The sequence below is a fragment of the Eleginops maclovinus genome, chromosome 13, assembly GCF_036324505.1.
Source record: "Eleginops maclovinus isolate JMC-PN-2008 ecotype Puerto Natales chromosome 13, JC_Emac_rtc_rv5, whole genome shotgun sequence".
Lineage (NCBI taxonomy): Eukaryota > Metazoa > Chordata > Actinopteri > Perciformes > Eleginopidae > Eleginops > Eleginops maclovinus.
This window is the reverse complement of record NC_086361.1, coordinates 1,799,423-1,924,415: the sequence shown is the minus strand read 5'-3', so window position 1 is coordinate 1,924,415 and position 124,993 is coordinate 1,799,423. Positions and strand designations below refer to the sequence as shown.

General features: G+C 41.8%; 6 protein-coding genes, 1 long non-coding RNA gene and 5 other non-coding genes across 18 annotated transcripts; 8 read left to right on the top strand and 4 right to left on the bottom strand.

Moving 5' to 3' along the window:
- Positions 1-9,534: 9,534 nt before the first annotated feature.
- LOC134874691 (uncharacterized) lies at positions 9,535-12,370 on the bottom strand. 2 transcript variants are annotated; one of them, XM_063898815.1, is made up of 5 exons: positions 12,109-12,370; positions 11,808-11,943; positions 11,490-11,702; positions 11,154-11,288; positions 9,535-10,968 (listed from the first exon to the last, which is right to left on the bottom strand). In XM_063898815.1, exons 1-5 carry the CDS (start codon positions 12,135-12,137, stop codon positions 10,552-10,554), a joined length of 930 nt encoding a protein of 309 aa, XP_063754885.1. In that variant the 5' UTR covers positions 12,138-12,370; the 3' UTR covers positions 9,535-10,551. The 2 variants fall into 2 exon arrangements, with proteins under 2 accessions (XP_063754885.1, XP_063754886.1); XM_063898816.1 differs by having other exon boundaries at positions 11,496-11,702.
- Positions 12,371-18,002: 5,632 nt separating this feature from the next.
- LOC134874687 (major histocompatibility complex class I-related gene protein-like) lies at positions 18,003-48,002 on the bottom strand. The gene is made up of 6 exons (XM_063898808.1): positions 47,870-48,002; positions 29,287-29,550; positions 23,468-23,746; positions 22,724-23,050; positions 22,321-22,409; positions 18,003-21,915 (listed from the first exon to the last, which is right to left on the bottom strand). Exons 1-6 carry the CDS (start codon positions 48,000-48,002, stop codon positions 21,865-21,867), a joined length of 1,143 nt encoding a protein of 380 aa, XP_063754878.1. The 3' UTR covers positions 18,003-21,864.
- Positions 48,003-53,106: 5,104 nt separating this feature from the next.
- smad10a (SMAD family member 10a) lies at positions 53,107-82,926 on the bottom strand. 6 transcript variants are annotated; one of them, XM_063898792.1, is made up of 13 exons: positions 82,631-82,926; positions 79,467-79,542; positions 76,845-77,088; positions 74,611-74,809; positions 74,464-74,487; positions 72,635-72,832; positions 68,547-68,798; positions 67,472-67,573; positions 66,462-66,515; positions 66,128-66,311; positions 63,359-63,527; positions 59,899-60,037; positions 53,107-58,366 (listed from the first exon to the last, which is right to left on the bottom strand). In XM_063898792.1, the coding sequence occupies exons 1-13, from the start codon at positions 82,632-82,634 to the stop codon at positions 58,155-58,157; spliced, it is 1,857 nt and encodes a 618-aa protein (XP_063754862.1). In that variant the 5' UTR covers positions 82,635-82,926; the 3' UTR covers positions 53,107-58,154. The 6 variants fall into 6 exon arrangements, with proteins under 6 accessions (XP_063754862.1, XP_063754864.1, XP_063754865.1 ...); XM_063898794.1 differs by having other exon boundaries at positions 67,472-67,570; XM_063898795.1 differs by having other exon boundaries at positions 74,635-74,809.
- A 2,642-nt stretch (positions 82,927-85,568) lies between these two features.
- On the bottom strand, positions 85,569-89,575 carry snapin (SNAP associated protein). Its single transcript, XM_063898833.1, has 4 exons — positions 89,420-89,575; positions 88,772-88,818; positions 88,199-88,317; positions 85,569-86,461 (listed from the first exon to the last, which is right to left on the bottom strand). The coding sequence occupies exons 1-4, from the start codon at positions 89,533-89,535 to the stop codon at positions 86,354-86,356; spliced, it is 390 nt and encodes a 129-aa protein (XP_063754903.1). The 5' UTR covers positions 89,536-89,575; the 3' UTR covers positions 85,569-86,353.
- Positions 89,576-89,590: 15 nt separating this feature from the next.
- On the top strand, positions 89,591-96,607 carry LOC134874696 (chromatin target of PRMT1 protein-like). Its single transcript, XM_063898825.1, is given in 7 exon segments — positions 89,591-89,871; positions 91,296-91,381; positions 92,465-92,615; positions 94,474-94,648; positions 94,746-94,910; positions 95,696-95,736; positions 95,738-96,607. Coding segments are annotated over 6 exon segments (753 nt in total). The 5' UTR covers positions 89,591-89,871; positions 91,296-91,316; the 3' UTR covers positions 95,894-96,607.
- Positions 96,608-98,398: 1,791 nt separating this feature from the next.
- LOC134874705 (uncharacterized) lies at positions 98,399-102,782 on the top strand. Its single transcript, XR_010167105.1, has 9 exons — positions 98,399-98,632; positions 99,916-99,977; positions 100,592-100,616; positions 100,785-100,918; positions 101,259-101,312; positions 101,615-101,677; positions 102,054-102,092; positions 102,349-102,398; positions 102,675-102,782. It is a non-coding gene; the product is annotated as an uncharacterized LOC134874705 (long non-coding RNA).
- LOC134875568 (small nucleolar RNA Z40) lies at positions 100,649-100,719 on the top strand. Its single transcript, XR_010167233.1, has one exon. It is a non-coding gene; the product is annotated as a small nucleolar RNA Z40 (small nucleolar RNA).
- LOC134875572 (small nucleolar RNA SNORA8) lies at positions 100,968-101,106 on the top strand. The gene has a single exon (XR_010167237.1). It is a non-coding gene; the product is annotated as a small nucleolar RNA SNORA8 (small nucleolar RNA).
- Positions 101,335-101,468, top strand: LOC134875580 (small nucleolar RNA SNORA18). The gene has a single exon (XR_010167244.1). It is a non-coding gene; the product is annotated as a small nucleolar RNA SNORA18 (small nucleolar RNA).
- LOC134875571 (small nucleolar RNA SNORA8) lies at positions 101,742-101,879 on the top strand. The gene has a single exon (XR_010167236.1). It is a non-coding gene; the product is annotated as a small nucleolar RNA SNORA8 (small nucleolar RNA).
- LOC134875581 (small nucleolar RNA SNORA18) lies at positions 102,125-102,258 on the top strand. The gene has a single exon (XR_010167245.1). It is a non-coding gene; the product is annotated as a small nucleolar RNA SNORA18 (small nucleolar RNA).
- A 4,897-nt stretch (positions 102,783-107,679) lies between the features above and the next one.
- txnipa (thioredoxin interacting protein a) lies at positions 107,680-111,542 on the top strand. Its single transcript, XM_063898805.1, has 6 exons — positions 107,680-108,051; positions 108,616-108,691; positions 108,801-108,948; positions 109,050-109,409; positions 109,895-110,197; positions 110,523-111,542. Exons 1-6 carry the CDS (start codon positions 107,796-107,798, stop codon positions 110,565-110,567), a joined length of 1,188 nt encoding a protein of 395 aa, XP_063754875.1. The 5' UTR covers positions 107,680-107,795; the 3' UTR covers positions 110,568-111,542.
- The last annotated feature ends 13,451 nt before the right edge of the window (positions 111,543-124,993 follow it).

The following is a 124,993-nucleotide window of genomic DNA, read 5'->3' as shown; positions in this document are numbered from 1 at the left end:
AACCATGTCCAAGAGAGACTTTCAGGACTGGCTCTTATTTCAATAGAGCACAGTGTGCGAAGGTCTGTGGATCTGGAGGACATAGTGTCAGCATTTGCACAAGCCAAGGCCCGTAAGCAGCATTTGTAAAAGACACCGGTCGGAAGGGCCCCCTGGGAATTTTTGCTTGGGGCCCCAACAGACTCTAGAATCGCCACTGCCTGTGTCATATTGTTAATATCACCAGTTAACATGGTAGGGTTTATTTCATCCATGTTAAACGGTGATTTGTAAACAGCTGACAAGAGCTGACAAGATGTAGGCTATATGGTTCAATCACAGTGTTGTTCGAGCCGTTCTGTGGCGTAATGAGTAACGATCATGGCTTAGATTTATACAGTGGGGCAAAAAAGTATTTAGTCAGCCACCAATTGTGCAAGTTCTCCCATTTAAAAAGATGAGAGAGGCCTGTAATTTTTATCATAGGTATACCTCAACTATGAGAGACAGAATGAGAAAACAAAATCCAGAAAATCACATTGTAGGATTTTTAAAGAATTTATTTTTATTTTAAAATAAGTATTTGGTAATAACAAAAGTTCATCTCAATACTTTGTTATACACCCTTTGTTGGCAATGACAGATGTCAAACGTTTTCTGTAAGTCTTCACAAGGTTTTCACACACTGTTGCTGGTATTTTGGCCCATTCCTCCATGCAGATCTCCTCTAAAGCAGTGACGTTTTGGGGCTGTCGCTGGGCAACACGGACTTTAAACTCCCTCCAAAGATTTTCTATGGGGTTGAGACCTGGAGACTGGCTAGGCCACTCCAGGAGCTTGAAATGCTTCTTACGAAGCCACTCCTTCGTTGCCCTGGCGGTGTGTTTGGGATCATTGTCATGCTGAAAGACCCAGCCACGCTTCATCTTCAGTGCCCTTGCTGATGGAAGGAGGTTTTCACTCAAAATCTCACGATACATGGCCCCATTCATTCTTTCCTTTACACGGATCAGTCGTCCTGGTCCCTTTGCAGAGAAACAGCCCCAAAGCATGATGTTTCCACCCCCATGCTTCCCAGTAGGTATGGTGTTCTTTGGATGCAACTCTGCATTCTTTCTCCTCCAAACACGACGAGTTGAGTTTTTACCAAAAAGTTCGATTTTGGTTTCATCTGACCATATGACATTCTCCCAATCCTCTTCTGGATCATCCAAATGCCCTCTAGCAAACTTCAGACGGGCCTGGACATGTACTGGCTTAAGCAGGGGGACACGTCTGGAACTGCAGGATTTAAGTCCCTGGCGGCGTAGTGTGTTACTGATGGTAGCCTCTGTTACTTTGGTCCCAGCTCTCTGCAGGTCATTCACTAGGTCCCCCCGTGTGGTTCTGGGATTTTTGCTCACCGTTCTTGTGATCATTTTGACCCCACGGGGTGAGACCTTGCGTGGAGCCCCAGATGGAGGGAGATTAGCAGTGGTCTTGTATGTCTTCCATTTTCTAATAATTGCTCCCACAGTTGATTTCTTCACACCAAGCTGCTTACCTATTGCAGATTCAGTTTTCCCAGCCTGGTGCAGGTCTACAATTTTGTCTCTGGTCTCCTTTGACGGCTCTTTGGTCTTGGCCATAGTGGAGTTTGGAGTATGACTGTTTGAGGTTGTGGACAGGTGTCTTTTATACTGATAACGAGTTCAAAAAGGTGCCATTAATACAGGTAACGAGTGGAGGACAGAGGAGCCTCTTAAAGAAGAAGTTACAGGTCTGTGAGAGCCAGACATCTTGCTTGTTTGTAGGTGACCAAATACTTATTTTACCGAGGAATTTACCAATTAATTCATTAAAAATCAGACAGTGATTTCCTGGATTGTTTCCCCCATTTTGTCTCTCATAGTTGAGGTATACCTATGATAAAAATTACAGGCCTCTCTCATCTTTTTAAATGGGAGAACTTGCACAATTGGTGGCTGACTAAATACTTTTTTGCCCCACTGTATGTTCAGATTTACGGGTTCGAATCCCGTCGGTGGAGTTGGAATATTGTATATATATTTTCTATTTCTTGGCCAGCATATTTTGTGTTGTTGTCTGTAGGTAATCTCCACATGTGCATTTACATGAAGTGATGCTTACGTTTTTTCGCCGAGATTTTTTAAAATATTGTCTGGTCACACTTCAGACACAAGTAAGGTGACAATGACGAACCTGGCAACCACATATGTTTCGGCCTGTACAGCGTCACATGACGCTCAAGCAATGGCGGCGCTGGGGGGGGGCAAGCAGGGTCTTAAGACCCTCCAGTCAAAGGCTTTGCCCCCCCATTTGCCCCCCCTGCCCTCGAAACATATAAGCATTACAAACTATAATCCAAATAAAGGAAAAATTAAGACACCACCGAGACATAACAATCATAGGTAACCGTCCGACAACAATTGTTTATAACGTTGCTGTAGTGGTCCGTATTACAGAAGCGTCTGTATCTTTTTAGTATGTGTAGTGCGATTTGATTGGCAGTTTGCACGCAGACGTGCGTTTGACGTTCATGTTGGTGGCGGTTGACGCATAGCGGCTAGTTAACGACAGAGCAGATTAGCGAGTGACAGAGCAAAATGGACCGTTTTGTAACGTTAATTTCCAGAAAGCGGATGAGAGTGGATGATGGTGGTGGCGGCGGTGATTTGCGGATGCACAGTACGATGGAGGAGGACAGAGTGGACATGGACAGTGAGGATGAAGAGGCGGATGAAGAAGCGGCGGTAATGGAGTCGGCGGGGGCGAGGGCGGCGGCGGAGGAGGCGGCGGAGGCGGCGCAGGAGGCGGCGGCATCAGACTCGGAGGCCGATAACATCCCTGAAAATGTCGGGCAAGATTCGGGGAGTGAAGGGAGAGCTTTACCGACAGCCGTAGCTCCGATCTTGGGTGGCGGGAAACCTGGCCCTGTGGATTTAAGCCAAGACCCAGCAGAGGGACCAAGGCAGCCTCAGCTGAAGTCCTACCCGTGTCGGGCATTTTGCTCCCAGCTAACTTTAAGAAGTTTTTGCCAGTCTTGGTTTAAACAATACGCGTGGCTGGAATACTCGGTGTCAGTTGATGCTGCTTTCTGTTTTGCCTGTCGGCATTTTCCCCACCATGCTCGGACATCTGGTCACTCAGAAAAGAGCTTCACCCACGCTGGCTTCAGAAACTGGAGGAAAGGAGGTGAGAAACTAACAAAACACCATGCAAGTGTTTCTCATAAACTAGCAATGGAAGGCTGGTGTGAGTTTAAGGCAAGGATGAAAAATGGTTCAAGGATTATGACTAAACTTGATGCTGGACATGAGAAAACAGTACAAGAAAACAGGCAGTACATGAGAGCAGTCATAGAATCACTGCGGTTTACTGCTTGTCAAACAATTGCACAGAGAGGGCACAGGGAAGATCAGCAGTCCACAAACAGAGGTAATTTTATTGAACTGTTAAATCTGCTGGGAAAGTTTGACACCATTGTCTCAAAGAAATTGTCCAGTGGACCTGGGAATGCCAAATATATGCATCATGATATCCAGGATGAGCTGATTGATGTTATGGCCAGCATGGTGAGGGAACAAGTGAGCAACGAGGTTAAGCTGGGAGAGCATTTTGCTTTAATGGTGGATGAAACAAAGGATGTGAGCAAAAAAGAGCAGCTATCTGTTGCTCTGCGATATCTAAACAATGATATGATTCATGAAGAGTTTCTGGACTTTATTTCTGCAGAGGGCCTGGATGCAGAGTCTTTACACAAATCAGTTAAACAAACACTGGCTAAGTGTAGCATAGACAAACATGCATGCATTGCACAGTGCTATGATGGGGCCTCTGTCATGTCCGGGTGCAACAATGGTGTCCAGGAAAAGTTTCGCCAAGAAGTGCCACATGCGCTTTACATCCATTGCTATGCACACAGATTAAACTTGGTTTTAGTTGACTGTGTACATAATGTGAAACCAGTTGCAGAATGCTTTGCAACGGTCAAGATGTTGTACAACTTCTTTTCTGGGACAGTGACTCACAAGGTGTTCATGGAGAAGCAACAAGAACTTGAGCCCACCAAACGCACAGTGGAATTGAAAAGACTATCAGATACCAGGTGGGCCTGCCAATATTCTACACTGTGGGCAATAAAAAGAACTCTCCCTGCTCTCTTAGCAACTCTTGTGGATGTGAGCAACCAGACGAATGCTCATAGAGCTACTGAAGCAAGATCACTGATTGGACTGATTGATGCACAATTTGTTGTGCACATCTGTATGCTTGAGAGCATATTCAAGCTCACAAAGAACTTATCTGATCATCTACAGGCCACAGATTTGGAGCTGGCATCTGCCATTGATCTGGTCTTTGCAGTTGTTGATACCCTCAATGACAAACGCAATGCTGAAACATGGACTGAAATCTGGGAGTGTGCCAGTGATATGTGTGAGACAGTTGGCATTGACATGCAGCGCCCACAGGTAAGGAGAAAAAAACAGCCCCACCACCTGCAGGACTTTGTGGTGAACAGCCAAACAGGATCAAAAGAGCCGCTGGAAACCTCAGAAGACTATCAGAACCACTGCTATTTCCCTGTAATCAATCGATTAATCAGTGAATTGGACAGGCGGTTTTCCTCTGACAGCTGTCACGTTCTAAAAGGAGCAGCAGCTCTTAACCCAAAACACGAGACATTCTTGGACAAAGATACTCTTTTGCCCATGGCTGAACATTATGGCGTATTGATTGAAAACCTCTCAGCAGAACTTCACCAGTTAAAAAGACTGATTGAGAGGAAAAACCAAAGGGGGGACGTTGTCAGCACCACCCATGATGTGCTGGTGCTTTTGAGGCCATACAAGGATGCATTCGTTGACCTGTTCAAGCTTGTCTGTATCTCTATGACACTGCCTGTCACATCAGCTTCATGTGAGAGGAGCTTCTCCTGCTTAAGGCGTTTGAAAACCTACCTGAGGAACAAAAGCGGAGATGCTCGTACCAGCAATCTGGGTGTCCTGGCAATTAGTTCAAGCAGGGCCAAAGCACTTGATGTCGAGGCAGTGATTAACCGCTTTGCAGCCAATCACAACAACAGGCGGATCGTTCTGTTGTGAGTGACCAGTGAGTACACAATTCTTTTTTGACAGATTTTAAAAATGTTACCGGTACTTATTGTTTGCCTCATATTATGTCAACTGTAAGTGTAGTATTTAGCCTGTGTGTCTGTCTGTGTGGTTGTTTCAGCAGTTTCAGTGGAGTCCAGATGAGGAGGAGAGAGGAGTTGAGAGCAGAAGAGAGGAAGACAGCAGTGGAGAGTGAAGGAGAGGAGAACAGAGGAGTTGAGAGAAGAAGACAGAAGTGGAGAGTGAAGGAGAGGAGAACAGAGGAGTTGAGAGAAGAAGACAGAAGTGGAGAGTGAAGGAGAGGAGAACAGAGGAGGAGGAGAGAGGAGTTGAGAGAAGAAGAGAGGAAGACAGCAGTGGAGAGTGAAGGAGAGGAGAACAGAGGAGGAGGAGAGAAGAAGAGAGGAAGACAGCAGGGGAGAGTGAAGGAGAGGAGAACAAGGAGGAGGAGAGAAGAAGAGAGGAAGACAGCAGGGGAGAGTGAAGGATAGGAGAACAGAGGAGGAGGAGAGAAGAAGAGAGGAAGACAGCAGTGGAGAGTGAAGGAGAGGAGAACAGAGGAGTTGAGAGAAGAAGAGAGGAAGACAGAAGTGGAGAGTGAAGAAGAGGAGATCAGAGGAGTTGAGAGAAGAAGAGATGAAGACAGAAGTGGAGAGTGAAGGAGAGGAGAACAGAGGACGGACGGACTTTACTGATAAATATATTACACACAACGTCAGACAGCTGTAACACAAAAGGAGACAGACTTTATACAATCATGTTTGAGAGCGAGGAGGAAATCCAAATACCTGCCAAGACCTTAAAGAGGGTCATAAATCTGGAAAGGATGAGAGGAGAGGAGAGGATGGGAGAGGAGAGGAGAGGAAAGGAGAGGAGAGGAGAGGAGAGGAGAGGAGAGGAGAGGAGAGGAGAGGAGAACAGAGGAGTTGAGAGAAGAAGAGAGGAAGACAGCAGTGGAGAGTGAAGGAGAGGAGAACAGAGGAGTTGAGAGAAGAAGAGAGGAAGACAGCAGTGGAGAGTGAAGGAGAGGAGAACAGAGGAGTTGAGAGAAGAAGAGAGGAAGACAGCAGTGGAGAGTGAAGGAGAGGAGAACAGAGGAGTTGAGAGAAGAAGAGAGGAAGACAGAAGTGGAGAGTGAAGGAGAGGAGAACAGAGGAATTGAGAGAAGAAGAGATGAAGACAGCAGTGGAGAGTGAAGGAGAGGAGAACAGAGGAGTTGAGAGAAGAAGAGATGAAGACAGAAGTTGAGAGTGAAGGAGAGGAGAACAGAGGAGGAGAGATAGTGAAGATGAGTTTAGAGAGGAAAAGAGAGGAACACAGGAGTGAAGAGATAGTAAAGAGGAGATCAGAGGTGAGACAAAAGATTCAGTGAGACAGTGGTAAGAGTATACTGTGTTGCACTACACACTGCTACAATTCTGTTCCACTAGTAAATCCACAGATGTTCTCTGTGGTGGCTAGGATTTGAATTGTATTCTTGTGCTTGCTTGTTTGTTGATTCATTAAATACAAGTAATTAAATATGCTTGTGTTTGTTGTATATAAACATTTAGTAACGTGCATTTCAATGTAGTGTAGGCCTATTAGCCCGGGAACAGTGGTGTTTGGTGTTCGTTATGTCAGAATTCACTAGCACCTCCTATAAAAAATCAGACCCCCCCATTGCCCCCCCAACAATAATTTTCTGGAGCCGCCCCTGCGCTCAAGGAGTGGAAAAAGTAAACAAACCCCACCAGCTGAACCGGAATCCAATTAAACTGGAACACCGTGTCAGGCGCAATTGACAAGATGGGACTTAAATGGGACAAGCTGTGTAGAGTTGCAACGGGTGGGACTCCAGCTATGACATGCACGCGCAAAGCAATGGCATCTATGGTGTGCGACAAGGTGCGAGAGAGTGGAGGCGAGGCTGTTAAATTGCACTGTATCATCCACCAACAAGCTCTCTGTGCCAAGACAGTCCAGCGGGGCGATGTGATGACCACAGTTGCGAAAACTGTCAATATAATTTGAGCACGAGGGTTTTACCACAGAGAATTTCAAGCTTTCCTATCTGAATGTCTATCACTGTGATGTGCGCTGGCTTAGTCGCGGCTCCGTGCTGAAGCGGTGTTATTCCCTGAGATCAGAAACTAACCAGTTTTTGAAAGAGAAGGACTGACCTCTTCATGAACTGAGTGATCCTCTATGGTTGGCACACCTGGGCTTTCTAGTTGATCTTACTGGTCATCTTAACTCACCGAACAAGAGCCTACAAGGCAAAGACCAGCTTGTACCACAACGCTATGCACACATGAAAGCATTCTGTGTGAAGCTTCGTCTTTTTGAGACACAAATACGCAACTTCAACCTTGTGCACTTTCCTACGCTGTCCGAAATGAAATGTGCTCATCCAAAGGCCGACCTTTCTGCTAAAAAGGGGAAATATGTGTATGTGATCACATCTCGACAGAATTCAATCAGCGCTTCCATGCTTTTTCTGTAATTGAGAAAGAAATCAAGCTGTTCTCAACTCCCTTCTTGATGGATGCAGAAGAATTGGAAGAGAGTCTGCAATTAGAACTAATCGAAATGCAGTGTGATGATTCTCTGAAGAATCAACATCAGCTCCTCTCCCTACCCGACTTCTACCAGAGCTTGGAAAAGGCCAAGTTTCTTCTGATGCGACGCCACGCAAAAACAATGACGAGTCTGTTTGGCACCACATACATATGCGAGCAAACATTTTCTGTTAACTCTGAACAAGAGCAGATTGCGAACCAAAATGACCGACAGCCATCTCTGTGATGTCCTTCGCATCTCAACCACCAAATTTACTCCTGACCTGCCAGCCATCCTTCAGTCCAAAGGGCAGCATCACTGCTCCCATTAAGTGCGACGCTGCTCCAATTGTAGGTGAGTTCAAATATGTTACACAATATACATGTGTTCAAAAGCCCAATTACTTAAGTATATTAAACTATCAAGCTAAATGTACCTACATTTGATTGATTGATTTTGATTACTGTTAATACACTAGAGGTGAGGCGATATACCTTAACTTTTGTGAGTGGCACACCGCAACTCCAATGGCCTGGTTGCAGTAGTTGTGTTTTAACATATCTTTTCACATCTCTCCTCATGTCAGGCAGGGGCGTTTCAAGACACTCTGGGGTCTCCAGGCAGCAGAGACCTGCCTAGCCTAACTGTTGTTGGCAAAAGAAAGGGTTTGTCACTTCTATAGAATATTATTCATTATGATTAAAATCTTACTGAACAAGTTACAAATTTGAAGGTCTGTTATTTTTAGACAATGTCAGTCATCCATATCCAGTAACGCTCATGTCTTCTTCACACAAATGTTATAAAGATCAATGATTAGTGTACAAATTGAGAGCAGAAAACTAAATGTAGCTACAGTATTTGTATTACTCTACAGTCACATACGTGTAATCAACAAGTAAAATCACAAAAAGACACAAATGTGGAAAAAACTGGTCTTTTTTGAAAAGCGAACAAATGAAGAAAATGCAAAAAAATGATAGCACTGCAGTTATTTTGATACTCAAACCTAGCCCAACACAGAAGTGAGTTTGAGCATCACAGTTCAATGAATTCAGTTTATAAAACTAAGAGAAAATCTCAATTGTCACTAAACACTTGCAGGAAATATCTACAGGAATATTTACATTAGTGTGCTGAAAGGCTTAAACATCCCACAACCCTTTGAGGATCAAATCAAAACAGAACTATGAGAAAAAGATAAAACATCTTATGAAACAAAAGCAACATATTCCTGATTAGTTCAGAAAACCACAAAGTCATACATTATTATTTAGAGTTCTGGATAAGTGGGTGGTTGACGTGACGCTCAATTTTTGTGTCCACAGTGACAAAATAACTAAAATTTTATAATATTTAATTAAAATTCATGTTTTTTATATGCATTTCATTCTTCTACATCTAATCCATCTGCAAACAATGAGTATTGTTCTTCAACTATGCAAATATTCTGCTTTGAACATTCCATTTGTCCACCGGTGCAACTGTCCACGGTAGAATTACTTATCTTAAAACGTCTGTAATTTAATGAGAAATTAATCTAAATACATTAAAATACTTGAATGCATGTCATACGAGTGTTTACTTAATGAATCTAGAGGTTATAAGTGTTAAGGTCCCTATGTAGAGTTATTATGACACATTACATTTTGTCCACAAAACTGGTGTCCTCCTGGAGCAACGGCATTATGTAGATATAAAACAGGCATTAATGTGACCACCCCATTACTGAGAGGGGTCCTTCCAGAACCAGGAAGTACAGAAGACATCACTGGAGCACATGGACTGTACCAGAGAACTTTTAATATTGACGAGAACGTTCACTCTCAAAACCGTTCCGGTATGGTACTGCACCTGGGGGGCGCTGGTGGGCCAGTGCAGAATGAATGTGGTCCTATGGAGCCCCACCCATAGATTCCTACATTTCTTTGGATATAATTTTTTTTTAAATCACTGCTATAGTTTTTTAAACATGGAATGGATAATCCTCACAAACGACACATAGCTAGTATTTTATATTCGCTTGATTTTGACTAAAATTAGGTTTTTGTAAATCGGATGACGTCATGCGTGATAAATTGCTTTACGGCACCTTGTGTCTCTCCTTCCCTTTCCTTTCCCTCGCAGCAACAGCTGCATACGATCGCAGCTGATTTGGCTCCGTGGGACTGATTTGAACTCGGCTCTACATGTTTTGAAAAGGTGTGACATTATTTGATACTCATAATTTACAAATCTTAACAAACAATTAAGTGTTAATGAAGACTTTCTGATGTGAATATGTCGTTTTTGAAAAAATACGTTATTTGGTTGCTTCAGTTGGCTATATTAGCACTGTGAGTACTATTACCAGAGGGAACTTTGCTAACGTTAGATATGGTCAGCAGAAAAAAAAAGCTTTGACAATAAAAGTGTGTGGTTAACTGGTGAAAGTATGATGCTGACGAGTTAATACAAGCGTGTATGAAAACAGTTTGTCGATTATATAATGTTAACATATTGTTTTAGTCATCCATCCAAAGTTGTAAGTGAGATCAGAAATGGGAGCTAGGCTAAAGCTAAACGATATTTGACGAGATGCATAGATCTTCGTGCTCCCGGCGCCATGTGACCTTATCATTTTATCTCTGTCACATTCACATATCATTCATGTACATGCTCATAGTTCTGTGTAACTTACACCAGTCATAGACATGACGAGCTACTGTTATCAAAGCAGTTAAAACAAAAAAACCTTCAAGAGAAAAGACACAGAAAGGTTGATATGGTTTGTTGCAGACTAGTCAAAAACAAGCCTGCATTCATTTATTTATACTGTATTAATTAACTTGTAAATGTAGATACTTTTTTTTCTGCCACCTTTTTCTCGTTGATGGCAGAGAGGCCCCTGTTTCTTATCCGGATCTCTGCCCCCAGCCTACACATTGTACATTTTTTTAATCGAGATTTCCTCGATTAAAAGGGCATGTTCCGGGTGGTCTCTGTGGAACTCTTTGAAGGCCTCTGTTCCCTCCAGTGTCTTCTCAAGGTTCTGTCGTACCCCACTCTTTGGCCAGAAGGTATTGATGTTTCTTCCAAATGCCTCCTCCAGATCCCTCACCGCATTAAAGAACCTGGTTGAAGGCCTCATCAAATTCGCGTTGGGAGTGAAGCGTTTGGCTTCCAGAAATGGGTGCTCCTGTGGAGACGCGTAACTGTGATCATGCAGTGTGGAGCCCAGCAGCAGCACTTCACAGTGATGACAGACCTGGATGGCTTGATCCTTCTGCAGCATCCTGACCAACCAGCCGGCAACATAAAATAGCCCCTCTTCGAGGATACAGTCACCAATGGTCTATGGAGGTAAGCGGAAAAAATCTTAGTTTACATGTAAGAGCATATATAGGATGTATTGCATATTGTAGCTTGTCAATTTGCATTTATATTTTAATAATATATCAGTGTATTGATAATGTAGTTAGTTAGGATTTTATGCAAGTGAAATGCAGTGACTGTGTGTTGGTTGTATAATCAGATGACCTGGTCCTCCACAATATCCTGCGCCACCATTTCCTCAGTGGTCCCCTCTGTAGGCAGTGTTTTGGGCTGGAGAGTGAGGGTGGCTGGATTGTGGTCCCCGGGGGATGGAGTGGTGGGCTGAGGTAACATTTCACTCTATGGAGGTAAGTGGAAGTAATGTTAATTCACACGCAAGACATGCAAGGGCATATTTAGGTTGTATTGCACATTGTAGCCTGTGCATTTATATTTTAGTTATATATCAGTGTAGTTTGTATCATTATATTTGTATTTTACTTTGTATTATTCCTGACCCATAGTTATTGTTATCATAATAACAATGTTGTCTACAATGACCTGCACCTCCATATCCTCATTGGTCCTGGAAGGTGGAGCTGCGAGTTGAAGGTTGGCCAGAAGAGGAAATCCGGCATCTTCCTCACAGTTGGAGGTGTTCGACAGTGATGTCATGATATGCGACACACTCAGCCCCCTTAATGCTGCCGTGAATTCCATGGCGCTTGGATTGTATTTGTGCCCTCCTTTGCCACGGATCAGAGAGAAAAGGTTCTACTCACAACAGAAGGAGAAGGTTGTTAGTGATTTTAATTGCTTAATGCTGCTCTCTGGTCTTAATTATGTTGTATGTTTAAGTTCAGGTATCCACTGGATTACCTGAATGCAGTCCTGGTTGAGCTTGGAGGTGCACAAATATTTCAGGCCAGCAGCTGTGGTACATTGCTTTGCAATGTACAGAATGCTCCTGATGGTGGTGATCAAGCCATTCTGGCAAGGAGGTTTGCGCTTGGACCTTTAGTGGTGAGTGAAAGGGGGATCAGTTTAATTGTTGGGGATCAGTTTAATATTTGGGGAGAATTAATAGTTCATATACTTCAATAGTTCATATAGTTAAAAGGATGTCTGTGCCATGTTTGTTTATTTGTTTACTTTTTCACTAGATTTTTTGAAGATCTACCTGAACTGCCATCCTGCTATCCAACCCATGGAGCTGGCCAGGAAGGTCTCCTTCTCCTGATTTCCAGCACCAAGGGGCCTCCTCCACGGGTTAGAGTCCCTAACAGATCTTGTTTATAAAGACATGGCATCAGTGAGACAGGCGAATAAATGGTTACAAAGGTATGAACGTGATTTATGGTTATTTTGTGCTAACAGAGATGTGTCTGGAGCTATTTGAAGCTTTTTCACAAAAACAGAGTGGACAAGCTCATCAGGAAGGCCAGCTGGTGGCAGGGGCCAGAACACTGAACAGTCTAGGCTCTATAGAGCTCCTGCAGATGATGTCATATATGCTGGTCACGTGACGAGATACGACAGGGGCAGCCATTTTGGCAGTCATCGCGGCAGTAAATTGACAGGCACTGGCAGACTGTCAAGGATGGTGGATAACTGCTGTGCACCAGGTTGCACAAATAGGCGTGGGAAAAAGAAAGGTGTATCGTATTATCGCATTCCTAAAGACGCGGAGAGGAGGGAGAAGTGGATTGGAGCGATTAAAAGAGCCAGGAGCCTTCAGAAAAAGACTGAAAGATGGGACCCCCCGGCCGTTGGCTTTCGCTTATGCAGTGATCACTTCATATCAGGTGGGTGAAGGAATACAGTACAATGCTACAAAAAGTTTCTGGTCAGTTTAATTAAATTTAATTAGTTTAATTTAAGAAGTAGCACCCAGTTATTATAGCTAACGGACACTGTGATGTCCCTTTTTAACTCAACAAGTGTGGCTCTGGCGCAGCCTAGCCAGTTAGCAAGTTAGCTTGTAGCAAGCTAGTGGTAAACAAACCCGTGTTGAAATATTCCTTCTTATTTTGTAGGGAGAAAGAGTGATAATCCGTTGAGTCCGGATTTTATCCCCTCAATTTTCGATTACCTTCCATCTCCAGAGAAGAGGAGACATAAAACGAGACTGGAGGTTTTTAACAGAAGGCAGAAGGCTAAACTGCACAAAGTAGAGCAGGCAAAGATATCTGCTAACGTGACACTGCCTATCAAACTGGAATAATTTAATACTTACCCTTGCAGTGATGATGCCGAAGTTTTTGGATGTAAGACTCCACAGTTGAATGTTGTTTACGAAGCCGGACTGACACCATTTGTAAGCCTCCAAGCTTTTGTACGCTCTGAGGGAGTCTCCTGAGTACACTGATGGAAAGCTTACAAGATAGCTGTGGATGTCTGCGTAGCGCAAGTCGGGTACATCGTCTTCAGAGCAGGAGGTTATGCTCTTGAAAAGCACACCGGGTGAATTATATGGGTCGCTTATATTTAATCTCTCTAATTTTGTACTATAAAGCCGAATTTCACTTGAATTAAAATGAGAAGTATACTCGCTCGGTAAGAAAACACTGGCACCGGTGGTCATGTTGACTGCCAAAATGGTGGCTCCCAACCAAAAGTCACGTGACCGCAGGAGCTCTATACTGGCCAGCCCTGCTCACCCACTCCACCCCCTGAAGGTGGTAAACAGCAGTTATCTTTTCACGCTCTACCTTGAATTTAGGACGTCAAAAAGTCTGTTGACTTTGTCAATGAAGTCCGCGGTGCCCTTGGCCTCAGGTGGGAGTCGAGTTGAGTGTGACCATTGGAGTGATTCCTGGGAGAGAAGATGCAACTATGGTAAGTTTTGTGAGTGAAATGGAAAAGTGAGTGGAATGTGTCTGAAAGTGAAGATGTGTCTGAACCATACCAGCAGAGACTGAATGGCTGAATATCTGAGTGGCCAAGCTCACTCTCATCTTTGAAAAAGCTGGGAGATGGATGTGCTTGTGTGTGAGCTTGGGAGCCATTCGGATCGTGTGCTGCCGATCGATCTCATAGAAATTGGCGATGTGGCGCCAAAGAACATTTATTCCCTCCGTCTGAAAAAGGTAAGTACATTTTATTTATGTATCCACTCACTCACATTTTAAGCCACATTTCAAATGTTGCTTGCTTTAAGTAAAGTTCTTACCTTCAGGCCATGCTTGTGGAAATTATTCCTGATGGACTTAATGAGATGAGGGACATCAAAGATGATGGGAATTTTCAGCCCTTCTGCCTCCACACAGTGGGAGTCACCCCCCCCCCCCCTGAGGGTCTAGAGTGGCCCCAAGCAGGTGTAAGGCCCGGACATTGGTGGTGGCTTGGTCACACACAATTGCCTGAACCTAACATGTAGAAAAGTATCAATGCATGGTAAGGATAAAGGTGAAAGCTGTATGTTATGCAAAAGAGATGGTTCTGAGTTGTGTGTTCATTGTACTGTACGTACTGTCAGGCCTATAGCCTGCAGGTGGTGAATGGCTCCCCTGATGGTGTCTGCAATCTCCTCCGACAGCATGGAGCTGGAGGAAAAGAAGTATCCAATTGGCTGGAAGACATTGGGAAAGTGCTTGTTAGGTATGTTTCTCACATAATGAATGATTCCATTCTCAGTAATGGAATAGAATATAAATTGTTGTAGCTTACCTGCTTCCACTTCCCCAGGATTCCCCTGGTCATCAGGACCATTGCCTGCTTGGCGGCATTTCCGTTAGCGGACACCCCATAAATAGTGTCCGTTTTTCTGTTGTAATCGAACTGCCTTTTTATGGCCATTTCGTCAAAAATTAGTGTGCATAGCCTCTCGGCAGATGTCATAGAAGAGACCTTCAGTTTCATCTGGGCGAGAATCCCATGGAGGTAACCTGGCTGTTTGGGATGTAATCAGAGTTGGAGATCAATGTGTAAGTTCTTCATTTACTTTGAAAAAAGCCAAAATCTAAATTGGATACCGATCAGAGGAGAGGAAGATGAATTGAACTGAAAATCTATCCATCCATCTCCCACAGAACATCACTAGTTTCTCACACTGTTCTGATTTGATATAGGTCTATAATGTGTATTATTGTTGTAGCCTAGAAATCTAGATGCATCCTTGCAATATTTATATAATATATAGATTATCTACAGTACAGGGTTTAGATCTAGTCAGTGTGCAAGTGCGCCATATCAGACAAAACCTTGTATTCTTGAAATCTTCATTGGGATTGTCTGTTTTATACATTTTTCTAAATTTGGTCTCTACAATGATAATGTCTCACATGACTTATTGCAAAATGTTTATTGAAATAACATCTTTCTTACAGAGAAGTATCCGACTCGTGCCGTAACGAATCTGTGAAGAGTTGTAGGTGAGGGCAGTGCAAAAATACTGCGCAAATATCTGTAATTCTTAGGGCTGCTGTGTAGAATTTGCAGCCCCATTTCCTTCAGAGTCCTTCCAAATCTCCTCCCTCTACCCTTTTTCCCTGCCTCTGACAGCTGGGCCCGGATGAAATCACGGCACTTTTCTGAGCAGTTGGGCAGGATCTCTTTAAGGCTACATGGGGAGAAAATGTTAAGTCCAAAAAACAAGTGTGTACAGCTACATTATACTATTTCCAAAAGTCAAAACCTTTATGCTGTTGTAGACCTTTGGTAATACATTTTGTGTATATGACATATACAGGAAAAAGTAATAGAAATTCAGATCAGGAAAAGGAATGGAAAAGTTAGGGCATTTTTAAGTTTGACTTCAAGTGGGTACTCTGTAATTGTACACCTTATTCTGTGACTGTGTTTTACTTACACTAATGAAACCTCATCTTATTAACTTAGGGCAGAATTTTCCGATGTGCTTACCTGCACACCTTTTAGGTCAAGTTAGTCTGTGACTAAAATGTCATAAGGCCAGTTGTGTATTCTTGCAACAGACTTAGGACTTTTGCAAAATGCGTGCAGGCTGAAAAGCACACAGCTATGCACTTTTGAACTTTTGCAAATGGAAGAATTCTGCCCTTATTGTTTTGTTGGCCTTACTTTGACTGTTTAGCCTTTCGTCCCTTCGACTTTTTACGCTTTGCGTTTGCCTTTTGACCTGCACCCTTTCTTTTAAGCAGCGCCACCTCAGCCTCCAGTTCTTTAATTCTCTATAAAAGACACGAAGGCATAACTTCATAACTGAATAGTGAAATGCTACGTCATTGAACAATTCAACCTCATTTTTCTTGTTTTTCTTCCAGAATCTGCTCACTGAGATGGTTACCTGTCTTAACTGCTCCTCCTCTGGTCCTTTCTCTCTCTTTTCATCTGTCCCTTTTTGTGTATTTGCCCTTTCCTCTGTTCTTTCTCCTTCAGTGCCTTCTTCTGTCCCTTGTACTTCAAGAGCTCCTTCAAGAGCTACAATTTCCCTTTCCTGCACCTTATTCTTTTCATCTTTTGAAAGTTTATAAATGTTAATATTAGTCAGTCTGTCATGATAATTTATGAACTCTGTTAACTCATCGTTTATTGTCATCTTACCTCTGTTGATTCTCTGCCTTTTCAGAGGAGGAGAGGCAAGCAGTGGTGGGTTTCCACAGTTCACCAATGTGGGGATGGCTTCTTGTGTGAGTGCTTTTCTTCCATTAGACTAGTACAGAACATGAAGGACATCGTCAAGGACAGTAATGTCACTGTTGACTAAAAATGTTTCACTAATGTTACACACCAGCACAACTCACTTTTCGAAGAAAGCGCTCCTCAAAATGTAGCTCACACACCACATATCCTCCCTGCATCATTTCTGCATGGGACAGACTAAGTCTGAGGTCAGCCCTTCTGATATTAATGAGCCATCTTTTCCTCCTGAAAGTGAAATCTGATTAAATGTAGTCTTTTTGGACCTGTGTTCTGTTGTAGGTGTCTTGGTTTTCATTCCGTTTCTGTTCAGCCACAACTTTGTTTGCTGTATTGTTTTGTGTGTGTGTGTGTGTGTGTGTGTGTGTGTGTGTGTGTGTGTGTGTGTGTGTGTGTGTGTGTGTGTGTGTGTGTGTGTGTGTGTGTGTGTGTGTGTGTGTGTGTGTTCTCTTCTCTATGTTCTCTTGTTAAATTGCTCTCTCCTATTTTAGACCGCTCACATCATCCCCTTCATTTAAGTTTTTAGCTGTATAGGTGTTTTTGCACGTTTCAATTGGGTACAATGAATTGGGTATTACTTTCTTCTGTTCTGTTCTTGTAATCTCTCATTCACGAAGGCTTTGAAGTCTGCAGTTGTATGTATTTATCTATGTATCTATATATATGTATGTATGTATGTGTGTATATATATGTGTATGTTATCTATGTATGGAGTAATGACATCCATGAAGACCATGTGTTGAGCTCCTAAATGCTGACATTTTTTTTTCTCTGCCACCTTTTTCATGGAGAGGCCCCCGTCCCTGTTCCATATTCTGATCTCGGCCCTTAGCCTGCACATTGTAAATTATGTAATTGAGATCGCCTCATTTAGCTGGCATGTTTCTGGGTGGTGTGTGTATGTGTTTGTGTTTTAAATAAAAGTCATTAAAATCAGTCCAGTTACAAGGCTGATGCATGCTTTTTTTTTGTCTGTGTTAGGATGATGATGGGCAATCAATCCTAAGATTACCCTGAAGGCACACCTCCTTTAGCATTTGACAAATTATTCGCAGACCTGTGTTTATGAAGTAATTGAGCAAAGTACAATCAGTGATGTCTCTAGTCACATTTGTCAACTTCCTTCAGGCATTGACAATTGCGCAGATTTTCCCTCCAAATTTTTTAAATACCGGCTTTCTTGCGAAGCCGAGCGCAGATAGGCTGCATATAGTACAGATATAACTGAATATAGAAGGAAAACATGTTACCTTTCATCATCCTTGGGGAAGCTGAAATAGGACAGTCCTTTTTGAGAATTTTTGCAGCACACTGACGCGGCATCTTTATCTTAATCAACTTTTTTTTACGGAATGTTTAATGTTTAATGTTCTAGAAAGCGGGATTTATCCTTAAGGTAGCAATATAGCAATATCGAACATACGCTCAAGGTAAGAAAACAAACACATGCTCGTAATCAGTTAACTTTCAAATTTATTTTTACAATACAATGTATGTGTGTGGTAGGATCAGTACATCCAAAGTTGACCATAATCAAATAAAAAAGTTCGATTGTAATGTCCTTTCAGAGTCCTCCGGGCTTTGACTGTACCAAAGCCCGTCTACGGAAAGCCCCTTCACTCTCTATTCACCCCCATTGTACCGAATTTGGCTGCAGTTCACCTAGGGGGCGATCGCGGGCGAGTGCAGAATACATGGACCCCTATGGAGCTAGGCGGCTAGCTACATCATTCTCCTAGCATATCGTCTACAAAATCCAAAATACTACTGTGGTTTCCGAGAGGTCGACAGGGATTTTTCGTCAAAAGTGGAATAATCTGGGGGTCATAGCCTTTTGTTTTCTTACAGGTTGGGCAGTTGCGACCCAGGTTCTGCTAGCATCTGGCTAATGAAAGCCGATTGGTCAAAGAAGAACTCACGACTGGTTACGACCGAAGAATACGCTTTGTGGTACCTGTCCACAGAACATCAACAACGCTCTTAAGGTGCCAACCGCCGTTAAAAGAGAAGAAGAAAGCTCTTAAGGAGGACTCTGAAAGGACATTACAATCGAACTTTTTTATTTGATTATGGTCAACTTTGGATGTACTGATCCTACCACACACATACATTGTATTGTAAAAATAAATTTGAAAGTTAACTGATTACGAGCATGTGTTTGTTTTCTTACCTTGAGCGTATGTTCGATATTGCTATATTGCTACCTTAAGGATAAATCCCGCTTTCTAGAACATTAAACATTAAACATTCCGTAAAAAAAAGTTGATTAAGATAAAGATGCCCCGTCAGTGTGCTGCAATTAATTGCAAACATTCTCAAAAAGGACTGTCCTATTTCAGCTTATAATCAATAATAATAATATATAATCAGTCAATATTAAAAGTTCTCTGGTCCCACGGAGCCAAATCAGCTGCGATCGTATGCAGCTGTTGCTGCGAGGGAAAGGAAAGGGAAGGAGAGACACAAGGTGCCGTAAAGCAATTTATCACGCATGACGTCATCCGATTTACAAAAACCTAATTTTAGTCAAAATCAAGCGAATATAAAATACTAGCTATGTGTCGTTTGTGAGGATTATCCATTCCATGTTTAAAAAACTATAGCAGTGATTTAAAAAAAAATTATATCCAAAGAAATGTAGGAATCTATGGGTGGGGCTCCATAGGACCACATTCATTCTGCACTGGCCCACCAGCGCCCCCCAGGTGCAGTACCATACCGGAACGGTTTTGAGAGTGAACGTTCTCGTCAATATTAAAAGTTCTCTGACTGTACACAAGGTCAGTTTTGTCTCAAATATTTTCATAATATTACTATTTCCGTGCAGTGTTGGAACTGGTCGTCTTAAGGTAGTCCTTTAGTACAACGCAATTTAAGTATTGATCTGAATATTTTTTGCAATTTATATTGATTGATCATTGAAAATAATGTAAACCTTAACACTGTTACTCAGGATGAAGATTGTCTCTCATATAGCTAGGCCACAAACTAGCATTGACTTTGAAAATGTCCACTGGTGCAACGCACTGTCCTATAGTACAACATGAAGTCAGTTTCACTTATTTTTTCCTTTACTCATATCATAATGAAACTTAACATAGTGAAAGCAAACATGTAAACCAACATTTTTTGTATTACAAGTTTTATTGAATAATTAGTTTAAATATGCAAAAGAGATATAATCTGAGTCTTAAAAATGAATGGAGGTTAATGGACGGCTGCATTTTGGATGGCCCGTCAAATCTTCTCCTTCTTTCTCACCCCCTACCTCCATCTTCAAGTTCCCCAACCCCCCCTTCTCCCCACCAAACTCCCTCTCTATCAAGCCCCCCCTTGTTCCATCTTCCCTTCTTTCTAACCTGCCTCTCTGGCTCCTTACTCCTCTCCTTACTTTTGATGACTAATTTAAGTAGCTTTTTGCATTTTCTCTTAACCTCAGAATTTGAGGACAACACAACTCAAACCTTCCTTCCCTGTTTTGTTAAAGCTAGTTTGATTTCCAAAGAGAGAGGCTGAAATGACCACCAAGGAAAGGTCCAGGAAGTTTAGGGAGAGGCTGAATGCGGATTCTGAGAGGAAAGAGAACTTGCTGAGAGAGAGACGCAGAAAGTAAATTTGACCAGTTACCACAAGTTATTTTAGCCTAAGAATTAAAACATTTCATGACATTATTAATGCACCATCATATCACAATATTCATGGTTGGTTTCATAATTTTCCCACAGATATCAGCAGAAGAAAGCATGCGGGAAAATCGTTCAGCAAAGCGTGAAGTCTGTGTTGCCAGCAACACAGAAGAAGCTACAAGAGAAATGGAGAGAGTCAAAGCGGAGATGTAGGGCAAGGGAAAAAGCCACTAATGCTGTCCTTGATCTTACGCCACAATCACCTCAGGATCATGACCAGCCATTTGAAGAGATCAATGACCCCCCAGTGGCAAGGCCAGTTATCAATGGAGCCTCAGTGGCAAGGCCGGTTCTGCATGAAGTGATCAATGCTGTCCCAGTACCAGTACACGTTTTGTGTAGCACACCAGAGAAGTCCCCCCGAAACCAAACTCCACCCAAAAAAAGAAGAAAAACTAAAATGACCAAAGAACTACGGAAACTACAAAAACAAAATGAGAAATTAATGAAGGAACTTGAGGCTGAAAGAAGAAGAGTAAATACATTTAGGCGAAAGAATCAACGCCTCGTGCAAAGACGGAATATGGATAAACGTTTCAATTAAAAATATATATTTTACCTGTGTTTTGACTGAATTTAAAATAATAAATTTGACTGTACACAACATAGGCATACTAGTATTCTGTTGTCCAACGGTGCAACAAAATGTCCTGTGGTGCGACAAATTGAATTGTGAGGGGAAAAGGTATTTTAATGAAAAATGTATGTAAAAAGTGTTGGATAGTATAACAATGATATCATCACTATGCAGCTTTAAGGATGAAATGAAGATTCCTTGAGTTTTATACAAATTATAATGAATGTAACCCAGACATTTGGGTTAAGTCTCTATGTGTACATCTTATAGTATATAAATAACATAATTCTGAATTTGTTGGGGGTATGTTTGATGTGGAAATATAATTGGGACAAACTAATATGCCTTGTGCTTATCTATCTTACCTGTCCAACATTCTCTGAATTAAATAATGGCATTCTTTATGTCGTTGCACCGGTGGACACATTTTAGGACTACCACACCAAAAAGTGAATAATATGCAAAATATATGAAGAATTAGAAATGGACACATTCAGTTTTGAATTATTCACATATAAGGGAATATAATTATATGTCATTGGACATATATTTTTGAATTATTATTTTTTTCACTTTGGATTTGAGTTCACGTCAACCACCCAAGTACACAAACTATTTTCACAACTGGAAAACGTCCTGTTTTACTGATGCTCATATTGCCGGGATTGTGTTTCTATAGGGATGATTTTAGAGCTGTAACAACCAGATGAAAATATGTGTCCAACTCATGACATACAACTCAGAATAATTCACTACTGTGATATAAAAAAAACCTCTTCCCATTTCTAACTTCCCATAATGTGTAAAGAAGATTTTACTTTCCACAAAGCAACATATTAACAATGATTCAAAATATCCAGAATTAAGTGTTTTATAAAACACTTTTGGAACTACTATGCTTTTTTTAACCCTAGCAGCAAAGTGTCAAAGGTTTTACCGCAGATACAGAATCAGAGGAGGTTCTGTATCTTAGGACAGATTTGTTTAACAACAGGATTTTATAGTTGATGAAGCACCTCGCTGTGTGCAGGGTGGGTTTATCTTGGATCTGGATTCAGTTTCTCAGAGAGCTCAGAGCCGCGGTCAGGAGATGGAATGTGTTTGGCTGTAATGAAAAGCAAAGTCAATTCAAAAATGATTTAATACACAGTCCCTTGTACAAGAAATGCACTTGACGACATAGATTAAACCAGTAGGAAGGACAGCTTTGTATCTCTAACCCTAAAGATTCCCAATAACCATCCACAGCACTCAATATCAAGTAACTTGACTTTAAACTGTATGTATGAAGAATGGAAGCAAATATGTTGTTGTATCAAAACATAAATACTATTTCATCTTTACCTTGAATCTAAATGTTACTCATATCATCATGACACTGCACAAAGAGCTAAAGCAAAGCTTACTGCGGATGTTTACTTCACTTCAACAATCTAGTTATAAGCATCAAAGCCAAAAATCTAGATCTGGAGAACACATTTATGAGACGATGATTCTGTGTTGGTCTCACCCTTTTTCTTTTGTAAGCCACAAATCCAATCACAGCGATGAGGGCGAGAGCAGCCACAGCAGCAATAATGTAAATGTAGCTGAGATCTCCTGTTGAGCAGAAAACAACAAAAGTTATTCACAACCTGAACAGATGAAGCAGGTTAGAGGAGAAGAACATCAATCTGTGAACCAGACCACAATACAGACACTCTCATACTGTGTTTTTACACCAACTCTCAGAGTACGGTTTAACACCTTCATTCTGACTGATTTACTGAAAAGCTTCCATTAGATAAGTCAATACAGTGCTTATAATCTCTGAATTGTGATTTTAAAAGTCATGTTAGTTTATATTCGGTGGTAAAAATCATAAAAACAATCCGTCACACGTAAAAAGGAACTGCAGGACTGTTACACTGAACCTTCAGCACTTGTGATTCCAGTTGTATCGTTGTTGGTCCTGATCTCTGCTGGGTCCAGTACTGTGACGATGTGCTCCCCACCAGAGTGATGAAACACACATTGGTACTTCTTCCAGTCTTCGGCTGGGAATGAAGAAATGTTCAGGTCTACGCTCATCTGGAAGGATCCGTCGTGGTTGGGGAGCATCTCTCCATGTTCCACGTTTTCATGAAGCTCCTCTCCATCTTTCCTCCAGAACATCACGGCTCTGTCCGGGTAGAAAGCTGTAGCGTGGCATCCGACTGGAGAGGAGGGAGACTTCTGCAGGAGAGACACTGAGGGGAGGTCTGGGGAGTAGAGAGAGAGACCGTTTAAAGCTTATTTATGATTATTTCATGTTTATATTATTATCACTTTGAAGTAATGCATTAGTAATGAGAAGAGGAGTAAGGGACAGATGGGGGGGGGTAGACAGATGAAAGAAGTGAGAGATTAGAAAGGGAGAATGGCAAGTAGGGTTAAAAAGAGAGAAGGGGGGAGAAAGAAGAAGAGAATAAATGGAGGGAAAGAGTGGGAGATAAATGTGCGGGACAGTGACAGAGAAAATTGGGGTAGAGAGGGGGTATAGAGAGGGAAGAGCATGAGAGGAAAAGAAAACGTGTAAACTGAGACACAGAGGGTCTCTGTATGTTACTGTTGGAAGAAACACGAGGCATATTAACATTGTTGAGTCCATGAAACTACATCAGGTCCTGAGACTGTACCTGTTCTCAGCAGAGAGCTCCTCCCATAGTTCACATACTTCTTCAGCCACTCAGTACACTCCTGGGTGAGGTAGTACTTGTACAGTGGTATCAGAGGTTTTTTTTGCTCCAACATGTGTTTGATGTTGACAGCCACTGGTTTTAGAGCGTTCCATGTGCCTCTCTCCAGGTCAAGTGATATGAACTCTTCTCCGTTATAACCGAACTGACCAAAACTTTTATCCTCATCAGTCTCATCATCCCATTCACAACCGTTCATCAACTGGACAACGTGAACACCTGAGAGAGAGAGAGAGAGAGAGAGAGAGAGAGAGAGAGAGAGAGAGAGAGAGAGAGAGAGAGAGAGAGAGAGATTTTTTGATTTTTCAAACCACTTTTATTCAAAAATAAATTAAACAAAACAAACCACATCAGAACAAAAAACAATTCAAAACAAAAAAACAATTCAAAACAACTTCAATTCAGGAATTGATTGAAAACCAGCTCATCATTCTCCACTGAAACCAAAGCATTTTAAAGCACCACATATTCTGAAACTCCCCCACATTTTCTGTCAGACGAAAATAACTGAAATCAGTTTTGACCCTCGCTCTCACCATGCATTTAAAGATCAGCACAGCATCACAGGCCATCGAGTCCCCAACTTTATGTCTCCTGCTGAGGTAGATGGCCATTTTGGCCTGGCCCAACAAAAAATTCAGGAGCTGACATTTCACCTTTTGTCTCTGGGTGTACCTGTACCCAAGGATGAACACTTGGGGGGAAAAAATCTCACCAAACAAAACAAACATCTGGGTCAGTAACTGGAAGAGACAAAGGAGTCGATCACATCCTGAGAAACAGTGGAAGATGGTTTCCCTTTGGTCACAGAACGGACAGGTGTCAGAAACAGCTGGGTTGATCACTGAAACAAAGGCATTGACTGCAACCGCGCCGTGCAGAATCCTCCACTGTAGATGCCCAAGCCTCTTTGTCAGCGGGGGCTTGTAAAGCGCTCTCCACTCAGGCCTCTGAGTCTCAGTCAGGGCCAGGTGGGCTCTCCACCGGGTGTCCACTCGGCCCTGCAGTCTGCTCTGGTTTAACACTTTTGTCATGAAATAATACATCCTTTTGTTGGACATGGTGCTAAACTTAAAATCAGTGACATTATTAAACCTTAACAGAAAACTATCACATGTGACGTCAGGAACACAAAGTATCTCTGGAAAAGAGTCATCTTCGTTTGGTTCAGTAAGTCCGTTACAGAAAGCAACAGCCAGTGCCAGTTCTGGGTCGCTGAGCTGCTGTTTCCAACCACTCAGCAGGAGGCCGGTCACTCGGACTGACCTGATGCCCAAACGTGCCGCCAGGCCCGCAGCATTGTCCAGGCGAGGGCCACACATCTCCAGCACATGTCCCAGTGTGAGGATCTTCTCTTCACAGAGTCTCTGCTGTAGAGAAGGCCCTATTCCACTCAGAAAATGAGTCCTGTGGACCACCGGCTCTTTGAGGAGCCAGAATAACGAGGCACAGTTCTCCGTTCTCTCTTTCCGGAAAAGCCCCCACACCTTGAAAAGTCCCTTGTAGAAGCATGAGAGGTTGTTCAAGTGTTATCCTTTAATGTCCATTAGGGACAGCGACTCAGCCAGGCCCAGCCCTCCACAGCGCTCCAGTACAGCACGAGCCACGGGTCTCCATACCAGGTCAGCAGGTCCAGTCAGGAACCTCTGGACGAAACGGAGCCTGAACGCAGCCCCTCTGCTTGCCAGGTGAACCAGTCCATGTTCCCCTTCTTCCTTTGGCAGGAAAAGGACTCTCTGCGGGACCCAATGCATGCGGTCCCAGAAGAAATCCACCATTAGAGCCTGCACCCTGGACAGCAGGTTTACAGGCGGGTCTGAACATGCCAACCGGTGAGCCAGCATGGAGGACACAAGGTTATTCAAAATCAAAATACGCCCCTTAAAAGAAAGTTTTGGAAGGATCCACTTCCACTTCTTTAATCGGCCTTCCACCTTTTCCACAAGCCCGTCCCAGTTTTGTAAACAAAAGGTCTCGTCACCGAGATAAACACCCAGGTACTTCAACCCTCCCCTCTTCCAAACAAGGCCCCCAGGTAAAACTAGACCATTAAAGTGGCCTGCCCCTACTGCTAAGGCCTCACTCTTCCCCCAGTTTACCCTAGCAGAAGACAACTTGCTAAACACACCTACAGTCTCTGTTAAAGCATTGATATCCTGTTGAGTTTTCACAATCACCATTACATCGTCCGCATACGCAGACAATTTAAGAACGTGATCGCAGCCAGGAAAAGAAAAACCATGTAGTTTGGACCTTAGGTTGTGTAGGAGAGGCTCTATGGCCAGGGAGTACAGCATCCCAGACAAAGAGCAGCCCTTAAAAGGAGCACACAAACTACCGTTAATCTTCAGTACACTCTCAATGTCCCTGTACAAGACCTGGATCTTGGCTATCAGACCAGAGCTGAACCCAAAAGCCTCCAGCATCTGCCACAAGTACTGGTGCTCAACTTGGTCAAAAGCCTTTTCTTGGTCCAGAGAAATCAGACCAAGCGCACAGCCCAATGAACCCGGAGAGGTCCAAAACATCTGGAATCAGAGTGACGTTGTCAGTTATCAACCTGCTGGGTACACAGTATGTCTGGTCTACATGAATGATATGCTCCATCACTTTCCTCAGCCTCGTCGCCAACACTTTGGAGAGCAGTTTGTAGTTGGTACAGAGAAGGGATACAGGACGCCAGTTCCCAAGCTCCTGCAGGTCTCCTTTCTTGGGGAGGAGAGTGAGCACCGCTCTCCTGCAGCTCAGAGGCAATCTCCCCTTACTGAGACTGTCCCTGAGGACACCCAGCAGGTCATCACCCATAACAGGCTAGAAAACCTTATAGAAGTCTGCAGGCAGGCCGTCTATGCCAGGAGCCTTCCCACTCAGCATGCTCTGCAGGGCCTCCTGCAGCTCCACCACTTCCCTCTCCAGAGCCCTCAGAGATCTAGCCATGTCCTTGGTGACATTGAGAGTGTACTGCAGGCAAAGCTGTTTGATTTGGACTTTCCCCACATCCCACCACTGCTGAAGACTACTGTACTCACTCTTACAATTACGGTAGTTTTGCCAAAAAAATGTGAAGAAACATTGAAGTGCCAATATGCACTATTGCACTTCACATAATTAATACAAACTGAAACCTGAACAAGGGAATGGTCAGAGAACCCAACAGGACTGATGGAGCAGCTCCTGCTTGTATTGATGTGGTGGTTAAAACAGTACACTCGGTCCAGTCTGGCTAGAGACAACAGATTGGCCCTACAGTGCACCCAGGTGTACTGCCGCTGGCCCGGGTAAAGATGCCTCCAAATGTCACACAGCTCGAAAGATTCTGTGATCCTCATTAAAGCACTCCTAGAGGCAGCATGCGGTTCCCAGTGGTTCCTGTCCTGCACAGGGTTTTCTGTGCAGTTAAAGTCAACCCCAGGAACAGATACTCCTCACTACTGCAGGTGCTAAGGGCATGCTTCAACTGTTCAAAAAATAAAAGCCTTTCAGAGCCCACACTGGGAGCATAAATATTAATGAAACATATTTTAACCTTCTCGAAAACAGCATTTAATTTCAGCAAGTGACCTGGAATGACGTCCTCAACAGTGCAGGAAAAGGGTGTGAAACCTCTGGCAAAGAGAAAAGCAACCCCTCCACTATTGCTGCACTTATGGCTAAAGCCCTCCCCACTCCATGCCCTCCTCCAGTCACTCTCATTGTCAGCAGTGCTGTGAGTCTCCTGGAGAAACGTCACATTCAGATTCTTACTCTCCATTAAAGAAAACAAAGATGCTCTCTTGGCATCCCCTCGAGCACCGTTAATATTCAGAGAGCCCAGCTTTATGTCACCCATAATGAAAGTATAGCTGCATCCTAAACAAGTCAAAACGATAACTGAAGAAAAGGAAAGGGAAGAAAAGACAAACAACATGTACTTAATCATGACTTTCAGCAGTTTCTTCTCGTATCTTCAACAGTAGTTTCCTCAGCCTGTAGATCTCCTGTTCGCTGAAAGTAAGCTGCCCAAGGCCTCCTGTGCGCCGCATGAGAGCCCTAGCAGAGTCATGAAACATTTGCTGATCAACAAAAAAATCCTGCACCCTTACCGCCTTCCTCCCTTTAGTGTCCTTCAGGAAGCCTCTGATCCTCTGGAAGGAATACTCCTCACCCCTGTCTACCTGCATACTTTCACTGAAAGCCTCCCTGTCACTTTCCTCCGAGTCCTCTGAGAGTCCCTCTGGCTGAGAGGAACACAGCGACTCTGTCTTCTAAACCTTTTTTGTTTGGGCCACGTTGTTGTTGCACACCTCTGCACTTTTTCTTTTAATCGGTCATTTGAGCAAATCTTCATCCATGATGACTTCCTCCAAAACAGATTCAGCCACCCTGGCTGCAGTGTGCCCACTGTCCCCGAGTGAGTTACTGAGTGAGGCGCCGGCCCCGCCCCCTCCGCAGCGTTCCCAGCCCCCACCACAGCGACAGGCGCCACCGCCACCGCCACCGACCCAACGGCAGGCGGACCCGCCCCGGGAGAAGCGGCAGCTGAACCCGCTGCCGGAGCATCAGCAGGCGGACCCGCCGCCGGAGCAGCGGCAGCCGGACCCGGACCCGCCGCCGGAGCAGCGGCAGCCGGACCCGCAGCCGGACCGCCACCCGCTCCCCCAGGGCACGCGCGGATCAGATGTCCCTGAGTTCCACATCCAAAACATCTCAGCGTATCAGACGTGACATGAACAGTGTAGGCAAAAACGTCAATACGAAAACTAAGAACGAAGTTGAGTTCCCCCTCATCCTTCTTTAGGATCATAAGCACCTGTCTCCTGAAAGAAACCACGTGTTTAAGGTGCGGAGACTTGCAGCCGAGGGGGATCATTTTTATTGGAGACACAAGCTGCCCGTGCGGAGCCAACTGTCTCTCCAACAACTCGTTCCGCAGAAACGGGGGTACATTCGATATTACCACTTTTTCGCGGGAGTAGCAAGGGGTAGCACGGGTAGCAGCGTCCCTTTAACCACTATCCCGCTCTCCACCAGCTGATTAGCTTTCTCAGTGCTGTCTAAGAAAATGATCACCACAGCACCCACAGCCAAACTACACTCCTCCACCGAAACACCGCCAGGTGGAGAGAGCTTGACGGCGTGCTGGCGAGTCAGCTTCTCCAACCCGGAGCTGCTGCCACGAGACGCCATGCCGCGCCGAGAGGCTGCGGTAGCAGCCGCCTGGCAAACAAATCACCAGTACCACCAAACAAACCCACCAAAATTCGGTGACCTGATGCACAAAGTTATAGCCTACACAATCACCCAGTGAAGTTCCCAGAAGCAACGGTGACATTTTGAAATTGCTTCTTGATCCACACTAAACAATATTTGATACTAAATCATTGGACACACTGGAACAGGGTTTATTGCTTTATAAAATAAAAAACTGAAATGTTTATTTTACTATCAAATTGTGAACAATTAATGTTCTGTTGTGCAACTAAACAATTATTACTTTCTGCACTGTATTTGTATATTATGGGATGGACACACTGTGCAGTAGAGTGGTGCGGTTAAACGTTTAACGCTGATCTGAATGAGACCTTCTCCCTATCCTGTCAGCCTTATAAAACACACTGCTCCTCTGTGTGTGTGTGTGTGTGTGTGTGTGTGTGTGTGTGTGTGTGTGTGTGTGTGTGTGTGTGTGTGTGTGTGTGTGTGTGTGTGTGTATCTGTTTAGTAAAATACATGATGAAAATATAAACAACATTTTATAATTAGAAAGTGAAATATGAACAAACCTCCAGTTTGGTTGAAGCTGTGTATAATGTCAAGGGCCTCTTTGAAGGTCTGCTGCAAAACCACAAATAATGCCGTTTTCCTCTCTATGTACTGAGGGTCATCTTCTATGAGTCTGCTCATCCAGTCCTGCGTGGGTTCTGTTCCCTTGGTGTTACTGTCGTAGTGATAGATCTGAACTTCATCCACCAACCTTACAACCACAAACTCTGGGAAGTTTGTGACTCCAGAGGACGCAGTGAAGAGATTCTTCAGAGAGCGAGTCACTGTTGGAAAATATGAATGTAATTATTTCAGTTATTATTTCACAGTTGTATCTATGTTACTTTCCACAGAATCAAAAGAACTACAGTAAATCCAAGACATCCAAAGTCTGGATGATTGTTATTAAAATATGTATTAACTCTGAAATAAAACCTAAAAAAGTGAGATATTTAGATTATGCAGCTGTGTGTGACTTTGATTGATAGAATCCAGTTTGCAATAACAGGTTTTGATATTTGTTATTATCTCATATGAAGTCAAACTCAAGTTGAGTTAGAGGAGTGGTGTATTCAGAATGCATCATTCTGAGATACATTTAAAATCTGAAATCACAAACCTCTGACCAGAATAAATACGCGCTGCATGTGATTCAAAATAAGTTTTCTATATTCAGCAGATTGAAATATTGACTCGTTGCTGAGACTTACAACTCTTCTGCTTGCACGGTTTAGCAGTGAGTGTCTTTGCTCTTTTCTATTGTTTGTACATTTCAAATGTTTGAGTGTAAGGAGTATTTTTATACAATAAGTAATTGCCTAATGCAGTCCCTCACGAGCATGAATCCAGATTTGTGTTAAGTGAAAACTTATTTGCAAATTTAACTCTCAATATTTTTGATGACCTTTTATTATACATACAGCTCCAAAATGAAGAGACCACTCCAAATAATTCTTAAATCTTTATCTCTACATGAATGGCAGCTGTTCCAGTGTCTGCTGAATTTCAACACAGAGAAAAGTTGTCAGTAGTTTATAGAATACAATTTAAAAAAAGGAAATGTTTAACTCAAAGACGTACCTATGAATAATAAGTAGGATATTAAAGGACCCCCATCACCCCAGCAACAATCTGTTCTGTCTGCTGCCGTCTGGCAGACGGTACCGCAGCATCCGGACCAAGACCACCAGACTCAGAGACAGTTTTATACCACAGGCTATAAGACTGCTGAACTCCTGAGCTCTGTGAATGTCTACTCACATCTGTTTATAGTACACATATATACACATACACATATCTATATATTATACATATCTGTTTATAGTACACATATCTATATATTATACATATCTGCCATATACATCTGTTATACATAATATATGCATCTGTCCATACCTCCTCATTCAACAGTGTAAAGTATTTAAATACTTTCAATGTATTCCACATATGTATATATTTCACATCCTTAAATCTTTATTGTTGTTATTGTAAATATTCTTCTCTCTTTTTGCACTATTTTATTTATCTTATTTGCACCATGTATGTTGATGCTGAAGTGGTCTCTTAACTTTTTCCACGGCTGTATGTTTTAATATAGAATTCCCTGTTAATACACAAAATACAGTATGGCAGACCAATGCTGGATTTTTGAAAAACTGACTGATCAAAATATTTGGGAATTTAAAAATAATACAAATATATTACCATTTTAATTTCATATAAAAACATAACGTAAAAAAACAATACAGATTTCTTTGACGAGCACACATTAAGTAGGACCTTTCACAGTTTAAAAATAAAAGTGTGCTATTTGTGGACAAACGTAGTAAAAGAGAGGCTGTAACAGAGACACTGAAATACCTCAGACTTAGTTTGGCATTTTAGCTTCTTCAAGCATCAATACATTTAACTGCATTGCAGTAATATCAGCAAATAATATTGGTAGCTGATTCATCAGTGAAGCTCTATTAAATGTAACAGTGGTGTGTAATCTGACCCAACCAACAAATCTCAGTATGCAGCAATACATCAAAACAGACGTGTGTTTCAGTAAGGGAAGTCAAATAGTTGCTTTTCTGAGAAATGGTTTCAATTATTTTTGAGTAAGTTGATATTGCAAAATATTAAAAGACCTCTGTTTGATCATTTGTTCGTTATGAGAGGTGGCCAGCTAGTATTTATATTGTATTCTTCTCACCACGTTCTTTTCCAATTATACTTCCAATATTTACAGATAACTTTATACTTTGTTTGGGGAGTGTACGTTGAAGTTATTGAGGTAGATATTAAATATTGTACTAACAAAGCAGGAAGTAGGAAGAAAACAATGCCATCATCTGATCATAATCAACCTGTAAATCCTTTAGCCTGTAGAGGTGAAGGAATAAAATGCCATGTGTTTCAAGACTCTGAACATAGGTTAGGTATGCCTAATGAATGTTTTTTAAAGTTATGATTAATTGATTAACAGACTTTCTTAGCAGGAGTAGTGCCAACACACAGCAGGAGTCCAATAACGCAACACTAGAAAGGTAGACGAGACAAATTCTTCCTTCAGCCTTTAGGGCATATTTATTATATAGCAAACCAAGGAACTGCTCTTCCAGCCTTCATCATATTGGGAGCGGGCCAAGAGAAAAATCACGCGCAGAACATTCTATATATATATATATATAGGGGGTGTGATGTCACCAATCATATTCATCTCATATAAAATCAATAGCACCCCCTTATGGTGTGGAGCAGGTAAGTAAAAGTCAGCTGCTTGTCAGTAGTACCTTTTAGATAACGCAGTACATGTTTCACTGTCACCCAGTTTTCTTCTGTGGGGTTTGCAAAATGTTGTGATAGCTTGCCTACCACAAAACATAGATCAGGTCTCGTACAAGTACTTAAGTAGATGAGACTACCTACAGCTTCCCTGTATTTCCTTACATCAGTCATCTCAGGTGCATCATCAGTGTAGTCAACCTTTTGTTCACATGGTGTCTCGCGTGTTCTGCACTCCTGCATAGGGCTGTTTAAATCGTAATTGCGATTATGTATTTAGAACGATGTTAAAACGTGAAAATCGTAAAATCGATTTTTCACTTTAACTAACTTCTACGCTACAGTCCCCGTTCATTTGTCTGGGCTGCGCCCTACTGTCTGTGGCTGCGCCAGATACATTTTTGGCTGCACTGGTTTGCCTTACTTACTTCCGCCTCTGACCTCCCCCTCTGACCTCCCCATGGCGCTCTTTCTAGTTCCTACACATTTGTAAACAAACATGTCGGCGTTGGAGTTAGTGGATAGAAAGAAGAGCAAGTCCGTTGTATGGAAGTGGTTCGCCTTCGACGCTTCGGATGAAGAGCAAAGTACTCCGCTTTGTAAACTCTGTCGGAAGTCAGTGGCAGTTAAAAACAGCACAACGAATTTATTTCAACACCTCCAAAAAAACCACCCATCGGAATGGCAGCAGTGTGTTGCAGAGCGGACTGCACAAGGGCACGCGGATGCGGCTACACCACCACCCCAACCAAAGCAAGTTACTCTGTCAGCTTCATTTTCGCGTGGTGTACCGTACGATAGGACTGACAGGAGGTGGAAATCTATTACGGATGCAGTCGCGTTCCACATCGCAACAGACATGGTCCCAATATATACGGTAGAAAAGGCTGGCTTCCAACATTTGCTTAATACGCTGGATCCCCGCTACAAGCTACCAGGGCGAAAACATTTTGGCGAAGTTGTCTTGCCCCGTCTGTACAACACAACTCGTTCGAAAGTGACAAAGAGGCTGGAAGACATACAGTTCTTTTCCGCTTCTACTGACTTGTGGTCCAGTCGCACTATGCAACCATACCTGAGTTTGACAGTGCACTTTATCACCGACGATTGGTGTCTTGAAAATGCCTGCCTACAAACGTCTTTCTTCCCAAGCGACCACACGGTGAAGAAATCGCCCAGGGGTTGAGAGATGGACTGGAGTCCTGGAATCTGAGTGAAGACCGCCTCGTATGCATGACCACAGACAGTGGCACTAATATGATAAAGGCTCTGAGGCTTAACGAGTGGCCCAACCTACAGTGCTTTGGCCATAAACTTCACAACGCCATCAGTAAGTATCTACATATAATTTGTGTCTGTGCGTGCGTGTGAGAGAGAGAGGGGGGGGGGGGGCATGTGGTTGTGTGAAAAGATCATTTTAATAAAAGATAAGATAATAAATGAATGAATGAATGCATTTATTTTGAAATATTTTGACAAAATGTATACAGGACACACATAACTCCTGTCTGTTTTTTGTTTTGTTTTGAATCAACATTTTAATGGTGAAACAATTTCTCAGTCTTGTTTCTTTCTTCTGTATTTCTTTTATATAGTGAATGCTGTCAAAGACCCAAGGATTGATCGTGCCACCGGGATTTGCAAGAAGGTTGTCAGTTCTTTCTCACACAGCTGGAAAAGGAGGAGGGATCTGGCAGCAGTGCAGGCAGAGCTCGGCCTACCTGTCCATCAGCTCATCACGGAGTCCCTAACTAGGTGGGGCTCCAGGCAAGCGATGATCGAGAGTGTCCTGGAACAAGAGAGAGCCATAGCACGTGTCCTGGGGTCGGACAAAAAATGCAGGCACCTCGTGCCCACCTGGCAAGATGTCGAGATTTTGGAGTCTGTGAATAAAGCAGTTAAACCACTGCAGGATTTCACAGACGCTTTATCTGGGGAGAGTTATGTGACTGTCTCTTTCATCAAACCAACACTCAGCATGTTCAGAAGCAGTCTTCTCAAACCAGAAGACGAAGACACTGAGCTCACCAAAAAAATCAAAGAAAACATCCTGCATTACATGACTGAAAAATACAGTGACCCAGACAAAGACGAACTCTTGGACATAGCCTCGCTGATGGATCCCAGGTTCCGCACGACATACATCAACCCTACCAGGGTGGAATACATTAAGGAGAGAGCTGTCACAGAGCTGCTGTCTTTGATGCCCACTGAGCCTGGCACTGCTGTGCCGGTGCGCCAGGAAGAAGAAGAAGTAGCTGCAGCTGAGCCTGGTCCTGTGCTGAAGAAGCGGAGGAGCTTGTCAAGTTTCTTCCCGAAGAAAACGCCCGCTCCCTCCTCCTTGTCAAAGGCAGACAGAATTAGAACTGAGCTGGCAACCTACCTGTTGATCTCTGAGATAAGCGAGGATGCTGATCCACTTCAGTGGTGGAAGAAACACGAAGAAAATTTCCCAAGGCTCTGCAAGTTAGCCAGGAAATACCTCTCAATACCTGCGACAAGTGCCCCATCGGAGAGGCTCTTTAGTGTTGGAGGGGGCGTTGTAACATGCCACCGGGCATCCCTCAAGCCAGATGCCGTAGACCGGCTTGTGTTCCTTGCAAAAAACTTGCAAATGTGATGACTGACTGACTGACATTACACACCTCTACCTCCTTCATGGGTTACATTATTATTTAGCATGCAAAGACCCAGTTTAGTTTAATTAGTAAATGTCTTGTTTTATTTAATATGTTTGCAAGTGCTGATTTGCTGATTTTTTTTTCTCAGAGATAAAACTTATATTTTTTCAAACTTTATTTATTTTACAAAAAGAGTTTTGCACTTTATTCATTCATTTTTGGTTTAATAAGAGTAAAGTTTGCACTTAAAGCCCAATGGGGCAAATGTTCAATAAAAAAGCAGCATATTTGAAATAATTTCTTTGCCTTTTGTCATTTCACAAAATAATCGTAATCGAAAATCGGATTTGGAGAGAAGAAAATCGAGATTTCATTTTTGGGCAAAATCGAACAGCCCTACTCCTGCATATCAAAACGGTTGAGAATCTTGTCAACATACCTCTGTTGTGACATTGTTACACAATCATCAGTCTGACTGAAGTCTATGCCTAGAAAATGCTTCAACCTGCCTAGGTCCTTCATCTTAAACCTGGTGGAAAGCATTGCCTTCACTTGCTCTAGACTTCTCATGTTATTCGCTGCGATGATAAGATCATCCACCCAAATGACTATAATCACCTTCCCTGCCTGCTTAGACTCTTTTGAGTATACACAATGATCCGCTGGGTTCTGTGTGAAGTTGTCATTTATCAAGCATTTGTGTAGCATCTCATTCCAGTTACGCCCCGATTGCTTCAGACCATAAATAGACTTCTCTAATTTACACACTAGGTTTCCTCCCACCTTTTCGTAACCTTCAGGTTGATCCATGTAAATGTCTCGGTCTATGGGTGCATGTAGATACGCCGTCTTTACGTCCATTTGGTGTAGTACCAAGTTTTCTTGGGCTGCCTTTTGCATGACTACACGCACACTGGTCATATTGGCCGTGGGGGAGAATGTCTCACCATAATCTATCCCCGCTCTCTGGCTATATCCCTTCGCCACAAATCTGGCCTTGTACTGCTCATGTCCATCACTATCCTCCTTAATAGAGTATACCCACCTACCTCCCACTGTCTTTCTGCCCTCTGGCAATTTGGTCACGGTAAAGGTCTGGTTTTCCTCGAGTGACTGCATCTCGTCGTCCATTGCCCACTTCCATTTACCTGCCTGTGGTGATGCCATAGCCTGTTTAAAGGTCAGTGGCACACCACACACTGCTCAATAGCAATAGTCAATACTGGTGAGCGTACTATCATCATCACCACTATCTTCCTGAGTAGCGTAATCACAAAGATAACTCGGGGGCTTACGCTCTCTAGTGGGGTATCTCCCACTGCTTGGGGCCTGTGGCGTCACCCTGTGGTGCTCCTCACCATCATCTCCTGGGGATTGTAGACTGTCAGTCTGTATGTCTGTGCTCGTAGCACTGGGCTGTGATGTGTCTGTCTTCTCACTATTTTCAATGGGGTCAAATCCTAAGTCCTGAGTCTGAGTCTCACTGTCACATGTGGTCTTTGTGATAAATTTGACCAATCTGTGCTTCTGCACTTTTCCCTTGGTGGGGTGGTGTTCTGAACTAATGTTGATGGCTACTAAAATAACGAAGGGAGACGTCCGTTCATTTCAGATGTTTACTAAAATAAAGAACTTAACATATTTACAGCGAGTGGTTGGCTTGAATTGTCAGCATCCTTAACAACATAAAACAATGGCCGCTGTACGACCTACAACACTGCGTATGTGACGTAACACGCACAATGTCCCATGGGTAATGAAGTCCATTTCAAGTCCATTTCCTAAGTATTAGGGTTGGGACACGATTTTCGAATAGTCGAATATTCGTGACACGTTCGAATAAAGAATACTCATTTGGAATGCCGCATTGATTGTTTTTTTTTTGTTTTTTTTTAAAATTTTTTTAATTGTATTGCCGCATTGACTAGTAGGCCTATTGCGTTTCACTGGGAAAGAATGTCGCATTGTTTACATAGAAATATACGTCCGAACCTAATTACGTTTCATGTGGTAAAAAAAAGAATGAAGAGGTTTCCTAGTCCCTAAACGATATTTAAGCTGACATATGCAAATTCTGCCAGAAGATGCCGCTACAGTAGGAGTAGAGTACAGTAGGCGAAACAATAACAGTAAACAAAAAATAACAGAAGAAGAATTTGAAACGTGCGATTGCTCAGGCTACAACAATGCAGCGAGCTAGTAAAAGTTCTGTATGGTCCTCCTTTACTTTGATCAGCGAAAATGAAGTTCAATGCAATCTCTGCCAGGTAAAGCTGGCATACCATAAATCAACCACTACCATGCACAACCACCTGAAAGCGAGACACCCCGTAGAAGTGACTTCGGGACAGCAGCAGTCAGTTGCCCGCGTTCATGGTGAGGTCTACTAAGATGAATGCTAGGCGTGCTGAACAGCTAACGGCGCTTCTCGCGAAGATGGTAGCAAAAGATATGCTGCCTATAAGCTTTGTGGAAGGAGAGGGGTTTCGAGAGTTGATGAACTTTGTTGAGCCTGAATACAAAGTTCCATGTCGGAAAACAATCACTAGCAGACTCGAAAAACTTCACATTGAAAATGCAAGCATCCTACGCAATGATTTAGAGAATGCCGATAAAGTGTCCCTAACCACAGATTCGTGGACGGCACTGACCACTGAATCATATGTCACAGTCACCTGTCATTACATGCTTGAATGGGAGATGCGGAGCCCTGTTCTGCAGACCAAAGCCATGCCTGAGCGGCATACGGCTGATAATCTGGCAAATGTCCTGTCTAATGCGAGGGATCACTGGGGTCTCACTGGAAAAGTCACTGCCTGTGTACACGACAATGCCAGTAACATTGTTCTCGCCAATTCCCAGGCTGGGCTGGGATGGGACTCGCAGCCTTGTTTTGCGCACACCCTTCAACTCGCTACAAATGACGGGTTCAAATTGCAAAACATAAACCACGTCGTTAAAGCTGCCAATCGCCTTGTATCTCACTTTCACCATAGCACGGTGGCAACAGAAGCACTGAAGCAAAAGCAACAGCTCCAAAACGTCCCTGGCCACAAGTTAGTGCAAAGCTGCCGTACCCGATGGAATTCAATATATGACATGTTCGAACGCTTGCTAGAGCAGAGATGGGCTGTGTGCGCTGTCTTGTCGGACAGGACTGTCACTAAGCTACCAGACGCGCGCACACTGGAACTGGCCGATGATAGCTGGACTGTGATGGAGGAACTGATGCCAGTGCTGCACTCCCTGAAATGCGCCACTACCGCCTTGTGCGGAGAGTCAAATGTCTCTCTATCCATGATTTACCCGGTGGTTGCAAATCTTCTGTCTAAGCATCTCAAGGAAGTCCCAGAGGAGTCCAACAAAGTCACAAATTTCAAAAAAAATGTGGCGACCTCATTGAAAGCGCGGCTTGCACCTGCGGATACCAGCAGCGCACGAAAAGTCGCCTACATTGCCTAATTTTTAGATCCCAGGCACAAACACCTGAGGTTCACAACTGATGAGGTGCGTGACACAGTTCAGGCCGAGGTGAGAACCCTCCTGTCCATGGCCGATGACCAAGAGACCGAAGAGGCAGCGGAATGTGATGAAGGGCCCTCCGAGCCAAAACATCCCCGAAAGGATTGCTTATCTGCAGCGGCAATCGCGGTCCTATTTGGAGAGGAGTACAGTGCAGAGGGGGCAACATACACCACTGAACTGACTCAGTACTGCCAGGATGTGTGCCCACCGCTCCACACTGACCCACTGACATGGTGGAAAGCAAATCAAAAAAGATACCCCCGCCTGGCAAAGTTGGCGAGCGCCTATTTGTGTGTGCCTGCAACGTCCGTGCCGTCGGAGCGCGTGTTCTCCGCTGCCGGCTTAATAGTTAATAGGCTGCGCACACGTCTCCACCCCGAACACGTTGACATGTTGATTTTTCTGAATAAAAATATGCAATAGGTTTTCGCTATTTTATTACTATTTTATTACTATTTTATTACTATTCTATTACTTTGCTATTTCTGTTAAATCCATTCGATCTCGTTGCTGAAACTGTTTCACCCGGTTCCGCCAAACAGGCAGTTAAATGAAAAACAGCGCAGCGGTTGCAATTATAAAACTGTTTGTTTGTTTGTTGTCATGCTGTAGCTGAGATAAATGCTCAGGGAATATGCCCATTTTTACCGTTCTGTAATGTTTTTGTTGATTCAGTAAACTGTTTGGTTAAGTCTACTCTTTCTGTCGTGTGTGGTGGTTGAAGGAGGGGGATGTCGCACGTGAGCGCGCGTGTGCGTTTTTTTTTTTTTTTTTTGGGGGGGGGGGGGGTGGGCTCGATTTTCGAATAAAATTCGAATGTTGTCTAGCGAATTTCGAATAGTGTTTTGGACTGAAAGTCACATCCCTACTAAGTATATCCCAATTTAAATGACCTAAAGTCCCTTTTTAATCTAATCCCATATCTGAAACATGAACTGTTATTCTTAACACTTACTTATAAATTGACTAACTTATTAAATGTTGCTTTTAACTATTCCTTTTAAATCATCTGTTCTAAATAAATTCTCTTCCTAACAAATAAATTCACAACATCCTCCCCCCCATAAACTACTGTTTATACTATTTCCAACGGATACAGAAGCTGGATGGGCCTCCGCAGAACAGTCCCTGTGCTAGTGCGAACTGCACATGACCTCACAAGGCCATCACGACCAGGAAACAGCTCTTCGATCTTCCCCAGCTTCCAGCTCTGCCTTGGGGCGTTGTCTTCTCCGATGAGCGCAACATCGCCAACCTTCAGCGAAGAAGGCTGTGGGGTGTCACAGCGACGGGCCGACTTCAGATCCAACAGATATTCCTTCTGCCAGCGGTTCCAGAAGTTGGTCACGAGTCGTTGTCTGTAGCGCCACCTCTTGGTCATCTCCTCCTTGTTGGCTGTTGGACGGTTGATCTCAGCTGGAAATGACTTAGGAGGCAAGCAAGTCAGTCTCTGACCCACCAAGAAGTGGGCAGGGGTCAGTGGTTCTGGCTCATCCACATCATTGGACACATACGTGAGCGGCCTTGAGTTTATTACGGCTTCAGCTTCGGTCAGCATGGTGCACATCTCTTCAAAGTTGAGTTTAGCTTTGCCAAGCACCTTTCTGAGAATGATTTTGACTGATCTAACAAGCCGCTCCCAAAATCCGCCCCACCAGGCTGCTCTTTCAGCGATGAACCGCCAGGTGATGCCCTTCTCTGAGAAGAACTCTCGTAGTTGTGGATCTTTAATTCGTTGCCAGAGCTCCTTTAGATCTTGATCTGCCCTCTTGAACGTCTTGGCATTATCTGAATAGATCACCTTGCATAATCCTCTTCTGGAGATGAATCGTTTCAGAGCTAGTAAGAAGTGTTCCGTGGACATGTCTGAGACTAACTCTAAGTGGATCGCTCTGGTCACAGCACACGTGAAAAGTGCTATGTACGCCTTTGTCATTGAGCTCTGTATCTTCACATAGAGTGGCCCGGCAAAGTCCACACCGGTAACTTCGAATGGTGGTGATTCTGTTATCCTGTCCCTTGGCAACGGTGCAGTAGTCTGTTGCCCAGGCCTTGCTTTGAATTTCCTGCAAAGTACACATCCGGACACCACCTTCCTCACTATCTGCCTTGCCTTAAGAATCCAATATTTCTCTCTTGTCTGCACTAAAGTGTCTTGTACACCTGCATGGCATATTTGCTCATGTTGATTCTGCACCACCATCTCTGTGTATTTGTGTTTGCTGGGCAAAATCCAGGGGTGTTTTTCTCTGTAAGAGAGATCTGAATGCTGTAGCCGTCCTCCAACACTAAGCAATGCGTCTTCATCCAGAAATGGTTTGAGCTCCCGTATCCTGGAGTCAGTGTTGGGGCATTTCCCTGCTATCAGCAGATCCATTTCGGAGCAGAAACTTTCTCTTTGAGTCACCTTCGTCCAATATTTTTCTGCTTCATTCAGCTCTTCCGCTGTCAGTTCACCGCTCACCTTAGATCTTGAGCGTGCGTTGGTGATGAATCTCTTGATCCAGGCTGTCACTCGGAACACTCTTTTTAGTTTGCTGTACTTCTCTAGACATAAGACAGGACTTAGGAAGTCTGGCTCTTGCTGAACAGCCTGTACTGTAATCTGGTATTTGGATCGGAGTTCAGATCCGACCTCCTCTTCCTGAACATCTTCCTGAGTACTCTGTGAGTGATCAGCTGTCATTAGAACATAAGGTCCTTTCCACCACAATGTGCTCTGCTTCAGGTCCTGTACAGTTAGGCCTCTGGTGGGAAGGTCGGCTGGGTTAAGTTTCCCCTTGCAGTGAGACCAGGACTGTGGGTCGGTTAGGGTCTGGATTTCTGTGACTCTATTCGCTACGAACTGTTTCCACCTATGAGCAGAGCCGCAGATCCAGTGCAGAACTATCATTGAATCTGTCCACAGTCTGAGTTGTGTCTTGTCTAGCTGCAGCGCTTTCATGAGTGTGTCCCCCAACCTGGCTGCTATCACGGCACCCATCAGCTCCAGGCGTGGCAGAGTCATTCTTTTAAGCGGGGCCACTCTTGACTTGGATGCAACCAGGCTTATGGTCACTTCTCCTTCCCTTGTTTTTCCTTCGATGTAAGCGACTGCACTGTAAGCTCTTTCGCTCGAATCACAGAATACATGCAGCTTTAGCTCTTGGTTGTTCTGCTGTGGCATATGCGTTTTGTACCATCGTGGGATTGACACCTCATGCAGTTGAGGGAGCTCTGAACACCACTGTTGCCACTTCTTTGTCATGTCGGGTGGCAGCTCCTCGTCCCACTGGAGCCCTCTCTCCCACATCTCTTGGAACATGATCTTGATCCTAATCGTGAAGGGTGTCAAGAATCCCAATGGGTCAAAGATTCGAGCAGAAGACTGCAGAACACTTCGTTTTGTGTTTTCTCTATCCTTCAGGATATCCAGCAGCCCTCTGAGGTCGAACACGAAGTCATCAGTGGCCGGTCTCCACACCAAGCCCAGCACCTTGAGAATGGACCCGTGTGGTTCTGGCTGAGCAACGCAATCCATCGAGCTCTCCTGCCATTTCTCTTTGAGCTCAGCAGAGCTCGTCATCCATTTGCATAGCTCCATGCCTGCTTCAGACATTATGTTCTTGGCCGTTTTTGTCACTGTATAGGCCTCTGTCACCTCACTTGAACTTGAAATAAAGTCATCGACATACAGTGAGGAGCTGATGATTCCTACCACCTTTGGGTGTTCTGATTCGTACTGTCTTAGATGCTTCCTAATGGTGGCTGCGAGTAGGAATGGGCTTGACGAAGCTCCAAACACCACCCTCGTCATTCTGAGCATGCGCAGCTTCATGTCCTTGTCCAGTGTTGGTGGACCTGTGAACCACAGGAATCTCACGGCGTCCCGATCTCTTTCTGTGAGTGAAATCTGCAGAAATGCTTTCTTGATGTCTGCCATATAAGCAACTTCATGCAGTCTAAACTTGATCAAAACACTCATCAGATCTGGATTCAGATTGGGGCCGGTTAAGAGACAGTCGTTCAGTGAGGGACTTCCATCTTCGTGAGATGAAGCATCGAATACGACTCGCAGTTTTGTTGTCGCCTTGTCTTCCCTCAGTACAGCATGATGGGGTAAGTAGTATGTCTGAGTGTCTTGCGGTGATGCACGCTCCTTTGGCACATCCTCAGCCATTCCTTGCTTTAGGTAGTCTTCCACGACTTCGTTGTATCTGCTGTACAGAGTGACATCTTTGCTCAGTTTCCTTTTCAAACTCTCCAGTCTCTTTTTGGCTATGCGGTAGTTGTCTTTAAGTGGTGGATGATCTTGTCGCCATGGCAACTCCACTTGGTAACGCCCGTCCTTGAGAATGGAGGTTTCTTCAAACCGCTGCAATGCTTCCGCATCCTCTGGGCTCTCAGGCTTCTCACTTGTGATGCCCAGGGACTCGAGCTCCCAGAACGCATGCAGTTGTTTGTCCATCTGTGCATCGTTGCTGAGCAGTATGTTCATGCATGTTGACTCCGTCATGCTGGACACTGCCATTGGGCCTTGCACTGCCCATCCAAATGTGCTCTCTAGTGCCACTAGGCTCTTGGTCAGTCTTTCCACTCGGCCAGACACTATCTGCCAGTAATAATCAGAGCCAATTAGCACAGAAAGTTCTGGTTTGTAATCTCCATCACAGTCAGCTAATTGGAGACCTCTTCTTTTCATCTCTTTCTGTATGTGTTCACCTGGAACCCTCATCAGTGCTGTGCACACTTGTGGGGTCACAACAGCTTCTATCTCAATTCTCTGCTGCTTATCCCACACATTCTCCAAGCTGAGCTTCACTATGTTGCGACTCACCGTTGTTGGAGCAGAGGAGCCAAATGTGTGAAGAGTAAGCGTTCCTTGTCTGGTAACAGGTAGCTGTAGCTCCTTCACTACATTCTCATGCACAAAACTCCCCTGACTGCCTCCATCTAGCAGGCAGCGGACCATCTTCCTGCTTGTGGGCCCTACGGCCCATGCCTTGGTGGTCTGTAACAGCACTGTGTTCTCTGCTTTAGGAATTACTGAGCTTACAAGTGTGTCTGTGTTGGTTGACACATCAGGTGGGGGTGCCAGATTTTTCTCACACACGGCTGCATGATGCCTGCCACCACATGTGGCACATGACACACCCTTCGTCTTGCAAAACTTAGCAATGTGTTTGGATCCCAGACACACAAAGCACCTGCCTAGCCTTTTCAGTTTTTCTTTGCGTGCTGGCACATCGTGGTCTGGACATTTCTCGGATTTGTGTTCAGCACTATCACAAAACAAGCAATTGTTGACTTTCTGTTCAGTAATGTGTAGCGCAGCTGCAGATGTCATATTTGGTTTCTTTATTTTCATGTCACTAGCTGAATGTGATTTGCTGCTGAATTTATTAGTGAACTGGCTTTCTCTCTGATTAAATGATTTCATCATCTGTACAGTTCTCTCTCGGGTCTGAACCTCTGTCTGGAGGAATTTAAGCACATTGTCCACTTTCCACTCATCATTGTCACCTCTTTGACGGCTGTATTCAAGAGCCATGTCATCTGGCATCATCTGGAGCAATATTGGGCATAACATTCCACCATAGGTGTCTGATACCACTCCTAATGATTGTAGGCTTCTGGTTTGAACTTCACATTCATCATACAGCTGTCTTAAGGCAGTGACATCAGATGATCTCTTTACAGGAGTGAGATTCAGTAGCTTTGACATATGTGCATTTACAATGAGATCTTTCCTTCCAAATCTTTTTTGAAGTAATTCGATTGCAGCATCATAATTACTGTCTGTCAGTGTGAGCCCTGCTACTGACTTTGCAGCTGTTCCAGTAAGATACGTTTTCAGGTAGGTAAACTTCTCTTTCTTGCAGAGTGCACTGTTGTTATGAATAGCAGTCTCATACTGGCTCCAAAATTCCTGCCATAAGCTTACATCTCCGTTGAACTTGTCAATTTGTAATTTTGGCAGTCTCACTGTCTGTCTATTTGCAGTACTAGCATCACTTTGCCGAGTAGGCGGGGGGTTACTCACAGTCTCGCTGATCACTCGGTGAGCACGCGTCTTTACCTCAATGAGGCGGTCTCTGTAATCTTCTGCGAGTTCAATCTCCGCCTCCACATCTTCCAGTGAAGTGTGTTCCTCCACTATGTTGTCAAGCTCGCGCAAAGTGTCCTCCTTTGTCGACAATACAGCTAACATCTCCCGCACACGGTTGAGATCCCTCTGTTGGTCTTCCTTTCGCAGTTCAACATCAATCTGGTTGATCACTCGCGTAGTGGAGCTACGAATCGTCCGACGTTTCCTTCTCGCCCTTTCTCCTTGCTCCGCTACAAGTGGTCTCTCTTCAGCCGGGTCGTCAGCCATCTCGTTCTAATTCCCGGGTTTCGGCACCAAAATGTTCTGAACTAATGTTGATGGCTACTAAAATAACGAAGGGAGACGTCCGTTCATTTCAGATGTTTACTAAAATAAAGAACTTAACATATTTACAGCGAGTGGTTGGCTTGAATTGTCAGCATCCTTAACAACATAAAACAATGGCCGCTGTACGACCTACAACACTGCGTATGTGACGTAACACGCACAATGTCCCATGGGTAATGAAGTCCATTTCAAGTCCATTTCCTAAGTATATCCCAATTTAAATGACCTAAAGTCCCTTTTTAATCTAATCCCATATCTGAAACATGAACTGTTATTCTTAACACTTACTTATAAATTGACTAACTTATTAAATGTTGCTTTTAACTATTCCTTTTAAATCATCTGTTCTAAATAAATTCTCTTCCTAACAAATAAATTCACAACAGGTGGTAAACTAGAAAAGCGGGGCTGCCTTTGTCGTGCCCTACGAAGAGCCCCTTCTTACACCTCGGATCTAGTTTACCCTTGTCTTGTTGGTACGCGTAACACTCTGACCCGAATTTGTGCATCTTAGCTAGATCAAATTTCTTCCCTGTCAATGCTGTGTACGGTGTTGTACCAATGTGCTTGTTAAAGCATCGGTTTCTGGTGTAGGCTGCTTCCTGAACAGCATAATGCCATAGGGTCTTAGGTAATTTGCTGTCAATAAGCTTACACCTAGCCATCTCGATGAGAGTGCGCCCCTCCCTCTCAGCTACCCGTTCTGGTGTGGGGAGTAAGGACAGGACGTCTCATGTCTTATTCTGTTCTTACTTAGTAGTGACTTAAACTCTCTGCTAGTAAACTCGGTCCCGTTATCTGACCGGATGCACTTCACACTGCCATAAGGCGCTATGTCAGCCAGAAACTTTTCAGTAGCCTGTACGGCATCACTCTTCGCTTTCAGAAAGTAAGTGAAAACTACTCCTGTGCACACATCTGTAAAACATTGCATATACCTGTAACCATCAATTGAACCATTTGTCACTGGACCAGCTAGATCAGTGTTTACCAACTCAAGTGGTGTTTGCACCTTGTCAGTTGCATTTCTGTTTCTCGTCTGAGTAAACTTCCCCTCTATGCACACATGACATTCTTTGTCAGGCTTACGCTTTGCACCTTTAATGTGCATGCCTACGGTTACATCCTGCAGTTTCAGTATGTCATCATAGTTACAATGCCCCATAATTTCGTGCCAGGTTTGGATATCATGGCTAACATTGCACACATCATCTTCATCACACTCTGTTTGCAAGTAATACATTCTGTTACACACTTGAATGTTAAACCTTGCGCCGTTAGACGCCACAACAACATTGTTACCTTCCTCGAAGAGTACCTTGGCACCATGTGCAGTGGCACATTTCACGGAGAACAGTTCTTGTGGGAATGAAGGGATGTACAGGGCGTTCTTAAGAGTCACTGTACATCTGCATCCTTCGCTGTCGATGAGACACACCTGCGCGTTCCCTCTGCCTTCAGCCAACCCGAACGTCCGCCTCCCGTCGGCCATCTCCATGCTGTAGCCCTCTGGTTTGAATGTGCTGTCGAAGGTCTTGAACCGGCTTCTGTCGTTCAGCATGTGGGATGTCGCGCCTGTGTCGACGACCAACCCTTTTCCCTCGATCTGCCGCTGCTGCGCTGGCTTGCAGGTGACCTCGGTCTCTGCCCGGAATGTGACGTCGTCTCCCGCGGGTCCCCGCGCGCCGATCCGTCCTCCACCACTCGCTGCACGACTGCCGCCACCGCTGCCATCTTCAGCGCAAGCGCACCTAGAGCTTTGTGCACGCTCTTTCTTCCTGCAGGCTTTGTCGCTTGTGCTTTTGCAGGAACCGCACCAAACTTTCCTCGTGCATTCATCTTTTCGATGTCCCTTTTCTCCGCACCGCCAACACGCCATGTCTGTCGAAGATCTGCCGCTCCTTTTCTTCAGTGCTGCGCGGGCTTTCAGCACCCTTTCTCCCGCCATCTCGGCTACTGGCTCTGCATCCTCCGACGCCTCGAAGTTTCGCAGCTTAGCCTTGAACTCCGCCAGTTTCATCTCCGCTGAACCATGGGTTACCATCAGCGTAAACGGCTTGTAATTTTCTGGAAGTCCCCTCATAATCATTGCCATCATCAGTCCCTCACTCGGTGCCTCGCCAGCACCTCTGAGCGCTGTAAAGATCTGCTCTGCCCGGATAATGTACTCAGTTACAGTCTCTGTATCCGCTTTCTTCAGCGAGGTCAATGTAATGTACATAGAAACAATCCGTGGCCTACCTTTGCCAATGTAGTGCTCTCTCAGCACTTGCAGACTCTCACGTCCCTTGTTTTTAGTGTCTCTGAATATCAGTCCCAAACTCACGTTATCCAGCAATGGCGCCAACGCGCAGTATGCGTCCACATTCAGTTCATTATCCTTGCCTCGTTCCTCAACGGTCAGCGGTCCACCAGGCTCATTCAGAATAGTCTCTTTTAATCCAACACGGTGCATGCAACACAGCATCCGTTCTTCCCAGAGCTCATATTCTTCGGCCCTACCGTCGAACGTCGGCCACTTTGCCTTTTGGTTTGCCATTCTTCTCAGCTTTAGCTTAGCTCCCCGGTTCTACCGCACTAAACTAGCTACCACACTTTTAGCTAACTAGCTAACGTGTTCGTCGCCACACTTTCCGTTGTTGCAACTACTGTCGTCGTTACTGGGCCCATAACCTGTTAGCAGGAGTACTGCCAACACACAGCAGGAGTCCAATAATGCAACACTAGAAAGGTAGACGAGACGAATTCTTCCTTAAGCCTTTAGGGCATATTTATTATATAGCAAACCAAGGAACTGCTCTTCCAGCCTTCATCATATTGGGAGCGGGCCAAGAGAAAAATCACGCGCAGAACATTCATATATATAGGGGGTGTGACGTCACCAATCACACTCATCCCATACAAAATCAACAGCACCCCCTTATGGTGTGGAGCAGGTAAGTAGTACAGAATACATCTCAGTCAATCATACACACATATGTCAACAGACTTTAAAGAATATATATATAAAATGGTCATGAAGAAACTAAAGAATTAAATATCCACGTAAACAGGTTTAGAAAAAACGCTTTGTTTTACCTTGTTTTATATTTGATGTTTCTGATCTGAGTGTATAATGCACTGTTTTGGTCTGCGTAGACTGGTCAGGCCGTGTCGGTCTTAATGGTACTGATCATTTAAAATAATGTCTTTTAGCCAGAAATTCAACAGGAGCTGCCTAAACATGTTTAAACTCGAGGTTATTTCACAATCAACCAACTTGTCTCAACTCACCTCCCGCCGTGCCATGTGTGCCTATTCCCACAAGGACCAGAAACACCAAGATCCTCATATTTTCAACAGTATTGAGATGTTTCTTTATAGAGAGGAAAATATAGCGACCTTTCAGCTGGAGAGACTGGCTCATATGTTGGTGGGTCGAGTGTTAACGTCAACCTCCTTTTGAGCCAATGAGAATTTAGTCTGAGGTTCTACGTCACCTATTACTAGGTAGAGTTACATCCTCTGATTCCGCCTGTGTAAGTGAATGGAGACAAGTGAGCCTTTATTGTGGCCTATGAACGCACTATCACCAGTGGTGTAAAGTAACTAAGTACATGTACTAAGTACTAACTACTGTACTTGAGTACAATTGTGATAGACTTGTACCTTACTTGAGTATTTCCTTTTTTTGCTAATTTAGCTACTTCTACCCTACTACAATTAAGAGGTAAATGGTGTACTTTTACTCCACTACATGTATGTAATCCCTTTAGTTACTTTACAGATCTGGATTAATGATGTGAAATATAATCAGCCCTTAAATCAGACTTTAGTTCACCTGGAGTAAATCAGCAGCTACCCTGTTCTCTGCCATGAGAGGTCGGGGAGACAGCCTCTATACATCAGAGATAGAGAGCACACAGCTGTCCTGCTTAGAATGTGGAGACTAGGATTTGAAGAGCCATTGAAATGACCTATCTTTTATTTGCTCTTAATCTCGAGGATAAATACAGAGAGAGGATAGCTGTGCTCCAGAGTTGATGGCATACAATGTGATGCATGTCTGTGTTTAGCCTATTGTTCTGTTACGCGGAGCATTCACAGTGTCAGAGTTGGGGCGGTATGTTTTCCTATTGGGACTTCCCAAGGAAACAGTATTTCCCCGGTTACATTTACTCTAAATCCAATGAAATGTAGACGCAATACATCTGATAATGTTACTATTATAGTCCCTCATTTCACAGCAATCGTGGGTTTGAATCCCAATGAGCGCAGCGTGGGGCTAGGTCTCTTTGTTGGCTGGTGTACATCCAGTGTTTGTGTTTTATTTCTATCTAGTTTAACTGAGTGGGTTATCTGATTATTTTATTGTTATTATTAATAGCTTTTTGGAATCATGTATGTATCATGTACACATGCTGCATGCGTGCTAATATTGTTTTAGCCTCTGACTTGAATCAGTCTGTTTTGTGCTCTTTGAGCTGCATCCTGTGTATGTAAAGTGCTATGAAAATAAAGCTGTATTATTGTTTTGCATTACATGTGGGGGTATAACCACATACATTCAGTTTTATGATCATGTATTCTGTTCAACTCTGTGGAAAAGGATCAGCTGTCATGTAGTCAACAATAACCTCAAGTGAACATGGTAGGATCAGAGTTCTGTGGAATAGTGCTGGACTCGGGACTCTAAACAGCAGAATGTTGAATTAGTAATTGAAGTATATCTTGTAGCGATGTTTGTGAAGATGATGAAGAAGTCTCCGGAGACACCAGCTTGTATATAATAAGGTTTATTACAACAGCATAGTATCATACACCGACACGGGCAATACGAGGTTCCCAGAGCCAATTGTGGAAGTCCCCCCGAACAGTCTCTCTGCATACACTTTATAGGAGAAATGTGGGTGCGCATCCAAAGTGTGTGTGTGCTCACAGGAGGTAATCAATAACAATGTATGCCTCACTAAGTGACATGTGTCCGTTCATATGGGCCCCCTAACGTACTTCGGTGGTTGATATACAACATCCGATTGCCCACCATATGGCCCCTGAACGACATCCTCTCTGCACTCTCTATGACCTCAGAGAGTAACTAGCTGTTTGTATGAACAGATTTAATACACCACATAATTAAAGGTTTTCAGTTTGTTGCTTCTTTTTAGTGCAAGGACCTGTATTCTCCTTCATTGGATTTCAGACCCTGTCCCCACGGTTCCGCATTGGATTCGAAGTGTTATGGAAATAATTCCTTTGGGGGCACCTTTAGACCAACTCTTTAACTTTCTTCCCATATGGAACCCTTTTCTGGACTATATTGGAGATGAGGGGGCCCAAGCCCTCCAAAGTGGTCTCTACAGACTAGCATGGACGGAGATTTCGAGGCATATTTCCATATAGTTTACAAGGTTTTATGTAATTGTTGTGTCTTATCACCCTTGGTGTACACATCTGTATATTCCTTCTGCTGTTGTGCTGTCTCTGTCATTTTCCTTATTTAGTGTATTTATTTTGGGGATTTATTTATTATTATTATTATTTTCTTTCCTTTGACCTAATTTATTTACTTATGCTTTTTATTATTTTATTGCATGTGTGGAGACTGGTTCTGTGTTTGGGATAAGTGTAAAAACCTGTGCTACTCTGTGGAAATTCAATAAATATATTAAAAAAATAAGTTTTAGGTTTGTGACAGTCCAAACCAATCTGACCTTACTCAACAATATTATATATACAATAGCAGGGTTTTAAATATTCCAAAAGTCTGAATAATACAATTTGGGAAGTGGTATTTTTATGTATAGTTATTAGTAGATCAAACAGGATTTAGTAGCTCTTCACTGTACAATATTTAATCCTAAATCTTACATTCTGTTCTTGTATATTTCATTTCATTTCATTTTTATATGATGGTGCACAACATAAGAAAAAAAAAGGAAAGAAAATCAATTCACATTCAAAAACACACCTCTTTACACATTCCATGAACGAAAAGGAGCAGGGAGAAGAATAAATCTTATTGTGCCTGCCCCTTACTCAAAACATAAGTAAACAATCAAAATAGATGGTCTGTCAATTATAGTTACTTACAACAAATACTTACAGTAACGTGAGAAAAGAAACAAGCGACATGCACACTAATTCACAATCAACTAAGGAAACACATTACCTGCCACTTCAGAAAGTTTAGTTACTCTTTTTTTATACATCTTCTTGAACTGAAAAATATTTATACAACCCTTTAAATCATTCTGCAGACAATTCCACAGTTTGACTCCAACCACTGAAATACACATCTGCTTTAAAGTACTCCGTGCATGCTGATGCTTAAAATGAAATGTCCCTCTTCGGTCCTCATCCTCTGAACTAAAAACAAACCATTTTTGTAAATGTTCTGCTAATACTTTGCTTTTTGCCCTGAATATAACTAGTAGTGTCTGGAACTCAACTAAATCCTTAAGTTTCAAAAGTCCTGCCTTGATAAACAGACTATTTGTGTGTTCTCTGAAGTCCACTTTATGAATAATTCTTACTGCTCTTATTTTGTTTTATGTCCTGTTTATAATACGTTGCAAGGTTTGAGGAACTCAGCACCTAAGATTTTCATTGCCATACCTACACTAGCTACTGAGCATCTGATAATAAAAACCCTTGAACCTTGAACGCTAACCCTTGCTGTGGTAATATTAGAGAGGCAAACTCATTGGGCATCCCTGTGCTGATCTGCTGTTTTGCTTTTTGGATTATTACATATACGTCCATCTTATTCTATAGACTCCTGCGTTCACCTGGTTACAACAACATTCTCTGCAACATTTAGCATATTGTATTGCATTTATTTGACATGAATATAGCTCAGTCATTGCTCTTGCAAAACAATATTGCAGTATTTTATTCAACTGTTTCTTCTTGCTCTATTTCTATTGTTTTATTTTACATAAATGTGTTGCATTGTTCGAGGAGCCTGGAATTTAGGGTTTTCATTGCCGTTTCTACCCTGTAGCTGTGCTTACGACGTAGAGCCTTTTGCATCTCTTTATCAAACCGAGTCCCCACAGACTGAGCACTTCCGTCAAGTCTAACGGACTATGAGGCACTCTGAATGCTGCTTTACTTCGGCTGTATGTTGAGGTTGTATTGGCAAGGATAAACTCCTCGTTTCCTGTAGATAGCAAACCTCTTCAAAGTGCATACTGCCGCCTACTGGGGACATCACACATTTCTCCTTTTCTGTCCTTTATTGCAGCGGTCCCCAACCTTTTTTGCGCCACGGACCAGTTTCATCTAAGACAATATTTTCACGGACCGGCCTTCATTTTCCCCGGCCTACATTTGCTCGATAATCGTTAATGACGCATCGCCAGGAGACCTGTCAAGAGACACAGACGCATGCACCATTCCGCCAGAAGTCACTTTTCAAAATAAAACATATTTAGACTGATAATCAATTAAAAAAAAAAGAAAAATTCAAACGTTTTGTGCGGCCCGGTACCGGGTCGCGACCCGGTGGTTGGGGACCGCTGCTTTGTTGGAGACTTTACCCCAGTTGTGCTGCTTTAACCCATAAGAACCCAGACCCATTTCTACTTAAAGGAAGGGATGAATAAATAGAGTACTTTCTGACATTGTGTTTCCCCCCAGTGTCAGAGATCTGAAAAGTTACATACAAGTCACATTGGACGTTAATGCTAAAGTTATTCTTTATATTCTTGTTTTATAAGTGAATAAATTAAGATTATTTTTGTTTTAATATTCTTTGAATTTAACAATACAGAATATATTAACTTACATATTTAAATCAGTTAAATGAACTGAGCAGATCATAACCATATTTCTTATTGTGACATTAATGTCACAGCATTTCTTTCTTTCAGTTTGATCAACATGTTTCCACAACAGGTTAAATGTAATAAAGGATTTATTATGCTAGCATTATCATTCTTAAACGGCTTTAATCTTACTTAGCAAAGTTAGCTAGTTCAGTCACATGTGTTAGCTCAGCACAGACATCTTGGACATCTTGCTATGGCAACACAACATCACATGACCTGGCCCATGGCCCACCATGATGTTCAGTATGTGTCACTTAGGGACTTCATGAGTTCAAATCAAAGGTAAAGCTGTATGAGGAACTTTCCAGAACATCTGTAGGTTCTTATGGGTTAAAACAGATATAGTTTTTCTAAATTCAATGGAGGTTGTATTGTATAGTACAGTTATTGTACATAAAATATGAATATTGCATCAGATCCACTGCAGGTGTTGGGTATGTGATAACTAATGACAGCTCTGACAGTGAAACTCCTGCAGCCTGCTGTATCCTTATGATCCGTATCTGCTCCATTCACAATATATCTCATATTTATAGTTTAACACATATTAGTTTCATAGTGTGATCAGTGTGAGGTCCTCTGTGCTCCAAATAAATAAAAAAACTACATGAATGATATGAAACATACAATATAATGCTATTTATATATGAAAATGCTTCATCCCCCCTCCCGGTGAGTATAAATAGGACAGTACAATATGTTTATCTCTTTTAATATACAGTCAACATTACAAGAGCAGCACATCTTTACAATAAAACTACAAAATCAAAGAACCATATATTTCAGGAAGCCAAATAAAATTCTTTAGTACATATAGTGTTTGTGGTGTGTGAGGATGGTGTGTGTTGAACGTCTAATGAAAGGGATGATGTGTATACCTCAGGACCTGGAAACTGAACGGTAATGATAATGCAGCAGTGGTTGTGAGGGGGAAATCTGTTTGATCCAGCACTTTTCATATTGTGGGATATAAAAATAAATGAATTCAATATTTAAATGTTTAGCCTAAACCTTTTCTAAGTGTCTTTAGGTTTTACACATTTTCAGTTAAAAGGAAAACTCTACAGAAGTAACCAGATGATTCAGAACTTTCAAACAACTCTCATCAGAAGATGCGGTTGCTCACAGATTTCAGATTATTGTTATTATCATTATCATTATTATTATTATTATTATTATTATTATTATTATTATCATTATTATTATTATTATCATTATTATTATTATTATTATCTCTCCTTCTGAAGACCATGAGAAGTAGATATGAGGAAATTAAAGAGTTTGGAGAGTTGTAGTTTAAAAACGCTGGTTACACACGGGATTGGTATCAGATAGCCACCGCACCGTCCAATCACAGCAGAGGAATGAATAGTCCTGATGCAGCATCAGTTTACAGGCAGGACACTCATGGGGGGGCGTGGTTCTGACAGAGTGGACTCCACAAACGCAAACTGACTCCACATTAAAGCTTTCTGTTTCAAAGTGAGAGCTCTGGAAGTAAGAGGCCTTGGGTCTGGAAAACATTTCTGAGAGTCTCCTGGAGTGAATGTCATCTGCAGCCATGGAATGTAACTAAGTACATTTACTCAAGAATTCAAGGGACTTTACGAGTCGGATCAGTCTGGGATCTAGATTTCTCAGCTTGATTTTTAATCCAGGCCATAATGAGCTGATAAGTTTGGTGTCCTTTTACCTTTTTTGGGTCATTTTGTTCATAACCAATTACACAAAGGATATAAATAAAGCGTTTTAACTTAAATATTTTGTTACTTATCTTAATTTGTTAATATAAAAATTAAGATTTTTGTTAAGAGTTCAAAAATGTGATTTTGATAAAAATGTAACAGTTCAACTGTCCAATTGAGAGATGACTTGTTGGTATCTATAGTCTCCCTTTCTAAAACATTTTGATTTTAGGGGTTTTTATTTTTCTGCATTGGGTACTAGCACATTAAAGGTCCCCTTTTATGCTAAATGCACTTTTTGCTGTGTTTTATACATAAATATGAGTCCCCGGTGTGTAAGTAGACTCACAAAGTGTCAGAAAATACAGCTCTTTTCTTCCTTACCCACATCTCTAAAAACGGGGGTAGAAACGAGCTGATCCAGATTTACTGTCCTTATGGCGTAATAAGTCAAATGTGGGCTGGCTTTACATTGAACTCCTGGCAACGTCCTGCCGACGTTACACGTCCCAACCTATCATGCCCCATATACAGTCCGCGAGCTGAATCCCCTCTGTTTTGGAAGTATTATGGTCTGTGTTTACATTAGCAAGCATCGCTAACACTCAGAGCTAACGCTGTACTGGAGAGACTGTGTGTAATATAAAGGTCCTGTCTTGTGGTAAACCGAGAGAGAAACGTTTGAGCTCCAGACTGTTTCAGAATAATGCTGGATGTGGTTTGGAACATAATATGGAGTTTAATCACGGCAGCGTTTAGCTGAGTTTCTCCTGGTAGAAAACTCTCTTCAGAGGAGAGATCATGATGCTCCAAAGGGGCGTGATCAGCAGCAGCTCTAAAGGGGCGTGGCCAGCAGCAGCTCCAAAGGGGCGTGGCCAGCAGCAGCTAGTTCATTTAAAGCTACAGTCACAGAATCAGCACTTCAGGAACAGGGCTGAAATAGAGGGAGATGAGGCATGCTACAATGGGGGATCTGTTTGTAATTTTGAGCAAAACACTTCACAGAGAAGTTTTGTATAGATATGGCCCTATAGTATATTGTTCAAATATAGCATAATAGGAGACCTTTAAGGGAGGTTTTGCTGATTTGACTCTCACTAAAGTAAAAATTCTAACTCAGGACTTACTTGTGACAGAGTATTTATGCAGTGTGGTAGACTTCCAATATCCCATTTTAAGTCTTTCAGTCAGTGCAACGCAGTTCAGATGGAGATGCAATGTTTGATTTGTCTACAGACTAGCCATTTCTCTTTGAGAAGGATTAAATAAAGCATAATTTGAAACGATCCGGAAATTACAAACCCACGGTATGAAGCGAAGCCAGAAGCAGATGCAGCTGGGTTTAGCTCTCTCGACATTTACATCAACAGATACAGGTGCTGAATGCAGAGCACTTGTGGACACGTGTCGGAGGTGATGTGTGTGATGGGGATAATCCTCTGATGATGGTGATGATGATGAAGAGTTTGCTCATTATCTGAGAAAGCCTGCTTGTGCCTCCCTGAACACGGGCAGCAGAGCAGAGATAAATATGACATCTATTTGAGTTGTCCATGCTAAGATTAAAATAGTGCAAAGCGTACTCATTCAGGTTTACACTCACAGAATAAATAATACTACTCAGGTATGATGAGTGCTCTCTGAATACTATCTCTAGAAGCCAGCGGGACACATTGTGATATCTTCATTGAACTACACAGATACCTGAGGGAACCACAGAATAACACCCACAGACTGAAACAGCTGAAACCACAATGTGCAACACGAACCTTCATGTGTGGAGAGAGAAACCTGTGTGTGTGTGTGTGTGTGTGTGTGTGTGTGTGTGTGTGTGTGTGTGTGTGTGTGTGTGTGTGTGTGTGTGTGTGTGAGGGTCCAGTGGTCGTGCATCTACCGGCTGAGAACAAAAAGGCACAAATCACAAATATGCATATGGCAGATGTTTGATAAGCTGCTGAATCAGATGACCTGTCCTCCCCTCAGAATTACCCGTCAGAACCTTCTGGATCTACACTCCCTGCAGTAGATTGTACCATTGAAAATGACACCCGTAAAATAAAATGAGACTTAGGCTTTCGTCCAATATTCTTTTTCTCTTAGGAAAATGACCCGGAAGTACCTCAGTGTCAGCCATGATGAGAGCTGTTTGATTCTCTAGATGATAGGAAAGGAGCTTTAATGCTTCCTTTACTATCTCCTTTAGAACAGAAAATACTGAGCCATCCTTTATGAAAGAAAAGGAGAAAAGGCTGTCCCACAATTCCTTGCTGCCGCAAGAGTGACACAGTTGCTCACGGGCGGAACACATTGTGAGGGAAAACTCTAACTGCAACCTCGTGCAACCACGATCACATGATCAGCACCCAATCATAAAGATGCTGCGTACGGTTCTTATTTTACTATTATTATAAAAGAAGATCATTTTTTAGCTTCATCAGGGATCAACAAATCAATCCTTTGCTTCCAAATAACCAAACAAGAGTGGTGCAGGAATGAATCCTGAACCTGGGAATGAGTCAGCATTTTAGCAGTTCTGGTTGCCTTGTCTTGGAATTAACAGTTTTTTGGTTGAAACTCTGAAATAAGGCCTGTGGTTACAGACTGAAGAGATTTTAATGTTTGTTTGAGTCAGTAAATACCCCACTGGGGAATATCTGAAGCTTGTATGTGTCATAAAGACAGTGGTTGCTAACGAGTGGCTAAATGACACTACTAAACGTCATTAGCCGCCTTTAGCTTAGCCGTGGTGATTGGGTTTCTGCCACAGAAAACCATTTGTGGTGTTAATATGTGGAGATTATCCTGCTGAACAAAACCTGTATGTATCATAAATGTTTGTTTGCCACAGAGATTATTTTCTGCCAAATTCCCAAAACCAATAATTCCTTTCTTTTTGTCCAGAGCTCAAGCAAAGCTATCTTCCGGGGTCAACCTACAGAAATACGTCATCAGTGCACCACTCCATTAGCTGCATGATTAAAAGCAGAATTACTTCAGAGTCGGCTCTGTTGGGCCACATGTGGAAAACAGGGCTCTGATTGAGATAGAGTGAGCACACTGTTCAGATGAGGCACTCAGGATTCTGTCTCAGGAGCTTTTCAGTCCTTGGTATTAGGTCTGCTCATCGGTCCAACCATCAAGTCCTGCACAGCTACATCATAAAGCTAAATGAACGCAAACTAAGGTAGTGTTGGAGTCGGGATGCTAACAGAGGGCTGCTCAGTGATGAACAGCGTGTGCGCTTCAGGCGGAGAACATAATTGTGACTTTGCACTGTAGTTATGAGGTATTTTGGCTTTTGGTTACATACAGGGTAGCACTGTTTACAAAGAACAACAACACTACTTAAAGCTAAATCTTTTTGGCTTTTTAGTCTTTTGGTACAAAAATATTATAGCTTGAGCTGAGCGTAATAAGAGGGCTAACCAGCTATCGATGCTAACGGTTGAGATGGACGTACAGTACGAGCACAGAGATGACATAAACACTGCGCTCCTTTATCCATCCTTCTGCCCTGCAAACACACCTGGAACACTGTGTGTGTTCAGTGTGAATGAACTCCATCACTGTGTTTTTCCATGAAGGAATTTGCAGAACACCGCTACAATTTCAAGAAATCCCGATTGCATATAGGGAAACTGGATTCCTGCAGAGCATACAAATGTCTTCAGAACAGAGACGGGTTGGTCATAACTTTTCCTTCCTCGACTTTAGATTGCAGAGTAAAGCATTAGAAACGTGTGTGTGTGTGTGTGTGTGTGTGTGTGTGTGTGTGTGTGTGTGTGTGTGCAGACAGTTTGGTTGCAGTGTGTGTGCATTGATTGTTACAAGCATAATGTTATTGGTCCTCTATGTTTCCTGTACTTCTCATTGATTTGTGTATCAATTAAATAGCATATTTGGCAACAGGTGTGTGTGTGTGTGTGTGTGTGTGTGTGTGTGTGTGTGTGTGTGTGTGTGTGTGTGTGTGTGTGTGTGTGTGTGTGTGTGTGTGTGTGTGTGTGTGTGTGTGTGTGTGTGTGTGCACATTCATACAGTCCAGATTGAACATGTGTGTCCTCAGTTAGCAGGCCCTGGGTCTGCCAGTGGCATGGTGTGCAGCACCTCATCCAGCAGCTGCAGAGCGCGGTGCAGGTGGACCTCCACCCAGCAGGGGGTGTGTTTGATGCTCTGCCGGGGGTAGTCGGGCCCCCAGCCCTTTACGAAGCTGAGTCGCAGGATGCACAGGCGCCTCAGGTCGTCCACCCCGATCCCCGCTGCTGCAGACAGACCTGTGGGAGGAGAGGGGCACGTCACTGACGCTGCTGACATCAGGGAGCATCTCTACTCTCTCCAGGAGCTTCAGAAGCAAGCTCACATCACTGGTGCTCAGCCTGTGGAACCGCTGTTTGCATCTTTCAGACAAACTGTCACACTCACTGAACATTTAGAGCTTCTGTGGGGCCTGAGCAACACCCCTCCCATGCAATAAACGAGTCATTTTGTGATAGAAACTCTTTTTTAAGCAATAATACTCTAAAACGATGATGCTGCTGTAAGCTGGAACTTAAGTCCTACAATACTGAAGCATGTCAAAAGGTTTGTGCAAGGAAAACAAAAGATGAAGATTACAAGTGAATAAAGCAAGTAACTAGAGCTGCACGATTAATCGAATCGCAATCGCGATATGAGCTTGCACGATTACACGACCGCAACAGGCTGGATTTAATTCAGTTTAAAAATGTGCGTGGTGAGATTGACTATGTGTTCGCTGCATGGTTCGCTGTCAGTGTGCAGTCTGATCATTATCATTATGTACTTATAGTACATGAACTACATTATTCAAAAGTTGACTTTAACTTTGGATAATAACACGGGAGAAATAAACGGAGCCTGTCTTTTCCTCATTCCCTCTCCTGACAGCCCGTCTGTATCCGTCTCATGCAGCTCGCTGATCCAGTAATGAATGACCCGACAGTTAAGAATATACCTGTTTATAACTAGTTTAGCTTGTTACAGATGTAGATAAGATAGCTGTGTGTTAGGTCTTTAACTTGAGGTAAGTGTTTTGCTCCGCTCACTGGTCCCGTCACAGCGGCGGTGATCATGTAGAGCTGCGTGTTCTCCGTCAGCAGCAGCTGATCCTGATCTCTCTCTCTCTCGCGTCAGATTATACTTCACTCTCGTTTATGTCCATATCGATCAGATCCAGCTATCATTAGCTAATGATATGACTGCCTACTTATCGAAGGACACCTAAACACTAAGTGTTGCTTGGCAACGGTGTCTGGCAGCATAATATAGCGCAGCATTATGTTAATGTCTACATGAGGTCAAACATGTCTTATTTGATGAAAATGTGTATGTTTTCCTATATTTAGTGTATAGTAGAGCAGAAAGTATGCAGAAGAAACCTTTATTTTCAAAGAAGATATCTTTTTGTTTTATTTTGTGAAAGTTATTTTCAAACAGCAGCGTACTACGAACATATTTCTGTTATTGCATCTGTTTATGATTCTTTGAGAAATAGAGATTTGAAGATGATCATTTGTCTGTACTCTTTCCTTTCCCTGACCACGTGATATATCACACTTTGTTGATTAAATAACAATCACACCATATACGGCAGATTTAAATAAAGAATACAAACATAGTTTAGTATTCAGTAACCCAACACTGCTCAAAGCTGCCGAGTGGGCTCAACTACTCACACGTCAACATTTCATTTAATTAATCTGTCCACCATACCTGCAACGGGAATTGTATATATACTTTTCCACTTTCCACTTCATTGTGCATTTACCATGTGTCAGATTTTACTCACTAACTGCGGGTGCGATGCCTCCGACGCTGCCCGGCCCCGGGATGTTTCCCGCCACAGCAGCAGCCTGCGCAGCCGCTGCAGCCTGCGCAGTCGCTGCCTGCTGCTGCATCTGTCTGTGGCACTGCCGCAGGTCAAACACCTGAGACACACACACACACACACACACACACACACACACACACACACACACACACACACACACACACACACACACACACACACACACACACACACACACACACAGCGCATTACAACTGTCATTCTTTAATCCCACTCCAGCTGTTCACATAGCACTGTATTTGCCGTTAACGATGGCTAACTTCAAATGGATGAGACTTATGTCTTTGTGTTTCCCCACCTTTATTTTAACTGAAACTTGTCATAAACAGAGGTGGGAAATAACTAAGTACATTTACTCGAGTACTTTACTTAAGTACAGTTTTGAGATACTTGTACTTGAGTGTGTTGAGATTGTATGCTACTTTGTACTTTTACTACTCTTAAATTACATAGTTCCTTTAGTTACTTAGCACATTTGGATTAATGACGTAAAATATAATAAACACTTAAACAAATAAGCCAATAAAACTAGCTGCACCTTTACCAGCTCTGAGAACACCTTAATGATCAATCATTGTAAAACATATCAGAGATATTATTCTGAAATGGACCAATCAAACAATGACTACTTTTACTGTCGCTACTTTAAGTACATTTAGATGAGAGTACTTTCTACTTTCACTGGAGGAACATTTAGAATACTTTTACTGTGACAGAGTATTCCTACACTCTGGTACTTTCTACTTTACTCAAATACAAGATCTGAGTACTTCTACTTTTACTCAAGTACAAGACCTGAGTACTTCTACTTTTACTCAAGTACAAGATCTGAGTACTTCTACTTTTACTCAAGTACGAGACCTGAGTACTTCTACTTTTACTCAAATACAAGATCTGAGTACTTCTACTTTTACTCAAGTACAAGATCTGAGTACTTCTACTTTTACTCAAGTACAAGATCTGAGTACTTCTACTTTTACTCAAGTACAAGATCTGAGTACTTCTACTTTTACTCAAGTACGAGACCTGAGTACTTCTACTTTTACTCAAGTACAAGATCTGAGTACTTCTACTTTTACTCAAATACAAGATCTGAGTACTTCTACTTTTACTCAAGTACAAGACCTGAGTACTTCTACTTTTACTCAAGTACAAGACCTGAGTACTTCTACTTTTACTCAAATACAAGATCTGAGTACTTCTACTTTTACTCGAGTACAAGACCTGAGTACTTCTACTTTTATTCAAGTACAAGATCTGAGTACTTCTACTTTTACTCAAGTACAAGACCTGAGTACTTCTACTTTTACTCAAGTACAAGACCTGAGTACTTCTACTTTTACTCAAGTACAAGATCTGAGTACTTCTACTTTTACTCAAGTACAGAGACCTGAGTACTTCTACTTTTACTCAAGTACAAGATCTGAGTACTTCTACTTTTACTCAAGTACAAGATCTGAGTACTTCTACTTTTACTCAAGTACAAGATCTGAGTACTTCTACTTTTACTCAAGTACAAGATCTGAGTACTTCTACTTTTACTCAAGTACGAGACCTGAGTACTTCTACTTTTACTCAAGTACAAGATCTGAGTACTTCTACTTTTACTCAAGTACAAGATCTGAGTACTTCTACTTTTACTCAAGTACAAGACCTGAGTACTTCTACTTTTACTCAAGTACAAGATCTGAGTACTTCTACTTTTACTCAAGTACAAGACCTGAGTACTTCTACTTTTACTCAAGTACAAGATCTGAGTACTTCTACTTTTACTCAAGTACAAGATCTGAGTACTTCTACTTTTACTCAAGTACAAGACCTGAGTACTTCTACTTTTACTCAAGTACGAGACCTGAGTACTTCTACTTTTACTCAAATACAAGATCTGAGTACTTCTACTTTTACTCAAGTACAAGATCTGAGTACTTCTACTTTTACTCAAGTACGAGACCTGAGTACTTCTACTTTTACTCAAATACAAGATCTGAGTACTTCTACTTTTACTCAAGTACAAGATCTGAGTACTTCTACTTTTACTCAAGTACGAGACCTGAGTACTTCTACTTTTACTCAAATACAAGATCTGAGTACTTCTACTTTTACTCAAGTACAAGATCTGAGTACTTCTACTTTTACTCAAGTACGAGACCTGAGTACTTCTACTTTTACTCAAATACAAGATCTGAGTACTTCTACTTTTACTCAAGTACAAGATCTGAGTACTTCTACTTTTACTCAAGTACAAGATCTGAGTACTTCTACTTTTACTCAAGTGCGAGACCTGAGTACTTCTACTTTTACTCAAATACAAGATCTGAGTACTTCTACTTTTACTCAAGTACGAGACCTGAGTACTTCTACTTTTACTCAAGTACGAGACCTGAGTACTTCTACTTTTACTCAAATACAAGATCTGAGTACTTCTACTTTTACTCAAGTACAAGATCTGAGTACTTCTACTTTTACTCAAGTACGAGACCTGAGTACTTCTACTTTTACTCAAATACAAGATCTGAGTACTTCTACTTTTACTCAAGTACAAGATCTGAGTACTTCTACTTTTACTTAAGTACGAGACCTGAGTACTTCTACTTTTACTCAAATACAAGATCTGAGTACTTCTACTTTTACTCAAGTACAAGATCTGAGTACTTCTACTTTTACTCAAGTACGAGACCTGAGTACTTCTACTTTTACTCAAATACAAGATCTGAGTACTTCTACTTTTACTCAAGTACAAGATCTGAGTACTTCTACTTTTACTCAAGTACGAGACCTGAGTACTTCTACTTTTACTCAAGTACAAGATCTGAGTACTTCTACTTTTACTCAAGTACAAGATCTGAGTACTTCTACTTTTACTCAAGTACGAGACCTGAGTACTTCTACTTTTACTCAAGTACAAGATCTGAGTACTTCTACTTTTACTCAAGTACGAGACCTGAGTACTTCTACTTTTACTCAAGTACAAGATCTGAGTACTTCTACTTTTACTCAAGTACAAGATCTGAGTACTTCTACTTTTACTCAAGTACGAGACCTGAGTACTTCTACTTTTACTCAAGTACAAGATCTGAGTACTTCTACTTTTACTCAAGTACAAGACCTGAGTACTTCTCCCCCATCTGCTTATCTAAAATAATGATATTCCATTTAGTTAAATCTTTAAACGGACACGATACTTTTGCTTCTTTTCAAATTGAATTTGATATTTTACTGCCAGTCTTACTTGATTATGTTTTTATAAAAATGTTTTAAGTTTGATTTAGTTCATTCTAAAATGGAGAAAGTCTCACAAAACCCAATTTCCCCAGGATAAATACAATATTCTGGTTCTGATAATTGAATGGTACTCCAACCAAACGCTTACAGATGTTAGTGTGAATGTGTGTGTGCTGACCTTGATGTAGGCCCCGGGGTAGATCTTGTGAACAGCGTCCCCTGGGGCCCGGCCTGCTTCTCTGTCCAGGTAGTAGCTCTGTACGAACACAGCGTGGTCGCTCATACAGCGCATCCACACATCGCCCTCCCCACGGCACTCCAGCTGCACGCCTTTACCTATGTGCAACCTGGAACACACACACATGGAACCTCGATCATTAACTGATACCAATGAATATTATTATATGGGTCCTTTTGGCCTTTGTTGGACAGAGGACTGGAATGGGAGCAGAGATGACGGTGCTCCACCAGTGACTGAAAGAAATGTGACTGAGAGGTCCTAGAGGCTCCAGTCCTGACCTCAGAGGACAGCTCATCTAGAACAGAAGAGATGGTTGAACTGTCAGTTTAGCTTAGGAAGGTTCCTAACGGAGTGCAATGACCCGGAAGTACCCAAGTGTCAGCCATGATAACAGCTGTTTGATTCTCTAGATCAGGGGTGTCCAAAATACGGGCCAGGGGCCAAATGCGGCCTGTGTCAATTTAAAATCGGCCCTCAGCAGATTCTGAAAGTATAATGAAACTTGTCGTATACTGTACTTCTTCAATATATGTAAACATCAGGGACGTGCTGTCATCATTAAAAGGAAAAAACAAATACCAATACAATTCAATAAATATTAATATCCGTCAATAGTCTGTGCTATAAATGTATTTTCTGTATGGTTCCTATCATTTCGATCATTTTTAGAGTCAAAATCGCTGAATTTGCGTATTTTCAGTTCAAACACGTGGGGGAGACGCGAGCTGTGGCATTGACCAGCTGAGCCTCACCTCGGATTGCGCAATCCCTCGCAAACTATGCTGAGCGTGTCATTTTGGGCGTGCCTGTTGCTCTCTGTATATTGCCAATATAATGTTTACAGACACTTTTATTCTGCGTCCTGTCTTTCCATCGTCTAACTAATGTATGTCATGTATTTGTGGACTTCATTTACAAGTGAAGGTAAGACAACAACTTTATTGAAAATGCGATCTGACTAAGAAAAAACAATCCAATACTTAAATTGTAAACTACATTTTGACCTTAAATAAAATATCATTTCGTTTTTCGGGTTATCATTTTGTTGAACAGTCTGTATTAAATTTAATCAAAGCATCACAGTAAAAAAGCTTTTTTAAATAACTGAATATTTCGATTAAGGTCAACATTTAGAACATATTGAAGGAATAAAGAATGCTGATATGATATGTGAAACATAAGAAGTCAATGTTCATGCTGCCAAGAAAATGGTTAATAAGCTTCTCTGTTGGGTTCATATATTTGTAAATATGACTCAGAAAGAGTTAGTGCCTCACCAGCATTGAACCTCACCGCATGTTACTGGTAAACAGATATCACGCAGTATTCATGCGTTAATAAGCACACATTTCAAATAAATTCAAAATAAATTCAGTCAATTAAAGTTGAAAACATTTTCTAACAAATCTTAGTTGAGAAAAAAAGGCCCATAACTTATTTGCATAACCTGGCTTCATATTTCCACTTATTATAAGCAATATGAGGCTTCTGTTTTAAAGGTCTCCTATTATGCTATATTTGAATATACTATAGGGCCATATCTATACAAAACTTCTCTGTGAAGTGTTTTGCTCAAAATACCAAACAGATCCCCCATTGTAGCATGCCTCATCCCCCTCTATATCAGCCCTGTTCCTGAAGTGCTGATTCGTTGACTGCTGGCCACGCCCCTTTGGAGCTTCATGATGTCATATTATGTTCCAAACCACATCCAGCATTATTTCTGAAACACTTCTCAGTGTTTACCACTAGAGCAGAGACATTATATGTATTATATAAACAACAACTCTAATCCCTCCTGTAGACATCCTGCTGAACACACAGACACACAGAGGTGCTGCGGAGGGGATTCAGCTAGCTGACTTTATATGGGGGACGATAGGTTGGGACGTATCACGTGGACGGGACGTTGCCAGGAGTTCAATGTAAAGCCAGCCCACATTTCCCTTATTACATCATAAGGACAGTAAATGGATCAGCTCGTTTGTACCCCTGTTTTTAGAGATGTGGGTAAGGAGGGAAAGAGAGAGGGCTGTATTTTCTGACGCTTTGTGAGTCTCCTTACACACCGGGGACTCATATTTATGTATAAAAGACAGCAAAAAGTGCACTTTGCATAATAGGGGACCTTTAAGGCGTCCAACACAATAAATGAACCCTATGGAGAGCTGTGATGGAGGCTGTTTTTCTTCTTAAAGCCTATTCAAGTATCAAGCATCATTTAGCTACATTTGATTGATTTTACTAACTTATACGTTTTTCAATTTATGAGGCAATATACCTCAGCTCTAGTGAGGGGCCCTTCGTATTTTTTTCCATATGTTGCCCTCAATGAAAACAGTTTGGACACCCCTTCTCTGGATGATAGGAAGGAATTTCCGTTGGTCTTTATAATTAGACCTTCCTTTATGAAAGGACACGAGAAAATGCTATCCCACAATTCCTTGCGGCCACACCAATCAACGAGACGCACCATTCACCATTCACAGAAACAATTGATCAAGACAAGCTACATGTTTCCAACTTTCAACAATATTAACGTTAAAACCAAAAGACAAACTATGACTGTAGTTCCCAACAGCAGACACACATCAATAGCATCCGCTGGCAGATCAGTGTAGTGGGATTGTCTTCCCCTAAAACTCTGCTCAACCCTGTGATGTTTGGACCCTGAGGTTTCCACTGAAGCAGCTGTAATGTACACACCTGGCTCTCTCACTTGCGTCTGTGCGGTGGACGTTGCTCAGCTGGCCAAGGCAGAAGCGGTCTCCTCCTGACGGGTCGACGTAACCGTCCACGGTGACCACGGGGCAGCTGGAAGGCACCTTGAACATCTCACCCACCTGGACGTCCATTTCAAAGTAGGAGATGGAGCACCAAAACTCTGGCCCTGCAATCAAACAGGGCACATAGGGATTCAGGGTCCTATACTCCCTGAGTATACACCCTCTTTAAACCTTACAACAGAGAGTACCTCAGCTCTTTCATGGTCTGTAGTTGTGTTTATGAGCATTGACAGGTAACAGTGGTCCTCTCTTACCTGGGTGGTTGGACACAGAAGGAGGGAAAGGGGTGGTGCCATGATGCTGAGACCCTAAAGAAGAAGGATGAGAACGTTAGTAAAACAGAACAAAGCTGTACACACGTTAAAGTTGAAGTGAAATGTGGGGCAGTGAGCATGTATGTCTTACAGGATTTTATTATTTAGATTTATTTCGGACGTGTAAAACAATAATACAAAAACAGTAATGATAATAATGAAATAAAACAAGATAATTATGATACTGTCCAAACTCAAGCAGTATTAAATTGATTTTAAAAAAATATTATTGACTTATTTAAACAAATGATCTACCTAATTACACATCCAAAAAGGAGTGGGAAGAAGTTTACACCTATTTAATCCCAACCCTTCTAACACAAACTTAATTATTACTACAATATATATATATATATTTATATATTTGATAACATAAATATAAAATACTTTTTACATCCAGCATCCAAAATACATTCAGTATTAAAAACAAACAAAACAAAAACATAAAAACAACAAATACACAAACAAATACATAAAAGAGGTAAATGGTAATCAAGAAAAGATAAAATAACAAACCAGATAAATAAATAAATTGTAAAAACCAGTGATGATCAAACAAGGTTATTTCAGGAGTTAAACAGGGACTATATTTGCATTTCTACCTTGTTGCACTACATTAGCACATCATAGAGTAACTTTGAAATAAATGTCATTCTCTATAAGTCAATGTACGCCTTGGTAAGTATACAATATTAATAATACTCTTTATTTAAAAAGCTAAAAAAGCTAAAAAGTGTGTGTGTGTGTGTGTGTGTGTGTGTGTGTGTGTGTGTGTGTGTGTGTGTGTGTGTGTGTGTGTGTGTGTGTGTGTGTGTGTGTGTGTGTGTCTGTGTGTGTGTGTGTGTGTGTGTGTGTGTGTGTGTGTGTGTGTGTGTGTGTATGTGTGTGAGAGCGTGAGAAAGCGACAGAAAGACAGTGAGCATCACGATTGGAAGGACACCGTGTCTTACAGTGGTGGTTGGCATGATGGAGGGGGGGTTGTTGGTGACCCCGCCCGTTCTGCTGGGGTCCTATAGGAGTGTAGGAGGCTGTGCTGCTGCCGGTCCACACTGCTGAAAGACAGGAAGAGAGTAATGGTCAGGGCTGCGGGCATACAGGAATACAAATCCTCCTATGTCACTTCCCCTTCTCCTCAAGGTTGATTAAGGTCATCAGGAGGTCGAGGGAACATGTGAAGGACAACTCGTGAGAAACAATCATACTGCTCCTAGATGTGGTTGTGATTTTTATCGTGTTTTTTATGCATCTTTATTTATAAAATGAGAAGAGGGATACATCTATCCTGAACGTCTACAGGAAAGATTCCCGTCACTCCTCCTTAGAAACAGGACGTTTTTCAGTGTTCATTTAAACAGGATAGTGACAGGATGTCATGACAACCACTGAAGATCTAGCTGCCACAAGGAATTGTGGTTACGGCATCATCTATACTTAAAAAGGAGATTTACTTCAGTTAAAAATACATCAGAAAGGAAGCAGCTTTCCTCAGCATTAAGAGAACTAGCTCTGCAAGGTGCACACAGAGATACTGCATTTCCCTCAGAACATTCCAGCATAAAATAATATTCCACAGCTCGGGTGCAGCTAACAATGTTCCTTTATTCCCCAGATTATTATTGATTGTGCAAAGAAGACTTTAAATATTTAAGAGTTGCTCTTTAGTGAGCAACACAGTCAAATCTGCTCCACTTTGAAACGTTGCTGGAGCATTTAAGTAATGATTAAATACATTCATTTAGATTTCTATGTCCATGACAAAGATAAATAATTGTACAATGTAACACAATAAATAGCCATTTTATTATCATCAGGTTCAGTGTTTGTCTGTTTAATTCTGTCTAAACTGAGCAGACAGATTTTTTGTGGAAAGTCCCACTAAATATTGATATGACCAAATCTGTACTGTATGTTAGAACACATGCATTGAGTGTGTGTGTGTGTGTGTGTGTGTGTGTGTGTGTGTGTGTGTGTGTGTGTGTGTGTGTGTGTGTGTGTGTGTGTGTGTGTGTGTGTGTGTGGACTCACTGTGGAAGGCCACCTGGCTCTGAGAGTGTTTATTGCTGCTGTACCCGTTCTGTCCGTGCGAGTGAGAAGGAGGTAGGGGGGGCTGCTGTGGGTGTGGGGGCTGTGAGGGTTGCTGGCCAGCCTGTTGCTGAGGAGTGGATTGGGTCGGGGTGAGAGGTCGTGGAGCCGGGGTCATGACCTGAGCCTGTGGGGATGCCGTTTGGAGCCGTCCGTCAGCGAGGCCCCCCTGCAGAGGCAGCATGGAGCCGGACACTGAGAGGAGAGGAGAGCACACGTCAGGCTGACCCCCCCACCTGCAGTAGCTACACATCAACCCTCAGGTAGCCAGGTTGAAAACATTTTACAGATGTTTCTGTTTTTCCGTGGTAACAGCCACATGTCCCACACATCCATTTTAGCAGCCACCATGTCCCTGACAAGCTTAAAGAGGACACAGAAACGACCCACTTTCCCTGTTCATCATGGCCCCGCCCCTTTTTGGGTGAAACATTTGCTTTCATTTGACTGGTGGTAAATGTAAATCCTGAGGTACTTTATTGTTACTGTACAAGGAGCACGGTTATGAGGTTCAGTCGGCCAAACTATTACATGATGTCATCTGGAGATCGATCATTGGCCTCGATATAGAGTTAAATGAAAGCCTGGTGCAGGGATGACGTATTTTTGTAGGCCGATCTGGAAGTAAGCTGCTCATGGGTTCCCTCGACTAAAAAGCAATGTGATTCCTCCATAAGGTTTTGGAATATTGTATTTCATCTCACTTTCGGGCGCTTGCATATTTTAACAAAGCTTTTCCTTTTAGCCACACTGAGTTCAACTAGAAGTCATGGCTGTTTCAATCACCAGTCTGATATCGTTTTACAAAGATGAGCTAACAAACTTAGCGGGAGTGTTTACGTGTTCGGCATAATGTCGTACAATGTGCTCGACATTTTCTGCAGTCCTATTCAGCCACTAACAACTAGGGATGCACCGAAAATTCAGCCACCGAAAATTTTCGGCCGAAAATGGCCCAAAAGTGCATTTTCTGTTTTCGGCCGAAACACTTTTGTCACCGAAACAACAAGGCCGAAACAGAACGTTGTGATGATGACGCAAGCAAAAAACCGCGAACAGCACTCGGGCCAACATGTCTGCGGTGTGGACGCAATTCACTGTGTCTGAAACAGAACAACGAATAGCAATTTGCAATACGTGTAAAGCCGAAATTTCTAGAGGGGGTATATCTGCAAAGAGTTTTTCCACGTCGGGTTTAATTCATCATCTTAAATCAAAACATCCCGATCGCTATTCTGAATTTGAGAAAAACGCGGCACAGAAAAGGAAAGCCATTCCGAGCACACCGACTCCGTCTGTGGCAGACGTTTTTGAAAAGGCCAAAAAGTTTCCCAGTGATGGTGCCAAGGCTAAGGGCATTACACAAAAAATGATGGAATTCATTGCCTTAGATGATCAGCCGTTCTCTGTTGTAGAGGACGTGGGATTTCGTAGGCTGATAGAGCACATTGAGCCCCGTTATGCCATACCGAGCAGACGACATTTCTCAGACGTATGTTTACCTGAGCTGTTCAATGTTGTTGCAACTCACGTCCATGAGCTTATGGCATCTGATATTTCAGCAATCAGTTTCACGACCGATATATGGAGCTCAGACGTCAGCATCACGAGTATGCTCAGTCTAACTGCACAGTGGATCGACACAGATTTCAAGCTGCAAAAGATTCTGCTTAATTCACAAGAGTTTCGATGCACTTGACTTAAATGCACTTTGTTTTTTTATGAGAGAACATATTTAATTTTACAATATTTCAGCAGGCCAGTCAGTTTACAGGCCTGTACATTATTATTTCATGTAGGCTACACATGTGTGGTCAAGTTAAACATTTCATTTTATTTTATATTGTGCATAATGTCAGTTCTAAATAAATATTTTCATAATTTCGTGATTTATTTATTCTTTGAATTGCAACGCCTTGATTTTTAGTAAGGTTAGCACACAGTCATAGCCATAAATGCAATGGTACTAATAATTGGAATAATAATTTATTTCGGTGTTTCGGTTTTCGGCCTTGGTTTCCTCATTTTCGGTTTTCGGTTTCGGCCAAGAATTTTCATTTCGGTGCATCCCTACTAACAACCATCGTTAACTCTTCCGAAACCACCAGTGGGGGGCGGGTGATCCGTCTCTTAAACTTGTGTCAACCACAGACCTTACTTCGAGCTATGTCTGCCGATGGACGATAGGCAGGCAGCAGCTAACTCTTAAACTGGGATTTAAATACCTATTTCTTATGATAAGAATAGCGATCATCAAACAAATTACATTAGGAGTTGGCTAAAAGATGATAACTCAATAAACTCACAATGGAAGAATCTAGTAAATGAAATCTATGGAATGGATAACTATGAGAATCAGAAACCGGATGCATGTCTATGAGGAAAGATGGGGGAAAACGGTAAAGTATAGAACACTGGTGTGAAGATTTAAAGTATTAATATTGTATCCATTATTATATTTGTATTATTATTATTACTATTATTTCACTTTGGATTTCACAACTGTTACGTACCTAGATGTTTTTATTTTGTTATGTATGCTTTGTGAATAATTGAATCAAATTAAAATAAAATAAACTGGGATTTCCTCCGTTTTTCGTTTTCCTCCGTTTTTCAGCGTTTTACATTTCAACTGCATCTACAGTCGCTACTGTGACTTCAAATGGTTTAGCATTGTAGCTGTGATGAAGTATTTCCCATTGACTGACCGGGTCCCATTGGTTAGGATCTCGTCCTCTCTCTGGAGGCCTGACAGATATTCTCTTGCATTATCTTTTTTTAAAGTTAAAGAAAAGACAATCTGAAATGTGGACTTTTTCTTCGTTTGATGAGCAATACACGGCACAGCAGCTTTTAAGGATGATACAACTTTGTTTTCCACTAAGCGCAGATTCTTTGTTTTCACTGGAAAGTGGGTGGGGCTGCCATTTTGCCAGGTCAGGTCAGGTTATTTATTTGTACCTGTAGGTAGATTTGGTTTGCAGATAAAAAGACAAGGGATCCATCCTGACACTCTAAAAACAACCACAGGCAACACACTAGCGTTGTCACGATACCAACATTTTTGTTTCGATACCAAGTCAAGAACTGCGATTTCGATACTTTTCTTAAAAAAGGGGAAACCGTCTTAAATGTCATTATTGTGCTTTATTCTAACCTGGGGGGGGGGGGAATCAGTCAAACAAACTACTTATAGTAGATGAACTACATTATTCAAAAGTTGACATTAACTTTGGATAATAACACAAATAAACGGAGTACTCTCTTTTCCTCTCTCCCTCTCCTGACATCCAGTCGTATCCGTCTCATGCAGCTCAATGATCCAGTAATGAGTGACTTGACAGTGAAGAATAAACATATTTATAAGTAGTTTAGCTAGTTCTAGATGTAGATAAGATAGTTAGGTCTTTCACTTGAGCAGTGATCATGTAGAGCTGCGTGTTCTCCGTCAGCAGAGATGTAACCAAAATACTTCCAAATTTGTTTCTTGCGTCTTTTTTGTCAACAAGCCGAGTCGCATCGGCAATAGCACTCACACTTGCAGCCATGCTCTGGATTTGTCATATGAGCTGGAGCGTGAATGAGAGAGTGGGGGCACTGCAGGCACGGCTGCAGGGAGTGGAAGCAGAGCTTAACACACACAGGACATTTTTAAAACAATGTCATTCTTAAAGTACTGATACTAATGAAATGGGAGAATTGTTGCATTTTTAATGGCAGGGTATCGCGATACCTTTCTAGTATCGGTGCACCGTGCAACACTACAACACACACATCCTTAATAAAAGTACACCCTGCTCCGTCAAATCGCGAAACATTTAAAAACCACCAGTACAAACATGGACATTCAAACTTCATAAATAAGTTCATGAATAGGCAGGCAGTGATGTAACGCTGCCCTCATCTATTATATCAATATGTGATTGGTACAGAAACATAAAGGGTGCATTTTATTGGTAAAGATCTGGGAGGAGGCTCTGCCAGTCCGTGTTAACCACAGGATCACAGAATTCTGATAACGAGGAGCTGACCTTTGGGTGAGACAGGCAGGTTGTATCTGGTGACGGGTGGGGGTCCATGGGGTTCAGAGGAGAGCTGCGGTTGCCCGTAGTGGTCTGCAGGAGGGAGCTTCAGGGCTGCTTGGTGGTCCGATAGAGGCATGCCAGGCGGGAGGTCCATCTGTATGCAGTCATGGATGTACTCCTCTTTGATCAGGCCGCCGGCTGCTGCTGTTGGAGCATGAGGGATAGTCAGTAAGATGAGCAGTGTGTTAGTGCTGGACAGAAATTACATCAGCTCAGCAGACCATTTGATTGGTGCTCAATATCTGCCAGTTTTTCTGTGTGCTAACACCACGAAATCACTGAAAGGGCCAAACCAACATTGTTTATGATAATGAATTGTAACTTGATACGGTGTACCGACTGAGAGGTGTGAAGATAATATGTAAATCAAATACTCTAAATAGAATGTGTTCAGTGTGGTCACCGATGGATGGATAGACGCAGCACTCCCACAGTTTGGTTAGTCTTTGTAATCACAACATTTTAGATTTATGGGGAAGTAGGTCTCACCATGTCAACTATTAAATCTGGTGGCACTGTGTGGCATTTACCCTGTTCTGGTCACATAGAGGGAGCACAGCAAGTTTTTTAACTTGTATTTAAAATGTGATTTATATAAAGGATCATACATTAAACCCAGCGCTGTTGCAGTCTTTATGTTATGACAGCATTCAGTTCCAACTTGACTTGATAGCTTATTCACACAAGGCCATGGCATTAATTACACAGTGCATTAGAGAAAAGGCTTTAGCATTTAGTCATACTAGTTTAGCATTACTTCAGTTAAAAGTATTACTGAAGTCAAATTCAAAATATTATTAAAGCATTTATTAGTATGTGTCATGCTTTTGGCCTATTTCTGAATAATACATTTGTATTATTGGATTGTGAATATTGAAACATTAATGTGTCCAGCACTGCTGGGGAAGCTGGAGCTGATTTGAATGAAGTTGTACACTAATGCTGATAATCTAACCTTTAATTATATTTTAATGTGTATTTATTACTGGATTTTTTTAATAGCTAATAATCTGAATCTGTAAAGTAACTAAAACTTTCAAATACATGTAGTGGAGTGAAATGCACACATGTACTACTGTGTTTATACATATTTATGGAAACCTTGCTCCTTTTCTTTGGATAGGTTGACTGTAAATGACAGTGTGCACACTTTGGAGGCATCTAGCTTTGCAGTTTCAGATTTCAAAAGTCGTTTCTGCCGTTTCACAAGCAACCTCGGAGAACTACGGTGGCCTTAAAGGAGCGGACAAACAGACGGTCCTCACATTAGATCACAATTAGATTTGTCCTTTCTGAGCTACAGTAGAAATATGATGGACACAACTACTTTCAGGTGATTATTCACTAATGAAAACATGGTTATGAATATTATATTCATTTATTTGGAGCGAATGTCAGTAGGGACTGGGCTTGAGAAGCGAGGAGTTGCTGGTTGAAGTCCCAGAAAGGACAAAGCATGGAGAGTTGTACTTTGAGAGGAGCCAGTTCATCTCCTGGCTACTGCCGAGATGAACTGGAGCATGGCACCGACCTCTTCACACTGCTTTCCAGGCACTGTATAGTATCTGCCCACTGCTCCTTAAACTAGGATGGGTTAAATGCAGATACCTCATTTCACTGTGTGTGCAATGTGATCATGACCTTCCAAGAGGAATTCATTGTAATCCTCCATCCCACACACTGATCCTTTAAACTGTCCTTGGCCTTTTCATTGTACAGTTTGAAACAAGACATGGTGGTTTGCAGTAATCATGATGCAGTAGTATGAGACTCACCTGAGGTTTGAAGGCTGAGACCAACTGTGAGAGAAGACAGAAGAGATGAAAACGTTACTATCATGCATCAGTGACAACAAAAAGTTGGCATGAGATTTATACATTTTGTTGCTATAAATATTTGCAAGTGCTAAATCAGAGCGGAACCTGAGAAGTATGAAGCTGACGTACCGATGCCGGGCGACACCACCCTCTCGTAGTGGTAAGGGTTGACGCAGACGTTGTCGTATTTCAGGTCGAAGGCATACTGGCAGAACTTGACATGCTTGAGTTCATTTTTGTGCAGGTCGGGCCAGCGCCACAGCCGTGCGTAAATGACGTGAGGGAAACCTTTCCTCCCCGCCACCTGAGTAGAGACCACAGCATCATGTTAGCCTCCATCAGGCATGGCACAAGTACAGACACTGTACACCTTCAGTTGCAAAAGGCCTGCAAAGGCCTTAAAGCTCATTCTCAGGTGTATATCAGTATGTAGTGTCTCTACTTTAAAGAGTCCTCTCCTGCTGATGTTCAGGTGTATATCAGTATGTAGTGTCTCTACTTTAAAGAGTCCTCTCCTGCTGATGTTCAGGTGTATATCAGTATGTAGTGTCTCTACTTTAAAGAGTCCTCTCCTGCTGATGTTCAGGTGTATATCAGTATGTAGTGTCTCTACTTTAAAGAGTCCTCTCCTGCTGATGTTCAGGTGTATATCAGTATGAAGTGTCTCTACTTTAAAGAGTCCTCTCCTGCTGATGTTCAGGTGTGTATCAGTAGGTAGTGTCTCTACTTTAAAGAGTCCTCTCCTGCTGATGTTCAGGTGTATATCAGTATGTACTGTCTCTACTTTAAAGAGTCCTCTCCTGCTGATGTTCAGGTGTATATCAGTATGTAGTGTCTCTACTTTAAAGAGTGCTGTCCTGCTGATGTTCAGGTGTATATCAGTATGTAGTGTCTCTACTTTAAAGAGTCCTCTCCTGCTGATGTTCAGGTGTATATCAGTATGTAGTGTCTCTACTTTAAAGAGTCCTCTCCTGCTGATGTTCAGGTGTATATCAGTATGTAGTGTCTCTAGTTTAAAGAGTCCTCTCCTGCTGATGTTCAGGTGTATATCAGTATGTAGTGTCTCTACTTTAAAGAGTGCTCTGGTGCTGATGTTCAGGTGTATATCAGTATGTAGTGTCTCTACTTTAAAGAGTCCTTTCCTGCTGATGTTCAGGTGTATATCAGTATGTAGTGTCTCTACTTTAAAGAGTCCTCTCCTGCTGATGTTCAGGTGTATATCAGTATGTAGTGTCTCTACTTTAAAGAGTCCTCTCCTGCTGGTGTTCAGGTGTATATCAGTATGTAGTGTCTCTACTTTAAAGAGTCCTCTCCTGCTGATGTTCAGGTGTATATCAGTATGTAGTGTCTCTACTTTAAAGAGTCCTCTCCTGCTGGTGTTCAGGTGTATATCAGTATGTAGTGTCTCTACTTTAAAGAGTCCTCTCCTGCTGATGTTCAGGTGTATATCAGTATGTAGCGTCTCTACTTTAAAGAGTCCTCTCCTGCTGATGTTCAGGTGTATATCAGTATGTAGTGCCTCTACTTTAAAGAGTCCTCTCCTGCTGATGTTCAGGTGTATATCAGTATGTAGTGTCTCTACTGGGACATGTCTCTATGCTTTAATGTTCTAAAGCTCTTTATTTTTCTCATACTGTCTGTGCTGCAGCACCTCTTTTCACCCTCTGTCTGAAACCAGAGCCCAGTCTGCTCTGATTGGTTAGCTGGCCAGCTCTGATGAGATTGTTCAACTGCTTATAGATGTCCCGCCTCTTAGCATATCAAGTATTATATAGATATTATATTATTATATATATAAATTTTTTTACTTGAACTTTTTTTATACCTCGGGATTGTGGGAAACGGTATTTCGATCTCTGTCTGTACACACAAATTTCAAGATTGACAATAAAGATGACCTTGACTTTGAAGTACAATATGCTGGATAGCTAGCTAATATAAGCTCAAGTGTTGCGTAGTGATGTCACTATGTTATGGAAGTAAACAAATCCAGTCCAATGGAGGCATTTCAGGCGGGGCATATGGGAGAAAAACTCTGGGATTTTAGCCTTTGCAGACCATTTACATGCATATAAACTTATAGCACACAACAAGAGAGGAAACAACCCGCAAAGCCTAATAGGGTCCCTTTCAAACATGACAAATACAATAAATAACTACAAAGAATATCACAAACCCAGAACGACATAAACCTTGTGCCAAAACAACAACAACGCCAATCAAACTGTGAAAATCCTAAACTTAAGAAAATAAACATTGTATTGACAGAAGGAAGAAACCTGGAAGTGTAATAACAGTGATGTGTGATTGTTGCCGCTGCGTGTCGGAGGAGCACTGACCTGCAGCCGCCCGTCCAGTGTCCTCTGGATGGTCACACACTTGCTGGGATGGACCCCGTTGGTGGTGATGGCGGTGATGAGTGAGTCCAACTCGTCCTTCTTTTCCTTCAGCTTCTTCACCAGGCTCTCGATGGCCCGCTTGGCAAAGCCCTCGTTCTCCCCGCCCTGCCGGTGGCACATGAGGCTATGCACGATGCTGAGGCAGGCGTCATTGCTGCTCGGAGGGTTCACTGACATGATGCTGCTGCCACCACACACAGGATCGGGATACGTTAGGATTAATGAGCACCAACTCTAACTGGCACTCATACCAGATCAGCTGGGACAGATTCTAAACACCCAGAACATACAATTATTCATCCTGACAAGTGAGTGAGCCACACAAGAGACTGCTTAGAGCACTCCAACACCATGGGCATGCCTACAGGAGCAATTGGGGGTTAAGTGTCTCGCCCAAAGACACTTGGACATGATGACTGCAGGGAGCTGGATTGAACTGGCCCCTCCACCACAGCCACTTCTATGATGGGATAACCATGCCCCCTTCAGACTGCATGAATATTTGTCCAGATAAAGGTACAACTACTTACAAAGATTCATGAAAAGATTCAATCATTTTGTAATCAAATTAAAGCTAAATGTTTGGGAGAACAATAGAAACAATGTAAAGAAAACAGTAGTGTAAAGATGTGTTTTACATTAGAAAGATGTCTTCTGCGTGCGTATTATGTGCTTGTATATGCATTATATACCGTACTGTACACAGCCATTCTTATAATCATTTTACTGCCTTATATTATCCTTTGTACCTTCCATCCATTGTAAAATTGAATAATTGTTGTATGTTGGGTGTGATATTAAGCTGTCTTTGGCTGTTTTTGCTGCAACAACAAACAAACAAATGCACAAATGAAAATTTGTCTGTGGGACCAATTAAGGTATTCTGATTCTGATCTGTTTGTTGCTAAGTGGGAATCTTAAAGAGAGAAATGTTGTCGACTGTGGTTTTATTTTCACACACACAAAACTGGATGTTCAAGCCATAAAATTCCCTCTAGGCGCTCCTAAGATATTGCTTTCACAGGAATGGGACGAATGGACAAAAACAAAGCTGCCAACATCACTGATGAAGGTCCAAGAGCACCAAACACTTGCATGCCAGGTACAGTATGACCTCAATGAGCACAGGCAGGAAATGCTACAGTGTCAGGTAGGACCTTTGAAGAAGGTGACAGGCAGAATGGATTCACACACACACCTCGTGAACAGATAATGGTAGTGTTCACTGAGGATTTTTGTCTACTGTAAAGTTTAATCTATTTGATCTATTCTGATTCTGATTGATGAAATATGAAATGTTGTGCTTTGAGTACTAATAGTTACGTACTGTTTCAAAATGTCTTTAAATCAGAGAAAGTGGTATTCTGGTGCGGTATGTCAGTGAAGAAAGGATTTAGAGAAAATAGTCAATAAACTTGATTTTCCTTAGGGAAAAAACCCTTCCAGGTCAAGTTTTTGGAGATAATTGTGTAAATAAATCATCAGAACGACATCGTAAGGGCTCCAGCAGCGAGCCTTGTTACAGAGAAACAACCAGTCACTGAGTTCTGTAGAGCTTTTAAAGAGTTCAGATTAAAACCAATAAAATGGCTGTTGCAATACTCAAGTTGCGCTGAAATGTTCAACGCTTCTGCATCTGTAAAAGTAAATATTGCGTTTGGGAAACAGCTGACATCTCTAGTGAAATGCTAGTATGGGAATGGAATATTTTACTGACACACTGCATCAGTATACGGGTGCCGTTTGAGGGGCCTAATAGTCGAGAGCATGATCAAAACATATCATCATAATATTTCCCAGTCAGTTGAAACCACATTTGAGCAGTTTCAAATCTCAAACCCTTGTTTAACCTACAGTATGTACATGTTGTGGATTGTGAAATTCTTTTTGCTTTTTATTTTTTTTATCTTTCAATTTTTTTTATGCATTATTTTTTTTAAGCTGTCTTTGGCTCTGTTGTTGCTGTAGCAAATGTAAATGTCCCCTCTGTGGGATGAAAAAAGGTATTCTGATTCTGATCTGAACTACGGTAAATTCAGCCCATCAGATTACCGATCACATCATGAAAGCCATTCCTCGTACAAGTGACTGTAACCCTTCCACATTCGCATTTGCTCCATTTGTATAACTTAATGTTCCTTATTGTGTTTATGTACACTGAAAAAACTGAAATGTTGACTTTAATTAAATGTATTATGTCAACAGATTACACAAAACTGTATTAGGTTAGTTGAAATTAATAATATGAAGTTGAAATTCAAAATATTGGGTTCAACTTCATATAACTGCTTTCAACTAAGTTATGAAAACTAAGTTTCCACAGTTATGTGGAACTTGTTGACGTAATACTTTTAATCAAAGTCAACGTTTAAAAAGGTTCTGTTTACAGTATGCACCATCATACACCAAAGCACATTCCTTGTAAGTGTAAACTTTATAAACCTGGTTCTGATCCTGGTCAAAATGCATTTTAGCTACCTTACTTTGAGTTATGTTCTGTTGAAGGTGTTACAGTGGATGAGACTTAGCTTTGCTGTGGTATGTGTTTGCTGTCTTGCTTACCTGGTATTAAGTTGGTCGGCCAATGAGTGACCAGAAAGTTCACCAGCATCGTGATGGCCAAGCTCTGAGTCAGTCCCTGTTAGTGGAGCGGGAGACCAGGAGTTAGTGGATGCCAGTTAGGTGTCGAATCCAACAGTAAGAGCAACAACGGTAGAAAGAGGAATAAGAATCTTTACTAAAGTCAAAGATGTAACACCAGAATAATAACAATTGTTAATAACATTGTTTTACATATTGTCTTTGCATATTACTTTGTATCCTTGCTTCTGTGCTGTTGTGTCTGTTGAGTATTAATGGGTTTGTAATTTAGGGCTTTTAATTGGCCATAGTTGCACTATACAGCCCCAGAAAAAAATGAAGAGACCACTTCAGCATTATCATTTTCTCTTGTTTTATTATTTATAGACATGTGTTTGAGTTCAAATAAAATATATAGTTTTTTGTTTTTGTTTTTCTCATAAACTACTGACATTTTTTTTCTCTGTGTTGGAATTCAACAGACACTGGAATGGCTGCCATACATGTAGAGATAAAGATTTAAGAAACATGTGGAGTGGTCTCTTCATTTTTTGCGGGGCTGTATGTGCTGCAATCATGCATCAATTTTGCTCATATGTTTTTTCTGTGCTTATGTGCTCTTGTATTGGGACTGCAGTTGAAAATGCCTGGCACCCTTATACGATGGACATACAGTAAGTGCTCATCTTAATTCATGTGCACTGTCCCTTCTCAGAAAAATAAATATAAATACAAACAATAAATTGGTTATAATAAGAGCTGCTCAATTTGGAGAAAAATACATTTTAATCATATTGATTGATATTGCAATTGTAATATTATTTGCGATAATTTAGGGAAGAATAAAATAAAGTGATCATTATGTTATATTTTTAAGAGTCTCTGTACCAAACCATTTATTTGATTTAGTCTGTAGAATAAAACATTTTGGCTGAAATATCTCTGCATCTTTACATTTTGACACACTCTCAGTTTGTAACACTTCTTATGTTATAAATGAGTCTCCATATACAACCGAGTCACCAAACCTTGTGACAGCATTTAGCTTTTCTCCAGAGTGCAGAATATATAAAAAAATGGGCTACATGATAGGTAAACTGAATACATTTTTGGTGTAAAAGGAACAAAATGTTAATGTTTATTTGTATTATCAGCTAAATCTACTTTAATCATCCAAATCAATGGTAGCCTACTTGCGATGCTGAATGGCATCCATCGTTATGTACATCTGAGCCCCTCACATCCACCCTGCAGATTTCAGCTGATTTCAAGGTGATAAAACTGGAGGACACAGATGATTGCATGGGTTTTTATAAATAAATAAATATACTAGTACTGAATTCAGCTCAGTGAGATTGTATGGAGCCTGTAGGCTGCTTTGGAGCAGTTGACCCACAACTCAATGCACCTTTATCAATTAATCCAATTGAATAATAATAACAATTGTTTCACAAGAAGGGGAGACTTGGTGGGGAGGATTACAACTCCTTTATAAGCAGTGTTCTCAAATGTTTGCCGCTCCAGATATATATTATTTGGTGGCAAAGGGGGCAAAATGTCTCTTTTGAGGCTAAAGGTGGCTGACCCCTGGTCTAGCCCAACCAAATGTTTGTATATTAGACTTACATGTGTTTGCTAAGTACACATACCATTTGAAGACGATTATATATGAAATATAATTCACAACATTTCTTTGAAGGGAACAAAGTCAGATGTTACATGAGGGACGGATGCAACGTGTTTAAAATCCGAAACAGAAATAATCCTACCTCAAAAAATACATTACATATCACAAATTAACTTTCACTTTTTGTGTCAACAAGAACAATTTTGTTACCATATGCAGTATTTTAATCTAAAATTATAATTGTATTTATTTGTTTAATACTATTATGATATTATTTATTTTACAAAACAGTTTTAATGACTGTTTTTGTCACACATGTCAGTAAATATGAACTAACTGAGACCTTACAGGGTGTGAATACTGTACAGGTGACTAGGAGATTACAGCCAAACATACATGAGACATGCATGCATCTCATTTGATTTGTAATATTAAAGTTGCTTCAACACTGATGTTTACTTTTACAAAATGTCAATCAAAACATCTGAAGTCCTTTATATGTCCTGCAGGCGAAACGTACAGCATTACAGCGAAAGTGACAAAGCAGAAATAACATATTAAATATAGAGACAAAGCACACATTCGACATAGAATACAAATTAAAGACAAATAAGTACTAATCCATGGCTAAAAATGATCAGCAGCATCTTACTAGCTAAGAGAACATATTAAGGTTTTGAGATTTATAAAATCAAGTTTAGCTCATAAAAATGATTATTGCACAGTAGAATTACAAACGGTGTTAGTATTGCAATGTATTAAAGCTCAATAACTCATCCTTAGCATGCTGGTAACTGTTGCTACATCCCACACACACACACACACACACACACACACACACACACACACACACACACACACACCTTCCATATCTGCTCTCAAACATCATCATAGGGAGAACTTTATATTGTGAAAGTAGATAATGCAGTGTTTATTCACAACACAGTTATTAGAAAGCAATACACGGAAAATATCTACATTTCACTAATTCAATTTGACTTTTTGTCTCAACAAATGATTGAGACATCATTTATTAAAGCTCAATAACTCATGCAGCATGTAGGCCTAAGCATGCTGTCAGTCACAGGTAACTGTTGCTACACACAAGCACACACCTTCCATGTCTGCTCTGAAACATCATCATACGGGTCCTAACGTGTAGCCCGCACTTCAAATGAGAACTTGGTCAGTCTGTGTTCCATACATGCACTTCACTGACATACCACACTGGAACCCTATATAAATACGAATAAGAGCTTTGAATGCGGACTGATGTATCTGACTGCCTGATAGAAGGAACTCGATACAGTACATGGAGAAGCAGAAACAGTACAATGTCGGCCAGTGTGAGAGACTCAGACATCAGGAGAGCGGACATGAACAGGTTACTTTACAGTAAGCAACAATTTAGCCAGCTAATGTGCCTGTCTGACTTCCCCCTCATTTTCCCGGCTCTCCAGGTTGCAACACGAGTGAGGGCAGCGGTATGAAAAGATGGAGACCAATAGTTTGTACTTACACATCAGCCGGAGTGGATAGAAGAAGTTGGGCAGAAAGATAGCAAGCCGTACGTGTGGTCTGTGTTTATACTCCTTTGTATTAACCCTATGTAACGAACCGCTGTGCCTTTACGCTGCTAATGTCTGCCTAAAGTCCTGTAATGTATCGAGCTAGTGTTTATTTCCCGGCTTTCTATGCTACAGCGCTAGCTTGATGTTTCTCGGTTGTTTTATCCTTTTATCAGCCCCACTGTCTCCTCGTGCATCCTGTCTGTTCCCCTCGCGCACGCCACAATAACAATAGAGGGGAGACGTCGTGCGCGTCAGTGTCTCGACATGCTGTCACCAATAGGCGCTCAGCTTTCACAGCGACCACCGCGTTGAGCCAATCATGTATAGACTCTCACAGCAGGGCCGCGAGCTAGGGTCTGTCTGGTTCGTCTAGATTGACAGGTCTGCGAGACTGTTTTTTTAAGGTGGCGCCGCTGAGATTACCCCCCCACCCCCCTTCCCAAACATACACACACGCACACACAACACACACACACTCGCATACACACACGTGCACGAACTGCAACTGTTATTTGAGAAACAGAAGAAAACTATGCCTATGTCTGTGACCCCTAATCGTCAATTGAAGAGTTAATGTAATAAATGTATAGTTTACATATAGAAACCAATGACAAACAATACTTTTTGCATTGTGGTGTTAATTCATGTTAGCTTCAACAATATGACGAAAGATCCACACCGATTGGATAAACTGATATGCCAAAAGTATTTTACAAATGTTTTATTTAGCTATTTTAAGAACAATGATCAATTACTAGGCCAACAAATATTTAATATTCCAAATGTTTCCATTAAATGTGGCTATCCATTAATTCCAAAATGTCAAAACTTTGCAGACAAGTTAGACATTGCATCTGATATAATATACTGGCCACATGCTAGCTCTTTCTTCTTCGAACTTTTTCTTACTTTTGCATAACACTAGGCCCAAGTAACAAAAATTCAAAATAATGTATAATAAGGACATGAGTGGAAGAACAGCAGCCAGGCCTTTCTTATATATAGTGCTGTAATCTGGACGTCAGAGGATAAAGTGCTAAGGACAGGTTAACCTTCAGTATGTTTTAAACTCTGTCCAACATCATCATGTTTAGAAATGCATAAACATTACAGCGGGAGCAGTGCAGTGCCTTTAAGCAGAGATTCACTTGGAAACATGTCAAGTTAAACACATCAAATCAAAACTTCCTTGAGTATACTTAATTTCATATAAGGTTTTTTTTTTAAACTATTTTGATGTCCGAATATTATATTTTTTAAAGTCCACATGTTTAAGAAAGAGAAAAGGAGAGGAAAGGATTGAATGGTGCGAGATTAATGATATTTAAAAATTGATATTTGTCATTCTTACCGGAGCTGTTGTCATTTGTATTTTTTAAGGATTTACATCCCTGGATGACTTGCGACCTGATTCAGGTATCAGTGACTATAACATGATATGCTGGGATCTGAGCCACAGCAGCCACATTAAGGCTAATAACTAAAACTGCATTTTAACATCTCAAACAAATGCAAGAATTTACTTGAAGAGAACTCCAGTTCCTAAATATTTACACCTGAATTCAGTCACTAGAACAGTTCAAGCGCTGCTGCTAGTTTATCAATTACTCATAACACATAGGGCCCATAGATCTTTAGGAATCAATCAACTAGTAAAACCTCCAGCTGGACACAGATGGAACTCTAAAGGCCCAAAACCTGAAAAAGTTATAATATTATTATTTATTGGCTATAGTGCTGGCGAGATACACAGAGCTAATTTAACTCAGCATTCTAGTCTCAGGAAACAACACCTGTCAATAACTTTGACCTGCACTCTCTTTCTGCTCACATACATGTGTACTGCTCACATACATGTGTATATTTTTAACAATACTACTTATCTGTATATATTTTTCTTTAGTTTTTAGAATTTTAGATTTTTTTATTTTAAATGTGTGTTTCTTTCCCTGTGTGAACCTGTACTGTTTTTCCTCTTCTCTGTTGCTGCTTAAACACTCAAATTTCCCCTTGGGGATTAATAAAGGTACATCTTATCTCAGACCACAGGCTGTTCCCTTTTTGCTTCAAGATAGATTCAAGACTAGATGCTGAGAGAATAAAACCACAGGATATTGTTCTGTAATGTGAAAGAAGAGGAAGTTTCAGCCTGGGATGCAGAGACCCGGATGTACAGCAAAGATTGAACTGAACCTTATATTGGGTGTACAGCAAATACTGTTTATGTCATTAACTAAAATTGTAACATAGTTACTAAAATAAGTACTGTAAATGAAATAACTACTGACACAAAGAAGGTTAACTTAGAGTTACTGATAAAAAATACCTGTACAGAAACAAATACCAATTACTGTATTTTATGTTTATATTACATTACATATATATACATACAATAATATATTACAAATATTTTATACTGTCTGTCTTTTTTAACCCGCGTTTATTGTGCCCCTCTCATAAAATAACTGGCCCCAGCCTGGCCCCCCCAGTAAAATTGATCTAGAACCGCAACTGCTGTTTCAACTAATTGTGAGATTCAAATGTATTCTGTTTCTTATTTTGCTTTTATTTCCTCTTGTACTTTCAATGTATACATTTGAATGTTATGTTATGAAGGAACAACTTAATCAAGTTTCAAACTTATATCACTTTAATAACTACTAAAGGTTGTAGTTTTTCCCTTTACCACTGATACAAGAAGAGAAGCAGGATTTCTGATGCTTTGACAAACTTAACAGCCACTTGCAGCTCAGGGAGGACTTTGCTCATAGAAGCCATTTCAGAAAAGTTCCAGCTCTAGCTCTAGTGTAACAAAATAAATTATTATATTTTGATAGGATAGTGTAGTAGATAAGAAGTGAACACATGATCAAGAAGAACACTTGATTGAAATATTCAGAACAATATTATTTAATAACATGATCACAAGTCCAGCCAGGTTTATACATTGGAAAGTAGTTTCTCAATGCTTCACAAATGGGACTAAATTCATCATCAATGCTGCATTGGGTTACCAAATTGCTGTAAAGGGTAATAAACCTAGTAATCATGCATCACCTGTGGACATACTGCATCTTTGTATTGAATCTTACGTGGAATGTGAACAAAAACAGAAACATTGCAGCACACATTGCATATCACAATAACATCAGTAAGAGCACAGCAGTTAAAGACAACAAACCCATTACCCTATCCCGTCAACTCATAGTGCAATCATAAAGGTCTTAAAGCTTGCTAAAATCTTCCATGAGCGTGATACATGAAGTGGGACATCCATCAGGCTGTTGTAAACCCTTGCTAGTTACATTTACCTGAACCCCTTCTAAACTGCAACTAAGAAGTAAAAAAGAAAAGAAAAAATCTGATTTGTGAAGCACTGTCGCCCAGAATCAGACTGGAGAAGTTGGCATGAAGACATTTTAAAGAACAATTCAATCATGGTTTTTTTTACATTTTCCTCATGGGTTTAAGCATTTACCTTATCTGTAGAATCTGGTGATACTGTAAAGCTGATGCTGTGGTCTGTCAGTCTGAACAGAGAGCAGACAGGATCTTTATAATGCCAAAATCATGAGCAGGTCATTAGACAGAATGCTACCTAAATGTCTAAGTGTCCTCCTTGTGTTAGTTCAGTAGTGATCAGGACCACCCGCAGATCCATAAGGCGAGGCTCAGGGTTTGCTGGGGGAGCGGGAGGGGAACGCTCCTGAAGCCTCCAGCATGGTCTTCCTACGGGCCGTCTCCTTGGCAACATTGTGGTTGAGTCGCCTCAGACGTTCCTGTGGACACAATATTAATGTTGCGTTTGTTTTACAGTTTGTGTGATTTCTGTCTTTCATCTTGCTTGGTGATTAATGGGTTGAGACTTGGAATTATGGCATGTTATTACATGGCTTAGTTGAATACTGGAATCTGACTTGGACATTCAGCGATCAGCTATTGTTTGATAGCAGACCGTTGCTAAAGACGTGTTCAATTAAACATCAGCGCTGGACCAAAAAAAACATTAGTTTCCTTTGTCAGCAAACACTATATTCATTTGTATATTTGTGGAAAGCACAAAACTTTGGATTCATGATGGTTAAGTGCCTTCCATAAAGAAGTTGAAACAGAAAATAATAAATACTAATACTAATACTGATAGAGGACAAATAAGTTATAATCATAGACTGTATAAATAATGGACGTAGTATCCGTGACGTCACCCATAGGTTTGTGAAGAGCCGTAATGAAGCTAAAAGTGGGCGACTCCCACCGTTGACATCTTCTCAATCTACCTCCAGCCCGCTCCCGGCTAATCCAAATATGGACATAGGGTTGGAGCTGAAGTGGGCGTGGCTACTGAAACACGCCCATCTAGCTTGAAGCTACCAAGCTAGCGAAGGCTTCCAAGCTAGGCTACATGCTACCGTATGCTAGTCGCAGCGCTATCCCGCTAAAAGTCAACAGCACACCCTGCGGTCTCGTTGCTCCCGGTTGCCGGTCGTCTTACTCAAGGTAAGTTAACCTGAAACTATACAACAAAACTTGACATAAAGATCTATCTGTTATTGAGATTATACTGCACGAGTTTAAAAATGCTTGTTTCAAATATAGATGTAATTTGCAACACAGTGTTACCGTGAGTCAGCGTAACGTTAACGTTTAATTTGAAACAGAATTTTAATTTCCACATGATTCAGTTCACGAGTCTTTTCTATGGAAAACTCGATTACAACGTTACTTTTAATACGTTTCATAAGCTAAATTACATGTGATGGTAAATGTATTATTGATACTGGCTTGCATAGTCATAGTTATTATTGCTGCTTTAAGGATTTATACCAAACAAGACACATTGTCAGTACAGAGGCTGTTAGCGGAGCTGGCAGAGCCGACAACTAGCGGCTAGCGCCCACTGACAGCGCTGACCTGTCAATCAAAAGGACCACGCCCTTAATTATGCATAACTTTAAATGATTAAAACGGGAGAGTTATATAGAAATTCACCCTCCTCACAGTTGTCATAAATAGGGAAATTAGCTATAGAGAACAAAAGCACTTTTTGTACTACGCTGTAAACATGTTTATTTCTGCTTTACAAATGGGCTTTTTAACATAGGAGGGTCTATGTAAATTGCTCTGTTTTGGAGCCAGGCCACGCGGCCATTCGATGAACTGCAGTTTTTGGCACTTCCCTATGTGTTTCACTGCTCAGCACCGGAGGTTGCCCCTTGGTTATAATAGGGAAGTTGTTAGTAGTTGTAGAACTAAGAAATATTCTATCAGTAGTCATAGTAGTAAGCACTAAGTGTATTAAACATTTAAAGATGTACTAACAGGCGAACATTAGGAGTGGTGCATCCGATGAATTCAAGTGCAATATATGTTTCTGTTTTAGCTCTGTGTTTGAAACATCCCCAGTTAATCTCTGACTGTCTGTCTGCTGCAGAGGTGGTATATAGGGGCTTTTTACAGCCTTTTTTCAGAAAGAGCATCAATGAGAGCAGCGGTTACAGGCCAGACTTGCCACTGACCTGAGCATTCTGCAGTATGTTGTTCACCAGCACTACTCTACGTCTCGCATTCAGTAGCTTCTTCACATAAGGGTCCAGGTCCAGAGCCACCTTCTGATGTTCATTTATCCGGCATAACTCTGCATAGAGAAGATATTTAATGACACAAAAGAACAGACCAAAGGTTAGCAAACATGAGGTTTGATATATTTTATACATTAAAAAGATAATCACATGTCTAATGTATCAGAATCAGAATCACTTTAATGGCAGGTAAATGTTTACAAATGTTTTTAATGTGCTGTATTCACAGAAATAGATACAATTAAAACTTCGAGAACACAGTTTAATTAGGGCTGTAATTAATATGGAATGATTAATGCCTCATATAGCTCATCTACTGCCTCAGCAGTTTGATATGATGGTGGATACTGATGCTAATGTTTACAGACAGTAATGATATATTTATTTTTAGTGGATTGACAGCATGACTATTGGGTAGAAATGGGTCTTGTGTATTAAGGCAGTTCAATTAAATAAATAACAAGACAAGCGAGTCTGTAACACACACAAAACAAATAATGAAAATTGTACCTGTGGCCAGATTATCTATATGCTCTCTCAATTCTACTTGGCTTTCTCTGCAAAGAAGAAAATAATCGCATTAATCCAGAAATCCCCCAACTCCAACCCACACACCTGTTTTCACAAACTGACACACACAATCAAATGTAGTATGCAATGTTATTTGATGACAACCATTTTTCACCAACTTTGTTGTTCTTTAATTATTGTATTTATTGTGAGTGTTTCATGTGTTAAAATTGCGGAACCCCCACTCATTCAGTACAAATGAAGTTATAGAATAAGAATTGCATTATTCCCGTTAATGCAAAGAACCGAATCCTCCGGATGTCATGGGTTCATCAGTAACAGAACAGCTGGGCAGGTTAAGATTACTCTCATCATTTAGAAGCAGAAACGCAATTCATTCAACATGACAAAAATAGTACCCACAAGACACATACTGCTGCAAACACAACGGTACATTAAATGTGTATTAAACGGATTTAAAATGTATAATTTTGATTGGGAATCATAAAGAAATAACACCACCGTGTTGACATCTCCCAGTCACGAGACGTTCAATTGTCTCCAATCGGCTGCAGCTCGTAGGACAGTAGAGCCGCTTTGGAAGAATAAATAACGTCACCTAAATGTTAAATAACAGTGCGCATTTACCTGACCGAGTGTACATGCAGGTCAAGATTCTGAATAGCTGGTTTCAAGAGGTCTAGCAAACCTTCAGCGACAGCATCTTTCCCTGAGGGAGTCGCCACTACAGCAGAGGCAGCCATTTTGATGAACCGTAAACAGGGCCAGACCGGAATCTACGTCATCGTGCCGGAGATATAAGACTCCCTCTCCATTTTCTTACCATAGACCGTCTTTAGCTCGCAGCACCATTTTGGGAAGACGCGCTGTTTAAACCCTGTCTGCAGCATTATTTCAATAGTCTGGGAAAAACAGACCCACAATAGCTCAAATCTTACAGTGCGTATTTAAGAAGCTAGCTTTTTGTAGTTTATATTTAAGCACAAGAAAACAAGGACACCGTGCCGTACCTGTTAGCTAGCTACCAAAGCTAACCCGAGCTAGCTGAAAAGCTTTTCTCGACCGACGCCACATTCATTGTAAGTACAAAATATATAAAGTATTGTAGGAATATGAATTGTAAAGTAGTTTATGAAGTGTTTTTACAAAAAACCGTCATACGTCCATCCTCTTGTTTCGTTAGGTAGCATCTTGGCCTCGAGATAAATGACATGGAAACGCTTCTCTGCAGAGGTGGAAGAAGTGCTCAAGTAAAAGTACTATTACTAAATTGTGAAAAACAATTTCTTACAAGTAGAGGTCCTACCTTCAAAATCTTACTGTATTAATAATACACGAGTATTGACATCAAAATATATTTAAAGTCCTCATTGTGCAGAATGTCCATTTTCCGAATATTATTTATTTATTGATACATACATGTCTACATAATTTGTTTTGTTAAGCTACTAAAGGAGGATCTAACTTGAATTACTTTTTAATTCGACCAGGTAGCTCAATCTATAGTAGTACTTCACAAATCATTAGTTGAATGATGTTATACTAGTAATAGGAACTTGAAAGCTTACTAGTAGCTACAACTATTAATTAGTGGAGTGAAAAGTAAAACATTTGCTTCCAAATTGTAGTTAGTAAAAGTACCATCACACTTCAAATACTCAAGTAAAGTACAAGTACCTCAAAACTTTACTGTTACTAACACCCCTGCTTCTTTGTATTCTTGAACTAAAACTATACAACTTAATGACGGTATTGAGCTTCCTTAGGAGTTTTAACCACAGAGCAATGACCTGATAAATACTTCCTATTCCCTTTTTCACACACTGACACATGCTCTGCAGCAGCTGTTGGGTTGGAATTAAACCTCCATGTTCTCACCGCTCCCTGGCCCATGCGAAGGAAACCTGTTTGTGTCTCTGATATCTGGCCAGGCAGCTGTTGGAATATTTCACCTGGCCTGCCCTGAAGCCTTACAATTGATCGTTGCATGCTGGCCACCATTTTGTGATTAGGAACACCTTACATGTTAGTTGTGGTGTAAAGTAACATTACAATTACATTGAACAACATTCTGTCTGCATTTCGTCCTCATTCATTCAGTCAGAGAAATGAATATTAAAATGGGCCGTTTCTTTGACTTTTTATAGGGCATACTGTGAAGTCTGCAAAAGCTGTGCTGCACTCGAGTAGATTGTGATTTCTAAAGGGAAAACGGTGTAGGACATGTGCGGACTGTTTTATAAATCAGAATATTTTTCTGTGTAAGCACTTCCCGTGTTTCGTCTGTACTCTATCGTTTCACGTGAATCCTTTGCAAAGTTGTATAAATGACGCCACTGGAGACATCACATACATTTATTCTATCTACTCTAGGTTGTAGGGTCATGATCATGGCGGTCTCCATAGAGCACTTCATACCAGTTAATTGGCTACAGCTTGTGGTGAAACGCCATAGTGTCAACTATTAACATAGCCTATCTATTTCTGTCTTTTCTGTTTCCAGGAGCCAGCAAGCGAAGTCAAAATGAGTGCACCCTCCTCCCAAAAAGTGGTCCTGAAAAGCACCACCAAGGTGTCCCTGAATGAGCGGTGAGGCGCCACGCACCCTGTCAGCAGTTACACACCAGATGCAAGGGCCACCCGTGGCTTGTGAAGGTTCTAGTGCTCTCTACGGAAGGCTACTGTCGGGGACCGGACCTGACATGGATGCTATTCTGACTGTCCCCTGTGTGTGCACTGCTCACTCAACCATGTTTGTCCTGTCACCATTTCTTGATGCAGAGTCAGATGTGATATTACGAAGGAGCACACGGGGCTGGCCCAGGCCAAATATCTTGTGTGAGCAGTGCACACCTCTAGACAAGGGGAGAGGGTAAAGGTCATACTGGGTAAGCCTGGGTTAGCCTATGCTAGACCAGGCCACTGTCCTACAAATGCCCTGGCACTCCTACCTCCTGTTACTTAAACAGCACACAGTATACGTCAAGTATACAGCCCCCCATAAAGGGGAGAGGAAGGCTTAAGCTAAACGAGGAAGATGGGGCACTTCTTAATCCTTTCTGGCTCTCTCAAACCAGTGGAAGTGAAGCACATGCTCCTTCTCCTCTTCTCTCTTTCTCTCTCCGCTCCACTGAGTCTATCAAAGACCTGGTACTCGGTCCTAGCTTGGACGTGACAAAGAGCTCCCATGTCCCGCTCCCTTCCCCTCCTGAGTCTCTCAGTGGTTTGAACCACGCGTCACGGTCCATGCTGTAAGTGGCTGGGTGCCCAGGCACTCCTCATGTCCGAGGCCTCCACTGCTGCAGCACGATGACACCCCCCGCCAGGCAGCCGGAGGCCTGTAAGTGGCAAAACACACTCTTCTTCTGGTACCTTCTCTCTGCTACTGTCCTCCAGTCTGTCTTTGCACTGTGAGTTTTTCTTCATCTTAGTTTGCATATCTTCTTGTGCTTGTTTGAAAACAAATGCTAAATCATTCTGGATGTTCATGACTGAGAGAGAAATTGAGTGCCAACAAGTGGAACATGAGTCTTGCCTATAAAAAAGCAAGCCCAGTCTGTGTGGCTTCACCATAATGTGAGACATGACTTGATGTGGAACCTGCTTCCTCCTCTCTATATCCCCTGTCCCCTTCTTTTACTTCCTCCCTCTTTTCCCCTCCCGCCTCTAAAGCTTCACTAACATGCTGAAGAACAAGCAGCCCGCAGCTGTTAGCATCCGGGCCACCATGCAACAGCAGCATTTGGCCAGTGCCCGCAACCGCCGGCTGGCCCAGCAGATGGAGAACCGGCCCTCAGTGCAAGCTGCTCTCAATCACAAGCAGGTGAGGGTAAAGGTCACACCAGACCTTTTGGTTAGCACCAGGTCGAGCCACTATGTAAACTCAAGGTATACTGGCACTGACAGCCATAATGTAGTAGTTAATATAACTGTAACATGGAATAGGTAATGCTAGGAGGATTTCATTTGATAATGTAACCAAATTGCCTGATTTCAACTTAAAACCTAATTATAGTAGGAAAGAAAAAGTATTAATCTAGTGAACTTTAGCTTCTTCAAGCTGCATGCATCGGTTTTAAAATGAAATGATAGTGTATCGAGTTATTAATCATAGTGCCAATATCACACCCAACTCTTTTAGCTCATTGTTTGGGTTTTCAGGACTCCTAAAATTATGGTTTTGATGGTGTCCTTCAGCTGGATCCTTTCATCACTCAACATCTGCTCTAAATTAATTGATCACTGACCAGGTTTTTATAAGTGGTTCCATTTCTTATATTCTGGGTTAAATGAAAAAATAAATGTAATTGACAATAGCATGCTGATTTTAAAATATTGGGTTTGAGTAAAGATTGTTCTCAACAGTTATTGAACACTTTTCACTAATAAATGAGTTAAATAAACCACATATCAGCTCTGACAGGTTACAGTACCCCATGCAAAGCATGGAGTCCTGTGTTTAAATGCACACTCTTGTTTGCGCACATGTTAATTCTTATATTCCAGGAAAATGGAGCAGCCTCTGTTTGCGTCAATGTTATTTATGCTTATTGGTGACTCAAAGGGGATGTATTCACCAGACAGTGCTTGACACTAGCTACCATAGAGATTGTGTTTTGTTTATGTAGCGTCTGTGCCGACTGACTGTTCGGTCTGATCATGTAGAATTGTGCACAGTGGTAAGTGAAATTGTGAATGACTTGATGGTTTTAATCTGTGCAATATGGCTGGAGTTAGTGGTGGTATGTTGCTACAGTGAGATGATGAAATGTGTAGGCAGGCAATCTAGTTAGAATGACAGCTACATGTGTTCAATCAGATGCTAAAACAATGCTCACTTTAACACTCGGAAGAGTTATCATATCGAGAACCATTTAATTTTTGGTCGAGATGATGGGGAGGTTATAGTCCTCCTCCCTGATTTTTCAATACCTTGTTACATTCTTCATTCTGGTTGAACCTTCTACTTTTATTTTTGGCCTAACCACTCCATTAGCGCACAAACCCATTATCCTTTGAACATGACAAAATAATAGGAACAATGGTTGAAACATACTACAGCATTTACAACAGATCCAAATACTAGTGTCCTACAGTACGAGTAACGTCATGTAAAAGAGCATCACTGTCTCAATAAGCTATTAACTCAACACTTGTTATAAACATGTGCTGGAAATAAGGTCTATTAGTGTTCTGCCCTGAAGGAGAACCGGTTCTTCCTGCTCGGAGCAGGAGGGGCTAATCATTTTAACTTCCGACCCTAAAGTGTTTGAATAGGGTTTTCCAGCCAAGCAGATAGTATTTTAACATAATATGGCAATGAAGTCCATTGTGTTCTGTCTAAGGTTCTACGTGCTTCTTTGTTTAATGCCTCCATGGGTTTAAAGTTGGGGAATGTGTATTTGACCACTTTATCAGACTATGTCGGAGAGAAACGTTGAGTGGAAAAGCTGCTCCTCTCAAACCAGAACTGTTGAACTTTTATGTTCCATCTTTTGTGATTTTGCAGTTAAGCGTTCTGTTAAATGTCAAAGGCCCATTTTCCAACTGTTCTGGAAATGATTTATGAGTTTGAACGAGGTGTCGTTGAAGCTCTGTGTTGATTATTCTTCTCACAATTGCCCTCCTGATTTTTCTGATTCTAAACAAAGTCATACTTGCGTCCGTGAATAACTTGTCAGAGCCTGAAGCAGCGCCTGGGGAAGAGCAACATCCAGGCCAGGCTGGGTAGGCCTGTGGGGGCTCTGATGCGGGGAGGAGCTCCTGGAGGCAGAGGAGGGATGAGAGGGATGAACAGGGGAGGCCTTCGAGGACGGGCAAGAGGAGGAGTAATGAGAGGAGCTCTGTCCCTGAGAGGTTTGTGTCCTCAAAGCTTTCATCTATAAATAACTCCTTGTCTTCAGTGCCGTCCTGGCTGCAGCTCTGTGTGCTAACGTGACTTTGTGTTGCACAGGGAAGCGAGTGGCTTCCACAGGCTTCCCCATGCGGGGTCGTGGTGCTGCAGGCCGCCTGGCGATGCGCAGAGGAGGCCGCCAACGTGGGGGACCGGCAGGCAGAGGAGCAGCTCTGTCCCGAGGAGCTGCACGAGGAGGAGTAGCCAGAGGAGGAGTAGCCAGAGGTGAGGGGGGTGGAGTTTACTCTCTATAAAGAGTGAAGTCGTTAGGGATCCTTCTATAAAAAAGCCAATTGGAAGTTTCTTTTGGAATGAGGCAGAAAATAAGCTCTGTGGAAAACAAACATTTCTGCAGTGGTGGAGAGTAACTAAGTACATTTAATTACTTAAAGTATATTTGAGTTTGTATTTTCATTTTATTCTAGTTCTACTGTACTACAATTTTGAACCAAATGTTGTACCTTTTTTAACTTCACTAACAAACTTAGAAAAAGGTTTTAAAATATGATTATTTGGTATAGATTAAACCATCCAACATTGTATTGAAGCAAATAAACCTATGAGTGGGTGAACAGAAAGTGTATTGGAGTTAAGAAGTTTTCTTTTCAAAAATATATTTTACACTTCCAGCTTCTAAATGTGAAGATTTGCTGCTTTTACTTTAAAATATTTTTGATTACTTTTAATACGAATACTTGAAGTACTTTTACCTGATCATACTTAAATACTTGTACTTCACTATAACCATTCTCAATGCAGTACGTGCAGCAAATGCTGGTATATGACTCATAGAAGCTACAGACATTCATCACTGGGGTAACCACTGATCTGTCTTATGTTGTAGAACAAAACGTGAACTTTATATCCGGCTTCTAACCACAAATGAATTTTAAGCCACTCTATTTATGCTGGGGAATAAGACTTTTTGTTCTCTAACTGTATAAAAAGAGACTGACTAGAACTGTTGACTCAGTGCAGTTAAGTCATTATTTCTGTTCGTCTGCTTACAGGCCGCGGTGGTCTGCGAGGGCGCGGTGGCTTTGCCGGTCGAGGGGGGTCGCGGGCGGGGCCGAGGCATCGGCCGGCAGGATGTGACTCGGGAACAACTGGACAACCAGCTGGACGCCTACATGTCAAAAACCAAAGGACACCTGGACGCTGAGCTGGACGCCTACATGGCGCAGGCAGACCCCGACAGCATGGAGTGATGATGCAGACACATGGAGAGCCACTGCACAACAGCTGGACTCACACACAGTGTAGCCGGGCTGAGAGATGATAGTGTTTGTGATTTAGAGGAGAGTGGTGACTTGGAACAGCAACAGATCAAGGTTTCACTTGAATGTGCTTCGACCACTGCTCAAATGTGCATCAACCCACTCCTGCAAACCCCCTGTAAATCTGGAATAACTGTGTGAAGGGACCTTTCTATACATTAACTAACCCTGCTGTCAATAGAAGTGTTTTTTATCATTTCTTTTTTTTTTAAATACGACCTGAGAAACACTTAAGACATTCGGGACAGGTCTCTGTAACGTTCCGTTCTGCAGGTGATGTCTTTAACCTTCGTTGGAAACCTGTTTTGAATGACACCTGTTAATTTTGTACTCTTGTTTTAAATGTGATTTTAGCGTAAGTGTGCTCAGAACTTTGGGGATTGATTCATTAGCTTATCTTGGAAATGTTTGCAATGCAACACATTTGTGAAAAGAATGTAAGCAAAGAGTTCAAAGCCAAGTATCCATTTGTTATTGTTTTGTATTTAAAAGATGTACTACTCTGTTTTTGTCACCCATATCTGCCACCTGTCAGCATTGTTCAGTAGACCGCTGACATCCTTAACCTGTACTTGAGAGCATTTGTATGACGTTATCCAAAGCAAGTAAAATAGGTTTTAATTAAAATGGAGTCTTTTTCCCTAATTGTGTCCCTTTGTATACATTTTAATGGGGTATAATTATCAAAGCATAAGACGACTAGTTGCTGCAAATGAAGAGGATGCTGGTTGTTTCACAAATGTAGTTTTCGGTTAAATCATAGTGAAATAAAATGTATTTGTCATCGATGTTAAATGCGAGTAGACATTAAATGTTCTGTTTTAGTGTGATAGTAGCACATTGTAACAACAGTGGGAAGTGATTCAAACAAGTTATAAATGCATATTTCAAAGTGGAATTATACTCCATTGAAGTACTGAAGAATAGGCCAGAGTTGTGCCAGCTGCCATTACTTTATTTTAAAGCCAGTGTGTACAAGTGACTTACACTGAAGGACATGATCATTCATATATTTTACAATAAACTAAATACACAATTTGTATTTAGGGAAGGAGTATTTGGGGCAGATGGGGAATGTAGTGTTTTGTTATATAAATCTTGCTGATGTTGAGCTGGAGGTGATGGTGTGACAACAAACCCCTCCAGCTCAACACCAGCGAGTCAAAGTCAACTTTACTGTCATTCTTTCAGGTTGTGTGTACCGACAGAGAGATCGAAATACTGTTTCCCACAATCCCGAGGTATAAAAAAATACACATACATACAAACCTGTACACAAACTTATTTTTCCTGGTGTAAAAAAGCTGTTTCTCAGTTGGGTGGTGCCCGACCTCATGCTGGAACCTTCTCCTAGAAGGCGGGGTGAAGCGGCAGTTCGAGGGATGGGAGGGGTCACCCACAATGCTGAGTGCTTTACGGGTGAGGCGGGTGTTGTAAATATCCAGGACTGATGGGAGTGAAGCACCACTGGTCCTTTCAGCAGTGTTCACGATGCGCTGCAGGGTCTTGCGGTGATGCAGCTGCTGAGGAAGCTCTCGATGGCGCCTCGGTAGAAGGTGTGACTAACCAGCCGTCAGGCGGCTCAAACAGGGGTAACCCGGTATAGAAACCAGGACTGTACACACAGAAAACCTGCACTGTTTGTACAAATTGCTTTGACCTGCATTCACATCTGCACACTTACATGTAAATATATCGAAGAATAGTGTTATTTATTTTTTTTACCCTGTGTGAACCTGTACCGTCCTGTTTTTCAGTATCACTCACTGTGCTTACTCACTGCTTAAACTCCTGAATTTTCGCACAGGAATAAATAAAGGTCCATCTTATCTTATCTTATCTTATATTCACACTGGTGAAAAGTAACTCAGTATACACTCAAGTAATGTACTTAAGTACAAATGTTAAGGTATGTGGATTTCAGAGTATTTTCTCTCTGTGCCACCTTACTTCTAATCTACTACTATATACATGGAAATACTTTACTTTTACTTGCAGTACATTTATTTTACAGTTTTGAATAGTAGTTACTTTAAAGATTCTGATTTTTACACACAAAAGATAATTTTAAAAATATGAAGTTTTTGTCTGGATTTACATATTCCAACATATATTCAAAGCACACCTAACACAGTGGGTTGACATCAAATAAATTTGCAGCTATTGTGTAAATTGTTTAAGTATGGTTTTGTGTTCAAACATTTCACCGTTTCCTGCTTTTGATATGTGAAGATTTGCTGCTTTTACTTAATATTTTTACTTTTAAAATGTAAATACAATTCTACAACTTCTAATATTTAAAGTATGTTTTCCTGATCATACTTGAACACTTTTACTTATGAACAATTTTCAATGCATTATTTGTACTTACAGATCAGTATTAGTACTTATACTTAAGTAAAGGCGATGAATACTTCTTCCACCTCTGTATATTCATTGATAGATGTCTGACGGATTCAATATTCAGCTCATAAAGCTCTTACTGTTAGGATCTCAGGATTTCCGAGCTGCCTTGAACGCAGAAGTGGTTGACGAAAAGTGGTTTCAACTGACGTAAAACTCTGCCTATAAAAGCGTTGGTGGTACGTCAGTTGTCCTCTCATTCCCTCTGTGTGTCTCTTCGTACGCAGAACACATCTCTGTCTCGGTCCTCCTGAAAGCACGCAACAGGTAAATATTCGCTGAACACACCCAGCACAGCACACACTTCATCATGTGTAAGTAAAGTTACTTTAGTGGGAGTTTGTTAAAATATGTGAAACACGGCGTTTTCACATCATAGACGCCACGTTGTCCTCCTTGAGCACAGTAGCTGCTAGTTAGCTTAATGCTATAAGGGCTAACAGCCTCCTCGTGTAGTTCATACACCGGCAGGTTAAAGTGCATTGTATATTGTCACGTGCGGGGTGAGCATAGTATGTTGAATGTAAATAATCGAATAAATGTACTGCATTCATACAGCTGTTCAGTCGCTCAGACCTGATGCAGGTTTACTGGCGGCATGGCTTTAGAATATTCATTTATGAACCAGAGAGCGTTTTCCCGCTGAAAGGTCGTTACAATTATTAGTGGACACGTTTTTCAAAGGTTGTTGCTTTGAATTCAATGTCTGGCAACTTTTATATTACATATTTGTTCTTGCCATCAAAATAATTATCTCACGTGACGTCACCAAAGGCCTCCAATCAGAATTCACACAGCTCCTGCTTAAATGAGCAAATGCTTTGCAGCATTTAGTTTAGATGTAATGAAATTACTGTCAAAGAGCAGATTCATGTTTATATGATAACATTAAAAAATTTCTTAAGTGGAGAAATGCAAGTACACAAATAATGAGAGGCTCTAAAACAAAGACTTAAAGGCTGAAAACTGACCAAGCTTTGCTATTTGTTTGCTAATGCGCTAATAGTCAACCACTTGAAACGTGCTGTGATACCCATCTTCCTCTTTCAATGGCTCATGAGAAAATCGGTGTAATTGTACTTGATTTTGAATGGGGAAAACATTTACCCAAGACACAAGCTGTGACTATTGCAAGGTGCATTTCCAAAGTCTTATTTGCGCTTAATATAGTTCAGAGGTAACACTCGGATAGGCTTCGATTTGGTCCTACACCAGTGCCACTTGTCAGGAGGACGGTCCTGTGCAGTGGGCTGATCTCAGGACAACAGTCGCTATAGAACATCAGGTTTTGCTTTCACCTCTGCACTGCTGGTTGCAGAACGGTGTCAATGAGGCCTGGTACATTCAGCCTGTCTACTGGTTTAGAGATGCATCAATGTGTCTCTCTCAGACTCAGGCTTTTTAATTTATACAAGCCTATTTTGACATGACTATCACATCAAGTTTTGTTCTCTTTAAAAGAAAAAGTTAATTTGAATAACTCTTATTTGTAGGCTGAAATGGCTGTTGAAACCTCCCAGAATTTAACGAACCCTTTTTTTCTCTTGCAGGATATGCCCTTGTTGCTGGATTCGATGGGGCAGGAGTTTGGGCAACACCTCTGGGACATGAGGTGTCTATTTTTCATGGATTAATGTTAGTTGTGTAATCTGTGGCATAAATCAGTATAGCAAATAAAATCTGTAGGTGTTTGACGATTCAGAGACAGTGAAAATAGTTTAGCTCTTGTGTTAAGACTTTTGTGTTGCTAAACTAGTTATGGTCGGTGTCTTTTTTACTGTAGGAGCCTAACAACATAAACCTTCAGGGTACATAGAACATTTTAAATATTGGCACAAGTTTCAGAAATTACACATCTGTATTTAATGTTATCTGGGGTAGGGCAAGGGTGGCACTCGCTGCTTGGGTATCCAAAACCTCTTCAACTACTTGAGTTTTTGCATTCTAACACACTCCACCTCTTCAACATTCCGCTCCTCTCAGATGGAGTACTATAAACGTGTACTGTTGGTTGATGTGATTTCTCATCTCTTGGCACAGCATGAGCTCTGGTCCTGTTCGGTGGGCCGTAAAGCTTATACAGTGCATAGAGCAACTCATTCTCTTGCAACCCACTGCTGCTGGTTGTAGCAGTGTTACTTATGAGAAAAGACAGCTGGTTCATTTTTAAATATGAATATTTTTGTGTATGACCGTCTATTAACATATTTTTGTTCTGTGTGGCAGGTAATGAAACCATTAGGACAGCTTGGTAAGTTGCCCTTCAGAATTCAGTTAGTGATTAGTTGTCATGATGATTGGCTTTATGTTCAACTGCTCTGAAGTGTGATTGAGAGATGCCCGTCTGAACAGCATGCAGTACCCACTCAGCTGCTGCCGCTTATAAAAACCAGTGGTAACTTTAGTTCTGCCTCAACAGGTGTCCCCTCTCTGGCCTTCCACACTGCAGCATGATGTCAGCACCCTGACGTCCCTCAACAAGAGGGGGTAAACAAACAGGTGGCTGCTATAAATGCACACGATTCCAGGAGGAAAACCAACCATGTATTCAAAGTAAGAGTCAAGAGTGCCCTACAGGCCTGAAAACATGTCGTATAATAACAGCACTGTACGGTATCTGCAGCCAGCTGCTTTCTCGGCCGGTTAGTTCATAAGTCAGTGCGAGACAAAACTCACAAACTGGCATCGTTGGTCTCCATGCTGCCTGTGTGTGGGGTCCTGGTATGTTTGTTGAAACATTACTTTGTCAGAAAGCAATGTCTGTACATACGAACATTAAAACCTCTGCAGATGTAACGATACATTTATCAAAAAGGGGAAATGCATGTCAACTAAGGATAAAGCATGTTATGAATAATGAGTGCGTGTTCTCACGCTCTCCTACCTTCTTCAGGTGTGCTGTGGCAGAGGTTGTCCTCCCATGGTGCAGCAGGGCGTCACAGTAGAGGTGAGATTGTACGAGTGTCAGAGCTGAGGTCTATCCCGACTGGCCTTTACCCATAGGGCCGTGTCGTTGGAAATACCTCACAGAATAACACTGTGGTTTCGCTTTACCCACATGTCCCCTGCCATGAGCGTTGTGGGATATTACTGCAGGACACATGATAAGAAGGGACATGATGCCATACTATCAACAGACTTACTTCGGCATGCTGAGATTGGTGTTTGACCTGTGGTGATATAAGAAATGTAGTGCTGCATCTTGCTCTGGGGAAAGAAAGGGTGTTTGACTCTGTCTTCTGTGTTCAGGTCGCTGTGATGGAAGAAACATCCTGAGTGAAGAACCTTGACACTGCAGAACGTGTGACAGCAGTAGGTGGTTTTCTCTTCCTGCAATTCCACTAACTGTCCAATGATTAGATGCCCCTGACGCTTGAGCACTGTACGGTATCTGCAGCCAGCTGCTCTCTCGGCTGGTTAGTTCAAAAGTCAGTGCGAGACAAACTCAATAACTGGCATCGTTGGTCTCCATGCTGCCTGTGTGTGGAGTCCTGGTATGTTATTAGAAACATTTGTTTAATTCAAGAAGACTGAATTTAAAAGCTGTTAGTACAGAGCAGTGAGACGCCTTCACTAAATATTCCTCTTTAAAAGACTTTAGTTAGGATCACAAAGATTAAACTGATTTAAAGGTGTCATTGTGTGACTCACTTGCATGTGCTAACAAACACTCTTTATTGTGCTGCAGGAGAGGCCTCCCAGGATGCAGCAGGGCTTCCCAGCCGAGGTGAGCTCGTAGTGCAGATTGAGTGTCACAGAGCTGAGGTCTATCCCGACTGGCCTTTACCCATAGGGCCTTGTCGTTGGAAATACCTCACAGAATAACACTGTGGTTTCGCTTTACCCACATGTCCCCTGCCATGAGCGTTGTGGGATATTACTGCAGGACATGCTTATTTTAAACCGTGAAAGTAAATATGGAATCTGCATCTTTACAACATGTATAATGAATTGGGATTTAATTGCTTAAACTTGACTTTCAGAATCCTGGGATATTCCTGGAGAGGTGAAGAGGAGTGACTTGTCCCTTCCTGTGAGTAGACTGACCTCTCCTGTGTTAAAGGGTTATCTCTGTGATGCTGCTCTAAGTGTTTGGTCATATACCAAGGCTTTCAGGATTCTCCATTCCTGTTTTGCTGTGGAATTGACCAGAAAATAAAAACCATCCCAGAGGTCTCCTTCAGCAGCCTGCTGAGGAGGCCTGTGGGAACATGCGCTCCCTAATTCTCTAACGTGCTGCTTTCTCATCAGTCACAAGAGTGAAGGATCTGTCTACTGTAGACTGAACCTTTGCTTCCTGTCTTTTCAGGTTGCTGCTCAACTGATCTGGAGAGATCATTGCAGAAAACGTTGTACAGCGGTTACTGTGTGGTTGTGTATGCTGTGTACTTTCTAAAATAAACAACCACTTCAATCACTTGTCTGTCAGTGTCCTCATATCCTAAATAATCAGAAAAGTGCTAACTTAATGGCATGTTTCATTATTTAATTAATGCATTTATCCAAAGCGTACAACCCAGAATTATAAGTGCTCAAATTGAGTACTCTCTTCTGATTGGACAATCTGGATGTTCAGCATTAATTCTCACAAATGGGCCGCGGTGAAACATAATGAAGTTCAGTAAATGTAAAGTCTGCTGTGGGCCATACATTTTCACCCTTCAGAAAACTATGGAATACCATGGTTTGGTATGTAGCTGTGGTATAGGCAATACTAAAAAATATGCCGGGGATCCTGAACTGTCAGTGATATTTTTCATTTATAACCACATTAAACATTATATCTAAGGTCCAGTGTGTTTCCCTGGAGGTGACTCACCTTGAGTAACAGACCCTGCCCTTGGAAAACTAAATATGGATAATCCAAAACAAGAAAAGTCACCTAGTCACGGGTGTAATTCTGCAGGTAAAAATTACTTTGCTACTTCCAACAATGCGGGGTTAACTGATGCTTGAAATATCGTGAGAGCAGTTAGCCACTCAAAATGTCATCTTTTAAAGGAGTTTAACTAATCCTAACACAAACAGGAAGGAACTTCTACTCTACTTCAATTCACAGGTAAATGGTGTACTTTTACTCCACTACATGTATTTAATCCCTTTAGTTTCTTTACAGATCTGGATTAATGATGGTAAATATAATCAGCCCTTAAATCAGACTTTAGTTCACCTGCAGTAAATCCAGCAGCTACCCTGCAGTATACAAAGCCATTCAAACTAGCTGCACCTTTACCAGCTCTGAGAACACTTTAATGATCAATCATTATAAAACATATCAGAGATATTATTCTGAAATGGACCAATCAAACAATGACTACTTTTACTGTCGCTACTTTAAGTACTTAGATGAGAGTACTTTCTACTTTCACTGGAGGAACATTTAGAATACTTTTACTGTGACAGAGTATTCCTACACTCTGGTACTTCTACTTTACTCAAGTACAAGATCTGAGTACTTCTACTTTACTCAAGAACAAGATCTGAGTACTTCTACTTTACTCAAGAACAAGATCTGAGTACTTCTACTTTTACTCAAGAACAAGATCTGAGTACTTCTACTTTACTCAAGAACAAGATCTGAGTACTTCTACTTTACTCAAGTACAAGATCTGAGTACTTCTACTTTTACTCAAGTACAAGATCTGAGTACTTCTACTTTACTCAAGTACAAGATCTGAGTACTTGTACTTTACTCAAGTACAAGACCTGAGTACTTCTACTTTTACTCAAGTACAAGACCTGAGTACTTCTACTTTTACTCAAGTACAAGATCTGAGTACTTCTACTTTACTCAAGAACAAGATCTGAGTACTTCTACTTTTACTCAAGAACAAGATCTGAGTACTTCTACTTTACTCAAGAACAAGATCTGAGTACTTCTACTTTACTCAAGTACAAGATCTGAGTACTTCTACTTTATTCAAGTACAAGACCTGAGTACTTCTACTTTACTCAAGAACAAGACCTGAGTACTTCTACTTTTACTCAAGAACAAGACTTGAGTACTTCTACTTTTACTCAAGTACAAGACCTGAGTACTTCTACTTTTACTCAAGTACAAGACCTGAGTACTTCTACTTTACTCAAGTACAAGATCTGAGTACTTGTACTTTACTCAAGTACAAGACCTGAGTACTTCTACTTTTACTCAAGTACAAGACCTGAGTACTTCTACTTTACTCAAGTACAAGACCTGAGTACTTCTACTTTACTCAAGTACAAGACCTGAGTACTTCTACTTTACTCAAGTACAAGACCTGAGTACTTCTACTTTACTCAAGTACAAAATCTTGAGTATTTCTACCACCTCTGCCCCAGACCCCCTGAAGTGGCTGGCTCATCACACATCGATGTACATGTGTAGCTGCATATTTCCTCCACTTGTGAGCAGTATGCTAACACTAGCAGAGTGGCTGGGCCCTGTTGAGGAGATTAGGACTCATAAAGTACTTCCATTACTCTACTGTTTCCCCCATTGACATTATTTTCGGTGTGCCTGTGTCTCAGATCCCCTCCTCCCCAGCTAAGTGACCCTAGCTGCACTCGTCAATCATTGGTCTGAGTGGCTCCGTAGCGATGGGTTCTTTCCTTAATGAAGACCACCTAAGGAAGTAATTACTCTAATTATAGACCCAATCTTAATATTAGCAAGGGTCAGGACAGCCCACTGTAACATCTGAGCTGAACGACAGCCGTCTTTCTTGGCAGCAAAATTTGACAACAACCTTTCACCTAATCTTTACTCCTTTTACAAAGATAGATACTACGCAGCAGTGTTGGTGGTGGTACAGTACAGCATGGTAACTTGGTTTCAGTGCAAAGAAAGAACCAATATAGGGACACCAAAAAGGAAATACATAAATGTAGAAATATGTAAAGTGAAAGCATAATGTATGTACAGATCATGAGTTCAGTCCAGTAAAGTGGGGCAGGGACACTTTATTCAGAAAAACACTACTGCATTAAGCGGCCCCTGGCAAACAATACAAGCTTATGCTTACAATACTTTGGTGCAGTAACTTTGCTACGCTGCTGCAAAGTGGGAGCAACCCTTGCTTTACTATTGTCTATTCAATTATTACTGATACTAAACGTATCGTCCCCAGTATAAAGGACACCTGTGGGTGCAGGGATGATGTACTTTTGCAGGCTTACCTGGCAGTTAGCATCACAAGCGCTCCTTCAATATGTTTCAGAATATCGCAGAAAATAAGAACCACATCTATGATACTCACACATTTGGTTCAGCGGGAAAATCTCTATATTAACACTAAATGAAAGAATTAAAAAGCTAACATTAGCTTCTGCTATAAACATTAAGCTATAAACGAACTACATCAAAGTCACATGGCTGCACATCACCACCGCTAAGCTAAAGGTGGCTGCTTGGTGTGATGACATTAGCAGTCTCACTGAACAAACGCCATTTTTATGACACATAGGAGCTTCAGACGGTCACCAGTGGGCTACTTACTGACATATTTTGTGTTTCGAACAAAAAGGGAAAATCTCTTAAACTTGTGTGAACAACAGGCCTTATTTCAGGCAGCTAACCAAAAACACGGTGACTTCCAGGGAACTGGATGGGTAAAAGGAAGTGTGAAATGTACGTTGTTACACAAAGAGGACAGTGCAGAAGGTCAAATAATGCTCTCTTGGTTTCCCCTTGTTCGCTGCAAGGTCCAAGGACACAGATTAAACCCTCCTGGAGGACTTTTGAAATGTATTTATTGAGCTATATTAATAAAATGTGATTGTTTCATTTGCGACTCCGTGTAGTTTCACGCATCACATCCTTCACCTTGACCATTACAACATACTGTTTGTTGCCCTGTTAGAGGAGCCTGGGCCTTCTGATGTTCATTGGCAAACTACGCTATAGTGCATATGGAAACCCTTTGAATCTGTCCCTTTGTTGTCTCAGCACCTGGAGTCTGGTCTCTTGTATCTCTTTGTGGCAGCGTTGTGTTTCATTGTAGTCACTGATGTAATGTGACTACTTGAGTATTTTCACATTATGCTACTTTTTTACCCCGTGACATTTTGCAGACACATATTTAGACACTAATGACTGTTTTGCATGACAAGTACTTTTACTTTTGGTTATTGAAGTTTAATGAAAATACTTTTTTACTTTTACTTAAGTAAAGTTTTGAATGAATGACTTATCTGTAACTGAGTATTTTTACAATGTAGTATTGCTACTTTTACTCGAGGAAGTAATCTCAGTATTTCTACAAACACTGACTGCAGTTGTATTGTCTGTTATGTCGTGTTAGTGTTGGGTCTCTTTGTAGTGAGTCTGTCTTGTGTCTCTACGGTTTCTGTTTGGGTTTAGTTGATGGCGCGTAGCAGTTGTTTTGTGGCTGTTTGATTGACGTTCCAAAAAGAAATATTGGCATGTGCACGGTATCATTCTCATTCTGAGGATGGGGATGATTCATCCCGGAGACGTGGGTGGAGTTTTGCTTCTAAGGATTTATGGAGCAAAATGTTCCTGATGGTATACCGACCTAAAATAAGTGGGTGAAGGTTCATCGAAGGGAACAATGTGATCTCACCAGATCAAAAACAACTTTTAGTCCAACCCCCCAGCAACAACACTGTGCTGGTCACATGACCCCAAACACACACTTTGCAAAGGAGGCAGCTGGGAAACTATCAGTCACACATACTGCAAAATGGTTCATTCTTACAAATAAAATAAATAAAGTCTTAGCATGTGCATTCAAATACAACAGCCGTGTGGTAAATACTACCTTTGCAATGAACCTCTGCCACTTTGTATGTGGCTGTATTCTGAATTTGCATTTACACTTTTCTTTACAAAATATAATCTTTAGTTGCAATGGTTTTCTGATGCATTAACGCTCATTGTTTATGTGTAATTGGGGTTAGCATATATAAAATACAAGGTATCTTTTAATTTAAAAATGTTATCTTTGGTCAAATAATTCATCAATAAAAGCAGTCAGTAACATTTCCATACAGTGCCCAACATATGTGTTGTGATTCTAACACTAGACAGTAACTGCTGTGGAAGCTCACTCCTGCGTCATATGTCAGATCAATGCTCATAACTGGGAGAGTCTCCACTCCCTCTCAATGTGTTTACTAGAAATGTTCTGCTCTCCCAGTCTGCCTCCAGCTTCCTGTGCTCGCATTTGCTGAACATGCTTCACATTGCCGCAGCCACGAGGTGTCCACGCGTCGGATTCGGGCGCTCATTGGCTATCACTGACACAAACAAAGCTTTTCCACCAATGGGAGCGGTGTGCACGCGCTGAGCCATGCTGTTCACCCTGGGTGCTCATGTCCCACTTGAGGCTCGTCACATAAAACCAGCAGAGCTCTTTGTTTACAGCAGAAAGAAGTAGACGTCGACAGTAAGATAGTGGAACTTTGTGTTGGTTATCTTGAATTAGCAGTCATGGTGGCAATGGCGAAGCGAGTGAAGACCTTTCAAATTCAATTTACGGACCCCAGCAAGACTTTTTACTGCGGGGGGGAGAAGATGTCTGGCCGGGTCTCAGTGGAAGTGAACGAGGTGACCCGGGTGTCGGCGGTGAAGCTCCTGGCTCTGGGTTCCGCTAAAGTGGAGTACGCTAAAGGCAAGCAGCGGTGCCGACAGGCGGCCGAGTACCTCCGGCATGAAGAGGTGCTGCTGCTGGACGAGCAGCCCGCAGGTACGACACCTTTCTCAGTATCTGCAGTCACCTGGCACCACGGTCCAACTTTGTTAGCTGTCTCAAAGGAGCTTCTTTTAGTGTTATTTGATCAAGTGCTAGCTTTGGACTTTAGCCTCATGCTGCCTGGTGTATGAATCATTGAGGATCATTGAGGATGTGATACTCAAGACTGTGTGTGGAACCAGAAGTGGAGTGTATCCAAGTACATCTACTCAAGTACTGTACTTAAGTTCCTTTTGGAGATACTTTAATTTGAGTAGTTTTATTTTACGCTACTTCAGTACTTTTTACTCCATTACATTTATTTGACATCTTTAAAATTAGCTCCACCTTTAACAGCTGTGATGGCACATTTCCTGTCTCAATAATCAGTATCCAGAAATGTTATACTAATAATGAGTACTTTTGGTATTATAATTGCATTGTACATTTAGTAATGCTACTTTTACTCCAGTAAAGTACTTCCCCCTCTGTGGGAAACGCCTTGGATTTCCCCTTGAAGAGTCAGGTGTTGGTGTCAGAAGACAGGAGTATTCATGAGATTTTATTTTCTCTTTCCAGACGCTGATGGATCAGTCGTCTTGAGGCCTGGCAACAAATACGAGTACATGTTTGGATTTGAGCTCCCCCAGCAAGGGTAAGGCTTTCTCACTTTTCATATTAGTACACCATCTTTTGAGTGAATGCCTCCTTACTGAGTAGTAGAATACTTTTGGTTTTAATTTCCTTCACACATGTTCTGACAGGCAGCTGGTGTCTTCATACAAGGGGAAGTTTGGCTATGTGCAGTACCATGTGAAGGCCATGATGGAGAGGCCGCAGCAGCCCATCATGGAGTGTAAGAAAGCCTTCGAGGTAGAGGAGCCCCTGGATGTGAACACCCCAGACCTGCTGGTGAGTTATCTGACCCTGACCCTGAACCGCAACAGAGAGGGTTATATGGACTTTATATTTATGAGTTTGACATCCAGGCTTACCTTCCTGCGTCTCCTTAGTCCCCCACAGGAGGCAGTAAGGAGAAGAAGGTCACCTGCATGTTCATCCCTGATGGCCAGGTGTCCCTGAATGCAAAAATCGACCGGCGTGGCTTCTGTGAGGGCGAGGACATTTGCATCAACGCTAAGTTTGAGAACACCTGCTCCCGCATCGTGGTTCCCAAGGCCGCCATCATCGCCAAACACACCTACCAGGCCAACGGGCGCACCAAGGTCTTCCGACAGAAGCTGTCCGCAGTCCGAGGGAACCACATCATCTCCGGCATGTGCGACGCCTGGCAGGGGAAGACCATCCGGGTGCCCAAGATCAAACCCTCCATGCTGGGCTGCAACATCATCCGTGTGGAATACGCTCTCACGGTGAGTCTGCAGGGGCGGATTTGTGGCTGTTTCATATAGAGAATTGATTTACTTTTTATTTATCGGCATTAACAGATGCACTTTGGCAGGTGCTACTTCAGAAATATAAGCAAATCACAACAGAAAAAAAAGAAGATGAAATACAAAATGAAAGTACAAATACTCCAGAACCAAAGCAGTAATATATTTTAAGTTAGATTAAACCTGATTACAGATTCAAGCAATGGCTCATACAGGTTGTCCCCCCCTAAAAGAGGGATGATTCCCTACATTTACATTCACACACGCTTACAGCTGTTAACATACTTTCTGGTAAAGAACAACACAAACATACTCGGTACTTTAGCACATATGGCCTTTTTAGTTTTTGTAATATTCTATTTTCCATGTGTTTTTATTTCTATTTCTGCATGTTATCCATTCCATAGTGTACAAATCTGAGAGAGAATCAGTATTAACGTGTCTGTCCCTGATCCCCCTCCCAGATCTACATCCACATCCCTGGGAGCGAGAAGCTGATCCTGGAGCTGCCTCTGGTCATCGGGACCGCCGGTCTGGGCAGCCGCAGCAACAGCGTGAGCAGCCAGGAGGGCTCGATCAGCAGCGCCTCCCAGAGCTGGGTGTCCCTCAGAATGCCCTCTGAGCCCCCCAGCTACTGTGACATCGCCCGTGACTGCCGGCTGGACCAGCCGCTCACGCCGCTGCTGGATGACTTCGACGGCGACGACAGCCCCATCTTCATGAACTCGCCGACCTTCCAGTTCCCGTCCCCTCCGGCATACACAGAGGTGGGTGTCTCTGTCAAATACGGACTTTATTCATCCTAAATTGGGCAATATTGCTGTGTTCAGGCATTCAAATATTTAAAGAGGATTCAATATTAGACAGTATAAACATATCTACAGTAGAAAAGATCACAAATAACACACAATATAAAGTATATGGGATAAATTAGAATGTTCTACAGAAGAGCAAAATTACTACAGCCACAGAAAAATAGACACCACTACAGTAGCAGAAGTATATATTCATAGATTATATAAATTAGGGTTGAAAAAGATAAGGAATGATCATGCTGATTGTCTCTCTAATAATGAACTGTATTTCTCTCAGGGTGAGGAGGTCAACGGCAACGCCCGCATGCTGCCGGTCTGCTGAAGAGATTCTCGACTCTTGGTCCAGCTCTCAGGGACCGCTCATCCAAAGCACTTGAAAAGGAGCAGAAGGCCCTAACAGCCAGAGGAGATGTGTGTGTGTGTGTGTGTGTGTGTGAGAGGATGCAGAAAGAGGCTCCTGCGCTAGGCTGTCTTCACTGCGCTTCACCGCCGACACGGACTTGTGTCTTCCTCCTGGTGCTCCTCGCGTCAAGGACCTGGAGGCCCGCTACATTTCTGAATTAGCTGTCCCTTCCAGAGGCTCAGAACTCTTAGGGTCTCACTGTCCATTAACAGCCACTTTAAGACTTTGTTTTGGGGCCAAGCATTGTACGTGTCGGCCCCCAGCCTGCTGTTACATCTTTGCCTTTACGGGGTTTGTCCTTTTCCTCATGGCGCTTTGTCATTCCTGTAGAACCCTGCTCTGGGCACCAGAGGAACCATGATTTTTGCTTTAGGGAATAATGTTGCCTGTGAGCGTCACAGTGTGTGCAGATATCTTCCTGGGATGCTAATAGAACCTCATGCAGCATCCGTTCTTTTGTACCAGTGTTTGAAAGAATTGTTTCCTGTATTTTATTGCACTTTTTGATTGACTCATTTTGCTCAAACACTGCCTTTCGGTTGGTTCTGTTTTAACAGTGTTTGATGTGTAGATATTCTCCAGTTAAAACACTCTCAACTTGTTGACACCATATCTTTTCATTATATACTCCGTGCAGATCCATACGATCCATGTGACACGCTGGGATACCGTGAAATGCACCTTATGTGAGGATTAACATGTTTCTGATCTACGACAACATTTCACTGAGTCTCCACTGCAGGGGTGTCACTCCTTCAGGGCGCTAAGAAAATCACTGTTAAAGACTGATTTGTTGGAAGCTTTGTTTGCAATGTATCGTTGATACTTATAACAAGTATTTTTGTATGAAACCCTACGGGTGATTCTTTTTTTATTAAAGAAAGTTTGAAAATATTCAGCATGTCGGCTCTTTCATTTCGACCCTGATCATCTGTCAGTCCAGAAACATAGTTGTTCAACTTGGAGGGAGAGAGAAACTCCATGAGAGTAGATTACTGAGGGTGTAGTTTTGTAGGCCAACCAGGAAGTTAGCATCACAACGGCTCTCAGGCATTTAACCAAAATCACGAAAAAAAAAAACACTGTAAGGTGGAATTGTCCAAAAATCAGCTCCTATCGTCTCTTCCTCTGCTTTATTCCTTGACCTCTGTGTGAAACGTCACGGGGTTAAGGAATAGTGGATAGGAGAATTCAACAGGATTTAGGAGAAGATGACCGGGCTTCAAGAGAATCCGACTACGCTTACACTATCCCACGTATTCCTGATGCGCCAGCGGACGTTATTAATGTGCGTCTGCTGTGGTGAACTACAGTTCTCTGTACAGGACTACTGAAAGACTCCAGAGACTCTGCACCGTGCTCTCTGATGGTGCTGTTTTATGCTTTATGAACGAGGACAACAGAGAGACATACAGTGGGGCAAAAAAGTATTTAGTCAGCCACCAATTGTGCAAGTTCTCCCATTTAAAAAGATGAGAGAGGCCTGTAATTTTCATCAAAGGTATACCTCAACTATGAGAGACAGAATGAGAAAAAAAAATCCAGGAAATCACATTGTAGGATTTTTAATGAATTAATTGGTAAACTCCCCGGTAAAATAAGTATTTGGTCACCTACAAACAAGCAAGATGTCTGGCTCTCACAGACCTGTAACTTCTTCTTTAAGAGGCTCCTCTGTCCTCCACTCGTTACCTGTATTAATGGCACCTTTCTGAACTCGTTATCAGTATAAAAGACACCTGTCCACAACCTCAAACAGTCATACTCCAAACTCCACTATGGCCAAGACCAAAGAGCTGTCAAAGGAGACCAGAGACAACATTGTAGACCTGCACCAGGCTGGGAAAACTGAATCTGCAATAGGTAAGCAGCTTGGTGTGAAGAAATCAACTGTGGGAGCAATTATTAGAAAATGGAAGACTTACAAGACCACTGCTAATCTCCCTCCATCTGGGGCTCCACGCAAGATCTCACCCCGTGGGGTCAAAATGATCACAAGAACGGTGAGCAAAAATCCCAGAACCACACAGGGGGACCTAGTGAATGACCTGCAGAGAGCTGGGACCAAAGTAACAGAGGCTACCATCAGTAACACACTACGCCGCCAGGGACTGAAATCCTGCAGTTCCAGACGTGTCCCCCTGCTTAAGCCAGTACATGTCCAGGCCCGTCTGAAGTTTGCTAGAGGGCATTTGGATGATCCAGAAGAGGATTGGGAGAATGTCATATGGTCAGATGAAACCAAAATAGAACTTTTTGGTAAAAACTCAACTCGTCGTGTTTGGAGGAGAAAGAATGCAGAGTTGCATCCAATGAACACCATACCTACTGTGAAGCATGGGGGTGGAAACATCATGCTTTGGGGCTGTTTCTCTGCAAAGGGACCAGGACGACTGATCCGTGTAAATGAAAGAATGAATGGGGCCATGTATCGTGAGATTTTGAGTGAAAACCTCCTTCCATCAGCAAGGGCACTGAAGATGAAGCGTGGCTGGGTCTTTCAGCATGACAATGATCCCAAACACACCGCCAGGGCAACCAAGGAGTGGCTTCGTAAGAAGCATTTCAAGGTCCTGGAGTGGCCTAGCCAGTCTCCAGATCTCAACCCCATAGAAAATCTTTGGAGGGAGTTGAAAGTCCGTGTTGCCCAGCGACAGCCCCAAAACATCACTGCTTTAGTGGAGATCTGCATGGAGGAATGGGCCAAAATACCAGCAACAGTGTGTGAAAACCTTGTGAAGACTTACAGAAAACGTTTGACCTCTGTCATTGCCAACAAAGGGTATATAACAAAGTATTGAGATGAACTTTTGTTATTGACCAAATACTTATTTTCCACAATCATTTGAAAATAAATTCTTTAAAAATCCTACAATGTGATTTCCTGGATTTTTTTTTCTCATTCTGTCTCATAGTTGAGGTATACCTATGATAAAAATTACAGGCCTCTCTCATCTTTTTAAATGGGAGAACTTGCACAATTGGTGGCTGACTAAATACTTTTTTGCCCCACTGTATAGGTTGGAATTGTACGGAAATAAAAAAGGAAAGTGAAACTTATGCCTGTGACAAAGACTGTGAAAAGCTGACTTTATTTTATCATTTCAGTAAAGTGAAAAAAACATTCATATTTCCCCTTTTGATTAATACAAGTTCAAGGTCAAGATATTTATTGTCATATGCACAGTAAAACACAGTTAGACTGTACAATGAAAATCTGACTTTGCTAGTCCACCACGCATAAAACATAAAAATAAATAAGTATATATATAAATTAAAATATAAACAGCCAAAACATACAATTCCAAACTAAACTAACAAAGTATCCACAGAGCTGAAAGCTCAAAACAAAGCACTTTAACAAGTTAAGGCATATGTTTTAAACTGCTTAATAAGCACCGTAACTTTCATGAAACGCATTTCTCCGTCACGATCAGCTGTTTCCGTGAATGGCTGAATGTTGTGTCATGCTAAACGTTGCGGCCGCAAGGCATTGTGGGACAGCATTTTCTCCTTTCCTTTGGTAAAGGAAGGTCCAGTGTTCCCTAAGCTAAAGGAGGTTATAAAGGAAGTTTCAGAGCTCCTTTCCTATCAGCTAGAGAATTCCTGCAGCGCTCCATTGTAGCCTTTGTCAGTGTTCAGACCCTGCTGTTGATCATAGAGGCTTCAACATGTTCACCATTTGTTTTAGAGAGAACTGAAACTCAAGCTTGAGAAAAACTCTAACATGACCCAACACTTCCACATGCCTCTGCCAATCCAAAGGATCAAATGTTTTTTGTTCCTTGATCTGTGTCAGTCATTTGTTACTAAACATCTGTCCCTTTCCTGGTGGTATATAGCCCAGCTTTAGAGGTCTACAATACTATGTATAACATACTCCTGAGGTTTTTGAGCAAGGATGCACAATGTCGGCCCAGGACACGCGTCAGTAGGATGTCAGGAAACAGGCGCATACTTTAGAGGAGTTCCAGCCTGTGTTCCTGTGGAGCGGCTGCAGGAAGAGGCCTGGGCATGATTTATTATTTTTTTAATTGGCTCTCTGCCCTGTGCTGCTGACGTCTGGTAACCACTGAGAGCCTCAGATAAGGAGAGGACTTATCTGGGAGACTCTGTGATGGGGGCCTGGAGGCAGTGTAGGAGTGTTACATACAGTGGGCAGAACAAGTATTTGATACACTGCTGATTTTGCAGGTTTTCCCACTTACAAAGCACGTAGAGGTCTGTAATTTTTACCAACTGTGAGTGACGGAATCTAAAACAAAAATCCAGAAAATCACATTGTATGATTTTTAAGTAAATAATTTGGATTTTATTGCAAGACATACATATTTGATACATCAAAAAAACAGAACTTAATATCTGGTACAGAAACCTTTGTTTGGAATTACAGGGAGCAGACGTTTCCTGTAGTTCTTGACCAGGTTTGCACACACTGCAGCAGGGATTTCGGCCCACTCCTCCATACAGATCTTCTCCAGATCCTTCAGGTTTCAGGGCTGTCGCTGGGCAATACAGACTTTCAGCTCCCTCCAAAGATTTTCTATTGGGTTCAGGTCTGGAGACTGGCTAGGCCACTCCAGGACCTTGAGATGCTTCTTGTTCTTGGGGTTGTACTCATCCTTGTTCTTCCTCCAAACACGGCGAGTGGAGTTTAGACCAAAAAGCTCTATTTTTGTCTCATCAGACCACATCACCTTCTTCCATTCCTCCTCTGGATCATCCAGATGGTCATTGGCAAACTTCAGCTGGGCCAGGACATGCGCTGGCTTGAGCAGGGGGACTTTGCGTGCGCTGCAGGATTTTAATCCATGACGGCGTAGTGTGTTACTAATGGTTTTCTTTCAGACTGTGGTCCCAGCTCTCTTCAGGTCATTGACCAGGTCCTGCCGTGTAGTTCTGGGCTGATCCCTCACCTTCCTCATGATCATTGATGCCCCACGAGTCGATATCTTGCATGGAGCCCCAGACCGAGGGAGATTGGCCGTCATCTTGAACTTCTTCCATTTTCTAATAATTGCACCAACAGTTGTTGGCCAAGCTGCTTGCCTATTGTCCTGTAGCCCATCCCAGCCTTGTGCAGGTCTACAATTTTATCCCTGATGTCCTTACACAGCTCTCTGGTCTTGACCATTGTGGAGAGGTTGGAGTCTGTTTGATTGTGTGTGTGGACAGGTCTCTTTTATACAGGTAAGGAGTTCAAACAGGTGCAGTTAATACAAGTAATGAGTGGAGAACAGGAGGGCTTCTTAAAGAAAAACCTACAGGTCTGTTAGAGCCAGAATTCTTACTGGTTGGTAGGTGATCAAATACTTACAGTGGGGCAAAAAAGTATTTAGTCAGCCACCAATTGTGCAAGTTCTCCCATTTAAAAAGATGAGAGAGGCCTGTAATTTTCATCATAGGTATACCTCAACTATGAGAGACAAAATGGGGGAAAAAATCCAGGAAATCACATTGTAGGATTTTTAATGAATTAATTGGTAAATTCCTCGGTAAAATAAGTATTTGGTCACCTACAAACAAGCAAGATTTCTGGCTCTCACAGACCTGTAACTTCTTCTTTAAGAGGCTCCTCTGTCCTCCACTCGTTACCTGTATTAATGGCACCTTTTTGAACTTGTTATCAGCATAAAAGATACCTGTCCACAACCTCAAACAGTCATATTCCAAACTCCACTATGGCCAAGACCAAAGAGCTGTCAAAGGAGACCAGAGACAAAATTGTAGACCTGCACCAGGCTGGGAAAACTGAATCTGCAATAGGTAAGCAGCTTGGTGTGAAGAAATCAACTGTGGGAGCAATTATTAGAAAATGGAAGACATACAAGACCACTGCTAATCTCCCTGGATCTGGGGCTCCACGCAAGATCTCACCCCGTGGGGTCAAAATGATCACAAGAACGGTGAGCAAAAATCCCAGAACCACACGGGGGGACCTAGTGAATGACCTGCAGAGAGCTGGGACCAAAGTAACAGAGGCTACCATCAGTAACACACTACGCCGCCAGGGACTTAAATCCTGCAGTTCCAGACGTGTCCCCCTGCTTAAGCCAGTACATGTCCAGGCCCGTCTGAAGTTTGCTAGTGGGCATTTGGATGATCCAGAAGAGGATTGGGAGAATGTCATATGGTCAGATGAAACCAAAATAGAACTTTTGGTAAAAACTCAACTCATCGTGGTTGGAGGAGAAAGAATGCAGAGTTGCATCCAAAGAACACCATACCTACTGTGAAGCATGGGGGTGGAAACATCATGCTTTGGGGCTGTTTTTCTGCAAAGGGACCAGGACAACTGATCCGTGTAAAGGAAAGAATGAATGGGGCCATGTATCGTGAAATTTTGAGTGAAAACCTCCTTCCATCAGCAAGGGCACTGAAGATGAAGCGTGGCTGGGTCTTTCAGCATGACAATGATCCCAAACACACCGCCAGGGCAACGAAGGAGTGGCTTCGTAAGAAGCATTTCAAGGTCCTGGAGTGGCCTAGCCAGTCTCCAGATCTCAACCCCATAGAAAATCTTTGGAGGGAGTTGAAAGTCCGTGTTGCCCAGCGACAGCCCCAAAACATCACTGCTTTAGAGGAGATCTGCATGGAGGAATGGGCCAAAATACCAGCAACAGTGTGTGAAAACCTTGTGAAGACTTACAGAAAATGTTTGACCTCTGTCATTGCCAACAAAGGGTATATAACAAAGTATTGAGATGAACTTTTGTTATTGACCAAATACTTATTTTCCACAATCATTTGAAAATAAATTCTTTAAAAATCCTACAATGTGATTTTCTGGATTTTCTTTTCTCATTCTGTCTCTCATAGTTGAGGTATACCTATGATAAAAATTACAGGCCTCTCTCATCTTTTTAAATGGGAGAACTTGCACAATTGGTGGCTGACTAAATACTTTTTTGCCCCACTGTATGTCATGCAATAAAATGCAAATTAATTATTTAAAAATCATACAATGTGATTTCCGTCTCTCACAGTTGAAGTGTACCCATGATATACATTTCAGACCTCTACATGCTTTGTAAGTGGGAAAACCTGCAAAATTGGCAGTGTATCAAATGCTTATACATATATATACAGCCCCGGAAAAAATTAAGAGACCACTTCAGCATTATCAGTTTCTCTGATTTTATTATTTATACATATGTGTTTGAGTTAAATGATTTTTTATTGTATTCTATAAACTACTGACAATTTCATTGTTGGAATTCAACAGACACTAGAATGGCTGCCATACATGTAGAGATAAGATTTAAGAAACATTTGGAGTGGTGTCTTAATTTTTTCCTGAGCTGTATATATATATGTGGTCCTCAGAGGCCCAGAGGTTTACTGAGCACATTTCTGCTCCCCACAGGATGAACCCCAGGATCAAAAACATGTATGGGTAGCTATTGATCAGTGTGTTGTTTATTTCTTCAACATATTCATACCTGTTCAGTGGGTGCAATTACCTTCACAGGTTCTAGTTCATGGATCATTCCAGAATTGCAGGGCATTTAGACATCAACACTGTAAATTAATCATTTGATAATTTCAAAAGTGTGATTTGGCCAGCTCAGGCATTAACGCTACATATTTAATGAGATGTTTTATTTGTTGCTTTCCAGCAGCGCTCAATAGTGGGCTAGAACTTTGAAATGAAAATAAATATATTTTTAAATTGTCTATTAACGTATTGATACAACTATAATTTAAACACTTTTATGTCCGTTTTGAGTTCATTGTTAAGAAAAAGGGTTAATTGTTGCAACATTAACAGTCCCCACTAAAGGCGTCAGCTCAGGAGCTATTTGATATTTGAAAGAATATGTTGAAACCACTTATTCTACAACTGTATTAACATGAGTATATCTAGCACAATAATTGCGTATTTTAGCATTTTTTTAAGGCATGGAATATTTGGAATGTCGTCGATGGACAGAGAATGTCCCCCAATTCTGGAATGACCATGATACTGGCATATGTCTTCAAGGATACGGTTAATTTATTATAAAAACAAAGGCTGGCTCTCGCTAAGGGGATGACAGCGGTGCGTGAGGGTGAGAAGTGGATGGAGCAGCAGCAGGAAATGACGTAGTTTCCTGTAGCAACAGAGCGGCAGCTGGACTTTGGGAGAGCTGACCTCACTGTGTCCTGTCATTTTACTTTATCTTGAAGGTTAGCCTCATTTTTGTTTTTTGCTTTTCTTTTTTCAACACGTTTTACATGACACCTTGAATTATGAGAAATCCACCGTAAGCTTAAAAAAGAAAATATTGAATAAACTTTAAAAAATCTATTCAATTTAAGTATTTTTCTTGCTAATACCACAGGAGTCCTAGGCTTTCACCTATATGACGTTTTCACAACAAAGAACCTGGATCTCCTTTTCCTAGAATCAACGGTTTATTTGTTTTGCTGACGGTGAGCTGTGGCTTTTTATCCACCACTCAAGCAACATTGTTACTTCCTCTCTGTATGAAGTTATATTTTTTGGAAATCTTTCCAACCATGGTAGTATTTACATCTTTATGTTGATGGCTGCAGTTATGGGTGTGCAGCGTAAGGTGGGCTGAGCACACAGCCCTGAGGGACTCCAGTGTTCAGCGGTAAAGTCTGGCCTGCAGTCTGAGGTTACTTCTTCCTTTTCTTCCCTCTCATATGCTGACCTGTGTTTGTTATCGTGGGTTACTAAAATATTTCTGCTGTGCTCCTAAAACACTGAACCCACAATGCTGACACATGCACATTCTCTTACCAGTCGTTCTTGGTCATGTGTTTTTCAATACAATTAGAAGTCAGTGAGGGGTCTTGACGTGTGTGTGTGTGTGTGTGTGTGTGTGTGTGTGTGTGTGTGTGTGTGTGTGTGTGTGTGTGTGTGTGTATGTGTATGTGTGTGTTTGTGAGTGAGTGAGAGTGTGTAAACTCCTGCTAAAAGTGTACAGACTGTGACCCCCACAGTGTGTGTGGGGGTCACAGTCTGTACACTTTTAGCAGGAGTGTACATTTAATACCATGTGGAACAAACATGTTTTTCCCAACTGTGAATGTCAACCAGCAGCATAACTGTGTCTTCAGACATGGCCTGTGATTGGCTCAGGCAGCAAAGCCCTGAAACAGTTGTTCATGAGGGTAGGCATTTGAAAGCTGCACTTTCACACACATACACACGCGCCAGTGTTTCCGTTAGCAAATGTTTACCTGACTTTCACCGGGAAAATGATTCCCCTTTAGCACAATTTAAAGTTATTAATTAAATTATTAATAATTATTATATATAAAATCATATGAATTGTCAAAAGCAGCACCAGCCCCTCTCATGGATGCAGCAAGCTCCACGGGATGCCATGGCAGTGAAGGCAGTTATGGAAATTGGAATATCTAAACAGCCTGCAAACTCAAGTGATTCGCAGGCTGCCTCACTGACACAGGGAGGCTGCAGTGAGACCCCAGAGAGAGGATTCTCTGCAGAACATATTCAAAACACTACTTGACTTCAAGTCAGCAGCAGAACGCCCTCATTAAATAGTTATAAACAGGAGAAGACAGGAGATGTGTGGTTATGCTCCTGATAAACTCACCAAGAGTTAGATTTAACACACATACAGAAGGAAGAATATCATAATACCCTGAGCCTGATTAAAGCTACATGAATGTTATACATGGAATTGGAACGCAAACAGAGGCCTCCCCAGTTATTTACCCATTAGGCTGCCAGGGAGAAAAGATAAGATTCAAACTTTCCTAATATTTAACCTTACCTCTTAATACACAGTCTATGATAATTACAACATGAAATAAGTTCCACTTGTCACAGTGCCAACCCCCTCAGAAGTTTTAGGAGTTTCCCCACGTCTCTTTATCTGTAATGTTTTGCCATGCAGAAAAACAAATTCCTCTTTTAACGACACAGAGCAGCCATTGGCTGAAATCTGTTGCCATTCTTGGCTGAAGGCCGTGTTCATGCACGGTGCATGCAGGAATAGCATGACTGTACTCCTTTTGAGGAAGTTTTTTTATAGAGCTGCCATTATAGTGACTTGGCTTCACACAGGAGGGGGGGGGGGGCTTTCTGCTCTCTGCTTTCACTTTTGGAATTTTATATTTCACATGTGAAAAAACACACAAGACCTTATATGGTTGTGCTACAGGTCTGTATTTATATAATTACACGTGTCCACACTTAAGGTCAGGGTTCTGTTACTCTGCACAGCGTGGCTGCCTCGCTCACCTTCTGATCATCAGAGACAACAGCAACTGCAGGGGCACAACTGCATTGTGGGAACTGGGAACAGCTAGCAGGCTCTTGTCTGAGGACCTCAGGCTGCCCCCAAAAGTGGAGCAGGAGGGATGTGTTTCTGTAGGCCAACCCAGAAATTAGCATTGCCAGGGCTCCCACGAAAAAAAGCAATTGGATTTCTCCAAGTGATTTGGAAACATTGCAGAAAGTAAGCTATCATAGAAATTCATCATACGTCTTATTTAATTATATATATAGGTCATTGTAACTTCCTTACCTGGTTTGATTTTCCCACAGTTTGAATGAACACCTAGCTACTAAATATTCACTTGCTTAGAACAGACAAAAGGCTGTCTCTTTGAACATTGTTAAGTAGGTTTGTAATGACCATGTATGAAATACTTTTCCCCCCTGTCTGGCCAACACTCCAATAGACTATATGTAAATTCCCTAGCTGAGACCTTCCCCTTTCCTCTTGGGTCGTTCACTCTATAAAGTGGCGCAGGGTTATCTGGCCTTCCAGCTGGAAATAAGATTGATTCTGTTAAATGCTTTACACTCTTTATTAAATAACACAACTTTGATTTGAAGCTTGGAGATCTGTTCATTTCTTACCAGAAGGTGATTTAGAGTGGAAATTTCCACCACATAAGTTCTGTGGCAAACAAACGTTTATGATACTTGCAGTATAGTTCTCCACATAAGAACTTTTTACCACTTCGAAGTGTAAATGGAATAGCCGGTAAGTAAAAAGCTAACAGCAGTATATAAAGGAACTACAGCACGGTCACATGACTTCACATCACCACCGATAAGCTAAAGGTGACTAATGTTCCCTTCAGCTTGTTTTAATCTCAGACCTTGTATCAGGTCTCTAAAAGTTTGAGACAGGGAACCAGGATTGGTAAAATACTAACTAATTTCCAGGTTTTAGGACCGATTCCTGCACCACTTTATCAGTACAACAACCAGGCTGAAGGACTGTGGAAGAACGCTGAATGATGTTACTTGTATTGAAATCATGCACGGCAGAGTCGCTGTTGACAAGTAACCTGGTCCTAGTAAATGTACACTCCTGCTAAACGTGTCACAAACTGATCCTCCCCCCACCCCTTGACTTAGTATTTAACAAAAAGGCAAAGACCCCTCACTGGCTTCCCCTCCCTGACATCACTGCTAACTGTATTCAGAAACATAAGAGCAAGAATTGGTGAGCAATAAAGAAGTGTGTGCATGTGTGTGACGTGTGTTTAGAGCACAGCAGATTATTTTTCAGCTAACCATGATAACACAGCACACAGTATCAGACTGGTGGTTACACCTCCTGCTCTCTACCTGCTGAACTCTGAGTCTCAGCTCCTCCAACTGCAGAGCCTATTTACCGCTACATGCCTATGTGTGTGTGTGTGTGTGTGTGTGTGTGTGTGTGTGTGTGTGTGTGTGTGTGTGTGTGTGTGTGTGTGTGTGTGTGTGTGTGTGTGTGTGTGTGTGTGTGTGTGTGAGAGAGTGAACTGTGTAAACAGACAGAGGGAGTGTGGAATGTCTGGCTGCAGCTCACTAACTGCACAACACGTTTCCCCGTGAGGACAGGAGCTCCTCCACCAACCACTGCACTGTGTATATTTTATATAGGACTTAAATCTGTCCTAAATAATTATTAACATTTCATGTTGTTTCTTCAAGTTTTCTTCAAGATTGACGACATATTAGAAATAGTTTTAGTAGTTTTATCATAGTTGATGTTTTGCACAGTCGTATTACCTCCTGCACAACAATAGGCTCAATACAAATGTAGAAGTGTTGCCAGGCAGGTTTTGACTTTGAAAACAGCGGCTGAGAGAAAAGCTTCAGGTCCACGCTCCTGAGCTGATGTGGTAGAGATGGAAGTTCTCCAGGAGCTGAGGATTCTGTATGATATTTTTAATGGGACTTTCTCAAGGGTCAAATTACCATATTTTGTGTAATCCATACAGAAATATAAAGGTATTATCGGACATTCGGACTTCTTTACCTCAGTAAAGTAGTGGAATATGGACCTGGGGAATCACAAAGCTCTTCAGTGTCTCCACTAAATAAAAAGATAGTGAGGAAATACGGCATGCAAGATTTGACTTGGAGGTTTTAAAGCAAACTGACAGACTGACAAAATCAGCCCAACAGTCCAAGATGATCAATGAGCCTTTTATCATGGACTTTCAACCAGGCCTCTTTGCTGTTGTCTTTAAGACTTTAAAGCCCAGCTGGCAGGTCTGTTCTAATCTCACACAGCCTGAGAAGCTGGTTGCTAACAGACGGTCTCTGATGTCGTGATGTTTTCTCCATAACAGGATCTCTCTCTGTAGATACCTTAATGTTGTCCTGAATTCAAACTGGTCTTATGAAAACAGAGAGATTTGATTCTGTTACATTATTACATAACTCTCTTCTGTATAAAAGCTGTTCCTCACATGTGATTTGTTTTGTGTTGATTTGTTTGTCTATTTTATTAATTATTCTATCAGTGAATATTTACATGTTTGCAGTAAAACGAGAATATCCTTTATTTAGCCTTATTTATATTCTTATCTGATTCATGCAATGTACTATTAAATGTACACATTAACATGGCAGGAAGTGAACTGATCTTTATTCACCCTGGGAGTGTCACTCAGTGAAAAAAATCAGGTGCTAGTCTCCATAACGTTACTAAATATGACTTAAATCAGTGGCTCAGTCTGTAGGGACCTCAGCTTTGAACCAAAGGGTCGCCGGTTCACGTCCAGAGCGGAACAAAACAACAATACAGAGTGTGGACTGGTACTTGAGAGGTGTGAGTTCACCTCCAGGTTGTTGTTGTTGTTGTTGTTGTTCTTCATCTGATGTCACTGCAGATCTGCTGTAAGCTAGCTAGCTAACGTAGCTAACCTTCAGATATACTGACAAACACTTCCAGTTAGGAGACAGATTAACTGTTTTTTTATTGTGTACATGTGTTGAAGTTGCTGTAAAATATTTCTTCATGTGTTTTGGCACATTTGTGGTTTTATATTTGCATAGTTTTTGAAACTATAGTGTGTGAAAATGTGTTGGGCCGTTTTAGCATGTTAGCACCTTTTGGCCAACATACAAATGAACCCAGTTTGTGGAATTCATACAGAAATAGTATTATCTGACATTCATTTCGGTAAAGGAGGGGAACGAGATGTAACTGCTGTGAGTTTGATCAGGGTAAAATTGACTTGTGAAATCACACAGCTCTTAACAATGCTAAAGAGGGTGTAGAAACACTGCAAGCTTTGACTTGTGTGCTTTCGCAACAGCATCGGACCAACAGTTGAAGACGATAACTGAGCGTTCTATCTTGAACTTCAAACTAGGCCACCATGTACGCTGACGGTTTGCTTTCATGTGTGTCATGTGTGTGTTTGGTTTTTAAAGTTTCTCAAAATGTGCTCATCTCACTTTCACAGCTCACAGCCTGAGCGAGCTGGTTGCACACATGACGTCATATGTGGTATTCTGGATACAGGGCTCTGAATCTCTTGTTGTTCAACTTCTAATGTTGCTAATTTCCAACTGCTCTTATGATATAAGTACTTGGAGAAGCTCTCTGAAGGATATTTGACTCTAATCTCCTTCAACTCGATTTTACTTACTTTTCTGTTAAGGCTATTCAGCTCATGGCTTTTGTTTGTGTTGACTATTTGTTTATTTTATTTTTAAATTCTATACTTGAATATGTTTGCGGTAAACACACCTTGTTCCGTGTCCTTAACAGGTATACATGTAGATAACAGGATCTCTTTCTGTACATACCATAATGTTGTCCTGAATCCAAAATGGATTGTTATGAGAGCAGTAGTTTGACTTTGTTTCATAATTATTTAACTCTCCTTCTGTGTAAAAGCTGTTCACCTCATGGGTTTTGCTTGTGTTGACTTGTTTGTCTATTTAAATGTTTTATTCTATCATTGAATATACATGTTTGCATTAAAACGTTGTGTCTGTTGTCCTCACTAACTGCAGCCTCTGCATCTGTCCTGCGCTGCAAGTGTTCCACAGTCACACCGTGTTGTGAGTGAATACAAATACTTATCGAGAGAGAGGCTCAGCCTGGGAGAAATAAACAAACCAA

Bases quoted from the DNA above. Each gene is read 5' to 3' on its own strand.
- LOC134874691 (XM_063898815.1), bottom strand. From the start codon at position 12,137: ATGGGTTGGATAGCAGGATGGCAGTTCAG. The intron at 11,289-11,489 runs GTCATTGTAGAC...TTACCTCCATAG, and splicing joins ATGAGGATATGGAGGTGCAG to AGTGAAATGTTACCTCAGCC. The intron at 10,969-11,153 runs GTCATCTGATTA...TTACCTCCATAG, and splicing joins AGGATATTGTGGAGGACCAG to ACCATTGGTGACTGTATCCT.
- snapin (XM_063898833.1), bottom strand. From the start codon at position 89,535: ATGGCTGCCTCTGCTGTAGTGGCGACTCCCTCAGGGAAAGATGCTGTC. The intron at 88,819-89,419 runs GTAAATGCGCAC...TCTTCTTTGCAG, and splicing joins CTGCATGTACACTCGGTCAG to AGAAAGCCAAGTAGAATTGA. The intron at 88,318-88,771 runs GTACAATTTTCA...TTCTCTATGCAG, and splicing joins TATAGATAATCTGGCCACAG to AGTTATGCCGGATAAATGAA.
- LOC134874687 (XM_063898808.1), bottom strand. From the start codon at position 48,002: ATGAGCCAGTCTCTCCAGCTGAAAGGTCGCTATATTTTCCTCTCTATA. The intron at 29,551-47,869 runs GTGAGTTGAGAC...ATTTTCCAACAG, and splicing joins CACACATGGCACGGCGGGAG to TGACTCGCTCTCTGAAGAAT. The intron at 22,410-22,723 runs GTTCAGTGTAAC...TCTGCTCAACAG, and splicing joins TGGAATCACAAGTGCTGAAG to GAGATCTCAGCTACATTTAC.
- smad10a (XM_063898792.1), bottom strand. The intron at 74,810-76,844 runs GTCAGTGCTCCT...GTCTCTACTCAG, and splicing joins CACTGGACGGGCGGCTGCAG to GTGGCGGGGAGGAAAGGTTT. The intron at 72,833-74,463 runs GTGAGTCTCATA...ATGCTCCAACAG, and splicing joins TCTCAGCCTTCAAACCTCAG to CAGCAGCCGGCGGCCTGATC.
- txnipa (XM_063898805.1), top strand. From the start codon at position 107,796: ATGGTGGCAATGGCGAAGCGAGTGAAGACCTTTCAAATTCAATTTACG. The intron at 108,052-108,615 runs GTACGACACCTT...TTCTCTTTCCAG, and splicing joins GCTGGACGAGCAGCCCGCAG to ACGCTGATGGATCAGTCGTC. The intron at 109,410-109,894 runs GTGAGTCTGCAG...TCCCCCTCCCAG, and splicing joins GTGTGGAATACGCTCTCACG to ATCTACATCCACATCCCTGG.